At 36.8% G+C, this 144179-nt stretch overlaps 2 protein-coding genes across 4 annotated transcripts in view; both read left to right on the top strand.

Moving 5' to 3' along the window:
- The window catches only part of herc2 (HECT and RLD domain containing E3 ubiquitin protein ligase 2), a 65183-nt gene extending 42772 nt beyond the window's left edge, over positions 1–22411 (top strand). Inside the window, exons 53-92 of the mRNA XM_079882533.1 lie at positions 391–496; positions 579–670; positions 755–930; positions 1013–1124; positions 1344–1425; positions 1696–1839; positions 2475–2565; positions 2656–2833; positions 3392–3473; positions 3994–4165; positions 4290–4434; positions 4601–4826; positions 4925–5096; positions 5211–5397; positions 5585–5722; positions 6021–6212; positions 6333–6486; positions 7198–7305; positions 7399–7530; positions 7615–7773; positions 10068–10186; positions 10295–10420; positions 10506–10661; positions 10972–11087; positions 11216–11414; positions 11577–11791; positions 12482–12659; positions 13148–13309; positions 13399–13490; positions 13598–13737; positions 14731–14918; positions 15039–15236; positions 15333–15416; positions 16288–16429; positions 17481–17675; positions 17810–17922; positions 19560–19750; positions 19849–19954; positions 20045–20257; positions 21330–22411. Coding sequence (XP_079738659.1) covers positions 391–496; positions 579–670; positions 755–930; positions 1013–1124; positions 1344–1425; positions 1696–1839; positions 2475–2565; positions 2656–2833; positions 3392–3473; positions 3994–4165; positions 4290–4434; positions 4601–4826; positions 4925–5096; positions 5211–5397; positions 5585–5722; positions 6021–6212; positions 6333–6486; positions 7198–7305; positions 7399–7530; positions 7615–7773; positions 10068–10186; positions 10295–10420; positions 10506–10661; positions 10972–11087; positions 11216–11414; positions 11577–11791; positions 12482–12659; positions 13148–13309; positions 13399–13490; positions 13598–13737; positions 14731–14918; positions 15039–15236; positions 15333–15416; positions 16288–16429; positions 17481–17675; positions 17810–17922; positions 19560–19750; positions 19849–19954; positions 20045–20257; positions 21330–21602 — 6054 coding nt within the window. The 3' untranslated portion in view covers positions 21603–22411. The remainder of the gene's footprint in view (positions 1–390; positions 497–578; positions 671–754; positions 931–1012; positions 1125–1343; positions 1426–1695; positions 1840–2474; positions 2566–2655; positions 2834–3391; positions 3474–3993; positions 4166–4289; positions 4435–4600; positions 4827–4924; positions 5097–5210; positions 5398–5584; positions 5723–6020; positions 6213–6332; positions 6487–7197; positions 7306–7398; positions 7531–7614; positions 7774–10067; positions 10187–10294; positions 10421–10505; positions 10662–10971; positions 11088–11215; positions 11415–11576; positions 11792–12481; positions 12660–13147; positions 13310–13398; positions 13491–13597; positions 13738–14730; positions 14919–15038; positions 15237–15332; positions 15417–16287; positions 16430–17480; positions 17676–17809; positions 17923–19559; positions 19751–19848; positions 19955–20044; positions 20258–21329) is intronic.
- Positions 22412–27147: 4736 nt separating this feature from the next.
- On the top strand, positions 27148–122454 carry oca2 (oculocutaneous albinism II). 3 transcript variants are annotated; one of them, XM_079882803.1, is made up of 26 exons: positions 27150–27279; positions 30032–30311; positions 35209–35464; positions 41973–42068; positions 44704–44877; positions 45207–45264; positions 45398–45470; positions 46014–46174; positions 46972–47054; positions 47365–47518; positions 51765–51836; positions 54009–54074; positions 55186–55242; positions 57749–57873; positions 59860–59998; positions 70868–71000; positions 80778–80925; positions 81670–81727; positions 82487–82595; positions 91279–91406; positions 92334–92393; positions 94067–94171; positions 100602–100695; positions 102225–102318; positions 117508–117643; positions 122387–122454. In XM_079882803.1, exons 3-25 carry the CDS (start codon positions 35235–35237, stop codon positions 117593–117595), a joined length of 2505 nt encoding a protein of 834 aa, XP_079738929.1. In that variant the 5' UTR covers positions 27150–27279; positions 30032–30311; positions 35209–35234; the 3' UTR covers positions 117596–117643; positions 122387–122454. The 3 variants fall into 3 exon arrangements, 2 of the variants coding, with proteins under 2 accessions (XP_079738929.1, XP_079738928.1); XM_079882802.1 differs by lacking the exon at positions 122387–122454 and having other exon boundaries at positions 117508–117934; XR_013822456.1 differs by lacking the exons at positions 100602–100695; positions 122387–122454 and having other exon boundaries at positions 27148–27279; positions 117508–117563.
- Positions 122455–144179: the final 21725 nt, after the last annotated feature.

The following is a 144179-nucleotide window of genomic DNA, read 5'->3' as shown; positions in this document are numbered from 1 at the left end:
AAGAAATGTTTCTTTAGCACCAAATCAGCATATTATAATGATTTCTGAAGGATCACGTGAGACTGAAGTATGGAGTAATGATGCTGAAAATTTAGCTATACCATCACAGGAATACAGAACATTTTAAAATATATTAAATTAGGAAAGTTATTTTTAAATTGTACAGTATTATGGTTTCACAATATTACTGTTTTACTGTATGTTTGATTAAATTCAGCCTTTCTGAGCATAAGAGACTTTAAAACAATATAAAATATATTATTGACCCCAATCTTTTGAATGGTTTTGAGTGTTCATTTGCTTGTTCGCATATAAGAGATAAATTGGAAACACTTGGTTGTAAGTTTGAGGGGAAAAAAATCTGTGTTTTGTTTTGCTGGTTTTCAATAGCACTGGATCAGGTTGGAGCTTTTCCCAGATATCTTGGTCCACAGACTGAAAATGATTGTAGATCCAGCTGACAGCAGCTACATGCCTTCACTGGTGGTGGTGTCAGGTAAAAAAACATGAAGCCTTTTCAGGTCAGTCATAGTCTAACCTTTTATGGGTGACCTGATTTAACTGTGGTTGTCCTCCAGGTGGAAGCTCGCTCAATAACTTGATCGAGCTGAAGACCATCAACATCAATCCCACAGACACCGCGGTCTCCCTACTCAATGACTGCACAGATGTTGGTTTGAATTTCCTCACAAACATCTGTTCTTCAGGGTTGTTTCTTTAGGAATGCTGAGCACTCTTGTATTTGTGTGTTCAGTATCACAGGTACATCGAGATTGCCATAAAACAGTGCCGGAGCTCAGGGATTGACTGTAAGATCCATGGTTTGAGCATTGTGGGTCGAGTTCGTGCAGAGGATGAAGATCTGGCTACTGTGCCTTTCCTGGCATCTGACAATGAGGAAGAGGAGGATGAGAAGACAGTGACTGGAAGGTGTGTGATAAAGATGGTTTAGTATAGAAGAAAACATGATCTGGTATGTCATTGAGTTTCTTTTTTCGACCTCTCTTTGCAGTCTGACTCGAAAGAGGTTGTCAGGGCTGGAGTCTGCTGCCACCATCAGAACTAAAGTCTTTGTCTGGGGTCTCAACGATAAGGACCAACTTGGAGGACTTAAGGGGTCCAAGGTCAGTAATGTCTAAACATGCATTCAGTTTTGTATTATTTTATTTTTTTTAACGTATATATTTATAATTTATTTTTAATGTATTAAATACATTTTAAAAAGTAAATAAAAGAGAAATTAATTTGATTTAAAACAATATTTTTGCTTGAATGCTTGATAGCATAACTTTTTTAGCTATAGCTTGCATTGACAAATCTTATTGTCTTGCTCTCTCTCTCAGATCAAAGTCCCATCATTCTCAGAGACACTATCTGCTCTGAATGTAGTGCAGGTTGCTGGAGGCTCTAAAAGTCTTTTTGCTGGTGAGTTGTTTAAAAGTAACAAAAGCAGGCCTTTGTTCTTTTGCTTGCTGCTTAATAAAATGTGAAATTTTTACGGAAAAAAATGTAAGGCTGGTGTATTATACTGCGATTACTGTCATTTTGCAAAAGGACACTCAATGCCCTGTTACAAATGTGTCTTTCTAGTTGTATTTTAAATCTGAAATGATTTGCCATCGCATTGGATGCTCATAATTTTATTACATTTTTACTCCTTTAACCAAAAGAATGATTGATTCTTTGTCTTTCCAGTGACTGCTGAAGGTAAAGTATATGCCTGTGGAGAGGCCACTAACGGAAGACTTGGTTTAGGACTGTCCAGTGGAACCATCCCTATACCAAGACAGATATCTGCCCTCAGCAACTATGTGGTCAAAAAGGTTGCTGTACATTCAGGTATGCCCTCTTTCTGTTTTAAAGGTACCTATTATGATCATTTATTATACCGTGTTGAAAATGCTCATTTTTGAGTGTAAGTAAAAACATGTTTTCATGCATGTATCTTTAAATGCAAATGAGTTACTGTTCCCCGCCCCATCCAGAATAGTGCTGTGCCTTATGCCTCGGATACTCTGCCAAAAACGAACAAAACATCTTTTCCCGTCTAATTGCTCTTAAACTGTGTTTGACATAACCTTGTGTGTATTTGACAAAGTTCACATAAAAACAGTCGGTTATGTCTGTGAATGTAAACAGATCTAATATACACATGCACATTTTTTTCCCAGCTGTGAATTCAGTTGACAGCAGCGTAATATACATTACCTACAAGATATATCTAACTGCTGAACCATATGTCACAGCAGTCTGAGGCCAGCAGCCTCAGACCCGAAGTTAGGGTGGTGCTGACGATCACATATCCCGCCCCAAACACTTCACTATAAATATAAGCTGTACCTTAACGAATTCCCAACCACATAGTTATGTTAAAAATCAATATTAAAGTGAATTTTGCACAATAGATCCCCCTTTAAGGAAAACATCCCATGTTGCCAGAACTTGTTTAAAGTGGATAAACTGTTTGTGTGCAGGTGGAAGGCATGCCATGGCATTGACTGTGGATGGGAAAGTGTTCTCTTGGGGTGAAGGAGATGATGGCAAGCTTGGGCACTTCAGCCGAATGTAGGTTATTTGTACCTTCTCCCACAGTAATGTAGAACATGAAGAAGATTTCTAGAGGGATCTGATGAGAACAATTTTTTTTTAAACCAGGAACTGTGATAAGCCACGGCTAATTGAGGCATTGAAAACCAAGCGCATTCGAGACATCGCCTGTGGCAGCTCTCACAGTGCTGCCATCACCTCCAGTGGAGAATTGTACAGCTGGGGTCTGGGTGAATATGGCCGCCTGGGCCACGGGGACAACACCACTCAGCTCAGACCCAAACTGGTATTTGATTTACTTACCTCAGTAAACTCAGACCTCTCGGTTCAGAACTGCAGGGTTCCAGTATATTTTGTAGAGCAATCCCTATAAGGTGGAGGTGATGTACAACTTTGAAAATTGTTTGGAAGAAATTCACAAAAATGCTTAATACGTCGGCCCCAAAAGTAAAAAAAAAAATCCAGATTTTGAGCCCTTTAATCATTTTTTGCACAATGCCCTTTAACTGAGCCAAACATACAGTTTTAAGTGTGATTTTGAGCTAAAGAAACCCATTTTATAATGTCATTATTGTAGGATTTTATTTTAATATGCAGTTAAAACTGAATCTTGACAGTTTTGGAGATTTCTGTCTTTCCCTATTCATGTAAGTAGGAGCTGTACTTGAATGCCTGTTTGCGTACATAGAAAACTATCAAATTGCCAAGATGACCGTTGAGTGAACTGACTTGTTTTAAAGAGAATTTGCTTATGCTCTTTGTATAACAGTTGAAATAAACTTGATGCTGTTTAGTACAGTGTGTCCCTGATGGCAGTAGATCAAACTCTATATCTGGTTCGCAGGTCAAGGTGCTTTTAGGCCATCGTGTTGTCCAGGTGGCTTGTGGAAGTCGAGATGCCCAGACTCTTGCCCTTACAGATGAAGGTAGATGCCTGCATTTTGTTTTGTAGATTTAATTTAAGGTGGTATTGTTTTGGTGTTTGTGTGACATGACACTTTAAGGTTGAGGTCGCTGGTCCTGGCCAGTAGAGGGTGCAACAGGATAAGAAATCTTGAAAGACCACTTTAACCCTCTGTGTCCAAACAGTTTAAATAACAAATAAATGCATTCTCTGAGAGCGCTTCACAATATGTTTGATTATACTATCTAGATGTTAAAAATTGATCGGGAGAATGCACGTTTTAAACAGCTTATTGTACACGTAAGTTAAACGCCGTTCTAAACTATTGGGTGCTGTATTGTAATGCACACACATACAGAAGCTCGTGCATCACATGCAGATTGCACGCACAGAGAATCATTCAGTTGCGCAGAAATGTATTGTCAACACTTAGTCACATAAATGTAGACTTAAAAAAAACACACACACACACTAGGGGTTGAACGACTTCAGATTTTATGTTTTTATACATAGCTGAAGTTATATGAATGTATGTTTTGTAGGGATGGTGTTCTCATGGGGAGATGGAGACTTTGGGAAGCTGGGCCGTGGCGGCAGTGAAGGCTGTAACATTCCTCAGAACATTGAGCGTCTGAATGGGCAGGGAGTGTGTCAGATCGAATGTGGAGCTCAATTCTCCCTCGCCCTCACCAAATCTGGAGTTGTGTGGACCTGGTAGGAATTTAAAAGGATATCTGTTTTTTCAGAGGCATTACAATACAATTCATGATTTATGAGTTAGCTTTTTTCCCAAGTAATCCCTAACATGATTGAAATTTCATGTTGTTGCATTGTGCAGGGGTAAGGGCGATTACTTCAGACTGGGTCACGGCACAGATGTTCACGTGCGCAAACCCCAGATGGTTGAAGGACTGAGGGGGAAGAAGATTGTTCATGTTGCTGTAGGGGCTCTTCATTGCCTGGCTGTCACAGACACTGGACAGGTGGGCCAACCAGTTTGTTTTTTGCACAAGAACTCCTTCCTTATACTTTGCATCATGAGTTGTTTAATGTGCCCAAAAAAAAAAAGCATAGTAAACAACTCTCCTTTTATTGATTAAAAGCTATTTCGCTTTAGTGCTTGTGTAAGATAAAGTGCTGTTTTGATAGGTGTACGCGTGGGGGGATAATGACCATGGGCAGCAGGGGAACGGCACAACCACGGTCAACAGGAAGCCTACACTGGTGCAGGGTCTAGAAGGGCAAAAAATTACCCGTGTGGCCTGCGGCTCCTCTCACAGCGTGGCCTGGACCACTGTAGATGTCACCACACCCTCCGTCCACGAGCCGGTCCTCTTCCAGACTGCCAGGGACTCTCTTGGAGCCTCTTATCTTGGTAAAATCTTCCCTATGTCCATTACCTTGGTGTCACTGTGTGCCTGTTTCTTAAAATCTAAGATTTTGTGGGTGGTTTTCTTTCTTTTTCTTTAATAGGTGTGCCATCAGACAGTGACCCATCTTTACTGAGTAATAAGCTGAATGGTGTGAGCAGTGTGAAGCCCAATAGGCCATCTCTGGCAAAGATCCTGCTCTCTCTGGATGGTAATCTGGCCAAACAGCAGGCCCTGTCCCATGTGCTCTCATCCCTGCAGATCATGTATGCCAGGTATGACTTTAATGGCTTCAGAACTACTTTGCTTCCCAGGTTGATTTGTTTTTCTGTTCCATAAAATAGAAGCTCTGGCATCACTTAATCACTCATGTCATTTGAAATCCGTAGGGATGCAGTGGTGGGAGCATTGATGCCTGCCTGTATGATTCCATTGGAATGTCCCTCCAGCTCTCCGGTGCCACCGTCAGATTGTTCATCAGCTTCCAGCCCCTGTGAGGCTGAGGGTCCAGCCCTGCTCTCAGAGACAGAAGAGAGGGTCAGTCCGCACCCCTGGATGGACAGCAAACGAGGAGAGGTGAAGAATTCTGCCTGTGCACGACTGCATCATTTACGTTTGTTTATTTAATGCTTAATTTTCAGTATCCCATAATGTTCAACTTCTTTCGCCTATTTTCACCTTTAAACAATCATTTAAATATAAAAAAAGAGTACATGCTCTGCATTTAAATGTGCATTCTGTCATATGTTATTGTGTGGTCTAGGTGACCACATCTGAGGATGCCACTACCCCGTCTTCAGTGGTGACCCCTGCTTCTGCCTCATCTCGGCCCTTCATCCCGGTCACAGATGACCCTGGTGCTGCCAGCATTATTGCTGAGACTATGACCAAAACCAAGGAGGTCAGTCACAAATGCTTTCTTGCAATACTTTTTATAAATTCAAACAAATAGATTATTTGTTTGTTTAATTTATTTAAATTTATTTAAATTTTAATAAGATTTTAATTGGTTTGATTTTTTTTTTTTTTATTGATTGATTTACATGTTCCTGTTTATCATACATTTTAGATGTTTGTTCCTGATCATTAAAATGAAATGCATGCATTTTAAGTCTGTTTTAAAATTGGATTACATTTGCATGTTGTGCCACAATCCTTTATATAAACTGAAGTTAGCCTGGTTTGATTTATTGAAACAGGACTCTGAGAGTCAGAGTAAAGCAGTGGGCCCGGAGCCACAATATCTGGATGAGTTCACTGGTCTGCTGGTTCCCGATGACACACGTGTGATGGTGGACCTGTTGAAACTGGCTGTGTCTCTTCGCTCAGGTGATAAAGGCAAGGAGGTGCTGTCTGCTGTGCTATCTGGCATGGGTACAGCCTTCACACAGGTAAAAAAAAAAAAAAACAGCTCTTCGGTTACTCAGTACATGTTTTCCTAACTAAATTGGAATCATTTCATCTTTTCGTGCTTTGTGTACTCATATCTGAATGTATTTGTTTGCACGCAGGTGGCAGATATGCTGCTGGAACTATGTGTGACTGAGTTAGAGGATGTGGCTACAGACTCTCAAAGTGGACGACTGTCCTCGCAGCCTGTGGTGGTGGAGAGCAGTCACCCGTACACTGACGACACTTCCACCAGTGGAACTGTGAAAATACCAGGTCACCTTATGCTTTTCTGTTTATGTAGCATCCTTCATTATGTAGCAGCCATTACAACCTCATTAGTGGTGCTTGCCAAAGTGTCATTATTGCTCAGTTGAACACATCCCTTAACCTAAGTGTTAAACTTTGTCACAATTAAGCAAAGCAAAGATCTTCAGAAAATGTAAAGCTATAGTATTTTAATGAGGATGTGAATGAACCAACCCATTATTATTCAATGATAAATACAGTAAAAACAATAATATTGTGAAATTATTACAATTTAAACATTTCCATTTAATTATGTTCATATGTTATGTATTCCTGTGTTGGGAAATGCTGAATTTTCAGCATCATTACTCCAGTCTTCAGTGTCACATGATCCTTCAGAAATCACTCTAATATGCTGATTGATGCTCAAGAAACATTTCTTATTATTATCAATGTATAAAAAAAAAATCCTTGGTGCATAATATATTTGTGGAAACCATAATACATTATTTTCAGGATCCTTTGAATAGAAAGTTTTATTTGCTTGTTTGTGTGTTTTTTTTTTTTTTTAAGTCTTTTATTCAGCAAGGATGCATTAAATTGGTCAAAAGTGCAGCAATTTCTTTGAAAAATATTACTGACCCCAAACTTCAAATTGTAGTGTAGATGCTCTGTGGAAAATAATGAATAATTAAAAATATTAAAATCTCATAAGAAATCTTATTTAAATGATTTCAGGTGCTGAAGGTTTGAGGGTAGAGTTTGATCGCCAGTGTTCAACAGAAAGGAGACATGACCCACTTACCATTATGGACGGAGCCAATAGGATTGTGTCTGTTCGATCAGGTGACATTCTTTTGTCTTTTTATTTAAACACCAGTCAAAAAGTTGTTGTTTGAACTACTGGCCACATAACTTTACTTATCTCCACCCCTTCAGGCCGTGAGTGGTCCGATTGGTCCAGTGAATTGAGGATTCCAGGAGATGAGCTCAAATGGAAGTTCACTAGTGATGGCTCTGTTAATGGCTGGGGCTGGCGCTTCACTGTCTATCCCATCATGCCGGCTGCTGGTAATATGACCTCTCTTCATTTTTCATGCTTCATATGTATTATGATATTCTGAAGTACTTAACCTTTTATTGAATTTTTCGCAGGTCCTAAAGACCTCCTATCAGACCGTTGCATTCTGTCTTGCCCTTCGATGGATCTAGTAACATGTCTGCTAGACTTTCGCCTGAACTTTGCTTCAAATCGCAGCATCGTGCCGAGGTTGGCAGCTTCACTTGCTGCTTGTGCCCAGCTCAGCGCATTGGGTAAGAGAAGAACCATTGAAAGAAGCGTTTACAGTTTTTATATTATCATACACACAAACTTGTCTCATTTTGGCAAAGTTTTCCTTTCTGACATTGAACCATTCATAACGAAATTTTTTTCGTAAAAAAAAACATCTATGGATTAGCCTGGGAAAACCCAGACAACTTCTGGCAAATTCAGATTTGCTCTAGAAGTAGTCTGGCAAAGAGCTCATTCAAGCCCATTTCCATTGCCTAGAAATCGCGGCACCAATCAGAAACTTTGAGGCGGGATTTACACAATGACGATCGCTCTGATTGGTTTTAGGTCTATCCAATTGCGCCCAGAGGCATTTGAGTGACGTCCGTTCAACTTTTAAATGCATTATTATATTCAAATTGCAAACACATGAGGACACTCTCCATGAAAGACCCACTGGCAGATGAACGTGCTACTACATTTCTCTCCGAAACTGTAGGAAATTAAATTAGATTTAATAGAGGATTTTAACTGTGACACGATGATTGACAGGGCAGTTTAAGTGACAGGATGCACACGACAGATCCGTCCGATAAAGATGACGAAGTAGTATGTCCCAAAGCTTGCCTACTTTTTTGCTACACATTCAAAAGTAAATACCTTTTCTTCACAAAAAGAGTACCGTATTTTCCGCACTATAAGGCGCACCGGATTATAAGGCGCACCTTCAATGAATGGCCTATTTTAGAACTTTTTTCATATATAGGGCGCACCGGATTATAAGGCGCATAGAATAGAAGATACTGCAGTCAAACGTTTGACTGGGTTTGCGTTATGCAGTGGTCACCAACCTTTTCAAGCCTAAAAAACAAGTTGCTGAGCTGTAAAACCTTGTTTATACTCGACGCGTCCGCATGAGCGCGAAGGTAATAAAAAAACCAATATCCGTCTGCTCGGGCAGATTCGGCTCAAAGTCATGCATCTCCGGATGCGGAGGCGCGCGCGTGGCAAAAATGACGTCATTGTAACAGCGCGCGCGCGCCTCCCTATTCGAAGATGCATGACTTTGAGCATTATCTGCCCGAGCAGACGGATATTAGTAGTATATCTCATTACACCGGCACCCAGTTTGCACGTCTAAATCAGTTGTATGGTCTGGTGTTCAGTCTAAAACAAAACAGTTGCGTCAAGTATAAATGCCTCGTCTGTATGGGGAGTTGCGCGCGCAGTCAGCGGAGGCTCGCGCTCCGTTGCCAGGCGAAAGTATAAACAAGGTTTAAGTCAGCGGTTGTTTTATCCATATATAAGGCGCTCCGGATTATAAGGCGCACTGTCGTTTTTTGAAAAAATTAAAGGCTTTTAAGTGCGCCTTATAGTGCGGAAAATACGGTACATACTTTTATGGCGTAGTGTAACTTTTACAGTCTATGGTTTTAGGTCTATCCAACTGCGCCCAGAGGCATTTGAGCGACGTCAGTTGGTGACGCCCCTTTGGAAATGATTTGTCTATGGAGCTTTGCCAGACCATAACTTAGTTACTACTGAGAATGGTCTGGTTTTAACCAGGCTATCTATTGATGGAACTGACTGTTTTCAGAAATGTTGTGATGGTATTTTGTGCCACCTATTGACGAATGCAAAAAATACAAATTGATTTAATTAAATAATAATATAATTAAATATTGTATATATATATATATATATATATATATATATATATATATATATATATATATATATATATATATATATATATATGTATGTGTATATATATGTGTATATATATATATGTGTATATATATATATATATATATATATATATATATATATATATATATATATATATATATATATATATATATATATATATATATATATATATATATATATATATATATATATATATATATATATATATAATTTTTTTTTTTTTTTTTTTTTTTTTTTTTTTTACAATCGTTTTATGGTTTAGGATGTTATATCAAAGACATTATAATTGCTTCAAAACCACAATGCTACCTAAACGTGTAGTTTGTTCGAATTGTAACATTTTCAGAATCATTTTAAAATAATTTGTTTTATTAGATACGAAATAACTAATAATACAACTAATTATTAGTATTAATTACTTTTCCACCAGTCTGGATTTTGCATTTTATATTATATTTTCCAACATTATATTAGTAGTCTAAAAATCATTAATTTTAGTCTAAAATTGAAATGTCTTTGTAAAGGTATATATTACAAGGTGATTTAATGCCATCCTGAAATATCAAATTAGATGTTTTATAATACATTTTTGTTTCTGTCTTTCTGTTTCTATGTGCATGGTCAGCGGCTGGTCATCGTATGTGGGCCCTGCAGAGACTACGCAAGCTCCTTACCACCGAATATGGACAATCCATAAACATCAATCGCCTCTTAGGAGATAGCGAAGGAGAGGCTCGTTCTATGGTTAGACAATGTACATTTTTGTATTGTATGGTTGTATGTGTGTTAATATAATATAATTAATTTCTTTATTTTTAGTTGTATAATTAACTTTTTCTGAATGTTGTGTAGAGTTTTACAGGAAGTGCATTAGCTGCTCTGGTGAAGGGACTTCCTGAGGCTTTACAGAGACAGTATGAGTATGAGGAACCTATAGTCCGGGGTGGCAAACAGCTACTCCACAGCCCGTTCTTCAAGGTGTGTTTGTCTGCCTAACAGACGTACTTGGTAAGTTTGAGAGATGAGTTTTCCAGAAATAATGTTTTATTTTTGTCTTGTTTAGGTGTTGGTGGCACTTGCATGTGATCTGGAGTTGGACACTCTTCCATGCTGTGCTGAGACACACAAGTGGGCGTGGTTCCGCCGCTATTGCACCGCCTCCAGAGTGGCAGTGGCTCTGGACAAGAGGACCCCTTTGCCCCGCCCTTTCCTGGATGAGGTAGGCATTTATAATATTGGTTTGAAATTAGAGATTGACATCAACTTGAAGTATTTTGCAAAGCTATTTTATACATTTATACCTTCTTTTATGTACATGTATATGCATCTGATCTAATGAATTATCTTTGATTTCCTGTGTAAAAAAAATGTGTATGTACATACATAATCTTTTACTATAATATTTGTAATGTAAAAAAACATTTTCTAGTTTATAAAACCATGTATAATGTCAGCACGGCGCTGTTTTTTTTTTTTTTTTTTTTTTGGTACAACTAATACTGATCCTAAATTCTCTTCATTTTCACCAGGTGGCAAAGAAAGTCCGCGAGCTGATGGCAGACCATGAGAACATGAACACGCTCCATGAGAGTCATGACCTGTTTAAAAGAGAGCAGGACGAGCAGTTAGTGCAGTGGATGAACAGGTAATGTATTGTTTCAGCCAGTGAAGCATAAGCAAAAATGTTGTACCTTTTAAGTGATGCTTTAAATGGTCGGGATTCCAAAGTCATTTGTTAAATTTTGTGATTTGTTCATGTTTACTGTTATATAGACGGCCAGATGATTGGACACTCTCAGCGGGTGGCAGTGGGACCATCTATGGCTGGGGACACAATCACAGGGGTCAGTTAGGTGGTATTGAAGGGGCAAAAGTCAAGGTTCCCACACCAACAGAAGCTCTTGCAACACTGCGACCTGTTCAGCTGATCGGTGGAGAGCAGACCTTGTTTGCTGTCACTGCTGATGGGAAAGTAAGGCTTCATCTGCTTTTACATTTTAAAAGACTTGTGTAAAAAAAAATTCTCTTCTCAGCTGATACATAATTAACTACAGACCTATGTTGTATAATCTCTAGTGTCAGTCACTATGTCAGCTGAATAATGTCTTTAGTAACTTGTCTTTGCTGTTCTTAGCTGTATGCTACAGGATATGGTGCCGGCGGTCGGCTGGGAATAGGAGGCACAGAGTCCGTCTCCACTCCGACCCTGCTGGAGTCAATCCAGCATGTTTTCATCCGGAAGGTGGCTGTGAACTCTGGGGGCAAGCACTGTTTAGCTCTCTCCTCTGAAGGAGAACTGTACTCCTGGGGAGAGGCTGAAGATGGGAAACTGGGTCATGGAAACAGAAGGTCAGCCTCATACTGTGGTTACTACTGTTGTCTTTTCATATGGGCACCTTTGGTTCATCCTCATGCAGTGACTTTCTGCATGCTTAACTTTCATTATTCAGCTGTTTTCCATTTTCACAATGCTTACAGAAAAGTATATTATTGGACGTGGTACCATAGTTGTACCATGGTTTTTAGAACCCATACAGTGGTATTCTTTTGAAGTGTCTTTGGTAACACTTTATTTCGATAGTCCACTTTAGACATTCAGTTGACTATGAGTAACTTTGTAACTACATGTCAACTACCAGTTATTAGAGTGTTAGTAGACTGTCTGCTTAATATCTGCTAACACTTTATTTTTATGTTTCCCCAACATACATTCTACTATCCCTAACCTAACTGTCTACTAATACTCTAATGAGAGTAAGTTGCAAAGTTACTTGTAGTTTGTAAAATGTCTAAAGTGCACTATTAAAATCGTTCACAGTGTCTTTGAGTATCATGTAAATTCTGAATTTTATACCATGGGATATGTCAGAATACCATTGTATTACTAGCTGATACCATCACTGTATAGTACCACAGTTCTTACTGTAGTTCCTTAAAGAGCCAAAAGTCATTACCCACTCAAATATGTGCGCTGGACTATCACTGATTTGTTATAACAGCTTGTATTAATCAGTACAGTATGTGTGGTCTTTTCCCCAGCCCTTGTGACCGTCCACGTGTGATTGAGTCTCTCAGAGGTGTGGAAGTGGTGGACATTGCAGCTGGTGGGGCTCATAGTGCCTGCATCACATCCAGCGGAGAGCTCTACACATGGGGGAAAGGGCGTTATGGTCGCCTTGGTCATGGAGACAGTGAGGACCAGCTTAAACCAAAACTGGTGTGTTCATTAGGCATTTTTAATGCATATTTATCTATCATGAAAACAATGAAAATTGCAATTAGGGAATAACATAAATGTACACCTCATTTAAAAAAAGAATATAATACATTATATCATAATTTCATATTGTACTTGTATAATATTTTATGTTCAGTAATTATTAGTTCATCAGCAATTGCTATCTCTATATTTAGAAAAAAATTGTTTTAATGAGCGACTGGAAAAATGATGGAAATTCATTTATAACATGCATAACAATAATCATTTTATTTTTTACATCTTGTTAAATTATTTTTAAAATACATAACTAAACTAAGCAATCAAACTGAATCACTAAAATTAGTCAGGCTTGTTAATGGTAGTGCAATTTATTTTATTTATTTTATTTTTTGAATATTGGAACTGGACATTTTTGAAAAGAGATACTTTTGTTAAAAGTATAATATATAATGTATAATATGTGCATTGCCTGTGCGTGTGTATAGGTGGAGGCTCTGCAGGGTCACCGGGTGATAGACGTTGCATGTGGCAGCGGGGACGCCCAGACTCTGTGTCTGACTGATGATGACATGGTGTGGTCATGGGGGGATGGAGACTATGGCAAATTGGGCCGAGGAGGTAGTGACGGATGTAAAGTGCCTATGAAGGTGAGACTGCTTGTGCAGATACTCAAGTGTCAAAGGTTTTCTTGTTTTGTGATTCCTGTATTCACATCTCATTCTCTTTCTCTGCTTAGATTGACTCATTAACTGGGTTGGGTGTTGTGAAAGTGGAATGCGGCTCTCAGTTCTCTGTGGCTCTCACTAAGTCTGGAGCAGTTTACACATGGTAATCAATCCCTCAATACAGTTGTACCGTAAGCTTATCTTTTATTATTCTTTTTTTTATTATTTAGGACACATATAGAGTAATTTACATGTTCATGTGTGTTTTAGGGGGAAGGGTGATTACCACAGGCTGGGACACGGCTCAGATGATCATGTTCGCAGACCCCGGCAGGTCCAGGGTTTGCAAGGCAAGAAGGTCATCGCCATAGCAACTGGTTCTCTTCACTGTGTATGCTGCACAGAGGATGGTAGGTCATCCGGACTATGTTTTTAAACCTTGTTATTATTTGTGTTAAGCAGGCCTTTGTAACCCTCATCATAATCTTGTTTAAGATCTGTAGGGTCTTTATACTGTAGCATTCATATTTTATATATAGGGTCCCCACGGGTCCTTAAAGTCTTAAATGTAGTTGAATCAAATTTAAGGCCATAACAAGTATTAAGTATCTTAAATGGTATAAGAAAAGTCTTTAATTATAATTTCAAGAGGTCTTAAATTTGGGGGCAATAAAACCGGAATTGCGAAATGGCTTGTGAATATTAAATATTATTCGAAAGGCGTTGATTTAATGAAATAAATGTGACTGCTGCACGTTTCAAAGGAAAAGCTGTTGCACGTTCTACAAAATCGCAGTTTCAGGGCTGTTTACAAATTATGAATACAGTGCATTTATGCCAATCAATAGCTTATGCTTTACTGTTAAAGAATTATGATCATTTTTACCTTATATCGTTTATATCATGCCTACTAACTCGTTGCATTTCTAAAAAGTGCAGCTGCATTGTAAACGGGTTACCAGGGTAATCGCTATATTTCTGCGCCATCTGCAGAAATAAAGCGCCATCTGCATTTTCATTCAGCCGGTGGATCGAAAAGAAGCTAAATATTTTTAGAATTAGGATATAAATCCTATTTTAAATAATATAAATGTACTCATTTAGATTTTTGACTCGCCCCTTTTCTTAAAAATGGTTTAAAGGCTGAAATGTGAGGTTTAACATTTTGTTTTTGTCAAAACCTTTATATTTAAATGGTAAAGTTGTTAAAATAATTTTTAGAGAATATGCTCTACCCATCTCATATGTATTCATTTTATTTGTGCAGGTCTTAAAAAGCCTTAAATTTATTTTTATTTTTTTTTTTTAAACTGCAGATACCCTATATATATAGATATTTAGTATTTTCTTTTGTCTGGCACTATTTTGTGAAGTATGCTAAAAACATGAATGTAAACACACAGGTGAAGTGTACACATGGGGTGACAATGATGAGGGTCAGCTCGGTGATGGGACCACCAATGCTATTCAGCGGCCTAGGCTGGTGGCAGCACTGCAGGGCAAGAAGATCAACCGCGTGGCTTGTGGCTCAGCACACACACTTGCCTGGTCCACTAGTAAACCTACCAATGCTGGAAAACTGCCTGCTCAGGTACCGTGCCACCAAATATAGCTCAGACTACAAAAACTTTTCAAAGAACTAAATATTTAACCATTAAGCCTTTTAAATGTGCTAAATGCTGCATGTAAATAATTAAATGCTTGTCTGTAGGTTCCTATGGAGTACAACCACTTGCAGGAGATTGCCATCATAGGCCTGAGGAACCGATTACTGCTACTTCACCACATCTCGGAGCTCTTCTGCCCCTGCATCCCGATGTTTGACCTGGAAGGACGACTGGGCGAGACTGGACACGGTGTCTCCGTTGGCTTTGACACACTCCGTGGAATCCTCATATCACAGGGCAAGGTGAGGATATTTTAAAGGAGTATTATTTATTTTAATTACAACTCCTAAGTATATTTATTTACATTTTTTTTCATTTATTTTTTTAAATGTCTATAGGAGGCAGCATTCCGTAAGGTTGTGCAGGCCACTATGGTTAGAGACCGACAGCATGGCCCAGTGGTGGAGCTGAACAGGATACAGGTACACGTGTATTACAAACTACTCGCTTGATTTGAGATTTGCATTCAACCATTTCACTGGTTAAATTTCACTGTCTTAACTAAATAAATTCATTCATTCATTTTGGACATGTATTTATAACATTTAAAATGTGTTGCATATTTGCAATAAACAGGTGTTCATGTCAGTAAATTAAATAGTTACCCAAGTTGTTGTTGTTATTATGATGTTTCAACATTATAAGAATTTTTTGTTTTTGTTTTTTTTCATTAGTAAGAATCAGACGATCATTCTTTGTTGCAATTTTAAAATTTATTTAAATGTATTTGTTTTCATTTCAAAAATCTTGGACCAAACATTATTGGACCTTATTTCCTCACCAAAGCTAATTTTTACTTGCGTTTCCCACTAGGTTTGAGAGTTCATTAGGATGGTAAGCAGAATCCAAAATGAACAATTACTTTTAATGGGCAAAAATAGCTAGCGGGTCCTCCGTAAAATTGTCTCCCTTTCCCTAATCACCGTAATTACGATTGCATTTTCTGCGTCTTCCTGTCGGCATGGACACACAAGTGCTGTGTACACCATTTGATTAATTCATTTTATTTTCATTACCATTTTGAGCGAGAGTTAGCAGCCCTAAATCTTAATATTTTGAGAGATGTTCATTAAACATCATATGAATTTGTGATTTATTTTTGGACCTGCTCGTCATGAGATTTACCCCCAAATATGTATCTTCATGGGTTCAGTGTCCCTCTAATAGGGCCCCTGGAGTCTGGCAGGGATCTGCTGGAAATCTTAAGAGTGGTGTTTATACAGTACTCCAGAGCAGAAGTGCTGTATATGGAGAAGCCTGTAATAATTAATCCTTTCTCATTCTTTGTATCAGGTCAAGCGTTCCCGCAGTAAAGGAGGACTGGCAGGGCCAGATGGCACCAAGTCAGTGTTTGGGCAAATGTGTGCAAAGATGAGCTCTTTCAGCCCTGACAGTCTGTTGCTGCCACACCGGGTCTGGAAGGTCAAGTTTGTGGGTGAGTTTGTATTTAGAGAGGGATGATTCTACATGAAAGAGTGGAATTAGCCTTTCGCCGAGCCCCGCCCCCCTTAGTTACTGTTGCTACGTCCGACAAACAAATGGTCAAGCACGACCAGCACGACAGATTGCCATGACGGGAAGAGGTATATCCGTGGGTGTCAGTGACCTTTTTTGGAGCAATACCTCCGCGATATCCTCCAGATCGAGGCAAAAGGGGTTACAGAGTGCAGTGGAGGGATATATTCAAAATATAAAAATACGCAATGAAGGAGACACGACTACTATCTACGTCTCTATCGAGGCTACGTTATAACGTTATATCATTGACAAAAGTATGTGGTGCATTTTCTTACAAAAATGATTTTCTTTCTCAAATTCATGCTTCAAGTTGACAAAACACAATAAACGAAATCACACAATAACTGTTTAACCAGACATAGCCTTAAATTGCATCTAAATAACTTTCATTGATTGTCTTTCATAATGCACTTACCATAATATTTATTAGGGGGGGCAACGGATCACAAAAATCACGGTTCAGACCATAATATTTATTAGTGGGGCAACGGATCATAAAACTCGCGGTTCAGATAATATTATGTTTTTTGAGTTACAGATAGGATAGTTTTTCAGATCAGAAAAACAAACAAAAAAACCTTTAAGTAGGCATCGATACCACAGCCAGCATTTATGCTTCGTAATGTTTGACACATTTAACTGGGAGTGGGTCCGTCCACACTGTTTTATCCATTGTAGGTACCGCTCACGTTGTGTTTTCGGCTTTGGGAATGGAAAGAACACAACTCCTCCAGACAATCTCTCGGGGTATCTAGTGTCCGATTTACAAACGCCGTGGGCGCACCGCTTCACCATCTTGCTTGGAGTCAATGTTTGTCGGACCTGCTTGCATAGTAACGGTTGCTATGATGTGTGATTGGACAATGGCCGTTTTGGGGGAGGGGCCGGCGATAGGTCAATTGGTAGGGAACAGACCCTTAGATCATGGTCCATCTACACCATATTTCTGACCTTGTGTGTGTTTGTAGGCGAGTCGGTCGATGACTGTGGTGGTGGATACAGTGAATCTATTGCTGAAATGTGTGAGGAACTACAGAACGGTCTCACTCCTCTCCTCATCGTCACTCCTAACGGGCGAGACGAGTCGGGAGCAAACCGAGATTGCTTCCTGCTCAACCCAGCTGCCAAGTCCCCTCTGCACATCAGCATGTTCCGCTTCCTAGGTACCACCTGCTTGTGTTTCCTAAACTAAAAATACTTTCAAGTCTTTATGGGAAAAGTCTATAATTTCACAGCTATATTATTTCCCTTCATTAGATCTGTTGGTATACCATTATCTGTTTTTATTTGTGTACAGGGGTGCTCCTTGGCATAGCAATCCGGACAGGAAGTCCTCTAAGTCTGTACCTGGCTGAACCTGTGTGGAAACAGCTGGCAGGCATGAACCTGACCATTGCTGATCTCAGTGAGGTAATAATAATAATATTTCATTACATTTATATAGCGCTTTTCTCTGCACTCAAAGCGCTTTACCATAGAAGGGGAAATCTCCTCAACCACCACCAATGTGCAGCATCCACCTGGATGATGCAACGGCAGCCATATTGCGCCAGAATGCCCACCACACACCAGCTTATTGGTGGAGGAGAGACAGAGAGATGAAGCCAATTAGTGTGTATATATATATATATAGTTTATATATATATATATATATATATATATATATATATATATATATATATATATATATATATTAACATGCCTAAGACTTTTTGGGGGGGGTAGGGAGAGGGGGTTGGTGTTTTTTTGTTGGTGCTCTTCTTCCAATCAGTACATCAGGATTACATGACATGGTATGTCTGTAGTTGGAGCTTATGGCAAGGCCTCTTGAATCCATTATATAAATGAATGGAATGAGAGCACATACCTCTTGTGCATTCTGTACATTTGTTCTGATGGTGGTCAGCTGACATAGATTGCCAGTCCTAAACCTACCACCTTTGATGCATATATACTGTAAGCAGCTTTCTCTAAATCTGTGTGGCATGTTTGTGCTCCAGTAATTCTGCATTTCTCAGCAGTTGCTTACATCAAATTACAGGAATGTTATGCAGTTATACAAATATAACTGTTTTAATTGAACGATCTATGAGATATAAAGTGTGTGAGAGTGTGCGCACATGCACGTGTGATGCGAGTGTATGCATCTCCTGCATTCACGCTGAGATCATGTGTTGCTGAGACGTCTGCAGTGATGGCGTTGCTCAGCGCAGGATGTCTCTTGCTCACAGAGCAGCTGTTGTTTGTTGCTTTTGCCTGGAGATATCAGAAAGGTTAAAGAGAAAGATTACCAAGCACAAGACAACAGTGAGACACTGACTGTGATGCACTCTAAAACACCCACACATTCCTTTCATTCCTTTTCTATCGTCATTTGCACAGGTTCAGATTATCTTTAATCATCTTTGTTGAATGAATCTTGAATAAACCTAAGTCATGGACACATTCTCTTGCTAGATCACTCAGATCATCCAATTACAACTTGAAGGTTTGCTGGTACCTAAATCTGAAAAGTGCTATACTTTTATTTAAATTCACTGTAGTTTAAAAGTTTGGAGTTTGTAAGATTTTGAAAGAAGTATCTTAATATTTGACAATATTACTGTTAAATAATGATAAACACAGAATTTTCAGCAGCCATTTCTCAAGTCTTCTTCAGTGTCACATAATCCATCAGAAATGATATATATATATATATATATAAAAAAATCAAATATGCTGATTTGGTGCTTAAGAAACATTTCCTATTATTATCAATGTTGAAAACAGTTGTGCTGCTTAATATTTTTGTGGAAATCGTAATACTTTTTTCAGGATTTTTGATGAATCGAAAGTTTAAATAACAGCATTTTTTGAAATAGAAATATTATATAACATAACAAATGTCTTTACTGTCACATTTGATCAGTTTAAGGCTAAATTAAAGTATTCATTTGTTTAAAATCTTACCGTAATCTTTTGAGTAGTGTGTGTATATATAGTATATTTATTGAAATAAAGTTTTGCTTGCTTTCCTTAATATGTTTAATCCAACCTTTTTGTGTTAGGTGGACAAGGACTTCATCCCCGGTCTGATGTATATCCGAGATAACGAGGCATCTGCAGAGGAGTTTGAGGCTATGCCCTTGCCCTTCACTGTGCCCAGTGCCTGTGGACAGGAAGTCCAACTCAGCTCCAAATATTCCCACATCACCTTAGAGAACCGAAGCGAATATGTACGGCTAGCAATAAACTACAGGTGTGACTAATACTGAGGAACACATACTGACCAACACATACTGAGGAAAGAAAGAAAGAAAGAAATATTACTGGTATGTTGTTGTTTTGTTCTTCCAGGCTGCATGAGTACGATGAGCAGGTGTCGGCAGTAAGGGAAGGTATGGCACGTGTGGTACCGGTGCCTCTCCTCTCTCTCTTTACCGGCTATGAGCTGGAGACCATGGTGAGTGTGTCTTCAACAGAAACGCACACTGAGCAAATATGTTGTCAGGAGTTCTTGTTAGACTTCATGTCACGTGTTTGTGTTGTCTAGGTGTGTGGTAGCCCGGACATCCCCCTGCACCTGCTCAAATCTGTGGCCACGTATAAGGGGGTGGAGCCCACTTCTCCTCTGATCCAGTGGTTCTGGGAGGTGATGGAGTCTTTCTCTAACACAGAACGCTCGCTCTTCCTCAGGTTCGTCTGGGGTCGCACGCGCCTCCCCAGGACCATTGCGGACTTCCGTGGACGAGACTTTGTGGTGCAGGTAACTTGTGACTTTGAAAAGTATCAATAAAAGGAATAGTCCCCCCCACCCCCAAATTAAAATCTACCCACCCGTATGTCAATCCAAACCCAAATTAATTCTTTCTGCTGTCAAAATGAATGGTAATTTTATATATATAGTTATATATAGTATAGTATAGTATAGTATAGTGTAGTGTGTGTATATATACATACACACACACACACACACACACACACACACAGTATATGTATGTATGTATGTCTCAGTGGCAGGCAGCCCATATAAGCTCTGAATTCTCTGCATACCTGAGCCATTCATGGACTCGCTGATTAGTATTAACACTATAAATTACTATAAATTCCTTTGTTTGTGGTGTACCATAAAGCTTACATGATAAAATGTTGGCAATTATATGTATGTAACTCTCCGTCATTTATTTATGTGCCAAACAACGGTAATTTTCTTCAAATCTGCCACTCACTGATAGTTCCGGGTAAGCGGATCCACAGCAGCTTTGGCACCTACGCTCTGTTGTTATGTATCGTCATCACTGTCCCGCGTTCGCATTGGTTTGTTGGCATATGGGGGATTTAATGCGCAGGGAAAGCTGTCCGCGCATCGCTCGCCCCAGAGGAAAAATGTGCTGCTGCTGCCAGATCTTGATCAATGAAAATCATATTGTGTTTGATATAAGACTAGACTAAATCCAGTGAAAAAAAGTCATAACTGAAACTACGTATTTTCATAGTATTTTATTTTCTCCACACGAAAACTTATAAACCATTTAAAAGAATAATTATATTTGTATTATACTTACATTTATTCTGATGATATTTTAACTCAACACCTGACTCAATTCAACATTTTTAATGGGTGCTTGTGAAGGCATCAACAGGTAAATGTTGGCTACTTATAATGGTCAAATATATTAAGAAACTTTTAGCTGTGTTGCAATGTGTCATGAGAGTAAGCAACTGAGCAGCTCTGTCTAGAGCAAACGTGCTCATTATAAACCCATCCAACGTGCACCGTGTGTGTGTGTTATAAAATATAATGGCTCATTTTTAGAGTTTTTGCCCTATTTGTCCAGGTTCTGGATAAATACAACCCACCCGACCATTTCCTCCCTGAGTCCTACACCTGCTTCTTCCTGCTCAAGCTGCCTCGCTACTCCTGTAAGCTAGTCTTGGAGGAGAAACTCAAATACGCCATTCACTTCTGCAAGTCCATTGACACGGATGACTACGCACGGATTGCTTTGAGCGGTGAACCCGCCGCTGATGACAGCAGTGACGACTCTGACAATGAGGATGCGGACTCGTTTGCTTCCGACTCCACACAGGATTACCTGACAGGACACTGAACTCTTAACCCCTGGTTAAACTCTGTATCTCACACACACACACACACACACACACACACACACACACACACACACACACACACACACACACACACATATACCCACACACACACACACATATACCCCCCCACACACACACACGGTGTGGTCTTGAAAATAAGCTGACAAGAAGAAAAAGTTCACATGAAAACTGAATCGAAGATGTTTGTTTTAACCTCACTTATTAATATGTGCATAGACACAAATACAACTAAATGAAGAGAAATATGTGTATATCATTATGTGCAATTAGCTTTAAAGCACCATAAGCTGGTGAAAAGCAAGATAGAGAGTTTTTTTTTTTTATCTTTGTTGTGAAGAGAACCAGGAAGACAGGAGAAACTACACATCTCTTTGTGTTAAACCTTGTGCTCACGTTTTATTACAGAGGACAGACCGCTTAGCCTAGCACTGTGGTAGACGACTCCTGACAGGCGTCTCTGTGAAGATCTTCACATCAATTTTGTGTTAAATAGCTAGTATTATGAATTTTAGCTTCGCCTCTTTATTTGGAAACAGCAGTGTTTCTTTAAGAACCTTTTTAACTTGGAGCAGGACATTTTGTGTTCTCATTTGATCAGTGGAAGCCTGATCAGGGGTTGTTTTTAGTTCGTCGGTCACTGTATCCTCTCCTCCCATGATGTGTCTGCACTGTTCTCCTTATGGAATGTATATAATTTGATTGTGCCATGTGTTCATGAGAAATCTCATTCCCATGTTATAAATAAATGGTAATTTCTGTTAATAAATTTAAACCAAATTTCTCTTGTAAGTTTATTGTTGTTGTTTTATATATTTTGAATTTAAATAATTGTATATTTTCATGTGTTTGTATTGCACATTTGAATTGGGGGAAAATTGTATACATTTTAAAAAGGGAGGAAAAAACATACTAGCTAATAACGATGTAGTCTCAATTTATCAGTCAAAATATTTGTCAATATATTATTTGAAACTCGCACAGTATTGTTATTTTTCTAAATTACATAATTATATATATATAATTAGCCAACAGCTAATATTTTCTTTTATTATGCTCCATAACCAATATGATGGCCAATATTAAAAATCCATATTCACCGTCCAATAGAAAAGATTAGTAACGGTTTAATCTTTTTGTTACATTGAACCCAACCCCCAAATTTTACCATTTAAGTCCTGCCTCATGTTACTTGTTTCCAGTGGTGATACTGGATAATAATAATTTATGATAATGAAATCATACAAATTGTATGTATTTTGTATAAAAATGTATTTCTCTAATATGTGTTTATCTAATATCGTCTACTTTGGCTTTGGTCTTGTGTGGGATTTCCAGACATTTAAGACAAATTCCTCAGAAACACTGACGAAAACTCTTTAATAAAATCCCCATAATGACCTGCACAACTCATACTGGCTTATGTGGTAGAGTGTGAGCTCTTCTACCCCTCAGCTTTCACATGCAGCCAGAGGAAAGTCAAGTGATGTTTACCCGTGAGCCGGCTGATCCATCTAGCTCAGCATACATTACTCATGGTTCACAGACTTTGTTGTTAATGGGCCACAGCAGGTCAAAGGTTACATTGTAAACCCGCCTCCTCGATCTTCTTTTCTACGTCAAAGTCTGAGGAGATGAAAGGATATTAGGGGTGCATGACAGAGGAATGAGGGGGGAAAAGTTATGATGACTTAATTTGGCTTAGAAAGCAGGAGCATTCTTCACCGTCTTAATGCTTTTTTCTTTCTTTCATAAGCAGGAATCACAGAGCGCATTATGCTGGAATAGGTCAGGTGCTCTACTCATGTCGGGTCGGCTCCAGGCAGCCTGAAGAAATGAACCAAGGATGTAAAACTACTTCATTTAGAAATTCAGCAGCAAGGTCTGAGTTTACTGTACATTCTTTCACAAATCATTCAAACAGCATGATAAAATCAAACCACAAATTTATTTATTTTTTGTGTGTGTAATTTTTGAAGGAATTTGCTTCCTGGCCATCAGTAACTGAAGTTCATCATGCCAAAGGCCATTAGAAGGAACCATCATATCCAAAGTATTTATGGTTGGAAACCTTAGTGCAAATGCTCTGACTCATTGCACAGTAGCTGATATGTGCGCCCTGAGTTCGATTTTTGCTTGAATCTTTTCATATACATTTTTCAGTTCATGGCCAGTAACCAAAATGATGGCCAATATTATAAATCTATATTAATAATCCCATAGAAAAAGTGGATAGTTTAGTTTTTTGCAAAATATACTACCCAGACAGCAACATAGTGTCGGCCCAGATGATCCATTCCACACATACCTGATGTGGGCCGGATCTGGGCAGACACTATGTTGCTGTCTGGGTATGTACCTAAAAATACAACAACAAAAAAATTACTGTCAATAATTAATACTATATACCAATATTGTCTGCAGTACGTGTGTGTATGTATTTATATGTATGTGTGTATATATATATATATATATATGTATATATATATGTATATATATATATATGTATATATATGTATATATATATATGTATATATATATGTATATATATAATATATATCTCTGTGTGTGTTTAAAAACTAAGGTGAGGTAGCTAAGGTAAAACTAAGGTAACTAAAACTGAGGTGTTCCTGTACTCTTCTTGTCGATTCAGTATGTCAAATGTTATGTAAGAAGAGTTGAATTCATTCGGTAGGGTTGTATAAGCACCCCCCACTGAAGGACGGCATGTGTGCGGGCAATTTTTTCATAACTGACTTTGAAGGAATTTTGCGATTAGTGGAGCTGAGACGGCTGGAATCCTTTGATGGCTGGGTTTGTTGGATGTTTTATGGGATATCAATAGCCACATACTGGATAAATCATACTTGTCTTTACCTCTGTGTGTCTCTTTTCCTCACTATCCAAAGACTCTATTTGACCTTGCAAAGTCCAATTATGCACTTCAGTGGGTTTCACAGTCTCTTCCATTTCTGATATACACTAGTATAAACGGGCTCCGGTGCACAGGACCACTCTGACTTGATGCTACATCCAGGGTTTATTCTTTGAGAACTGTGCAGGAAGTGCTTAGGAAACATACACTAATCAAAACAGCTATCTGATTGAAGCAGTAGTTTCTTGATTACTCTCAAATCAGTTCCCTCTCTTCAGTATCATGCCATCATCAGTGCATGTTAAAATTATGGAAAAGTCCCCCTTTACCTTGATGACAGCAGCACTTGAGCATGATCTCTACAAGTGTGTGTAAAACTTGATGATTACAGTATGTTATGATCACAGATTTTCTTGTTTCATTAGTGACCTAGAAATATCTATATTTCATATCTATTTTATACCAGAACATGTTTCTTCTTCTTTTTTCTTCTGTTGTTCTGCTTAGTTTTTATTTTGCTTAGTTTTTTGTTTTGTTTTGCTTAGATTTTGTTTAGTTTGGTTTTGCTTTATTTTGTGTTTAGTTTTTGGTTAGCTTAGTTTTTGTTTTGTTTTTCTTCAATTTTTAGCTTAGTTTTTGTTTGTTTTGTTTTGCTTAGTTTGTGTTTTGCTTAGTTTTGTTTAGTTTTGATTTGTTTAGCTTTGTTTTTGTTTTGATTTGCTTAGTTTAAAAAAAAAAAATTTTTGTTTGTTTTTTTGCCAATGTGGTCTCAGTTTTATTTATTTATTTATTTTTTTACTGTATTAATGTACATTTAATGCACAAGTGTGCATAATAATCTGTTTTTATATGAAAATTCTGTGTTGTTATATTGGCCATAACTCTCAGACAAAAGTGCGGATGAGTGAAGACCTCTGACTGTGCGCACTGGGCCAAAATCCAGAATCTACTAGAAGTCACATGAAAGTCTCTCACTCTTTCCTCTTCCCTACAGCGATCAACGGCACTCTTTCCGACCCGTGTGATACACCACATCACCTCCATGATCACTCAGCTCTCTTCTACTTTTCTTCTGGCTCCTTTAAAACATTAATTTTATTTTGAACTCTGATGAATGGAATGTAAGAAAGTGTATAATTTGACTCCCTGCCTAGAACTGTGTGTGTCAAAATTTTGCTGCCCCACTACTGGATATTTTAGGTCTTTTCTGCTCTATTAGTACTTCCTTTGATGTATAAAGATGATGATGTATGGAGCTTATAATATGACAAAATGATTTGAATTTGAATTGTGTAAATTTTAATTATTGACAAGTGTAATCTAACAAAATTGAATATTGTGTGTAATTTTAAACAGTTATGAATTTGATTTCTTTAAACGATTATTGAACATTTGAAGTTTTACGAATTGATGTATTTTCAAATAGCTGTTTTTTTTTTGTTGTTTTTTTTTGTACTAATTATATTGATTTATATCTTAATTTCTTTTTTTTAACTTACTGGGCAACCATGTAGGCTATGACAGCTGTCATTTAGCCTACCCTGCCATACCCAGATGATGCAAAGCGTAGGTGAATTTATATCTGCACAAAAGAAAGCCCTGTCTAGGCTCTTCCCCGGTACGGGTTGTGTCGAGCCATTGGTTAGTCTGGTTGTTTGATGAGAAAAAGATTAAATGTAGCCTATACATTTTTACTACGTAGTTGCAATAAATGCGTTAAGAATCCGTGCAACTGCAGCAGGGGAGGACTATTATTAGAATATTAGAAATCTAATATTCAAGCTGTTTTCTCATTTTTCTACTCTTATTAAATCAAAAAACGTCTGATACACGGATTCTCTTGAACCAGAATACTTTTTTGGCGCATAAACAACAAAAATAACGACTTTTATTCAACTATTCGTTTCCGTCCGTGTGGGCCTGAACTAATTCACTTAGTCTAACAGTGCAGCGCTTCTGTGTTGCACGTCACACGCATCACACACATGACCAGCGTCGGCCAATAGTGAGCCTACGTGGTGACGTACAACACAGAAGCGCGGCGCTGTTACACTACGTGAATTTACTCAGGCCCACACAGAAGAAAATGAATAGTTGAATAAAGTCGTTATTTTTGTTGTTTTTTGTGCACAAAAAGTATTCCCGCCGCTTGATAAACTTGTGGTTGAGCCACTGTAGTCACTTGGACTATTTTAACAATGTCTTTACTAACTTTTCTGGGCCGGCAAGTTTCGATCCCATAGAAGCCTATGCAGGAGTGATCCAGCGCTCAGATTTCATCAAAAATATCTTAATTTGTGTTCCGAAGATGAACGAAAGCCTTACGGGGTTGGAACAACTTGAGGGTGAGTGATTACTGACAGAATTTTCATTTTTGGGTGAACTATCCCTTTAAATTGTTTTTTGTTTTGTTTTTAGTTTTTTTGTAGGAATATGAATATACCAATATGGATTAGACCGCTCCTTGTTAAAGCAGGTCTTGGGCAGTAAGACGGATGTAATATAGGGCAGTGAGATTCCTTCAGCTCTCGTAAGTAGGAGAAGCTGTAAGCAATAACGTCATACATAGTAGGTTCTAGGTTGCTAGTGATTAATATTTACTGTTATTGTTAATTTTCTCATGATGCAGCATTCTCCATCTAAAACTGATCGGGCAGACCGAACCGCAAGTCGTAGAGACTTGAAACTTTGAGGGCTGGTAGTACCTACAACGTCACCAAAGACGCACCCCGAACGGCCTGATGGGGGCGCTACAGCGGTCAAAGGATTTGCTCGCCCTTCAGGTGCCATTTTCGAGTAAATTGAGTTTTTTTGAAAAACCTACTTTTGCGAACTACTAGGTTTTTGGCCTGATCGGAACCAAACCACTGCAGAAATATTCTCTGGAGAGTGACTATCAATAATCATAAAAAAAAATTCTTAATTTCAATTCACGGTCGCTAAGGGGAACCACAATATTCGATGTGACCGGGGCCACTTTTACTAAAACGGCTATAACTTGTGAACGGAAAGAGATATTTTCGCTAAACTCGGGACACATGTTTATGAGCTGAATCTGAGGTCACATGAAAAAAAATTGCAACGATTGGCCACTTGGTGGCGCTATAACAGGGGGAAAAAATCATAAAAATGGCTATAATCGCACCCAACCGTTAGTTCGATGAAAATTGGCATGCAGTGTCTTTGTCCAGGGTGCCATAATAGTCTATGAGAACATTGGCGTATTTAAAAAAAACTCAGTATGTGTCATCGGCACAATGCCCTGAAGGAGCCTGAAGTCAGCTTTTTTCACGGGAGTGATCTCCTTAGACTCCTGAATCCTTGCCGAGTTCAACAATACCAAACATGCCAGGTTTTGCCTTATGGTTTGTGTAACAGTGTCATTTAGCGCTTAAAAAACTTGCGATTATCTTCAAAACCGTTAGTCCGATCGAGACAAAATCACCACGGGAAATTTGAAAACATAGGTCAATAGCTAAACAATAACGCCCAAATGTCAAAATTATGATAGGAACTGACAAAAAAATCCAATCAATGTCGCCCATGGATAATTTTTATGCTCTCATAAATATGAGATATTTGCAACATTTGACACACATATGTATGGGCACGCTTTGAGGACACCTAATAAAAGTGGTGGAGATCAGGCAAGACATGGTGCTATAACTGTCCAAAAAAACACATTTTTTTTCCTTAGTAAATTGCCTTAATTGACTGTAAATGGTCTTTTCCATCTATGATCTAACTTTGTTTATTTGGATCCCCATTAGCCACTACCTAGGCAGTGGCTACTCTTCCTGGGGTCCCAACAAGTAAAAAATACAAAACTAAATTTAATCAACAACAATAAAAAGTCAAGTCAATGTGACATACTAACCCAACATTCATTCCAAATATCAAAATCAGCAATTTACTATATATTGTGCCATTAAATGTTCCTTTAAATATTTTTTTAAAACTCATTTTTCTTGATAAAAAATATGTGATATCAATGGTAAATCATTCCATATTTTCATTCCTCTATACATTACAGTCCGTTGATTTGCAGTGGTTTTTGAAACAGGAAATAAAAAAACATCCCTTTTATGCATGCATGGTGTTAAAAGTATGACTAGTATTACTATACAAAAGTTGAGAGTACAGGATATTAGGAACTATATACAGAAATATTTCTTATAAATCAAAGCAGAGAGACAATCCTTCGCCAGTGCATTCTTATTATATTAGCCCTTCTATTACAGTTTTAAGTGAGTCGTGTCGCTCCGTTCTGAACTAATTGTAATTTTTCAGTTAGTTACATTTTTTGTCTTTAGTTGATGCACTCGACCACACATCTGGGCAATAATCTAAGCAAGAACCATTGTATGCACAATTTTAGAAATACAGTGTTGTGGTAAAAAGTTTACACATCTCTTAATAACTGACAAACCTCTTCCCATACCTGTTACCATATTTTCATGTTTTGACCACTACAGCCTACTGTCTAATATAACTCCAAGAAGTTTTATTCTACCTGTTCAATAGGCACACTCTTTACAGACAAATTTAACTTTTGATGCAATCTGATGCAAACACAATGCTGTGGGTTTTTATCATGTTTAGAACCAACTCATTATTTCGTACCTACTTTATGACCAATTGTATTTCCTCATATAAAGCAGTAGACTGCTTAATTGATGTTGCAGGTAAATATAATGTTTTATCATCTGCATTCATGACTGTCCATGCACATTTTAAAACAAGAGGAAGGTCATTGGTCTTAAACAACTTCCTTGAGGCACACCACATTGCAACTCTTTCACATCTGAATAACTTCCATTATAAAATACACATTGTCCCATTAGACAGTTAACTTTTAAACCAATGTACAGTATGAGAAGTACATTTGTAACATTTCAGTTTATCCAGCAATAATTTATGATCCAGTACATCAAAAGCTGCTAAAATCCAACAATACTTGTTCCAATAATCCTCCTTGTTCCAAGTTCTGTTTGCTTTTCAACACATTAACAATCCATGGTGCCCTAACATTCTTCACTGTACATTTTTTCATAGGTGCATGTTTGTCCACCAAAGTGTAAAATAATCTTTCAAATGCATTATCAGGATGAACTTCCTTATAAACATCAATCCAACATACATTATTTACGTCTGTACAAAATGATTCTTGACTGAATCTCTTATATGATCTTTTATAAATTACTTTTGGTTAAACTAAGTGTTTATATGCTGCTTGCTTAATAAAACGCATGCGCATGTGCTTTAAAGGCCTTAAACCGATTGAACCCCGATAAATGCTGCTTGCAGCTTTAATTGAGTGTGTTTCCGCAAGAAAAAGTTTATTTAAAACGATCATTGTGCGTATTGTTTTGGTTTGGTTTGAAGGGGTGGGTGTCCAGGCATTTGAGGGAAAGTTGGGCATGCCTAAAACACCAGTGTTAATGAGTGTCCACTTCCATTCTGGGGGTCTGTGAGAGAACAGGAAACAGGGAGGGCTGTGTATTCATTCTTTCACTCTCTCCTGTCTGTGTGCAGAGTTGTGGGTCACTCCCTCAATTTCCTAGAAGAAGTCTACAACTTCCATTTAAGAGTGAGCCTCCTCCTCCTCCTCCTCCTCCTCCTCCTCCTCCTCCTCCTCCCGAGCTTGTGAAAACCTGCTGCCTGTGTGCGACACTCGTGAGCTACTCAGACCTGTTTGGACCCACCGGACTTTTTATTTTTGTTTTAATGTTATAATATCATCATCATCATCATCATCATCATCATCATCATCATCTTGTTGCCCACTTCACCATTTAATTCTCTGCATTGGCAGGTAAGGAGTCAAGTTTCGTTGCAAAAATAAATAAAAAATTATACAGTTAAAATTATACACGATAGGTAAAATATTTTCCTATAATTTTAATTCAATTTAAAAAACATTCATTAGTCTGAACAAATTAAAAAAGAAAAAAAAGTACCTTCTCGGTAACAAAATTACAACAGTGAAGTGAATTTAATTACAATTTGCATATACGGTGTTTTTTAACTGTTTGATTTAGGATGTAATTTAAATGTTGAATATTAATATAATTTCAGAACATGTCATTTCAACATTATTTTTTATGTAAGTGTGGGTTGCAATTTGCGTTTTATATGCACACAAAAATAAATGTATTACCATTTTTTTTTTATTCAATTCGAAACGGTCTCCTTTTCACACACGGTATTTGTACTGAATGCATTTTTCAATGGATTATAATATTTCTTCCCACACAGAGAGAATGGAGGGAGGGAGCAAAGAGGAATGTACAGTAATGTCTGGAGAGAGTGTGTGAGAGCTTAGTGTGTGTTAAGGTTTTTTAAGCAGATTAATATTGCTCTGATTCTCCTGAGGAAAAACCTCCAGCCTTTGCTCTCAATTACAAAATAGGTCGGACTGTCTGTCTATTAATATCCATCTATCCAAGCTGCGAATCCATTTTATATGTTTTAATTAGTAAACATCTCATTATTATTCTTTAAAAATGGAGTAAAATAAAATTCTTAACCACTGATTTAACAACAAAGTTAAAAAAGAATTCAATATTAATGTTTGGTTTTTGCAGAATGACTTTCTTTTGAATCCTTCACCGTCCCAGTGTACCCTGAGACTCGCACAGGACGGCCCACCTTCCATCTCAAAACTGTGGCCAGGCCTGATGTGAATAGGAGTAGAAAGAGAAATAACACTCTACAGCAGATTACATGTTTCTGCAGGCTGTCTTAACACACTTTACAGTAAGCACTTTGTATTGACCACTGGCACAATAGAGCTTGTTCGGTTCAGCAACAGTGAGGAACGGAAATCAAACAAGCACCGGTCACTAGTCATTGGTCACAGGTCACAGATATGCCCAAGTGTCCATTAAGGCAGACCTTGAGCTTTCAACACACAATGACTCTCCTCTGTGTCTGAACTGCAGAACACAACTCTTTAAGAAAAGGGCGACCTCTAGTCAATCCAATTACCCTGGACACTCCAGAAGGAGGGTTTATCGCCCCCATAACTAATTATTCCTTAAACATGATTGTTTTGGCTTCTCATTGATTAGTCGTGCCACTTTTTTGGTGGTTTGTTTTTTCTCACTGACCGTGGTTGCTAAAGACTACAAACACTTAGAATGGTTGTCTCAAGGACATAATGGCTCTCTTTTTTCTGTACAAACACATCAAAAGGATTGGTCTTAGACAGAAATAGCCCTAAAATCTCATAGGCATGTGAAGTGATGTCATACGAATTTTAATAAGCTTGATCTTTTGCTATAGAGAGTTTTTTCAAGAGGCAGTCTGCAAGTAAAAAGGGGCTTTTTTTAGCCTGCCTTTTCTCACAATTTCCACTTGGTGGAGCTGTTTAATAAAGTCAATCTAATGAGTGGTGCTCGCTTAAACTATCACCATTGCTCATTCTTAGGGGTAAGGATTTCAGCATTGAATAGGCTCATAGAAAATTGAATTCATGGAATTAGTATGTTGAATTGTATATGGTAGAGAACTGGTTAGATTTAAAGTAGGGCAGTGTTATTTTAGTGATTTTTTTTTTTTTTATTATATATACTTATTATAGTTTCCATTCATTTTAGTTTAGGTTTTAGTATACTTTTATGTGATTTTTGTATTTTTTTTTATTGGTTTTTAAAATATTTATTTAGCTTTAATTAATTTTTAGTTAACTTTAGATCTGTGATATTAATCTATTTTTACTTTAGATTCAGATTTTGGCTTCCAATGATTATAAAAAGAAGATATTTTAGGTAAAACCATTAAAAACTAGCCGCATTCTCTCTAGCGCAACTTCCTACCTTTCACAGCGGTGCACTGTAATTTCTCTCTAAAACTCAGACTTAACGTCAGAATCAGCACAATAAGTGCTTGTAAAATGCAGTCTCTACTATTGTTAAATTGCGGGACGCGTTTGATAATAAAAAGAGCTGTTAAAATCACAAATATCTGCGCAAGAGACGTTGTTCCCATGCTGCGCGCGCTCCGAAACGGACTGCAACGAGACAAGCAAACTACTTTGGGTTTCGTGTGTGCGTCTAAACGATCAACTATACACAAAAATATGTCAAAATGACCTGCTTGGAGATTCACTTAAAAAAAGTTTATTCACATTTTAACAATTTTAATTTTAACACAGTTTGTGTCTAAAATGGACGTAAATAGTTGGGAGAAAATATGGTGCATCAGTAGCACTCGGTCTTAAAGGGGAAGCAGTCCAATAAACCTGCTGACGATTGCGCCATTAATGCGAATCAAACAACAAAAGGCAAAGAGAGAATCACTCACAGCTCTTGAATGAATAACTAGCTTTAATAAGAATTAACGATGCGACAACGTTGAGATCTGTTTAACTTTATGCAAATGAAGAGCGACTTTCGTGAGCGACAACCAATAGGGGTGAAGTCAGTGGGGCACGAGTGATCCGTCACTCTTCAGTGCCGAGTCTGACCGAGGCAAGAAGAATGACAAGCTCATTTTAGCAGTCAGAAACTGTCCTATAATGTATGATATGTCTCTGTGTACATACGGTGGTACTCACTGTAGCCTACATACTAACTGCGAGCCTAAATGCTTTCATGAACTCAGATAGAACAGCATTTGCTCGTTTGCTGCAGTTAAATAGCCGCAATGGCAAAGAGCACTCGCTGTTTCTCATTCATCTTTAATATTATGCATTTTATGTAGGCTACTGATTCCATTTATATTTACACTTTTCCTTCCAAAATGTTTGTTTGCAGCGGCAAGAAAACTAATTGCTCTACAAGATGGAGTAACATCTGTGAATGTGACTCACAAACATTACTAGGCAACCAGTAGTGGGAATGCCTACTAGCGACCGCACCGCCAGCCACTGGCGACATGCAGCGACAAAGTCGCTTGTAGTGTGAACGCAGCTTCAGGTCAACTTTATGGTAATGAGCTATGAAGCGTTTCGGCGGTAACCAATCGGAATGTAGAAGTCCTCCGCTTGAGAGGATTCCAGAGAACGCAGTCCTGTAAACTTTGGTTCTGACCACATTAGTTCCCAAGCAAGATAGAGGAGAGGTTGATCATGTGAATTTGATGAGAAAGCGCGCAACACTACTTATAGGCAACATTTTCGCGCTAGAATGCTTGTTTTTCAGCGTGAATGCAAATTAGACTAGCACTTAAAGGAGATCTCCAGTCAATTTTAACATTGAGCTCATTTTTTTGTAAATTTGGAGTGCTGTCAGTACAGAGAACAACGACAAAAATCGGTGTTGCCTACACCGTGTTATCCTCTTTTTAAAATTTGCACCCTGTTGACTTCAATGGGGCAAGTTTTAAACCTGCTTTTAGCCTCTTAACATCCTTGATGTGTCATTACAAGTGCCCAGCCAATGTGAGTGATTCCTTCAGAGTGAACACGGGTGAATCTGACTGCAGTAGATGTGAAAGATATGAATAAAAATGAAGTTAATTCGGCCAGCGCACATACCTGTATTTATTTCCTGTTTTCGGTCGAAGTCCATAGTAGTCGATTGTCGAGTTCACGCGCGTGATCATAGGTAGCTAAGCAACAGTGGAGAACTCGACAATCGATTACTGTGGACTTCGACCGAAAACAGGAAATAAATACAGGTATGAGCGCTGGCCGAATTAACTTCATTTTTATTCATATCTTTCACATCTACTGCAGTCAGATTCACCGTGTTCACTCTGAAGGAATCACTCACATTGGCTGGGCATTTGTAATGACACATCAAGGATGTTAAGAGGCTAAAAGCAGGTTTAAAACTTGCCCCATTTAAGTCAACAGGGTGCAAATTTTAAAAAGAGGATAACACGGTGTAGGCAACACCGATTTTTGTCGTTGTTCTCTGTACTGACAGCACTCCAAATTTACAAAAAAAATTAGCTCAATGTTAAAATTGACCGGAGTTCTCCTTTAACCATGAACACAAAAGCCACATCACACAAATGGCTTTTAATTTGATTATTTAGTTAGCAAACATGTCACTGTAATTGTTAAGTTCTTTCCATCGATCAATTTCTTACTTTCACATTTAAAAGTTTTCATGAGGTTAACTTATACCCTACTTGTGGTCAGTCTGCACAAATAACGATCAACATGCTTGTTTGCTTTGCGGCAACTCTTTAAATAAAGTTTTAAAAAAGACCAAGGATTCGATCTACATGAGGGCGTCCATGAATCCTTCAACGGCGTTGTTGGCAGGGCGGCGAGAGTGAATTTTGACGCTCTGGCTCTGGCCGGCGGTGGTGTGAATGCACAGTGAGACTTGAAAATCGCACAGGGACCTGTAGGGCTATAAAATGTGACCATACACTTTAAGTTTTACAATAGTGTTCGTGACATTCACCCTGTGCATTAATACATATTATTCCATATACAGTATCTAACATGTCTTGGTAATCACAATGAGTCCTGATGGGGAAAAAATGTGAATTTTATTTGCATGTTAATGCTATATTCATGTGCAGCACTAGATGGGGCAGGTGGATCCTTATGGAATGAAATAATACGCAATGCAGTTCTGAATGTCTAAATATTTCTTTCTGTACAACATTATTCTACATGTGGCTTATAGAAGTCTCTTACATATAAATCTAGAATTGTAAGTCTCAAAAGACCTGCTAGTAACCATAAATATGACACCTACGCTGCAATAAAAGAGAAGTTGACCTCAATGTTCCCCCTTATCCCCCAGTTGTGGTCCAGTGTGTCAGAGTGAAGATGTACCTGGAGAATAAGAGTAATATTGAGGTGGAGATGTCTCAAACCGGAGGCCAGGCTCACTCCAGCAGGGTGGGCAGCAGAAAGTCTGACACTGTGGCTGGCAACTTTGATGAGCTTCGTCTACTGGAGGGATTCTCTGGGAAAAGAGAGACACAGAAATTGCTGCAGGCTGCAGCCATGCCCTCGGGACACTGCATAATCTACACCGACGTCCATCAAGAGGATAGGTAGGACACTAGTTCTTGGGGTTTTTGACTATGAAATAGTTCATCTAAATTCCGTTAAAGGGATATTTCACCCTTAAATTAAAATTCATACATCATTTACTGATTCTAATTGTTCCAAACATAAATTACTACTTTCTTCTAGAAATGTTTCAAATGATAACATTCAAATGCTAACAGAAATGCACTTTTTTTGGGTGAACTGTCCCTTTAATTTAATTTTAAGGGCTCAAGTTTATTTATGGATTCACGTCATGTAAGAAAGATAAATTTAGGCCATCACCACCTGTGTTGGAGAAAGTTACTTTTAAAGGTAGGCCTAATGCATTACAATATTGTGTTACTCCCTAAAAAAGTTACTAATTGCGTTACTTAGTTATGGAAAGTAATGTTACGTTACTTTTGTATTTTTGAACAAAAACAAACTAAAGTTCTATTTTTGGCAAATGTAAAGGCCCTTTCACACCAAAATTTAAATGAATAAGCCTCAGGCTGAAGGAAATGCAAATTCACGCTTGTACAGTAGAGGACGCAGCTCAAACAAACCTTTCTGCTGTGCTGCCATTCTGGATTACAGAAGAATAGGAGGCAGAAGAAGAAAGTTCAACACTCTTATTTTTGCAATAAAAACATTTATTAATTTAGTAATTTTTGCTTATTGGTATTGTTGAATTGGATCATCGAAGGTCAGCAGCAAAGACATTGGTTAATAAAATGAGATTAAATATGTAAAGTATACAGTATTTGTGTAATATTTAATTATTGCAGGTTTGCATAATATTCTGAGTTTGCATTTCACTTTTTTAATTAATTTTGATGAATACAAAATCAGTTTTTTTGTGAAAATGAGATGAGATAATATATGCTAACATTTTGTCTAGAACTTCAATAATCATCATGTTACACAGTGCACACTCTGCACTTGCAATTTCTCTCAACATGGGAACGGGAGAGGCGTCAGTTAATAAATGGGAAAACAATATAACTTGCGTTAATTATTTGAAAAAGGTATTTTGTTGTATAGTAAAAATTAATGCGTTACTTTACCAGTTACTTGAAAAAAGTAATCTGATTACGTAACTCGCATTACTTGAAATGCGTTACACTTTAATAATAACAAGTGGGGAAACTCTGAACTTTCTTTAAGCCCAGAGTTTCCAATTTGGGGGCGTGTCAGTGAGAAAACATGGTGGATGTAATAGATGGTATTGATGGTAATTGTGTTGAAATTAAATTTATATAATTGTTTCATTTACTATAAATCTACTGTAGCTATGTTGCATGTACAAAATACAATAGTATTGTACAATTACAATAAAATATTACAATTACATTTTCAGTACCTTCATAAATGGGGGAAAAAAAGCAAAAACATACCTGATGCGCATTATTTATTCACCTTTTTGTAGAAGTAGAGTTAAAAAATTATTGCTGTTTTTTTTTTTTTTTTTTTTTTTTTTTTTCGAAAAGTGACTTGAATGCATCTGATGGAAAAAATTACAAACTCGTAAATACAAACTTCCCAGGAGGATTTCAACGCACCCATATGGCAAAAATGATTTGGACAAACAGACAGTCCCGCCTCAAACACATTGTTTGACCAGAAGTAAAGCACAAACAGAACAATGTTTTGATAGTGCCACAGTGTTTACACGCTTCAGGGATTACAGTCTATTGCTTGTAGTTGTCTATGCACATTAAACTGTGGTAGGAGAAAGCATTTTTTAACATTAAAAAACATGTCACCTTCAAGATATGTTTCTAAAGAAACCTCATGCTGGGAAAATCATTAATTTAGCGGATATCCTAATGCAAAATGTGCTTTGCGAATTCATTGTAACATTGCACTTCCACTATTATGACTGTGACAGTCAGCTGAACCCATTTGGCATATAAGGTCCCCGGAACCCTTAGTGAGAGCTTTTCTGTGTGAAACAGCTGCTAATCGACTCTAAAGAGGATTGGTGCTCACGTGTGGAGTCACAATACTGTAGTAACGCAAATGTTGTGTATATGTGGGTAAAATGTGTGTGTGAGATTGTACTATAGAATATGGCGATGGGGGTCTTAATCTTAAACTTGTGGTTGTGACACTTTTCGGATTAGACACGGTTTTAGATCAGCCATCACGTGATTAATTGTTAGTCAGGCATGAGATCAGATCTGTTCTACTCTCATGACTGCTCTCCTGCAGGAATATTTTAAAGGGGTGGTTGAATATGATTTCACTTTTCTAACTTTAGTTAGTGTGTAATGTTGCTGTTTGAGCATAAACAACATCTGCAAAGTTACAACACTCAAAGTTCAAAGCAAAGGGAGGTATTTGCTTTTAAAGAAATTGCTTTTTAAGGACTACAACAAACGGCTGGTAGGGACTACACGACATTCCTCCCGGGTTAGTGACATCATCAACCCTAGAATTTACATAAATCCCACCCACCCACGGGAAAGCGATTTATAGATTATCAAAACAGAATATGCTAATCAATGACTAGAAGCTAACTACACATAAGCTATAAAAATTCACCAACTAACCAATCAGAAATGTTGTCTACATGTTGTCACCTGTTATTGAGTCTCTCCATCTTTCTGACTTCGGTTTGAACATAAAAGGCTAAAAGTTTGTGAAATCTCCAGTGCATGTTTGTGTGAGGTAAAAGGACACAAGCTGTTGTGGCTCCACCCCCTGTGCTGGGAGCAGCAGCTCATTTGCATTTAAAAGAACAGACACAAAAACGGTGCGTTTTTGCTCACCCTCAAAAAGTGACAACTTTAACATGCTATCTAAAAATATCTGTGGGGTATTTTGAGCTAAAACTTCACATACACACTCTGGGGACATCAGAGACTTATTTTTCATCTTGTGAAAATGGCATTATACCACCCCTTTAAATAACCAGTGCTCTCAATGAAATCAGCTGATCACATCACACAACATATCACAAAATATGCATTTCAATAGTTGTTTGTTCTCTCTCTCTTTTCAGCCTTATGGGAAATATTCCATAATTTAATTATATACTGTAAAAAAAATTAATAGTTGTTTGTTCTCTCTCTTTATCTGTTCTATGGGAAATATGCCATAATTGTTATATAACTATGGCAAATTTCAAATAGTACAGAAAAAAATCTGTATATACACACACATGTATCGTTCAGTAAGATATTTTTTTGTTTTTGAAAATGTCTTATACTCACCAAGACTGCACTTATTTTTATCAAAAAATACAGTAAAACTTTAAAAATTAAAAATGTATTATTTAAATGAAGCTTAATTTCAGCTGCCATTCTTCAGTGTCACATTATCCTTCATAAATCATTATAATATGCTGATTTCGTGCTCAAAAAACAATCAACATTGAAAACAATTCTGCTGCTCAGTATTTTTGTGGGTGATGCAATTTTTTCCAGAATTCTCTGATGAATGGAGAGTTCAAAAATATGAAACAGCATTTCATATTTATATACTTATTTTATGATGCTTACATTGCAAAACCATTTAAATAATAATTATTAATGCATACAATAAAGTTCCATTTGTTAACATTGGTTAACTGCATTAGTTAACATGAACTAACAATGAAAAATACTCTTAAGAATTTTTTAATCTCAGTTAATGTTAATTCTAAAATTACTAATACATTATAAAAATTATGTTTTATCTGTCTATATAATTTAACAGACCTGAGTTAACATGAACTAGCAATGAACAGTTGTATTAACTAATGTTAACAAATATGAATAAATACTGTAACAAAATGTATTGCATACTGTTAGTAAATGATAGTTCATGCATTAACTAATGTTAACTTTTGTAATGCTGTAAATGTCTTTAGATGGAATGAAATTGAGTGTCTCGGGTAGTATTAAATTAGACTTGTATTCTAGGCCAGAGTATGGCAGGTGTCCCACAGGGTTATGTCCTCCCTTCCCCCCCTTTCGTTTCATTCTCATCTGGACCTCACATACTCAGATCCAGGCACAATAAGAGAAGGCTTTACTTCATTTATAAATCCTGCATTCAGTGAGCTAACATTTCAAATCTCCTCTCCGTTGTGTAACTGCAGAGAGCGGGATTAAAGGCCTTGAAATATCCTGTCTAATCTCCCTTTTGCCCAAACTCAACACCAGGATATATCCTGGAGGCCATGGCTATTATGTCTTGTCTGGAGCACACAGGCACACACACACCGTCCCAGCTGTTTGCAGTGAGCTGAGGCATCGGTAGGGGTGGGTGAGTTGTCTGATTCCTCTGTACTGCTAAGCAGCTGAGGTTTGGGATTTGCCCAATGATGCGTTAGAATTGGACTTGGATTGACTCTATAGTCTGGCCTATGCTGAGCAACATTGATCTATTTTGGCATTTTGCAAAGGCTTCTCCATAACTCACACACACAAACTCAGAGCCAATTGAAGAGATAAAAGGGTCTTTACCCATTTAAACTGTCATTTATTACGACAAACAGAGAATTTTCCCCGATTATTACATTACTGAAGAGGCTCCAGTAGTTAGCTTGCAGAATTCTCTGGATTTCCATCTGTTCTATTCATACAGGCCGAAAAATATCAACACTACTGGTGTTAATAGCTCAGAACCAATCCTTTCTCTTTCCCCTCTTCTTCTTGAGACTTATATTGATTTTTTTGTTATTTAGTATATGAGATGTGAAATGTTTGCTTTATGACTACAGTAAATAAAGATGAGGAGGTTGAGAGGATAAAGTGTGATTACCGAATGAAGGAATACTATCAGTGGCTAAAACTATATTGAAATATATTATTTTGACACCTTAGTATGCATGTAGTACCATATATATATACCAATATATGTATATAGCCTACTTTTTATGATGCTTATATTGCAAAACCATTTAAATAATAGTTATTGATGCATGCCATATGCAGAACAATTTAATTTTAATGCATTCTATTTTGGGAGGAACAATAAAACATTTAGTTTTAGTAACATTTTCCATTTGTTAACATTGGTTCTTAAGCATTTCTTAATCTTAGTTAATGTTAATTTCAACATTTACTATTACATAAAACTAAAACAAAAATGTTATGTTTATATTATTTAACAGACATGAGTTAACAAACTAACAATGAACAGTTTTATTAACTGATGTTAACAAATATGAATAAATACTGTAACTATCATTAACTAACAGTGTACAATACATTCATTAATGCATTAACTAATGTTAACTAATGAGACCTTATTGTAAAGTGTTACTGTTTTAGTTGTTTAGTTAATACTGTTTTTTAGTTAATACATTTTTAATTGAAAATAATTGGCAGACCCCCTGCTTTACTGCTATGGAACCTTTGCTCTAGGTCCAAGAAAAATGCAACTTGTCTAAGTGAATGTATCCCTGTGCAAGACACTACGGACACATAAAAGATAAATACTTTAAAATCACGACACTGTGGCACTGACTTTTGTGAGGGATTCATGCATTACATGAGCCTGTCACTGGCACAGATAAAGGCAACAAAGCAATTGTTTGATTTATTTCATTGTGCCACTGTGTTTTATAGCATGTTAACCAAGGTCAGAACATTATTCAGTCTTCAAGGCCTGGACAAGCAGGATGATTTTGTCCTTAAACCTGTCATAACCATAACACACTATTGCCTCTGTGAATCTGCACACCACCTGATGCCCATCCACCCTGGCAAGTTATGAGGTGTCAGTTAAATCATCACGACAGCCTGCCTACAGACAGCTGTAGGAGGACACAATGGATCAGAAGGATGACTTATACAATTGCTGTTAACATTTTGGACGTGTAACTTGTCAGGGCCGTGCACAGACATTTTAGGGGGCATGTGCTCAAGTGAGAAAAAGGCCACTAATCTCATCTCATCAAAAAACATTTAACTAGTTAGATATTGTAGAACAAATTCAATAAATACTTAAATAGAACAAAAGAAGATATTTTGGGTCCATCTACTGTTGGTTACCAACATTCTTCAAAATATCTTCTTTTGTGTTCAGCAGAAGAAAGAAATTCATACAGGTTTGGAACAACTTGAGGGTGAGTAAATGATGACAGAATTTTCATTTAAATTCTAATAAACTATCCCTTTAATGCAGTTTTTGGGCACACACTTAATTGAGAATTGATGCCAGTGGTGTAATTTAAAAAATGAACTTATGACTTAGAAAAGGGCACTTGTTTAGTCAGAGAGAAAAAGGGGGAGCTGCTTGAGCACCACTTGGGCTCTATCTGTGCATGTGCTTTGTTTGCAAATCTACATTTATGTTATGATCATTTAGCTTAGACCTAGTTTGACACATTAGACCAAGATGTTTGATAGTGCTGTAAAGATGACTAAACAGACCAAAAAGGAAGAATGACTTTCAGATCTGCTCCATTTTATTTCAGCTGCCAGTTTTTATAGAAGAGTCATTAAAAATGGATGTCAAGCATTGATTTCTAAATGTGGCTGAGATGTTATTTATGACATCATGCTCGGATTTAATAAGTTCTCTCCTTGTTTCCAGGCACAGCTTCAGCATGGTAAACCTCCTGAAAGGCAAATCCAACCAAGCCAACCACACAGAACGGTCACCCCTTCTCACATTCCCCCAAAATGACAGGTGAGTCTACTGTATATTTCCTAGTTGGTTTCACAGTATTTCATTTTTGAGTTTTTTTTAGCTTTAGTTCTTGTTTTCTTTTCTGTTCAGCAGTAAACAATTCCATGAAGGTTTGTAAATAAAATAAAATCTACTGTAGCTCATATTTCATAATAGCGTTTTTCAAGTAGTCATTTGCAAACATTATATAATGCTTTGACAAGATCAGAGGTTGATGTGCATTCATTTATAATTATATACTAAACTATACTAATCAAATTGTAATTGCATTTCTGGCTATTTCAATGTTCATTAATCATCTGTTAAGTGTTACAGAATATATTATTCTTTTGCAAGTTATTATATAGCATTAACCAATCATACACAGGGAATTTCTCCATCTTTCTTCCAAAGTTGCAGTTTCTAAAGACCTGTTGACTTGGCTTTAGTCAAGGAGGCTTTTGCAGAACAGCTGTATGAATGTTACCTGCGGGTCTATTATTACCGACCTTGTTCTCATTCAGTAATGAGAAAAAGTGGCTTTGTGACCTTCATTTCCAACAATTACTTTATATATTACCAGATTGAAGGCAAACAGTTCCTCACATAATGTATGGCATTTTGATATCTTGAAGTGGTCTTGACCTCTATGTAGCTACTTTTTAATTATACCAAACACTGCCTGCAGTTCTCTATTTGCACTCTCACTTGTCAGCCTCTATAATAATCGGGAATGATTCCAGCAGATTGAATTTGATACCAGACTGAAAAAACAGTTTGCTTAACCAGTTAGGTATATGTTATTATTAGCCTTGTTATTTGCATAAGAATCCCCAATTTTCCATTTTAAACGTTTTGTATTTTTATATACAAATCCATATTTTTATGTGGGAAGCAACTATAGTTTTATAGTTTTAACAATATTTTTGTCATTTTGCTTATTGTTCCATTAATTTCCTGTTTTCCTCAGCATGTGTCCTTGATTCACCCATGCGTCCCTACCAGAACTAAAAGCTCTCACTTAAGCCAGTGATTTTTATGTAACAATGTTTGAAGAGTCATAGGCATAAGGATTACACCTGTATTTAATTTTGTTGAGATGTGTAGGATAAGTCTTCTCATTGATAATGAAAATTCAAACTGAATCACACAAGGATTGCAATGTATTCATTGTTTGTCTATGTAAGGTCAAGTCACCTTTATTTATATAGCACTTTATACAATAGATTGTTTCAAAGCAGCTTTACAGTGATAAACAGGAAAATAATGATTCAATGATACAAACAGTATTTCATTCTGCTGTAAAGCAGCTCTAAAAAGACCATAGTAAACAGCCATTATTCAGTTAAAATCAGTTCAGTGTTCAGAATTCAGTACCATTCAATAACTGTGTAAAGTTCATAAATTATGGAATAAGTTTAATTAATCTATAAAGCAGCTCTGGAGAAAACAGTGATGCCATCATTCAGCTCAGTTGTGTCAAAAAAGTGTCAGTGCATTCAAATCAATAATATTGCCCAATATTAAGTGTCCCCAGCTAAGAAAGCCAAAAGGTAACAGTGGCAATGAACCCAAACTCCATTGGTGAAAATAAACCTTGGGATAGAGAAAAAAATCTTAGGAGACACCAGGCCCAGTCTCCTCTGGGACCCTATTGCAGTCTTTCTCAACCATAGGGCCGGGGTCCAATAGGTTTGATCGATTCCCCTATGATTTGAATGATTCCCCTAGTCTTGAAAAACATGGAAATATGAGGTAAAAAAGGTTGAGAATCACTGCTTTATTGCTTGTTTGGCCTATAATAACATATGGTACCATATTTATAAAACTTTGTCATGATTCTTAAATTACAAAGCCATTAAAATAATCATTTTTAATGTTCATATACATCACACTATATTTTAATTATGAAACATTGCAGATGTTTAGCTTCTTGCTGTAGTTGAAGTTAAATAATTCAGAAAAAAACATAATTCAGTTTTTCACAAATTAGTTTGATATCAAACAATTGGTGGGCCCCCTACAGTACCGCCATATACCTCTGAGATCAAGGAGCCTACATGTAGTAAACTGTAGTGTTAATATGGCTGGCTGCTATCTGCTGCCCTTGGTAATACATTTTTCATTCCATAGGGCAGTGAGCTGAATGCTAATGCTGCTAGCGATTATATTGTGTTCTCAGTTGGAATAATCTATCTTGCTGCCTAATATCAACACAAAAACCTCTAGTTATGCCTAGGAACTTGTATCCTGTCTTAGCATGGATTCTCCAGAACTGTGTAGCATAACAGGCTTTTAACACCTTTCGTTGGTATTAATTTCTTTTGTGTGGCTGCTAGCATTTAGATGAATGATCGCTTTCAACCTGCAGAAGTTAATCAGCCATATGTTTTACTTTGGATGCTATTAAAAGTTATCCTAGAGGTAGTGTTTAATTTCTATGTAACTAGCGGCATCAAGTGGGACTGCAGAAATAATGATAGTTTCAAACAGGTTTCCCAGATCAAACTGATTAATTTGACCACTAAACAGATCCCGCCCCAAACACATGAACTCTTTGGTTGAGCCAGAGGTTGTCTCTGACGGCTCAAACAAACAGCAATATTTTGCATGCACCACAGTGTCTAACCCACTGTTTTTATACTGTTTTGTGCAGTATAACCTACATGGCACTGCATGAGCCCAGCCTGGGGTCTGGAGAGGAATCATGGGAGGCGAACTCTGCTGAATTGGAGAGGAGGTGCAGGCTGGGCAGTGAGGTGACCAGTCTTTCCCACATCACATCCATGGAGAAATGTGAACATTACTTCAAACTATCATCCCCCATCAGGTATGGCATACATACACTTTCTGAAGGATCATGTGACCCTAAATACTGGAGAAATGGCTGCTAAAAATTCTGCTTTCCCATCACAGGAATAAATGACATTTTATAACATATTAATTGAAAATAGTTTTTTTTTTTTTTAATCAAATAAATGCAGCATTTATGAGCATAGGACACTTTTTTCAAAAACATTTAAAAACCTTACCGACCCCAAACTAACTAAAGTTAAACAAAGTTAACAATGCTGAATAGGGTAAGGCAGAAAATATGAAATGGTTGTGCAAAGCTCTTTACTGTAGCATTTTAATTCAAAATCCCATTTGCTTTTACAGGTATTGCTTAAGGACAGCAACAGTCTTCACCATCTTCATCATTGTTGTTCTCTGTTCAGTAAGTTATACAGACCTGATCAACGTTTTCTCTTCTTATGTAGAATAATATGCACTTATGATTCTATTACTTGCTTATCTCAATTTTATTTGTCTGTCTTTGTGACAATAACTATATTTATTTGAATCATCAGCTGTTTTTCAGCATGTATCCTGACAGGGAGAGCCCCTGGAGGATGCTGGCAGTCTCATCTACTGAGAGCTTCTGTATCCTCGCCATTTGTGTACTTTAGAGAATCTGCATTGTATGGGTTTGCTTTGACTTGATAAATAAGAATCATTAATGCACAAGTCAAATATTGTGATGATGCGTGCCACTGCGCTAACTCCTCAGACCCTGCAGGGATTTTATATTTGGTTCGGAGATTGCACTGAAGGGCTGTTCTAATTCATTTCCGTCTCTGTGACAATCTCACCATCTGCTATTTACAGCGGCCTGTGTCATGGTAACAGTCTTGCCTATGACTTTGTGCATAACAACAGATCTGCCTGATACTTGCGGCAATCTGTGAGTCCTGCAGAGCTGTAGAGATGAATGAGAAGAGTGAACAATGCACTGAAGTGCTGCAAAGTACCTTCTGCTGGTGGGAGGGGATTGTCTGTCCGAAATGAAACAATGGCCAGCTGACATCTGTTTGCGATGCTCTTCCAAAACACTCAGGTTTACGCTTGATGGATATTTTGTGTTGTGTATTTTCATTTACATCCCTGGTCCATGGAAGTTTTCCTTAACCTAACTGATCACTGTAGCCATGAATCTTACTGATTTCCGTGATAGCTCCCTGCTGAAGCTGCAGGTTGGTGGTCCGTTTTTGGGAGAGATAGAGGCAGTACAAGAGGCCCAGGAGTATATTCTCATCCAAGTGGAGCAGACTGAAGAGGCTGGGCCTCGCCGGAGAAGAGCTCAGCAGGTTAGAGTTGTTTCAACACAGCCAACAGGAACAATTAGGCGATTTATCCTACCATAAACTCACATTAAAATAGTTAAAGACTCAGTGTGATGATTTGCACCTGTGGTTACTATAGGCACATTCCACAATGTATGGCAACCAGACAGTGTCAAAATTCTTAATTCTTTCTTAATTTTGAGCAATTTATCTATTGTTTAATCAATTGAAACCCATACAAAGTTTGGATTTTTTTATGTTTTTGAAAGAAGTCTCTTATGCTCACCAAGGCTGCATTGATTTGATCAAAAATACAAGAAAAAACAGTAAAAAAATAAAATACTGTTTTCTATGTTATTGCGTTTTAAAATGTCATTTATTCCTGTGATGACAAAGCTGAATTTCAGCAGCCATTACTTCAGTCTACAGTGTCACATGATCCTTCAGAATCATTCTAATATACATATATATACTTCAATACTAACATAATTTGGTGCTCTATGAACATTTCATATTATTATCAGTTTTTTCAGGATTCTTTAATGAATAGAAATATAATATAATATTAATAATTAATATATAATAATATAATATTGTGTAATATATATAATAATATATAATATTGTTATATTATTATTTTCATGTAGAGGCATTTATACATTTTAAGGTGTCACTTAATAGTATCCAAATACTTTTGGAGGATGCTTTATGTGAAATATTTTCTTCAATATTTTCTATTTTCAAATATTTTCTTCTCTCAAGTAGTCTTTAGCCTAATAGCCTAAACATTCACATTATAAACGGTAAGATTTTTCCAACAGGTGCTTTATAACTGGACTATACCACTGCATTCCCAACGAAGTGACCAAATTCTGAGGACAAGGACATTTGAAATGGTTAGCAGGTACGATTACACATTCGTCATCACATAAGATCTGGACAATTCCACTAATAAACTGGAAAATCCAGGACCAAATGCAAAGACATTTCATGTTATACAATGCACATTATTGCATCTGCTGGATATTGAAAATGTAGAATTATCTTGTCATACAAATGTTAGATTTTAGATTTTAAGTTAATCAGATTTTAAATTGTGCTTATAGTTCAGTTAATGTGATCATGTGATAATGTGGGTTTTGTGGTAGTTCCTGTCATGGAATGTGCTTTAATCTATCTCCACATCTGTAATCTGTCTTTCTCTTCCCCTCAAGCGCTCCTATTCTGATCAGCGTACAGGCCTTTCTGTTAGACAGTCAGGTGGTCCCTCTGTCCATGACTCACCAGTCGCTCTATGTAACCGTGGAAACACAGGTGCTTATCGCTGGATTGATCCTGGCAGGAGTCTATGTGCTCATCATCTTTGAGGTAAAATATGTGGAATCGGTGTGAAGACATTATTTTTCACACTGCAAGATAATCCATTCAATGGTCTTTCATGACTCATCCCATATTTTCATCCCCTTAAACAAGCTCATCTCGGCTGTTTAGCCACATTTACTCTGTGCAGAGTCGACTGAGATTTTTATATACATGTCTGTCTTTTGTAACTTCTCAGGAAAAGTAGATGTCACACTGGGTAAAAGTTGTGCCTTCAGATCCAGCACTGAACTGAAATTAGCAGTGGCTATTCATAAACTCACGTTTTTATTTGTACCGCTGTTGAGCACTAGAGGTCACTGGGCTCTACTTAAGTTAACAGGTTTCTACTGGCCCACACAAACTGATTCCACAGAAGTATGTTGGATTTTTGGAATATGTGAAACGGAATTATGAATCGAAAAGTGGAATTTGCTGCTCATATTTTATTGCAACATCAAATTGAATTGGTCCAAATGTCAGAAACCAATTTTTATTTTGAATTTAACTTAAAAAAAATACACAGTTTTAAGCTTTTGTAACATTTAAAGTAGTGAAAAGTTATGAGGTAAAGTAGAGAATTCTGCATTATTTTTAGGTCACTAATTGGTCAAGTAAGACATGATCCTGAATCAACATGTTTTGTTGATCCTGGAACAACATTCTTGTCTGAAAATGATAACTTATACCTAAAATCAGAGGGAAATAATATGTGAATAACACTGATGTAGAAGCACCTAGCTTCTGGTTGTAAGCCAAATCTTGACATAAACTGTAAACTTGTCCCTCAAATCTGATTGGTTGATTGGAACGTTGTTCCAGGATAAACAAAGATGTTGGTCCAGGAACATGTTTTACTTGGTGAAATAAACCAAATAAGCAATTCAGTTCATTTCCTTTGTCGAAAATGTCAGATGTCCCTTGCTTCCATTGAAGCACAAAAATGCGTACTTCAAGTCAGTCTGATAACATGGATCATCCAGTTCATACAGCTGGAGTGCTGCTGTCAATCAGAGAGACATAATGGATACTAGGACATTCTGGCATTCACTCAAATGCTGAAAATTTAATTCGTTATAAAATTGTATAAAATAGAAGCATTTTCACTAGCTGTCTCTTTTGGGCCTTATTGTAGTAGTAGAACTCAATGTTCTGGTCTCTTTCACTCAGGATGCCTGAAATGGCCAGCTCTCATTTAAAATGAATCATTTCCATTTTTTTTTTTTGGTCACTATATATCTTTTTTTGTGTGAACGGCTCTTAAGGGATATATATTATTACAAAGCCTCACAGCAAAACACTCCTCCACATTTTTAACTTCCTCTTCTCCCAGTAGTGCACACTTTTTAGAGTTTGTGAGAAAGCTCTGTTTTAGTGTGGCTCCAGGGGGACATGAGGGCAGAGGGGACCTCCCTTCTTAATTACATTTATTTCTTCAGGAGGGACAACATGCTGTGTGTCGAAGAGTTTAATTAGGCCTTTGTGAGAGTGCTAATGGAGACGTTGGGGGCCCATGTTTCCGCTTTTACCGAAACACTACATTAATACTAATGCTTCATAAATATGGCTACCCAGTCATCAAGGTGCTAAGAAAATATTGCTTTTAAAATGAAACTAATGAATTTTATGCTGTTTAGGTGAGTCATCATACTTTTATTTATTGTGCTTTTAAAACAGGGTTACTTTGGGTAACATTACCTCTTTGATTTTTTTTTTTTTTTTAATGAGGAATTTACCAAAACCTCATCCCAATTAGAACGTCTTTGAGAACAGATTACAGGTGAAGTTCAATAGATAATCACATTGTTGAAGACTGCATTATATTATATTATATTATATTATATTATATTATATTATATTATATTATATTATATTATATTATATTATATTATATTATATTATACTGTATTATTGTCACTATCCAAGTCTTGTGGTCCCTTGTTGTGTAAAGGATTTTTATGTTGAAGTTCATTTTCTGTTCCTATTGTTTCCATGTTAACTTCCTGTGTTTAGTTCCTGTTTTCACTTGTTGCATTGTCTACATTGTTTGTTTTCATAGTTACCCTAATTTGTTTCCATGACTACTAATCACCTACACCTGTACCTCATTAGCCTTTGTGTATTTATACCCCAGTGTTTCTTGTGGAGTCTTGTTCCTACATGGATGTAACAGTTCAACATAAAAGTCCTATACACAACAAGGGACCACAAGACTGGGATTGTGACAATTATTATATTATTTAATATTATATTATATTATATTATAATTTTTGTACAACTTAATGATTGTGTTATACTTATCAGGCATGATTTGAGATCTTCAAAAGAGAGTCTTGTGTTTCAATGGAAGCAAGAATATCTGCCATCATTAATCCCCTTTTGTACACTGGAGTTCACATGACCAGTGTCACAAATCTTTGAATTTGATTAGTGATGAAGTATTAATGCAGAATCGTACATATCGTTCATTTTATGTCATAAGAGTTCTTTTTTTTTTTTTTTACTCTAAAACTTAGTTATTTCCAAGTTAGTATAGATTTGATTTGCATTAGAGATTCCACAGACGTCTGTGTTCTCAGACTTTAGGACCCCATTGTAAATAAGGAAGCATTTGTTGTATTGACCCGGGCCTTTTCTTCCTATCTGCATTGCACAGCAGCTTTTTGATAATCCTCAGACCTGATCTAGAATCAGCACTCTGAAAACTACTTTGATTAAAAGGGCTCAGATGGTGAGTTTCATCAGCAGCTCTGATAGCTAAAACTCATTTGCCCCAAGAGAGGGCAAAACCTGAAATCTGAGATATATAATAGTATAATGTGCTTATAAATATTAATATGCCTTAAAAGATTCATGAATAATGTATTTTTACAATCTTATTCCAGATATCTTGTAAACATTTTAATAATGGCTGATAGATTATTCCTAAATTACACTAGAGCAGCAGTTTCTCAGTAAATGGGGGGCTTTGGGTATAAAACTAACATTATATCTCACACAGGCACATTTTGACATTTAATTTAGCCATAAACTGTTTCTTGGCCTGTAATTAAGAGTAATTGGTTTAAATCACAAAACAGAGAAGCATTAGTCTCAGAGGATACTTTCTTATGCAAAGCAACTCAATGCATATCCATGTTGCTGATTAATTCTGCTCAGAAAGCAGTGTTCAACAATTTATCTTAATGACCAGTTTTAGACTTACAATCACAACATTGCACCAAGTGTTCCTCCCCCTCTGGGAAGTTGTCGGACTGACACAGATTACTTGCTCCTTCGAGACTGGAGTCATTAGCTGTTAGCCTGCATGTTATGAACTCATCGTCCTTATTTCGCTCTTCTAGCTGATTACACAGTCTTGTAATGACTGCTCCAACTTGCAACATGACACCGAAAGAGGTGCATCAGACAAAGCTTGATTCAGGTGTCCCAGTCAAGTGCTCTCGCCAAGAAAGCAGATGCTGATATCTGACAATGCACTTTAAGGTGGCGCTTTTAGTCCAGAGGGTGATTGAAGAGCAGAAGATCAGAAGATGCTGTCGCCTGACACATATCGTTGTGGATCGGAATTTATCGTTTGATTATAAGAGTGCACAACAGGGTCAGAATGCATTTAATGTAAGAAATGAGGTGGATCAAACAGCAAAAGAACATAAATGAAGTGTGGGGAAGAGGGTTATTTGGCATTTTGAATCAGCAAATTTGTTTGGCTGTCCAAAGTCTTGTGTATTACATATTTAATAGTGTTTGCCAAGGCAGGCATCGTTATTACGGTTGCTGATGTGGAGGGTTAGGGATTTGAACAAACACCTAATCTCAAGTACTACAATTTTGTGCTATGGGTGAGAATGATACCTCATATCATGCAGCTTGTTTAGATGAGTTGTGTTATTACTTTTCTAAGCAATCAGGCATGATTTTTGCCTGGCGGGTGATAACACTGCAAGAAAACAGCTTATATTGAAGGAGAACATAATTGAGAGACTTTGAGGTGAAATCTTTGAACATCCTAGCAACCATAACATGCTTAAAAACAACATGCATAACATGCTTAAAAGCAACCACTCTAGCTTTGTGCATAGCATCTAGCATTAGGCTAGCGCAAATCTATTTTGTGGTACATTATGGCTATTAGTTTATGACCAATATAGCAAAAAAAAAGCTGTTGAGTTATTACCGTGCTGATCCCCCCCCCCCCCACCTTATTTATTTATTTATTTATTTATTTATTTTGTTTTGTTTTCCGTGTTCCCAGATTGTCCACCGTACTCTGGCTGCAATGTTAGGATCCCTGGCTGCTCTGACAGCGCTGGCTTTCATTGGAGATGTAAGTTTGGTTTTAGAGAATGTTATTTATTCCATTCTGATGAAGACTGCTTACAATGTGTTAAGAGTTGGACAGACAGACAGACAGATAGATAGATAGATAGATAGATAGATAGATAGATAGATAGATAGATAGATCGACAGACAGACAGACAGACAGACAGACAGACAGATATGATCTACATTTACCCAATGAAGTAAATCAGACTGGGCCATTTCACATAAATGGTATATCGGTAATTGCAATGATTTACTCTATTGTGAAGCGTAAGATTATGAATAATTTAAATCTAGACTTTCTCTCTGCAGATCTACGAATTAGTTATTGTATTCCAGAAACTGGAGATAAGTGCGTTATTTGAACGCAAGCGAAATTACTCGGTGCACTTCTGTCCGTTTGGAGTGCCCTTTAAAAAGACCCAGAGCTCAAATGTCTTTTTTTTTTTACTATGAACTTTAAACTTGGTTGGCTGGTAAATACATAAATGTAGTCCACTGCAAAAAAACAAAAGCAAAAAAAAACTTAATACAACTTCACAATTTAAGTTGACTAAACTTGTGTGTTGGCAGCACAAACCCGTACATTTTTAAAGGGATAGTTCACTTTGAAATAAAATTTTGGTATGTTTTAGCTTACCTCAGGGGTAAAAAATATCAAAATTGAAACTACTGCGGAAAAAAAGACACCTACATCTTGGATGCCCTTGAGGTAAGCTAAAACATACCAAAATTTTATTTCAAAGTGAACTATCCCTTTAAGTAAAAAAAAAAAAAAAAAAAATTATATATATATATATATATATATATATACACACTCACCTAAAGGATTATTAGGAACACCATACTAATACTGTGTTTGACCCCCTTTCGCCTTCAGAACTGCCTTAATTCTACGTGGCATTGATTCAACAAGGTGCTGAAAGCATTCTTTAGAAATGTTGGCCCATATTGATAGGATAGCATCTTGCAGTTGATGGAGATTTGTGGGATGCACATCCAGGCACGAAGCTCCCGTTCCACCACATCCCAAAGATGCTCTATTGGGTTGAGATCTGGTGACTGTGGGGGCCATTTTAGTACAGTGAACTCATTGTCATGTTCAAGAAACCAATTTGAAATGATTCGAGCTTTGTGACATGGTGCATTATCCTGCTGGAAGTAGCCATCAGAGGATGGGTACATGGTGGTCATAAAGGGATGGACATGGTCAGAAACAATGCTCAGGTAGGCCGTGACATTTAAACGATGCCCATTTGGCACTAAGGGGCCTAAAGTGTGCCAAGAAAACATCCCCCACACCATAACACCACCACCACCAGCCTGCACAGTAGTAACAAGGCATGATGGATCCATGTTCTCATTCTGTTTACGCCAAATTCTGACTCTACCATCTGAATGTCTCAACAGAAATCGAGACTCATCAGACCAGGCAACATTTTTCCAGTCTTAAACTGTCCAATTTTGGTGAGCTCGTGCGAATTGTAGCCTCTTTTTCCTATTTGTAGTGGAGATGAGTGGTACCCGGTGGGGTCTTCTGCTGTTGTAGCCCATCCGCCTCAAGGTTGTGCGTGTTGTGGCTTCACAAATGCTTTGCTGCATACCTCGGTTGTAACGAGTGGTTATTTCAGTCAAAGTTGCTCTTCTATCAGCTTGAATCAGTCGGCCCATTCTCCTCTGACCTCTAGCATCAACAAGGCATTTTCGCCCACAGGACTGCCTCATACTGGATGTTTTTCCCTTTTCACACCATTCTTTGTAAACCCTAGAAATGGTTGTGCGTGAAAATCCCAGTAACTGAGCAGATTGTGAAATACTCAGACCGGCCCGTCTGGCACCAACAACCATGCCACGCTCAAAATGGCTTAAATCACCTTTCTTTCCCATTCTGACATTCAGTTTGGAGTTCAGGAGATTGTCTTGACCAGGACCACACACCTAAATGCACTGAAGCAACTGCCATGTGATTGGTTGATTAGATAATTGCATTAATAAGAAATTGAACAGGTGTTCCTAATAATCCTTTAGGTGAGTGTATATATATATATATTTTAAGTTGTGATAGCTAATTGCAACAATTTTTTATCGTAATGGAAGCAATTATTTCAACAATTTACTGTAAGTCTGGAATGTTAAAATGCTCCTCTGTATCCATTCCATTGTCTCTTTACTGTAGAGGCCGAGTCTGATGACAGTTGTGGAATGGATTGACTATGAGACACTTGCCTTTCTGTTTGGAATGGTAAGTCTAATTCTAACAGGTCAATAGGAGCTCTGCTGCAGCTTTTTTACTCAATCACCCTGAGTAGCAGGGTTCTGACAGAATGTATTAAATATAAAGTCACAAAAGGGCTTTTTCAAATGAAAAAAGTAAAAAGGTCAAATTTATTTATTAATGGTGCTTGCTATTTTATCACTATTACTGTTGTTAATCAAACATGCATTGAAGTTCGGCATGTAAATTTGTGCACCGTTTCTGCTATGAACATGAATGATACCTCAAAGGGTTACCCCACAGCATTAGAACCTAGAAAGATGTCCTGCTAAGTGCTTGACAGGCTGACAAGCCCCTAATCCAACCCCTAACCTGAACCCATATCAGCTTCTCAAGCTGCTCAATCTGACAGACACTTAGTGGGGCACCTTTCTTTAATGTGCTGTTAACCTAGAGCTTCTTTTAGAAAGAATTCTTTAGGGGTCCGAGATCATTTATGGTGTTTCTTTGCATTGTACTTACTTTGCAGCAGCAGAGCACAAGGTTGATTTTATAACATGTGAAATGTTTGTTGTATGGCTGGTTGTCTGCATATGACATTAGTCCATATTTTACATGGTAGTGCAACAAAATGTGACCAAAAAAATACGAATACACATTAAAAACACACAGCCTCTCTAATATTATTGCTAAAGTGCCACCCTTTTCAAGATCTCTGTTTGTTCAGCTGCTGTCTCCATGGAAACAAATACGTTCAATCAGCCCTCATCCAAAAGACTACATGTAGGAGTATGTGAGGAAAGGCATAAAAGAAAATCAGAGACTGATGATAGAAAATGAATCACAGCATCTGTCAATTTTAAAGACTGGCTATGAAACGTGAGCTTTAATAAACTCAGAAATATTAATGTTTCTCTTTATTGATTTTCTATTTTTGAAGGATGTCTGTTTCTGTATCTGAGGCGCCAAAAAAAAAAAAAAATCAGAGAAGGATATATGTGGCATGGAATTGAGTGAGAGACCGTGCGTGTGGTATTTGAGACATAATGTGATTTTATAGCAACACATGTGGCAGTAAGCACTAAAAATAGAAAGCATGAAATGTTCAAGTCTCATAACCCTTACTATTTACTTTCAGATGATACTGGTGGCTATATTCTCCGAGACTGGTTTCTTTGATTACTGTGCAGTCAAGGTGAGTTTTTCTCAATCTAATGTTGCAAATGCTTGTTTGTGATTTGTTTTGCAGACGTCTGCTTAAGCAAGATACAATTTCTTGGTTATGTCCTCATTCTCTGTAAAATTAGGCTACCCAATCTATTCCACCCACCTTAAATCTAATATTATATATTATATTTTATAACATTTATGTAAATTACAGTATATACTTACAGATACAAATAACCGTAACATTATATAATAAGGTTTCATTAGTTAACATTAGATAACTAGTTTAGTTAGCACAAACTAACAATGAACAATACTTCTACAGCATTTATTAATCTCAGTTAATGTTAATTTCAGCATTTGTTAGCATTAGTTAATGCACTGTGAACTAACATGAACAAACAATGAACTACTGTATTTTTATTAACAAAGATTAGTAAATACCGTAACAAATGTATTGCTCATTGTTAGTTCATGTCAGTTAATACATTAATTGCATAGTTCTGGCATGAAACTCAGAACCCATCCCCTTCCCCAGCGCCACCAGTATAGATCTGCTACGGGGTTAATTCTTGCATGTTACATGTGCAGCAGGAGCAGCATGTCTTACATGCTCACAGCAATATCTCTGAATGTATTCGCAGTAGCAAGTCTCGGTACTTGCTCTGCAGCAGCAGCAGCATAGCAGATCTATTCCGCCAAGACCAAATACATTAACATTGCCATAACTATTACCATGCCAATCTCTATTACCATACCAATCTCCAGAGAGTTGTCATGACAGAACTAATGTTAACAAATGAGACCTTATGGTAAAGTGTTACCAAAATAACTACTAACAGTTAGTCAGCAACAAAAAGGTTGCGTAATGCGAGTGGTCTGCTGTCTGATATGATTTTATTTCACATTATAGATATCCGTTTTTGTTTTAGTCAATGTAATCACATCATGCTACTTTACCCAGTTAGCTAAGGTAAAGTAAAGAAGCAGCTGGCCTGAAAATCCCTATCATTCACTCTCAAGCAAAGTGATGAGAACCCCACAAATGCTTTATACTGTATATGAAATTTATGGGTGAATATCAAGCCCCAATAGAGATGCGAAAAGAAATCAGATGGAACAAATCTTTGTCAAATGATGCAAATGTTTATAAAGCGTGAAGATAATGGGTTAGAAGTAATGAAAGCCTAAAAATAAATCTTACGAGGAGCTTCATTGGATGGATATCTCATCCCTTATTTTCATGAATTCTCTGGACTGCAGTAAAAGCCCTGTTGTAACGTTATGGATGTGTTGTGGACATTATGTGGGCACACGCTTATGTCCTCTCATCCCATTCATCAATATTAACAGGGTTCTGGACAAGGGCATGTCCCACAAATTAAAACATTGCCATAGAAACAACCCTCTTGATTGAACACCATCTCACACTGCCTCTATTAGCATGTGTAGTCATATGTGGCTGTGTTACTCTTTGGCTGTGTCCGAAATCGCCCCCATTTGACACTATTTGAGGGGACAGCCATTTGTAGTGGTGTCCGAAACCATAGTGAACATTATGGAGTGCTCTCATTCAATCCCACAATGCACCACAATAACGAGCGTACAACCAATGTACGCTCAGCGGCTAGAGAATACCCATAATGCACTGTGAGAGTCGCGCGTTGAATGAATTCCCACATCTGACCAAAAGATGGGGCCCACAGCTGAATCATCCATCCATCCATTTTACAAACCACTGGTCCAAAGTGGCTAAAGCGTAATATCATACATTAATTGATTATTAAATTGCTGCCAGTTTGCTACATTTCAAATGATTAAAATTGACAGAAAAATTACAGAAAGCACAAACTATGCAATAGTTACAACCCTTTCGGCAGACATATTTTCATTCAGTCCTTCAAGTGGACTATATTAGTGGAGTAATGTAGAGAATAGTGAATAGGGGGCGATTTCGAACACAGCATTTGTTTTTTGTTTTTTTTCAGTTACCATTGTTTTGAGTCATGAAGTGGTGACATCACAGGTGGGTTACAATCCCCCGGTGTTACCACTTGATTAGAATGATTCCAGACAGCCTGATAATGTCTCCATAGTGACAGGCTCTTAAAGTGCAGGTCTTTTTTTAAAATTCTTATTATTCTTTTCTTTTCAGACTTGAACATTCTTTTAATGCTAAAGCTTGAATGAGCAAACACACTATGGATCATTGACAGTTTTTAGAGTGAATTACTCATTAAAGTTCACTTTTGAACATTGTGTTCTGAGACCCCCTCAGAGGACCTTATTTCATTCTCTGTCTTTGAGACGCTGTTAAATTTGTCTTTCCTTCCCACTGGAGGATTTTTGGAAAACATGATTTTATGTTCATGTTCATAAACAAAGGCAAGCAATTTTTCACTTAATTTATTTCTGACCCAGTTAGTTTTCATTAATGTAAAATAATGAGAAAAGATCTAACTTTGTAAACCAATTTCTAACTTTGTAAACCAATTTTTAAGGTATTCCCAACAGTGTTCTTTGTCTCCACACAGGCGTATCAGTTATCGCGAGGAAGAGTGTGGCCCATGATTATCATTCTCTGTCTAATTGCGGCCGTTCTGTCAGCCTTTCTTGATAATGTGACAACTATGATGCTCTTCACCCCTGTTACAATCAGGTAATGGTTGCTCTTCCTAAAGCAATCTCTCTTCCTCTTTTATTTCTTACTCTTTTGACTTCTTTTTTTAAAACCCGGTTTAGTAATGTGCTTACAATAATTACAATAAGTCTGTATGGCAAGCAATTGCACACAATTGCAATTCTGGAGGTTACCCAAAGTCTAACAAAACATTGTATTTTAATTAGGGCTGTCAAACGATTAATCGCGATTAATCGCATCCAAAATAAAAGTTTGTGTTTACATAATATATGTGTGTGTATGGAGTATAATTATTTTCTATATATAAATACACACACATGCATATATATTTAAGAAAAATGTGTTATTTATATATAAAATATTTATATATAATATAAATTATATATAATATAAATATATATACACAGTATATACATGCAAATATTTCTTAAATATATACATGCATGTGTGTGTATTTATATATAGAAAATAATTATACACTGTACACACACATATATTATGTAAAAACAAACTTTTATTTTGGATGCGATTAATCGCGATTAATCGTTTGACAGCCCTAATTTTAATGTTTTGTTAGACTTCGGAAAACCTCCAGAATGCCCGGCCCCATAGACTTTCAGTGCTTTGCTGTACACATGACTTTTAATTTTTACAAGCTGAGGAACGAATTCAAATGATTTTCTTGGTTATTGACAGCATGCCACAGATGCTGTCAATAGAGTTAAACTTGAATTGATGCTGGAACATTCCTTTAAAAGAAGTCTGTTCAGCTGAACTACTGCTAAAAAAAAAGAAAAATCCCAGAAGGCCTTGGCTTTTTTTCTAGACAATAATTTCTTTGTCAGTCTGCTTAGTATTATATGAGGATATAAAGAGTCATGTCTCCATGCTATAAACTTCCCACCTCCATTTGAGCTTATTTTCACCTTCCTTCTTTTCACCGTTACACATCGTCTCTCAGTGTGATTCATCGGTGCCTGTGCACATTATATTTGTGTTCCCGAGGCTTTTATATGTTTTATATCCTGATGTACAGCGTTATTTACTTAGCGTCATGTAGGACACCCTTTTCCTTCAGAGGACGTGATATGAATCAATTAGGCACTGTGTGAAATGGTTTCATGTCCCATCTCTACTGAAAAAAATAAGACCAGTAAACCAATTTTTTTTTTTGTGGATATTTTTGTATTTTTCATCCCTCTGCAAATTTCATCCGTCAAATTCTTATCATCTTATGTGGACCTTAAAAATCCCCAGTCTGGTAGAATAAAATAAATCTATATTTCACCCAGCCATTAAAATGTTATGCGCTGCCTCAGCGTTTTCATGACATTGCTTGTGAGAAATGGCTCCTTTTTTTTTTTTGATTATGCATCACCAATTGCATCTTCAAACACCTTCAGGGCTTTAGGGTTTAGAAACACAGGACACACGCATACTCGTTAAAAAAAATGAATTTGAAAAATTACAGAGTTCAGCTTTTTGTTAACAGGCAATTTGCTTGTGCAAGTATTTTTTTTCATGCCAATTTAGCAGGGAAACAGATTTCCTTATCTCAAGATATGCTTTGAAATTCAGTGTTAATAACTAAACTTGAATTTTGTGCACCTCAGCTCAAGCTTTTGATGATGATGAATCAGGCCCTCCCCTCTCCATACGTTATGGTACAATTACAAATATGGAAGAAGTAAAACCTATGAGCCTGTGTTCTTTTGGTCACGATGCTAGGACATTGTGATGTTTGCCATGGTGTTGCTATGCAATTGCTTAGTTGATCTGTGTGTTTTTTTTGTCTGTTGCTATGGTGTTCTGGGTGGTTGCTACAGACCCAAATCAATCGATCCCATCACCAAGTCTCTATTATATTCAATAAGTCTGTGGGATTGTTTTGCATGTTTTATGGCACAAATTGTGAAAGTATGATGGATTAAAAAAAATAATTTCAAATGACGTTCCAGGATCAACAGTGCTAATCAGGTTTTATGATGCCTTTATGTACACTAGGTTATGTGAGGTGCTTAATCTGGACCCTAGGCATGTCCTGATTGCTGAGGTAATCTTCACCAACATCGGTGGAGCTGCCACTGCTGTTGGAGATCCCCCGAACGTCATCATCGTATCCAACCAGGATCTGCGTAAAAAAGTATGTAATTACTTCTCACCGTTCCCGTTTGTTGCTGGGTCATTCACGGTTGAAAGGATATTGTGTTGCTGTCGTGTGCCTGTTGAGAGTGTCTCTGGTAACTTATTGGGCAAATTATACATGACTGAACAAATAAACAAAACACACAGGCACATTTGTGACCAAGCATTTTTCTGGCAGAGAATGATAGCCTTGTGCCAAAACACCCTGTCACTATCCACTCAAGTCGAAAACACCATGGCATCCTGTCTTACACCTCTACTATTAATTATGTAGGAATACTTCTTGCCAGCTTCAGTCACACTCTGCCAAATTTTCTCTCTCTCTTTCTCTCAGCAGAGTTGAAATCTTTTTGCTTCAGTAAAAGCAAAACCGCAAACCTGTAACAGTCATTGTGTACAAACTCTGAGACCAACGATTTCCGACTGGGGGTATGCAAGATGTTTGGTTCCAATAGACTTGTTACTCATAGGCTACGTTCACACTGTCAATTCTTTTAGGCTACTTAAAGCCGTTGAAGTACAATGAAGCAATGCCTAGGTGATGGATGCGTGTGATTACAAAAATTTGGTCTGCAACATCGACGTGTACTTTCCTAACTTAATCACAGGACAGAAGCACAAAGACTTTCTTTCATCGTTACACAACCTCAGAGTCTATGATCAAACACTTTCCATCAAACCCTCACTCACAGGAAAACACAATTTAAAGTTTCATCCTGCCAATTGGACAAGGCTGTCATGCCAATCACGGGCAGGTTGAATAATCTCTAGGTTTATGATGTAAACTCAAAGCAGAGAGTCTTGTGTGGTTCTGTGTTCATTGAGCCTTGTGTAATATTGGTTTGATTGAAAAGGTGAGGGGACATTTTGTGATTTATTATTCACTTCAATGGAAGAGATGGAAAAGTGTGACCCAGGTTTGTGGTTGTGATTGAAATTTTCATGTTCACATTTAGACAGAGATCAATGCATGACCTCATAGGTGATATGACTAAATACACAGTATGTCTTGGAGTTTATTCTGTCTGTTTGTTTGACCTTACTTGAGTGTCTGCCAGTTTGTGTTTTTGTAGTTGGGTGTGTTATTTTATTGCTCTTATTTAGGATTATAGATTTGAATGCAGTTCAAATTACTAACCCTTTGAGTGCATTTTATAACACAGCTCAAGTTGGCATTAGCATAAATTGTCTGCTTCTACAGTTTTCCCTTTTAGATCATCCACTGCATTGACGGAGGGACAGTTTGTAAGAATGTTGCTGAGCAAGATAGATCTCATAAGTATGTTTACCTGAATAATAACAAATCAGATTTAATAGCAAAGACATTTGAAGCTAGCTCTATCATCCCGTGAGATTTATTGTTGTCACCATAGCGCATGCACGAAAGCACATTAACTATGTTCAATGGATCTGTGCTCTTGCAATGCTTTGGCCTAACATTTGCATAAAATATACTCCTGGCCTAAATCATGCAGCTTGTTGAAGTGCGCTATTGCTTTTCTAATCAGACCTGGTGATTTACAATAAAACAGACAAAGAAATTCCCATAGATTTGCATTGAAATTGCACTGAAAATAGAACATCATAGAGACTTGACATTGCCTGTAAGCAACTACCCAAAACACCCTAGAAACCATCTTCATTCACAGTAACCTCTTAGAACAAAAAAGTTTAAACGCCATGTGTGCTAGTGTATGTGAATGTGTTAGTGTATAGTGTGCAGAAATCATCTTACGACAGGGTTCACGTATGATTCATAAAACATTTGGATGCTGCCAATCCCATTGTACGAATGATGATACGTTGATAAATGTGGTGGCTGTAAACAATCATCATTTAAATATCACGCCCCTAAAGATTCACGGTTTAGAAGCCTTGCTCCTATACGATTTGCGACATGGAGAAACGTATCCCGGCCAAAAAGAGGAAGTATCTCATTAAAGAGAAATTGATCTTACTCCAAAAACACCTGTTAACCTCATAGTCGCAAACAATTATTGTTCATTAAAAACCGGTAAATAAAACGATACATTTACAAACATTATAAACACTATAGGCTATTTTAGTTTCCCTCACTCCACAACAAATCCTTTCAATTTAACTGTATTCAGAATAGAACAAGAATGAAAAAAATATATATTAAACTATATAATAAAACACAAATTAGGCTAAAGTGGCATTCATTATAAACAACATACAATCGTCAAGCCAAAACAAATTTTTTTAAAGCGAAACTGAAACGACATTGAGCTCACCTCTCTCATTCGTCAAGAATCCAAATGTTTCCATGTTTGCCATGTAACATTTGGTTGCTAAACTATTATTCAAACAAGTTTTACGTGAAAACGACCGTACTCCCAGTTTTCTGTCTTGCGTTCGATTTGTAAATGAGGCCCAAAGTGTGTGTTAGTAAGTAAGTGTTAGTGTCCAGCTAAAGCCCAGAATGAGACACAGAGGACAAGATAGAGCTCTTTCATCTCCAGCGCCAGATGCTGATTAAAGATGCTCTCTTTGGAGCCACTCTTCCCTGCAGCTCTTTCTGTCACACACTACCAAGACACAAAACCGTGTGTGTGTGTGTGTATCAGTGCAAAAGAGAAAGTGAGCGGAAAGAGGGTGGCTATAAAAGTATAGGAGATCCATCTTTTTCTGACAGTCTATTTAAAAGGCTACACGCCAAAAGAACAACTAAAAAACCTCAGTCTATTTGGAGCCATACATTTTTATGCCATATAAACATCTTGTCAGCCAAATTGATTTCCAACCCCATCACAATTTTTGATAGAGATGAATGAATTAGTGTGTGATGCACATACAATTACCTATTTTAATTGAGTGCTTCTTCACTTAAAACGTGAAGAGAATCTCAAGGGTGGCTTGAAGGGTCATGCAAAGGTAAAGAGAGGACTTTTCTAATATGTAATATTGCCCTGCTTCCATGACAGCTGTGAGTAATGAGTTTTCGCCTGGTCTGAACGCTCTGTTTAGGCTTGAGTGCCCCAAAAGAAGTCAAAGCAAAAGATTACAAATTGTTTGGGGTTTATTTTCACCTAAACCAAATGAACGCTCGTGGACTGTTGCATTCGTAGTATTGCATTCCAATTTCCATTAGGATCAGGATAGGATGGTACTGTCTTTCTTGATAAGATATAGACAGTCCAATCTAGCACTCATCACGTCATGCTTATGGCGGCAATGAATCATTCACTCAATTGCTTTGTTTAAAAAAACACTAATTCATTCTGGATATATCCTATCTACACTGAACAAAATTATAAACGCAACACTTTTGTTTTTGCCCCCATTTTTCATGAGCTGAACTCAAAGATCTAAGACTTTTTCTATGTACACAAAAGGCCTATTTCTCTCAAATATTGTTCACAAATCTAACTAAATCTGTTTTAGTGAGCACTTCTCCTTTGCCTAATCCACCTCACAGGTGTGGCATATCAAGATGCTGATTAGACAGTATGATTATTGCACAGGTGTGCCTTAGGGGATCCCCCGAAAAAAGAAAAAAAAAAGGTTGTAGATTGTGGCCTGTGGAATGTTGGTCCACTCCTCTTCAATGGCTGTGCGAAGTTGCTGGATATTGGCAGGACCTGGAACACGCTGTCGTATTCGATTGTCTTCTAACAATTACTTGTTAGAAGACACCTTTTGGAAAGGAGACCTCTCTTAAACTAATATTGACCATATTTGCTCGAACAAAATGAAATGAAAAACATTTAGTATTTAATCCCTGTTTTTTTGGCCACATCAAACTGCAACTGGCTTGACATTTTGTTTTTGTTTTCTGATATTTCCTAATTTAATCATAATAAATTATTATGATAATGAATAGTAAGCAGTAAGCTGACCATTTTCAGTTGTCTAATCATTACTCTGTCCATTCCAGTTGAGGAAATATGGGATGTGAAAAATACATAATTTGTGATATACACAAAATGTATTGACATTTTATCGGTAAAGGCTGATAAAAAAAAACTGTGTCAAAGTGGATGGAAGCTATAAATAACAGTTTTATAGAGCATTTATTAATCTAGGTAATGTTCACTGTTCATTCATGTTTGTTTATTAAATAATGTTAGCTAATGAAGTTCAGATGTTAAATTTGTATTAGTATATGCAGAAATTAACATTAACCTAGGCTAACAAATGCTGTAAAAGTATTGTTCATTCATTGTTAGGCAATACCCAATACATTGAACTAACATTAACAAACTGAACCTTATTGTAAAGTGTTAACGGACTCTTAGTAAGAAAGGTCATTAGATCCATTAAAAGCCATCAATGAGGGTGTCTTTAAATATTTCATGAGAAGTTCAATATTTGCCATCACAGTTTTAAATTTAGTTATTCCTCACACTCTTCCATCGGCGACAGAAGGGTGCCTGGTTTAAATTGTTGTTTCATCAGCTAGCTTTCAGAGCCTAAATCGCTGTGGGGTTTGAGTTAATTTGTGGCTCAGTAGAAACGTTGTCCTTGCCTGTCAAACTGGCTGTTGCACTGGATGATGCAGCGGTATTAATGCTCAAGTTACATTTTCTACATCAAGGTCATTTCCTGCTGGGCTGCAATTGACAGTGGGAAGTGTCTAAAAAACCCAATAGCCATAAACTTACATTTCTGACAGGCCTAAATCTCTGGAGGGCAGAACCCATCAAATGCACTGAAGCCCCCTGCTCTAAATTTCCTATACTTTCTAAACATCATTTTGGGTTTCTGTCACGACGTTCGGTGATGAATATGCTCCTGTAGCAGATGCACAGAGGAGGGCTGTGATACACGTGTGTAGTGCTGGACAGGTTCATCCATTCTGTTCCGTTTGGAGAGATTGCATCTGCTGTAATTATTGACATGGATGCAGTGGTTTGTGTTATCTCTGTGTTACATGGGCCAGATTTGTTTATATTTGAGAGGGCTTCTGTTTGTGTTGACAACATGCAGATGATGAATGGAGATACAACTTCATGTGCAAAAACACACACACACACGCACACAATTCAATACATGCTGTTTGCTTATCTGTTGATTGCTTTGTGCATTGATTTGGTACCTATTTAGCTGGGTCTTACATGTCAATCAAAAAACACTTTTATGGCATTACTAAGAGAGATTCCCTGCATTATGAAACACTTTTCTGGGTTTCACATGTGTGTGTGTGTGTGTGTGTGTGTCTGAGGACACGAGTTCCTGATGCAATCGAGGTAGGAGTCGATGAAACTAGGCTCTCTGTGGAGTGACTGTATGATCCAAAAATATATTTAAGCTTGTGCAAACAGGTGCTTTTAGTGTATGTGGGTGAGCTGGTGTAATGTAGTTTATTGATCCTATGTTTAAGATTAAAAGTTCTTTAAAGCCTTTTTTTTTATTATTGAATGTTCTTTTTACTGTACCTGACACTTAGTATCTTGAGGTATCACATCACATCATTTTATTTTGTTTTGTTCTTGTGAATTTGAATAGCTTTGAACATGCTGTGTATACTGTTGTTCTCTGCAGTATATTATGTAAATGAATGAGGGTGTGCATTTTTTTGGCTCATGTCTGTATGCTTGTGTATAGACGTGGATTTTATTTGAGTCTAGTGAAGCCATCACGTTCTCCAGGAGTCACTTAATCCGTTTATTAAAGGAGAACTCTGGTCAATTTTAACATTGAGCTCATTTTTTTGTAAATTTGGAGTGCTGTCAGTACAGAGAACAACGACAAATCAGATCACGCGCGTGAACTCGACAATCGACTACTGTGGACTTCGACCGAAAACATTAAGAAAATACAGGTATGTGCGCTGGCTGAATTAACATCATTTTTATTAATATCTTTCACATCTACTGCAGTCAGATTCACCCGTGTTCACTCTGAAGGAATCACTCACATGGCTGGGCACTTGTAATGACACATCAAGGATGTTAAGAGGCTAAAAGCAGGTTTAAAACTTGCCCCGTTGAAGTCAACAGGGTGCAAATTTTAAAACGAGGATAACACGGTGTAGGCAACACCGATTTTTGTCGTTGTTCTCTGTACTGACAGCACTCCAAATTTACAAAAAAATGAGCTCAATGTTAAAATTGACCGGAGTTCTCCTTTAAGCTCCAATCAGCCTCAGCATCTTTAGAGCCTCAGTAATCTGAATCGAAGCTCTGCCATACAAATAGATGGATGACATGGTGCCATATAGCTTAATAAAAAGCACAGTGCTAGAAATGTGCTTTACTAATCAACCTCAAAAGATGTTATAAAACACCTTGACTTACAAAAGACATATAATGTTTTAAGACCAGTATATAAGACCAGTAATATCTGGAAAAGGGATGTCATGCAACATATATACTGTACACTACCTTTCAAAAGTTTGGTGTTGGTAAGATTATTTTAATGTTTCTATAAGATGGCTCTAAAGCTGACCAATGCTGCATTTATTTGATCTGAAATACAGTAATACTTGGTTGTGTGGAAAATGTAATACTTTCCCCCTCAAGATTCCTTGAAGAATAGAAAGTTCAAAAGAACCAAATTATATTTGTAACATATACTGTCACTTTTGATCAATTTAATGCATCCAAAGTGAATAACATAATTAAAAAAAAATATATATATACAGTATATGATCATTTTAAAGCAAATGATCAATGACAGCATGACTGACCAAATTTAGGCTACGTCTACATTAATCCAGATACATTTGAAAACATTCACAAAAGCTCACTGAGATTATACAGATGGAAAAATAAATAATATAGTCATCGCGCAGTTCTTCTGGCAGGATCATTTTATTTAGCAAAATATCTCACCATAAACTGACGCGTCCAGGTCACACTCAGTCACCATTATGTTTGGTCTAAAACGCAACTGCTCGTATTGCCACAGGACAGCAAATGTGAGTACATTTTCTGTCATCTTTGTAAGGCTGTGATATGAATAGTGTACAAAGTAGCATATTTTAGCAACAGTGTGAAAGTGAATAGCACATAACAGGCACAATACCGACATGAATATCTATTGGTACAATATGCGTCACATGACTAAACTTACGTCATCGTTTTTAAATACCTCCGTTTTGACAGTCCACACTACAGCGAGAAAACAGTGTTTTCAAAATTATCCGCTTTGGAGAGCGTTTTCAAAAAGCTTTGTTTTCATTAATAAAACCGCCGTCTCAGTGTGGACGGAAGGCCAAAACGGAGAGAAAAAGATGCGTTTTCAAACGAAACCGTATTAGTGTGGACAAGGCCCCTTTTCAACTTAGATGTTTTTAGTTTTTTTTTGAAGATTAATAAAGTAGGATGTTAAATAGAGAGAGAAAAATGGAAAGCGATTGGGAAGTTATGGTGTGACTTTTAAAGTATTTTAAAGGCCAAGAAATCACAACTTTTAAATCCCCTACATTTCCAAGGCAGCAGTCAGTCATGACGGAACATCTTGTACTTGTGGTCTCTTTGTTTATTTGTTTGTTTTTTTCTGTTTGTTTGGGCTGTGCGAGTCGAAATGCCGAAATGCGAGTCCCCTTTCGGTCTCGACAGGATCACTACAGCAGGGATGTTGCCATTTGGTCAGTCAAGCATCCATCTGTGGAGCTCTCTGTGGATCAGACATTTGTGGCTGGGCATAAGGAGCGTTTCAGGGTCATTGAGGAGACATCTTGTACACCCTGCTGTCGCTCTCTCTTTGGCATCTACTGGGCTGTCAGTCACACTCTCAGAAATCTCAGCTGTCAATCAGCACTTCTCCAGGCCCCAGGCAGACAGGCTTTGGCGGACTCTAGTCTGAAGGTGGCCCCTGACTGCTCACTAATCAGCTAGCGCCAACAGTGAAGGTCTTTTTGCATAGTTATTTCTCATTCCCTCTTCTCTCCCACTTCCATTGCCTTTTGAAGTTATTTTCTTGGCTGATAAAAGTGGGACAGTGACAACAGAAATAGAGTGAGGGGAGGTCTCATTTACACATGTCTAAGTCATTATCACAACATGCCTGTCGGACAAAACAAGAGAATTTACAAAGAAATATTCACAAACACTGCCTATTATCTGCAACTGAATTACTGACAAAGTAATGAGGACTTATGCATCTACTCTGTATGATAGGGCATTCATTTACATTTACATTCAGCTCAACAGCACAGGAAGCCCACGAGGAATAAAGCAGAGGACCGCTTTAATGAAATGTTATCGACAGATCCCCACAAGCCCAGATAGCCTGAGCGAATCTGAGGATACCTCTTATTTTGAGTAGGTTCAGACATCATAACGCTCTTGGCCTTTAGATGTATTAAATTAAGAATGAACTATCGCTGAAATAGTTTTTAATTTATGATGGAATATATTCAGTTAAGAAAGAAAGAAATATATATATATATATATATATATATATATATTTTTTTTTTTTTTTTTTTTTTTTTTTTTAAATGAAACTTTCAATATTTCATTCTTTATTTGAATCTTAAAATGATTATTCACCCAAAAATGAAAATTCTGTATAATTTACTTACCCTCATGTCGTTTCAAACCTCTGAAATGCTGAAACTTATATGACTGGATCACTGAGTCAATAAGTTGAATTTAAGGACCGGATCAGATTGAATCTTGAACAGTTGAAGGACCGGATCAGGTTGAATCAACATTGAACAAATAGTTAAGACTTTTTCTAAGCGTATTAACAGTTTAAGTAAAAAGATCCCATTCAAAAGAATGATTTTTTCACGAATGATAATGTGAAAATGATAAATTAATGTTTTACATTTTTTTTTTATGTTTTTCCCATCATCTTGCAGTGATCCTCTAATTTGCCCTGCCCGTCTTTTCAGCCTCTCTCTCTCTCTCTCTCTCTCTCTCTCTCTCTCTCTCTCTCTCTCTCTCTCTCTCTCTCTCTCTCTCTCTCTCTCTCTCTCTCTCTCTCTCTCTCTCTCTCTCTCTTTCTTGATCTCCTGTAGAGGTCACTGTATACCAGTCTCATGTCTTTTTGTCTCCATTCACGTTTGTCTGGCGTCTGAGATTAGACATGTTGTTTGTTTGCTCGGATCTTAATTTTTTATTTTTCTAAATCATACAAGACCATGTTTGTCCTTTCAGTCATGGTTTTGTTTTTAGGGTGGAGGTAGTACCTTGAGCTACTTTAGGACATTATACCGACAAAAAACAGTTCTACAACCATGGGTTGAAACAACCCAGCATATATGTTATTATTATGAAACAGCAAAAGTGGCATACAAAAATACAAATCATTGTTCTGACTTACAAATAATTAATTAATAAATTATATTGAATTGCAATATATAAAACATGATATGATTATATATTACTACATCCTTTCAATCATGTTTTTGTTTTAAAAATAATTTCTATATAATGGTAACTTAAAGGGTTAGTTCACCCAAAAATGAAAATTCTGTCAGTAATTACTCACCCTCATGTTGTTCCAACTGCGTAAGACCTTCGTTCATCTTCGGAACACAAATTAAGATATTTTTGATGAAATCTGAGCCATGTCTCACTCCTCCATAGGCTGCTATGTGTCCGAAACTTGCTGGCCCAGAAAAGTTATTAAAGAGATCGTTAATATAGTCCAAGTGACTCCAGTAGCTCAATCTTAAGTATATCAAGCGACGAGAATACTTTTTGTGCGCAAAAACAAACAAAAATAACGACTTTATTCCACTATTCATTTCCTTCTCTCTGGACCTCTAGTTGGTTCGCGTAGTGTTTTTGCGCAGCGCGTCTGTGTTACACGTCACCACGTAGGCTCACTATTGGCTGACGCCGGTCATGTGTGTGATGCGTGATGACGTGCAACACAGACGCGCTGCGCAAAAACACTACGAGGCCCAGAGAGAAGGAAATGAAAAGTGGAATAAAGTCGTTATTTTTGTTTGTTTTTGCGCACAAAAAGTATTCTCGTCGCTTGATATACTTAAGATTGAGCCACTGTAGTCACTTGGACTATATTAACGATCTTTTTAATAACTTTTCTGGGCCAGCAAGTTTCGGTCACCTAGAAGCCTATGGAGGAGTGAGACATAGCTCTGATTTCATCAAAAATATCTTAATTTGTGTTCCGAAGATGAACGAAGGTCTTACGCGGTTGGAACAACATGAGGGTGAGTAATTACTGACAGAATTTTCATTTTTGGGTGAACTAACCCTTTAAGAGAATTTAAAAAAAAAAATTTTTTTTTTTTAAACCAACATACAAAAACAAGCATTTGTGATTTTATATTTTGTGTCAGAATAGCCCTGTTACAACTTCCCTTTGTGTCAGATCTCCTTTCTCTCTCTCTCTCTCTCTGTAAAATATCCTTGTACTGCTTGTATACAAATATGTCATTGCGTAAACAACCATAAATACCTCACTACAATGGGTCATACACCAGCCGTATATTGGGAGATAAGTCGTAGGATTAGATTTCAGGCCACACAGATCTATTTAACACATCTCTATCAGTGGTGGCATTTTAAAATGTGATGCCATCTGGTTATAATGAGAGATGGGGTGGGTGCACAGGCAAGGAAATATGATCTGAAGCTAGGTGTTTAGCAGAGAGGGCTGTATGCTCTTGATATGAATGATAATTAATAAATAGTCAAGTGCATTTTAAGAGGATTTATGCCTCATGCAGGTGCTCATTTAAATCTTATATAAGTGTTTAAATGCATCAAGATGCAAGCATTAAATGGGGAATATGATTCTGTTGATGAAATGTAATCAAGGCCTCCATCCACATTATATGGAGAGCCAGTAAAGTGGATGTGATCTCTACTCAGTGCTTTAGAATATATTTTGATGAAATACCGCAGCAAATTAACTGCACAAGTTCACTGTAGTCGCATTTTAAAAGGGTGAAAATTAACCCACCCTTTTGTTCCTCTAGGGGATTGACTTTGCGTCCTTTACGGGTTACATGTTCCTGGGAATCTGTCTGGTGCTGCTGACCTCATTTCCTTTTCTGAGAATGCTGTACTGGAATAAGAAACTTTACAACAAGGAATCCAGCGAAATCGTGGGTGAGTATTAATTTATTCTGCTCTGTTCCTGTGCATCAGGTTTCCCAAAATCACTTGGATCTATCCTCAAGTGTACTGCGGAGAAACTCGTATTTCCTTCTTTTATGATTCAAGAGCTTTTGTTCTGACATGTGCAATGAAAAATTTATTCATAATCCCATTGACCTAGATCTTAAAGAATGAGCAATCATTTCTAAAAACCATAGAGTGGTTGAGGGAACACTTGATCTTCCTTGTTGACAGCAGTTCTTCCTATATGAGAATGTGAACGAGTGTCATACACCATTCATACACTATTTACACCAAATCTCATATCCTATCCAAAGCTCCTTACATTTGGCCTTTGAGCCCCTGTGACTGGGATAGGCACAGTCTACCCTTTCATGGATGATTATAACCTCAGCAATACATCATTTTTCATCCCCCCTCCTCCCGCACTTCCCACGATCACATTGATGCGTTTAGTCTCTCTGTACCCTTCAGGCTGTTTTCCCTGATATTTCCATTATTCTTATCGGATGAGCCTGTGCTGAAAGCCTTAACGCGTCTGTATTAAATACATAAATCCTGTCGTAGATGACCTCTCTCAAGACCTAGACTTATGCAATACTCTCAGACAGGACTTATTTATATGTTTTTTGAGGGGTCAAGGTTTGCCTGGTTAGCGTGGCTCATTTTACCATCATCCATCAACACATAGCCTTCACCATACCTAGAGATTGGCATGGTTTTATTTCAGTTAGCCTAATAGCTGGTTTGATTTGCATTGAGAGATGATCTTATGGAAAGTACCCCATGCCAATCTCTAGGTATGGTGAAGGCTATGTGATAATGTGGGGCTATTTTAATTCCAAAGGCCAAGGGAACTTTATCAGGATGCGTAGTATCCTGGATCCATGAAGTAACTGGCCTTTAAAAATAAAAATGTGCCTGCCTTTATGGGAGTTTAACATAGGGGTGTCCAGACTTATGCACCCTGTATTTTAAGGAAGAACATTTATTTATTTACGATACATTATTCATTCACAAAGAAAATTGGTGTCCTTAAAGGTTGGATTTTTCCTAATTTTTTTAATTAAGGCATTAAGTTCAATTTCTAAAAGATGATTTTTTATTCCTCTTTTTAGTCAACTTTAGCATGGGTGTCTAAACTTATGCATAGCACTGTGTGTGTGTGTATATATATATATATATATATATATATATATATATATATATATATATATATATATATATATATATATATAATATTATTATTATTATTCTTATATAATTTTTTTTTTTTTTTAATTTATATATATATTCAAGGAACATTTATTTATTTATTTGGCCTCTTCTTTTCCCCTTCACATCACAGCTAAGCATAGTCTCTAATGAAGGGCTTGGAAATGTGGGTTCTTGTGGTGTGATTGGTCACATTTAGAGTTCAGGTGATTTGCTCAAAATGTCTGTGCCCAGAACTGCTCATGAGCAAAGATAGCACATTTTATAGCAACTGATTAAAATATTTACAATGAATAATTTTCTCATATTATTATCTGCAAAAATACATGCTAACAAAGTGCATGTTAGAGCATGGTTAGGGTTGTACTGTAATCAGCCTGTCAGGTTGTTTGTTGCACTTGTATTTTGATATCTACCATTGTGTAACACTTGCTTGAAATGGGTCATGTGTCAAGGAATTGTGTATTTATCACTTTCTGTTGGAACAGGACACATTCAGCCCAAATGTGAAGGTGCTAACACAGCTAGAAAGGCCAATAAAGCCATCATAGACACTGATAGGTCAATACCACTCTCACCTAGGGAGTCATTGCTTCATCATCACCACCTCCACTGAGAGCCCAGGCATGCTCTGTTCTTCCCCTCTTCTTTCGCAAACAGGATTTAATATATTTTCTCGTATTTTTTTTTTTCCATTCTGGCCAGTCACTGAAATGAATGGACAAACAAATAGACGTACTAATAGATATCACAATTTCCTCCCCTTCACCGACTTCACATTGACAGAATTTTCAAAAATTTCACCTCCTCATGTTGTTCTAAAGCTGCATGACTTCCTTCTTACTTTCTTGAAGAATGTTTCAACCGTTCTGTCCATACACTGAAAGGCAAAAAAAAAAAAAAAAAAAAAACTTAAATATTTTTCAAAATATCTTCTTTTGTCAGGGTTGCCAGGTCCCAAAGATATTTCCAGCCCAAAACTGACTCAAAACCCACCCAAAAGGAATGAAAACTGTTATTCTGTTTTAAATTTAATTTGAATGATTTCAGCTAGACTAGTTTAAATGTAGTAACCTTTTAATTATTCTTTTACTTTATTTTATTTTATTATTATGTTTTTAGGCAGTTTGCATGATAAATTGTTTAAAATGTGAGATAGAACACTGTCACAACATGTTACAGTATATACTGACATTGCTATCCATACAATTCTATAAGCTAGTTTTTGTCTTAAAATGCATATTGTCCTTTCACTTCATAGATTAAATTAAAATACTCTGATGTTTTCTGATCTCAGTCAAGACCATTATTAATAGCCTACATACTCTTTTTCCCTTCATCCACTCTTCTTCTCTCCACATTCACCCTTGTTTTGCCTACTCAAGCATCAGTGAGCTATTAATCTACAATGGCACTCTCAATTAACCTGCCTTGAAATTACTGATGTGGTTGAAACTCATGTAACCTCTAGTTTGTGATGTGAAATCAAACGCGCCTCCATACAGTCTCTTCCTCTTTCAGTGGTCCTCAGGTTGGGATGTATTAATTCCAAGGATCAAAACGCATTAGTAAAATTAGCTATTTTTAATAGCCACTTTTAAAAGAACTCACGTTTGGGGTGAACTATTCATTTAAGATACTCATTTTTTATATAATATGCACTTCATTAGCTTTTTCTGGATAATTTTAAACTTAAATGATTTTTGGTCTTATTTGGTTGTGTAAATAAATATAGAAAATAATCCGATGAGTCTTCCTCCAGTTGTCAAGCTCTCTCTACAGATGGCCATTAGCCTCTTGAGCAGCTGCTCCCTCTGTTCCACATTAACCAACTCCTCACATCTCCCATACACCTCCACACCTGAGCTCTCCTTCACACACCTGAAGTATGACAATAGCTCCTTAATAATAATCTACTCATTTCAGCCGTTCACAGTCTGAATACAGGCTCTGAGGTTCCCAGAGAGGCTTTCACCATACCCATAAGTCATTATCTGAGGAAAGCACAAAGCCTTTTCTAGAGTCACACAGTGGTTGATCATCCAATTTAAACCAGGACTTTGAGTCATCCTTTGATTCTGTGAAATAGCATGTTGGTTGGTGGCTGCATGCTGATCAGCCCAGTGTCACAGCAGTTTTATGTCCTTATAACCTCCAAGTTTGGGCTAGATGAGAAAGTAGTACAAAACCCCACATACATTTACTTGCGTTTTCATACACACTGAAACGTACAATATTCAAGTATTAACTGCATGCACTAAAACGTAAATAATTTACGTATGAGCAAGTTTTAGGTGTACAAATGTGTACAAATCGTTATTTATCAATATTAAGATCGTGGCATTAATATTTTGATTCTATTGTATTCAGTTGTCATATCAATGACATTTTTTTTTCAGTTGCATTTATTAAACACAGTTTTCTTATCTACTTTATTTGAAATTATAACATTTCGCTCTGTTCTGTGACTTCTGTTCTGCTGCAAACTCGTTTTGAAATATGAATAGACTTTCTGTAATCGTTTAACCATTGTATATCTTGTGATTTTTATTTTGTTTGCCGTGGGACACAAAAGGCGTTGTCTCAGTAAGGTCCTATGATGTGACTGTCAATAGAACCACAAAATAAGCCAAAACGCTACATAAATTCACAAAAGTAAAACATTTTATTTGTGAGCTATAATCTACATATTTAGAATCCGTATGTTTGTGAGGAACAGACCCAAAGTCTAGACTTTATTCAGCGATCTTCATCTTCATTCTTAGCAGCGACCCCAAACGTCAAATCCCACGCTCATTACAAATTAAAAAATTGCTGCCCCAGGAAGCTTTAACAACCCGCTTTACGGCAGTGATGGCTCTCACCTGCTTCGTCACAGATTGCGACATGCTGTGTTTTGGTTGATGTGTGTTTGAATGTTGATGTTCAATGATGTTGATATTTGAAATCACCAAAACTTCCCAAAAGGATCACACCCCTATCTAGATGCCTCCAACCTGGGGTCTTTGAGAACTATAGAATAACGTTACTTGAAACTTTGCAAAACAACCACTGGTCAACCTCATGTCAAATAGATAAAAGATAAACTAGACAGATTTTTAAGATCAGGTTTTATTTTACATTCTTATTTTTGACATTTATCTTCTTTTTATTTAACAAGGCAATTCTCTAGATTTTAATGGCTTAACATTTAATGTCTCTAATTCACAACAGTCATTTTTAAAGAGTGTTGACATGAACTTCAGAACTTCACCAAATTAGCTGAGCATGTGCACCATATTATTCTAAAGAAGCGTGCAAACTTTTACGGAAATCGGGCCATCAGTGGATGTATTACAGTTTAAAAGGTAAAAAAAAAAAAAAACACCAAAAAACACCACATTTCCATGATAAATGCAAAAAGCAACCCTTTTCCTCTCTGAGGAACATGTTAAAAAGCTTGATAAAGATTTTGTAACCAGCAGCTCAAGCGTCAAGTGCTGAGACCCTATAGTTTTTTTTTTTTATAGGCCTTTTTAGGCCCTTTTTATATTTAGGGGTTCAAGCACGTAGTGCTGAAACCCTATTGTTATTGTTAAGTTTCCCATGATGCAGCATTCTCCATCTAAAACTGATCGGGCAGACCGATCTGTAAGTCGTAGAGACTTGAAACTTTGAGGGCTGGTAGAACTCACACCGCCTACTACGTCACCAAGGCCCGCCCCGATCGGCCTGACGGGGGCGCTACAGCGGTCAAAGGTATGAAATGGCGCATAACTCCTAAACCGTTAGGCGTAGGCTCAAGTGTCTTAGATCGTTGGAATCCTTGGCTCAAGGTGGACAAAATGCCTCGGATTTGCTCATCACCTGGGAAAATTTATTCTGGGATAATTATAAATTTATAATTTATAATTATAAATTGAAATTTCGCTGCATGGTCGCTAAGGGGTGCTAAAATGTTCTATATGTCAGTGGCCATATGTACAAAAATGGCTATAACTCATGAACGGAACTAGATATTTTCACCAAACTTGGGACACGTGTATGAGCTCTATCTGAGGTTACTTGAAAAAAATTGGCCACTTGGTGGTGCCAAAAAATATAAAAATGTCTATAACCACCCAACCATTAGCCCAAATGACTTGAAAATTGGCATGCACTGTCTTTGTACGAGGTGTCACGATAGTCTATGAAGACATTGGCGTATCTCAAAAAATATGGCCGCCAATGAAATTTGAGTAGCTATCAGACAAGGTTAACGGAGGCTGATCAGAACGAAACTCAGTGAGCATGTTCAACTCATGGCTCTAGAGTTCTGTAAGAATTTTGAAAGAAATCGGCCCCTAGTTGGCGCTAACTAGTTTTATGCCTCTGTAATCACGTTGTTTTTCACACATACACACAATATTCATGTCATTTGCTCCATAGACAAAATAACAGCTGAAAAGTAATGTCAAACTATAGTTTTCTTTTGTGAAGCAGGTGATGTATTATTAGTTTCATTCATTATATTAAAACTGTGATTCTACAACATAAGAACCAGCAGTTTTGTGGCAAACTGATAAAGTGAATAATTTAACAAACAGTTTGTGCACAAAAAGGTATCATCCATGGCATCACTTAGACTCACACAGACATTAAGAATCAGCATATAGATCTCAGCAATGGTGATAAAAGTATTCGTGCTACAATGCATGATGGGAGTCTGGGTGAGTACCTGTGCTTGTACCTAACATGCACTGCGACATGAAACTTTTAATGTCACCATCTCTGTGTGAGTCAGCATAATACCACAGAGGTTTTTAAGTCTGATTGTCACAACAATGGATCTTACAGTATCACATTTCTACTATAATTAATAATACAAAACTAATAATAGATCACCTGTTTAAACAGAGATTAGGCCCTGGATAAGTTAAGTGAATCAAGTCACTAAATTGTGAGTTTTATCATCAAAACACAACCATCAACACCTGATTATATTTTCTTTTGGCTTTTGTGCCACACCAAGTGTGTTTTATAAACACACAGTTACAGCAGCCAGAAAAAAAATTATATTATAAATTGATCAGTTGTTTAATCCTCCTCTGCTGAGATCTTGAGAGATTTAACGTCTTCTTTTATCTTCAGTTGATTTAATCTAAGGCTGTAGATGAAGTCAGTTGTAGTTTCTGTGTTTCTCTTTCGTTATTTCTCGTTAGGGTTAGACTCGTTATGGTAAATTGTGGTAAATCATACTAGAACGTAGTAAATCATGGTAAACCATCCTAGTACATGGTAAACCATGGTAACTATGGTAAATCATGCTAGAATCATGGTAAATCATGCTAGAATCATGGTAAATCATACTAGAACATGGTAAAGCATGGTAAATCATGCTAGAACATGGTAAATCGAGGTAAACTATGGTAAATCATGGTAAACTATGGTAAATTATGCTAGAATGTGGTATATCATGGTAAATCATGCTAGAACATGGTAAATCGTGGTAAACCATGCTACGCATATGTACTTACATTTTATCATTTATTTAAAATAATTATTTAAAATGGAGATCAGACCATAGGTGGCACTATAACTGTTAAACCTTTAATAAACATATATTTCCAATTGTAAATTGCCTGTATTGCGGTAAATGGTCTTTTCCATCTATGATCAAGATGGTTATATACTTGCTAAATAAAACTTAATGTCTTTTAATGCTTATGTGCTTAAAGGCCTTAAATGCTTGAACCCCGATAAATGCTGCTTGCAGCTTTAATTCAATTTTTGTTATTAAATAACTTTTTAGTTGAAAGAATCACTCTGCCCATACTGCAGCCAAGACAGTCTCAACAAATACTTTTGGGATCAATTGTTTTTTTTTTTAAATGTAATTTTTGATTGAATTTGATTGATTTGATTTTAGAGTATAACTACATCAACTTATCAGTAAGATAAGAGAATTTTAATTTAAATTTAGAAACAGTGAATTATATATGTTCATGCTTACAGAACACCTAGACAAGAACTGTTATTTTGAAAACAACCAGCAGGTTGCACGAATGGATGCGTCACACCAGGAGCCTTAATTAAATTTATGTATGTTTTGTGCCTGTTATTTCAGAGATAAATACAAGATGACAGACAAGCAACTGAAAAAAAGAGAATTTATTTCTCAGAAGGCAGGAAGGCACGCTTTACACGTCTCCTACACCATTGGCCTTTGCCTACTGTGAGGATTGTCTTCCCTTTGAGACAACATCAGCATGGGACTAGCACCAGCCAGAATGCTAATCTCCCCCTTCTTCCTGTGATTATTGGGTTATTGGGTGGCTAACACAATGAGAGAGTGTTGGTCGGTGTGGAGTTGATGCAAAGTTTTAGAACTCTGCTCTGTAAGGAACAGAACTTAAATTATCGGCTTGTCGGTTCCCCGTGAGTTCTGCGTCTGGAACGAAAGACCTCCACTAGGCCCGATGGTGACCACTCAATGCCAGTCCAATTTCTAATTCTGTATTAAGTCCCCACAGAGCCTCACTTTCGAAAAAATCAAACCTGCTGTGCGGCTGATATAGTTTTCCAGGCCCTCGGCATGATGCATTACTGTGTCAATTAGCTTCTGGAAAGCTTTCCTAGCAGCCTCACCATCACATGGTGAGAAGTCATGCTGAAGGACTAGTACAAATCCGTGCCTATTGTATATCTTTGTTTTTCCTTCTCCCTTATCTTCTCTTTCCTTTCCTTCTCCATTCTTTTTGTAACTGCCTAGTCTGTGCTTTATCCTCATCCTCTTCCGTATCCAAAAATAGTCTAATGCATTAACCCCATAAATTCCAAAGCAAAGGAAACAACAGTAAATCACAACTATTCACAGTTTGACTGTGGCGCTACTGTATAAATACTCAGTACATATAAAATGATTTGTAACAAAGCAAAGTAACATAAACAAAGCAAGTGACATATTTTTAAAACATTGTTACTGACACTTTTGTGTTGCGACATTGCTGTCGGATCCGATATAGTCGGCACTGCATCATCTTTTATTTTCAGTCTCTCCGAAAAGTATGCGCTGAACTGTTTTGTTTAAAAATATGTCGGCAGTAAAATAAAGCGAAGAAAAGAACAGTTTCTTACTGCCGCGATCTGGATCTTCAGTTCTAAAGTTCATCCACGCTTTTTTAATGTTAGGATCACAAGGAAGGCAATGCAATGACTGTGTTTTCCCACAAACTGGCACTGCAGAACGTCTTGCAATCCTAAAAGGGATCTCAATTGTTTTATTGTTGGAGTGGTCCTGTGTTTGCATCTCTCGTAATTACTACTAAATGACATGTGTGAATCGGTGGGTGGGGCTAAAGAGGCACTGATGTAGAAGTAGGCATTGATTTTCTTCTGCAGTCTTTCATTACACTTTTACGTCATACGGTTATAAAATCTAAAACAAGTCATTTTCTGTACAATTACATTTTATAGTACAATGACCTCTTGTATTTCAAAAGATTTCATCTCTCAATTTATGACCCCTTTAAGTCAGCCTTAAAGGGATAGTAATTACTCACCCTCATGTTGTTCCAACCCCGTAAGACTTTCGTTCATCTTCGGAACACAAATTAAGATATTTTTGATTAAATCTGAGAGCTGGCTCACTCCTCCATGGGCTTCAATGGGATCGAAATTTGCCTGAGTGAATTCACATAGTGTAACAGCGCAGTGCTTCTGTGTTGTACGTCACCACGTAGGCTCACTATTGGCCGACGCTGGTCGTGTGTGATACGTGAGCCTACATAGTGATGTACAACCCTGAAGCGCTGCGCTGTTACACTACGTGAATTCACTCAGGCCCACACAAAAGAAAATGAATAGCTGAATAAATTAGAATACATTTTTGTTGTTTTTTTTGCGCACAAAAAGTATTCTTGTCACTTGATAAACTTATGGTTGAGCCCGACTATTTTAACAATGTCTTTTCTAACTTTTCTGGGCCGGCAAGTTTCGATCCCATAGAAGCCTATGCAGGAGTGATCCAGCGCTCAGATTTAATACAAAATATATTAATTTGTGTTCCGAAGATGAACGAAAGTCTTACGGTGTTGGAACAACTTGAGGGTGAGTAATTACTGACAGAATTTTAATTTTTGGGTGAACTAACCCTTTAAGCTTTAACTGTTGTTTTTTCTTCACATTTTAAACCGTTATTGCTTCCTAGTTCACAGTATTTAAAAAAAATTCTGAGATTGGCCTGTCTGCATTTAACTGTATCCAGGTAAATGAAGTTAGGAAATGAATTGTCATTGGCAATTAAAGATGGTCCAATTGCAAAGCTTTGGGCTAAAAATAATCTGAATAAATGAGCTAACAAATGTGTTACAATTATCCCTCCCTTTCTTTTTTTTTCTGGATTGGCTCTGTTTGACCATAAATCCATATCGTTAATAGTTCTTGTTATCTGTTTCTTCCTACAGTCTATGGTTTCTTCCCAGTTGTTTTTTTTTTTTTTTTTTTTGGAATAGATTTGAAATTCTTATCTTAATTCGTATTCGTCTGTTCTACTGCTGAACCCTTTATCTTATCATGATTTGTGTCGCCCTGCAGAACTGAAGCATGAGATTCTGGTGTGGAGGCAGACAGCCCATCGCATTAACCCTGCCAGCCGAGAAGAGACTGCCGTCAAGTGTCTTCTCATGCAGAAGGTGCTCAATCTTGAAAGCCTTCTGCGCAAGCAGCTCAAGACCTTCCAGAGGTGCTACACTCATGCTCAGTCCATTCTTTTCATCGTCTGTTAAAATGGAGGCAGTCTGTCTACACCGATGCACAAGGGGTGTTTAAAGGGGACGTAACTTTATGAATTTCTGCCAATCTCATGTTAATCTTGAGTACCTATAGAGTAGTATTGCATCCTTATATCTCCGATGAGTCTTTAGTTTTATCAGATTTATAAAAGACAGATATGCTGTACCGAGTCTCTCCAAAAATTATCAAGATAATTGTCTTGGTATCAGGTCACTTGAAAACACTTCAGGCCCAAAATATATCCATTCCCACTGCATGACACCTGTTGTGTCTGACAATAGCACATACCCAGAAGCACAGGATGCTAAATGAAAAATAATTAACATGTAAAAAAAAAAAAGTAGGTATTTGTTCTCAATTGTGTAGGCCCTCTAAAGTTCTTGTAGAGAGCTGAAATTTTAATCAAGCAGAATCATTTTGTTCTCAACAGTATCTTATTTATTTTTTTGTTATCAGAAATGTTTCTTTTAACTAAAGAAATTCGATTAGTTCTGCTTGTGATTTTGTGGGGCTTGTGGTTTGCTTTGATGAGAGATAGAATGATCACAGAAGCCATTTATAGCCTCACATGCTGAGTAGAAAAGGTTTGGGGTGACCACATGAAGTCACCTCTTCTACTCATTTGCAGGTGTCCATGGTGGCTGAAAGGATGTATTAACACATTCCATTCTGTTTTATTCCTTTATTTTCACAGGCAAATATCACAGGAAGACAAAAACTGGGAGCAAAATATACAAGAACTGCAAAAAAAGGTAAAACAAGGCTGCATTAAGATTTAAGTGTTGATAACTCTGATAACCCTGCCTTATCTTTCCGATGTTATCTTATTAATTGATAAGAAACTTCCAGTGGAGTAAAGTGTTTAGATCACTGGTTCTCAAATAAATAAATTAATTAATTAATTCATTCATTCATTCATTCATTTTGCACAAAAATAAACAAAATGTCCTTAACACACTTACATACAAATTTACATTTATTAATGTAATAATATTACTATGAACTGCATAAGCATGACATTGACTGAATAGGGAAATAAATAAAAAATTGGTCGCATAAATTAACTGCAGAAGTGTTTCTAGTTTGCTTTCTAAACATCAATTGAAATTTGATGGTTTTATATTTGATTAGTAGCCAATAATTCACTGAAACATATTGTGGTCAGGACACTCTTTAGGCTTGTTGCAGTTAAATCTGTATGTAATGTACTCTGGTTTAGTTGGACACATGACCTTTGATGTCATAAACAATAGATGCTTCTAGGTGCTTTCACAGCATTTATTCCCTTGTTAAAGTTCGCCTGAAAAGCTAACTATATACCATTATATGATTAGCATTATAATATTTGCAATTTAGCATTGGGTTTTTTTTCCCACTCCCATAAGCGATCCAATTTGAACAGACCTGTGGATCGCAACCCACCAGAAACTCTGGTTTAGAGGGCATAATAGGTATTAGACATGTTTCTTTCTGTCTTGTCTCTAACATGTATCTTTCATGGTCTTTTATAGCACAGAATAACTGACAAAATCCTCCTGGTCAAGTGTCTGACTGTCCTTGGGCTGGTCATCTTTATGTTCTTCCTGAACTCTTTTGTTCCTGCCATACATCTGGATCTGGGTAAGAGAGAGACAAACAAGGACACAAATAATCAGGCTTCATCCATTTCTATTTCTATTGCTGAACTGGCCCTGCTGTTTACACGCCTCACAATCTAATTATGAGGGCTTGTTTCCTCTCTGTTTGAGCAGAGGAAATGGAATCACAAGAATAATTTGCTATTTTGGAAATGATAAAATATGTGCCAATTCCTCTACCACATAGGAAACATTTTAATTTATATGCATTAAATTAGGGTTCATAGAATAAAAATAAAAAAACAAATGTTATTCTTATAAAGCTGGCCACATCCTCCCATGATCTAATTGGTGCGTGTATAAATCCGTCAATGTGTTGATGTGGTAATTGTTTGCAGCTGGGCTTTAAATGTAGAAAGAGACACAAATGCAAAGCCATAACAATGGAGTAGCGTGAGATTAAATAAGACAGCTAGTATTACTCACCCCAAAATAAGTCTTTTGTTTCTGTTTGAATTATTTTTTTCCCGCCACACAGCCATCCTTTTTGCTCTAGCTGGTTAATAGACATGTTTATTACACGGTGAATGAGATGTCAATTACTGATAGAAATGAAATTGAGAACTTCACCAAACATTATTAGTGAGTACGAGCTGGTCAATCAGAAAATGCCTGCCACACAGCTCTCTTAGGTTGTTGTATTGTTCAGGTCTGATTGTGTATTGATAATCAATTCTCATTTGTGGACAGCTTGATCTTATGGAGGGATGACACATAAATATTATTTTCATAATGATCAAAATGATCATCTCTTTATACATACAAAATCATGTTTTTTTGCCTTTCCACTGCTGTGTACATGATTAATTGGCACTGATTGCAAAAATAATGTACATTATCATTTTCAAAAAACAGTGTGGTTCTGCTTTCAAATTCTTATCAGTTCCTCCTGATCAAAACCAGGGTCGTCCAGCATGGGCTGCAAATGACTGTCATTAGACTTTCATTAGGTTGACACATCACCACTCCGTTTGACCTTTGATATTGATTATTTAATCATGGGCGAGGATACAGTGCGCCTGCTGGAGAGCAATGAAGCACACAGGATGCACTGTGCTCACAGACTTTCCAACGAAAAGCACATTCATGACAATTAAGTGATTCTTAGGCCCTGAGGCCATCCATTTCCCAGAAAAATTATGTAATTACAATTTGATTATTCTATAATTGACTAGAGAACATTAGCACATTTCTATGAACAACATTAGCAGTAGCAGTGCATCTGGGGAGTTTTCTCGATTTTAAGTCACTCAAAGAGTGTTAAGAGAAAAAACGGCTCTGAAAGGTCATTCTATAGGTCCATGAAAACATTTCATGAGTGGGAAATATCAATTAGATTCTCAGTGTGCCTTTACTCTGAAAGTAAAGATATTTAGATGCTCTTAAAAAAAATGTTCATAGAATACATCATGCAACATTTAATTTAAGAATCTTGTGTTAATCATTATTTGGTAATGTGGTTAGAGGTCAACATGTGTGCTAAGTATTTTGTGTTGTTATACTTATTGATTTGACTGTTGTCTCGGAATATACTGACACCTAGTGCAGTGCATACAGTATTATGAAAAATCGGAAATTGTAATTTAGCACAGGAGAAATACCCTATTCGTAGTCATGATTAATTCATTCCAATGTAAAATAAAGCAGCTTTATTAGGCTATAGATATGTCTTGAGTTTAACTTTGGCCTCTCTAACACCATCAACGTTACTTTTAACATGGGTTGTGATGCATCTGAAGGTATACATATTGAGTTTTGTTCATTTTTAACCAAAAACTCTTCCATACTGTGACTTTGAAGTATTATTAATTTATTGGAATTTTAGATAACATTTCATTTAAGATCTGGAGTTTATGCATATTAAATATTACTAATGTACACTCACCTAAAGGATTATTAGGAACACCTGTTCAATTTCTTATTAATGCAATTGTCTAATCAACCAATCACATGGCAGTTGCTTCAATGCATTTAGGGGTGTGGTCCTGGTCAAGACAATCTCCTGAATTCCAAACTGAATGTCAGAATGGGAAAGAAAGGTGATTTAAGCAATTTTGAGCGTGGCATGGTTGTTGGCGCCAGACGGGCCAGTCTGAGTATTTCACAATCTGCTCAGTTACTGGGATTTTCACGCACAACCATTTCTAGGGTTTACAAAGAATGGTGTGAAAAGGGAAAAACATCCAGTATGCGGCAGTCCTGTGGGCGAAAATGCCTTGTTGATGCTAGAGGTCAGAGGAGAATGGGCCGACTGATTCAAGCTGATAGAAGAGCAACTGAAATAACCACTTGTTACAACCGAGGTATGCAGCAAAGCAATTGTGAAGCCACAACACGCACAACCTTGAGGCGGATGGGCTACAACAGCAGAAGACCCCACCGGGTACCACACATCTCCACTACAAATAGGAAAAAGAGGCTACAATTTGCACGAGCTCACCAAAATTGGACAGTTGAAGACTGGAAAAATGTTGCCTGGTCTGATGAGTCTCGATTTCTGTTGAGACATTCAGATGGTAGAGTCAGAATTTGGCGTAAACAGAATGAGAACATGGATCCATCATGCCTTGTTACCACTGTGCAGGCTGGTGGTGGTGGTGTAATGGTGTGGGGGATGTTTTCTTGGCACACTTTAGGCCCCTTAGTGCCAATTGGGCATTGTTTAAATGCCACGGCCTACCTGAGCATTGTTTCTGACCATGTCCATCCCTTTATGACCATCATGTACCCATCCTCTGATGGCTACTTCCAGCAGGATAATGCACCATGTCACAAAGCTCGAATCATTTCAAATTGGTTTCTTGAACATGACAATGAGTTCACTGTACTAAAATTGCCCCCACAGTCACCAGATCTCAACCCAATAGAGCATCTTTGGGATGTGGTGGAACGGGAGCTTCGTGCCCTGGATGTGCATCCCACAAATCTTCATCAACTGCAAGATCCTAACCTATCAATATGGGCCAACATTTCTAAAGAATGCTTTCAGCACCTTGTTGAATCAATGCCACATAGAATTATGTGAAACACAGTATTAGTATGGTGTTCCTAATAATCCTTTAGGTGAGTGTATCTCAGCTCTTGATACAGTCATTTATTTATAAATAACTAAATTAAGAAATAAGACACAATTTATCTCCTGGGCAGTAAAAAAGCTGTACCACCAAATAATGAATGAGAAAACAGAAGAAGATTAATCAAAGTAGAAAACACGCAACAGCTAATTTCTTCCTGGAACATCCTGAGAGAGACAGGGTTCTTTATAAAAGGGTGCTTGTGGAAACACATTTGCTTTAAAAAGAAGAACATGATGGTGTTTGTGTCTCACTCAACGGGCCGGAATGCCTGTGTTGTTTTGGGTATGATGAATGAGCCTCCAATGTTTCTCAGCAAACTTCTTTTAATTGCGGAGCCTTTTTCTCTCTCTTTTTCGCTCTCATTTTTCTGCTCTGTTTGTGCTGTGCATTGCTGAAGGCTCCCAATTCCTCCTCCATCTTCAGTTGGATGCCGTGGCGGAACACTGAAGCAGAAAGCAAATCAAAAGTTACTTTTTTTGGATTGTGTTGACAAAACCGTCCCAATGCCAGTGTGGAAGAAGTCTGGGATTTCACACCAAGCATACAGTGCTTGTGTGCGTGTGTGTGTGTGTGTGTGTGTGTGTGTGTCTGTGTGTGTTTGTATGTGTTTGTGCCATCCAAATCGTTGAACATAATTTATTCTTCGAGAAAAGGATGCTTGTATCTAAAAAAAAGTGTTTTAAAGTCAGATGATCTGTCTGTATGTCTGTCGGTGGTGAATTATGATATATGTGTTGTTACTTTTCTCTGGAGAAAAAAACGAACTGTATCCAACTGATGTGAAAGTTTTCATGAAATGCCTCATGTTATGTTTGACCCCAAATTCTACTTAATGCTTCAAAAACATACTTTCAGAGTACTTCAGAGAAAACATACTTTTCATACTTCCTTACTTGAGTGAAAGTATAGATGCTACTGGTCAAATATTACTCCATTACAAGTAAAAGTTGTAAAGACCGATTTCTACTTAAGTAAATGTTACAGAAGTGCTTGCTTTTGAAAGTACTTGAGTATCAAAAGTAAAAAGTAAATGTCAATGCATTGTTTTATTATTGTTGCATTGTTACAGTACCTTATCCCTCCAAAGCAACCTAGTGAATACACTGACCAGTTTGAAGTATCTGTGGAATTAAGAGCTTTTAGAATGTTACAAAACCTATAGAAATTAAACAACTGAATTGATAAAAAAGACAATTCTTTAATTCTTTAAAAAGCCATTATCATCTTCATTTTTTATTTAACACTCCTATCACCCCCACAAAATAAGTACACATCTATGTGTATCCATTCATGCACTAAATACAGACTGATCAGAAAAAAATCATAGCTGTATAACTGCTCAACAACAATACTGCTTTAACAAAGAGCAAAAAAGAAATACTTATTTGCCATGAAAACAAAACTTTCAAACCATTAGTTGTGACAACGATACTGTCTCTCACAGATCACTAGTGGAGTAAAATCATACTAATCGCTGAACTTCACGACACGTGACCACGTAGAGTGATTACTGATAGGCTGTCTGTCACCCGCAAAAATCCAATCACGTTATAAAGACGGAAAAAAAAATCATGCCCTGACTAACATAACTACTTTCTACTCAAGGACCTTGACAGAAATGTAGTGGAGTAAAAAGTGCGGTATTTGGCTATCAAATGTGAAGTTTCCAGAAAAAAGAATACTCAAGTAAAGTACAGATACCCAAAAAGTGTACTTAAGTAAAGTACTCAAGTAAATGTACTTCGTCACTGTCCACCTCTGCTTATAATTTAAGTATCAGGTTGATTCTTCTTGACTTTTCTAATCTTATGAGAACCCAAACAAACTTTATAATCACAGTCTCAAAGAGATTAAAGCTTCATTATTTTTATTCTCCTGGGTTTTCATTAGATGAGAGGATATTCAAAGACTCTGATGGGAAATTGGAGTTTAATTTTGGAACTACAATTATTTTAAAATATCCATCTTTAAGGTATCAACCAAAAATTAGGGGCATAACAGATATTTGAATAGAGCATGTCATTTTACATCAGCAAGGGTCAGAGTCTTATTTTTACAGTTAATTTCAACTTCGTATTACGTAATAGTTATGTATAAAAATTGCATCCTGATTGCAAAAATTCACATTTAATTTTATTTATTAATTAATAGACTTGGAGATTCCCATAACTAGTTACAAAACTTTGTCTTCCATAATTCGGATATTCACAACAACATTGCCTTTTATGATCTCTTCCTCGTTTAAATCAAACCATCGTGACCGATACATTCTCTATCACAATTACAGTACATCTGTTTCCTCTGTGACTGCATCTGAATCCTTCTCTATCTTTTTCTGTTCTTTCTCTTCCTGTCTTCTTTGACTCTTCCTCTGTTCGTCCTTCTCATCCCTTATTAAATGATTTCCCACAGGCAATCTCCAGCACTCACCTGTGCTTAATCAAATTTTGCTTGAATTGGAAGCACTGTCTCCGATATGATTTATAGCATATCAGTTTGTTGCAGCATTTACTAGGGTTGGTCATAATCCCAAAGCATGTGTGCATGCATGTGGTGTTTTGTGCTAAATGTGGGAAGCTTGAATAATAACGGTTTGACCATTGTCCAGGTTTTTTTTAATTTTTTTAATTGAGGCACTTCACTCACTGGCATCTCTGGCTGGAGTTCAAAGCCTCTGGCTGCCTAACAGGAAATAGTCTTTTTGGTGGAAGTGGGGTCTTTAGATAATTGCTCAGTAATTCACTATTCTGCTTTGAGTGGTGTGGGTTAGATTTTGAGTTGACATTTATGATTCTTTCTGGTGTCACAATAATAGTGAGAATGGTGAGTTTTTCATGAATGCAAAGTTTATGCAGGCTAATATTAAAATTAAAATTAAAATGTCTTTTCCTAACTCTTCCTTCACTTTTGGAGGAACATTATTGCTCACAATTATCATTACTGGGCTTAATTTAAGGAGCATTGGTACAAACATAGAAAAGAGGTGGTTAAGTCTGATTGAGGTGTGTTAATAGTGTTTTGAAAGTTGCAATTATAGTAAGGGTATGACATTTCCAAAACACGCTCAGAGTGGTCGACCAATCACAGCACAATGGTCCAGCCGGCCAATCAGAGCACATTGTGCTTTTTTCGGAAGGAGGGGCTTCATAGAGACGGGAACAGAGCGTTACAGACCAGACCAGCAGTGCGCCCGAAATCACGCACTTTCTGAATAGGTACAACATTTGAATTTGAACTTTCTTCAAGTGTTCAATTTCGAACGCAACACAGATGCTGCAACAATGTCAAATATGTCAAAATAAATAAATTAATTTAAATTGAGCTTGAAAACCTATTCTAGTAGACCACAAAAAATAAATTACAAAAAAAATAAAAATAAAATAAAAACTACTTTTCAACTTGTATACATTTTCTTTTTCAGTGTGTGTATTTTAATGTTGGCACCTACTTTTGCACACTTTTACCATGTAACTAATACATTTATGCCAAAATATCAACAAAAATATTTCTTTTTTTATATGTTTATTCATTTTTATTTAATTGTATTGTTTGCATTAAGCATTTTTTCCCCTTACCTTTGACCCATTTTTTTGATTGTGGCGCACCAGTTGAGAACCACTTCCATTGAGCCACTTGGTGGTCACAGGACCTGGTTCCTGACTGTCCACCAGACAAAGGCCCTGTGTCGTTATATGATAAAAATTGTATTTCGACCCCAAAGCTTTGATAGTGTGAATGTGACCATCTGTTCAACACATGCTGTTTCAAGGACTGAACTCCTCAGAGTCCACACTACGTGTTCCTGTTTTTAAATCAAGGCCCAAATGCACTCATATACACCACACCAATCGAACACCATCCACTGTTCAAGCTCTCATATTTTTATTCTTTTAACATTGAGGAGTAATATTCAATGGAAATATCAATACTGCACTAACAAATAAATGCAAAATAACAAGAAATGAAAATTTCCCTTTCACTGCTTTGTCTTGGTAAATGATGACAAACAGTGTACTGGGGAATAATATTTCTAGGAACCATTTTACCTGGATGCTGTTGTTTATTGAATGTCCTCTTAATGGTTGCTCCGGTAAAACACGACCTAGAGATGATAATCTACTACCTGCACTTAAATACGTTTCAAAATCTGATTTTACTGCTTGTAAATGTTTCTTCCAGCATGTAAGCATTCATTAACTGCACTAATGGCTTCTGTTCGTTTGTTGTAACATTTGCAGCAAGTCATTTTTTTTTTTTTTTTAAATGTTCAACGTCAAACAGTTGCATGTAATATGCAGGTCCAGAATAAAGCCTGCTTTTCTGTGGCTATTATTAGTAAAGGTCAAAGGCTGACATGTGACGCATTACTTGTGCACAGCCCTGATCTCTAAATGGCATGCCTATTATGATGGACTTCCACCACCGCATGTGATGTAGCAGTATAACACTGGCCCACCTCCTGCCGTATTATCAGACTTGCTTTAGTGACTCGGACATTTTGTTCCTGACATGCTGCATGTTTTTATTCCAAGAGGCTTCTGGGAAACGGTACATCAGCTAATCAGTAGTAAAATGATATCACACCAATAATTCTTCACACAATCATAGTTAATGTCCTTTTTAATTTCACCTCCATTCTTGGTAGATTTTTCAGATTGATATCACAATAACATCTGAGTGGATTAAAATAAACAGTGGTACAGAAGTTGACACTTTTTTGCTATGATATTTACTGTTGAACTTAAAGGGAACGTTCATATGAAACAAAATCCTGCCATCATTTACTCACCCCTCATGTTATTCCAAACCTATATTTTTTCTTTATTCTATGGAACACACAAAAACATATATTTTTGAAAAAATGTTTCAAGTACATTCAATTTCCCACCGAAACCCACTGACTATTTATGGACAAAAATATCATTTAAATGTTCTATTCATCAAAGAATCTGAAAAAAAGTATTGCACTTTCCACAAAGATATTAAGCAGCACAACTTTTTTCAACATTGATAGTAAAGGAAAGGAAACTGCCACATTTATGTTCTGTTCTGTTGTAGTTGCGATTCCCATCGTTTATTTTGACTGAGGTAATAAGATCAGTGTCAAACACATCACAGAAGCCTTTAATGAAGACGATCCAGTAACTGGCTTAGGCCTATTATTCTTACACCCTGACAACCCGTAGTCCATTGTGGCGTTGCAGAATTCCTTGTGGTGTCAGTATATCGATGTGCAGAGCGTTTATGAGTCTGTTTGTGAGGTGGCTGGACTGTGTTTCTAATTGAATGCCGCTGTTTGGTCTCTCTCCCGCTGACTGAGGTTTTGTGTGAGTGGAATACCAGATTTAGGACCACTGTGGTCGGCTGATGAGAATGTGTTTGTGGTCATGGGAAGGCAAGATAGATAGAGGCATAACATATGATTGATGCATTGCATTAACTACCGGTCGGCTGTTTTCCAGGATTCCATTATCTTAAATCCTTTTATTTCCTTACGTGCTACAACAGGAAATAAAATTGCAGTTGTGTTCAAAGTGTTCTCGGTTCTTTTCCAGTGATCTTGGCTTGATGTACTGTTTTGTCCCTCAGGTTGGATCGCTATCTTGGGGGCTCTGTGGTTACTGGTGCTGGCTGACATTCAAGACTTCGAGATCATACTTCACAGAGTGGAATGGGCCACCCTGTTGTTCTTTGCTGCTCTTTTTGTGCTTATGGAGGTATGGTAATGCTCACGAACTGCACACAGACATGCTTAAAAACACAAACACCCACATATCCCAATGATCTGTCATGTATTACATCACAGTGATGTCTAGTCATTGTTTACAAAGCTGAAAAGACCAGTTTAGTTGGGTGAATATTGTGTTTTGGATGCTTGTTCCAAGCTTCTCATGTTCATATCAAATGTGCGTTGAGTTTTAAATGCAACCTAAATCAATCAATCAGTCAATCAAATTATTTAATTGCAATTATCTTTCATACTTAGATTTGTCAACTCTAAATTAATTTGCACAATTAATGTAAGAAAAATTATTATTTTTCTTTTAAATGTAATATATATCTATTTTTAAATACATTTCTTTTTCTAAATTTGATTTTTTTTTTTTTTTTTTTTACAAACCTGAGCATAAGCCTAAGAGGACAAAAAGTGCAAAGTTATAAAAGACTAAATATTTCAAGTGCATTGTCATGAAATGACAAAATAACAAAATATTTAATAATGTATATAATAGTGTGTTGTTATTTTTTATCTATCACATTCTTAACTAAAGAGAGAGAAAGATGGTGACTTAGAGATTGGGAGTCTAAGTAAGGGAAAAGTTAGCATGTCAGCAGCATAAATGCTGGGTTTGCTGTTTGTGTTGGTTTAATCCTTTGTTTTGTAAGGAAGAGAGTATTCACACAGGGAAGACCACCCCTTGGGCCCAGTGGGGAGCTTAATGCTTCTCCAAGATAAACTGTTTGCCCTCTAAAGCAGAGCCAACATTCACACTCACTTATACTTGTGTGCACTGCAAGCAGCTAGACAAAAAATAGATGAATTTTGATATTACACTTCCATTGTTTAAAAGATGGAAAATCAGGACTGTCAGATTAAATGTCTGTTGGTCTATGGCTTGATTTTCTCTTTGGTGTGTTTTAAGGCCTTAGCCCAGCTGCAGCTCATCGACTACATTGGGGAGCAGACAGCAGTGTTGATAAAAGTGAGTATTTGCTCCAGAAATATTTTATACAGTCTTTGGGGGGGATTTCACTAAGAATTCATATTTGCAGGGGCTGGTTGTGTTTCTTTGGTGCTCAACTCACTAAATGAGTTATGCAAATCAGCACAAAACCTATCCAAAAAATGATACGATCACAAGTGGGGAGGTGAAACATGTTTACATGTTGGAAGTAGTAACATGTCTCCTGTGACCACTTGTGATTGGATTTTGAGCAAAATTCTGTTTCTGCCTCAGAGTAAACGCAGAATATGAAAATAAAAAAAGAAATAGTCATTGTGTATCACATTGCAACTGCAAAATATAAAGTCCCAGTTATGAGAAACAAAGCTGCACTTGCGAGATACTGTAAAGCCACATGTTGAGAAATAAGTCACTTTTATAAGATTTAAAATTACATTTTAATATCTGTAAAGAAATCTCCACCAATCAGAGAATCACAACAAGCAAATCGCAACAAAGTTATCTGCCCACTCCCATGAAGCACCGCAAATGAAATAATAGATTCTGTCTTCCTGCTTTCTTAAACTACTTACATGTAAGTATTTGTTCATATATTTGTAAGTATTTGTTCATATATTTGTACATATTTGTTCATATGTACATATTTTGCAATGAACATAAAATATCAGCATATTTCAATAAATAGTTTTGTACTTCTCTATTGTTTTAAATAAATCACTTTTTAATTCTCCATTGTTTTTAGTTCGATTTTCATTTGCGATCCTTCAAGGATTTGTTTTTCTTTCCCTCATTGAAGATGTTAAGTACACAGTCTTGTACCTTTGTTCTTACCTTTGTCTGATTTTCAAATACATGTTTGCTTCAAATTAAAGTTTATAATGATGTGATGAATAGAAAGGAATAAATAGGAAAAATCCAAGGCCCCTGAAAAAGTGGACGGGCAATGTTGTACGCTATACATGTAGCTTTTTTCCCCCATACAGTTCGTACACCATAATTCTAAGAGCACGTCTTTCCACACATATAAAAACACTGTAAACCGGCCATATGAACCTCATTAAATAATGTGGCTGGCTGAAATTATTGTTATCTTTGATCCAGTAGTGGGGCTGTGTTAAGTCATAAATAGAGAGATTTCCACAGGTCTAGAAGTGTCCAGCTTTGCCTGGCTGGCGATCACACTCTGATAGACCTGTCAGCTTGTGTTTGGTGTGTGGGCCTTTTACAATCACCGTAATTATTCGTGACAGGTTCTGCTGTGGAGCTCTCATGCATTCAATCCAATCATCAGCACCAGAACCCCTAAAATCTGACCATGTACAGTAGATAAACAACCATAGAGAAGAAAAGTGGGGAAACGACTGAAATAAAACCATGTTCTAATAAACAGCGTTTGTACATGCATATAAAAAACTACCGTGCTTTTTCACATATAATATCGGGATGAAAAACAGGCATATGCTTAGAAATTGTTTATTCCTGCTTGTGTATATGTGTGGTGTTGTGTTTTGGTTTATGAAAGCAACAGACCATGAAATAATGAATTCAATGTGACTGTGTCATGAACACATTGTCTGCAATCCTCCCACCTTTGTGTTGGCATCTATAGGCCTTGAGACTGACAGAGAAGACAGGGCTTGTGTATGTGTGTGTTTGGTTGTGACATATTTTATTGTTATCTTCTCTCCCAGGCAGTGCCAGAGGATGAGCGGTTGGCCATCGCCATCATTTTGGTCATGTGGGTCTCAGCGCTGGCCTCCTCTCTTATAGACAACATTCCCTTTACTGCCACTATGGTAAGGAATACACGCACTCCGTCACTCATTTGCACGCACTCCGACAATCATTTGCACACAAACACAAAGATAAGACAAAACTAGCTCTATAATCACACTATCTTCTCCATTATATTTAATTTTTTTTTTTTAAGGTTGCATCGGCACATTCAATTTAACCCCTGCAAACAAGTAAAATGTGCAACATTCCAGTAACTTTCTTAACAATATTTGGCCAATGGAGAAGACAGGAGCTGTTGTAGGTTTATAAATTAATTAGAAATATGTTTTTTCAAATAGTTTTAGAGCATGAAGAAGAAGAAGAAGTTTTATTTATATAGCGCCTTTCCATAGCTCAAGGTCGCTTTATATTGTACATTACAATACATTTAAACACCCACACATACATTACAGTCACATAGGATACATATAGTCACATTATCCAAAATGCATGTTATGTAGATATGTTTTTAACTGGGTCTTGAAAGTAGCCACAGATGAGGTATTACGTAGTGTAAGAGGTAGCGAATTCCACAATTGAGGAGCATTAACACTAAATGACCTTCCACCTACCTAGACAGCTGTAAACGAGGGATGGACAATAAACCAAGTTCAGCTGATCTAAGGGACCGGGCAGGGTGGTAAGGGTAGAGTAGGTCAGACAGATATTGGGGAGCAAGACCATTTAATGCTTTGAACGTTAAGAGCAATACCTTAAAGGGGGGGTGAAATGCTCATTTTCACTCAATCTCCTGTTAATCTTGAGTACCTATAGAGTAGTATTGCATCGTTCATATCTCCAAAAAGTCTTTAGTTTTATTATATTTATAAGTGAAAGATAGACTGTACCGAGTCTTTCCGGAAAAAAACGAGCGGCTGGGGGCGGGCCGTGTGGGCGATGTGCTAAAGCTGTGCTAACGCGCCGAGCTAGTAACGTTAACAACACACAGAGACATTTGTTCAACAGTTTTACTCACCGCCTGCGGTTCCAACGCACGACTGCGGACCTTTATCATTGTGACTGCTCGATCCTTAAGCATTAGACGATCTGCAAATCCGTGATCTGGGCTTTGTTTATAAAACAATCATCGTCGAAATGCAGGGAAACAGTCTTGCTCAACTCGTTTTTGCCCCGGAAAAACAAACTGCATCCACTATTCCCTTAACGCTGGGTTCTTTGGGAATCTGTGCAGGTTTGTCTTGCCCTGGCAACCAAAAACCCACTTCTTTGGTGACACTGACTTCCCTAAAGCCGGGCAGGGCGCTTAGATGAGGTACTGCTTTCGCTCTCTTGCTCTGGTGTACGAGTGCGCGCGCGCCCGCGATCTTACCGGAGAAGTGCCCTTAGGACCCGTATAAGGAAATTCCGTTACATCTGACGTCACACATGCCCATACTCGAAAAAAACTTTCCGAAACTTGTGACAAACCGGAAGGACAATTTTTGGCACAGAAATACTCCTTCAAAACGTACAATTTAATTTTTGAAACTTTGTCCATGTTTAGCATGGGAATCCAACTCTTTAACAGTGTAAAAAACTCAGTATGCATGAAATAGCATTTCACCCCCCCTTTAAAGTGGATACGTGATGCCACAGGTAGCCAGTGAAGGTCATGAAGCAGAGGAGTAATGTGAGCAGAACGCCTAGTGGAGGTGAGAACTCTTGCTGCAGAGTTTTGAACATACTATAATCTTGGAATAAGTTTTTGGGAAGACCAAGAAATAAGGCATTGCAATAGTCCAGGCGTGATGTGATTAGTGCATGAATTAAGGTTTCAGCATCAGCTAAATTGAGAGAAGATCGTAGACGAGCAATATTACGAAGATGGAAAAAAGAGTTTTTAACAAGAGAAGAAATATGAGAGCCAAAAGAGAGAGTTGGATCGAATAAGACACCAAGGTTACGAATCGATGATGAAGGCTTAACGTGAATTCCATCAATATCAAAGGACTGGTCCATCCTTTTGACTGAGGCAGTAGAGCCAATCACTAATATTTCGGTTTTCTTATCGTTTAATTTGAGGAAATTCAGGCACATCCAATGCTTGATGTCCCTGATACATGCAGTGAGTGAGTCAGGCAGAAATGGCCTATCGGAACTGGTGGTAAGATAGATTTGAATATCATCAGCATAGCAATGGAATTTAAGTCCATGCCTGCGTATGATGTAACCGAGTGGATATATGTAGATGATGAACAATAGCGAGCCAAGAACCGAACCTTGAGGAACACCCTGTGTAAGTGAAGCAGTGGCAGATCTAAACCCTTGTATAGTGATGTAATACTTTCTGTCGCTGATGTAGGAAATGAGCCAGGAAATAGAAGAGCCAGTGATGTCAATATCAGAAAGCCTAGAGATCATTATTTCATGGCAGACTGTGTCAAAAGCAGCGCTTAAATCAAGGAGCATCAAGATGTCTATCAGCCCTGAATCCATGGACAAAAGAATGTCGTTAACCACCCGAAGAAGGGCAGTTTCAGTGCTATGTGATGGGCGAAATCCAGACTGAAAAGGTTCAAAAAGACCATTAACATCCAAATGTGATTGCAATTGTGAAGCAACAACCCTTTCAAGGACTTTGCTTAAAGGGATACTCCACCGTTTTTTCATATTAAACTATGTTATTCCCTTAACTAAGACGAGTTGATACATACCTCTCTCGTCTCAGTGCGTGCACTAAATCGCTCTGTCTTGCGGCGAAACTTTGTTAGCCCAGTTCATTCAATATGTGCCAAGCAGAGAAGCTACCAAACACCTCCACGTTTTCCCTATTTAAATACAGTTACTCGCGTAGTGTAACTCGACCTAGGACGGTGACACAAAACAAAACATTGCGCTTTTCTAAGCGTGTAAAATGGATAACTATATTGTATGGCGGAATACCATAGCAAGTGCTTGGAAGCACTTCGACTTCGGCGCAGTAATATCTTCACTCGTGAAAAATCCTCTCACCGGCCCCCGCTCCCTCTAGTGAAGATATTACTGCGCCGAAGTCAAAGTGCTTCCAAGCACTTGCTATGGTATTCCGCCATACAATATAGTTATCCATTTTACACGCTTAGAAAAGCGCAATGTTTTGTTTTGTGTCACCGTCCTAGGTCGAGTTACACTACGCGAGTAACTGTATTTAAATAGGGAAAACGTGGAGGTGTTTGGTAGCTTCTCTGCTTGGCACATATTGAATGAACTGGGCTAACAAAGTTTCGCCGCAAGACAGAGCGATTTAGTGCACGCACTGAGACGAGAGAGGTATGTATCAACTCGTCTTAGTTAAGGGAATAACATAGTTTAATATGAAAAAACAGTGGAGTATCCCTTTAAAAATGTTAAGTTGGATATTGATCTGTAATTGTCCATATTTAGGTGGTCTAGGCCTGGTTTTTTAAGAATGGGGGTCACCGCAGCCATTTTTAATTCTGCTGGAACAATGTCAGACGCCATAGTGTGCAACCTCGGGCACACGCAACTTAAGCAAAACAGTAGGTGTAGGATCAAGCCGGCAGGATGTGGAATTTGACGTCACAATTAGATCACTTATGGCATTCTCGATACGTCCGCGATATTAATGCGATATGGCTCAGCTTGTCAGTTAACTACGGCTCTTTGTAGTGAATGCCGCTCCATCTGAAAGCAGGTGATGGCGATTTACTACTAATCAAGGAACCGGCTTTACTGACGAGATGCGCCTAACAATGTCATCCGATATATCGCCCAGCCCTAGTCTTAGATGTCACTCTGCAGGACACTGTCATCACTGCTTGACATGTCGTGTCAACTGGCCATGTTCTGTTGACAAATAGCTGAAAATATTGCATCTTATCCTCTATACGTGTGAGGAACAGTATAGTGAGTGATGATGTGCTATCAGAGCAGCGCATGAATCATGTGTATCATGAAGGAACACGTGCTGTGAGCTGATATGATGAACATGCCACCAAACAGACAGAGCTGTGCTGCCAATCGCTCACTGCCAAATGAGCAGAAGGGAAGAATGCAGGGCAGATGAAGAGACAAGTCACTCCAGAAATCACTTAGCATTTCAAAAGCCTTTTCATTTCCTCCTTCTCCTGCATTTTCCACACGTTTCATTTGATCTGTCTATTTTGCCCTCTTTTCTTACTTGCATTCTCTCTTTCTCTCGTCTCTCATGTGTAGTAGGGATGTGCGAAACTACATATTTTTAAAACTAGTTGTTAGGTTGCCTGAAAGACTAGTTGATTACTTGAATTAGCCAGTTAATCTGAACCCGATTATATATGTTTCTTAGGGAGCGTTTACATAAAGGTCTTACTGTTCGACTAGTCGGTTGTTGGACTAGTTGATCACTGGTTGACCATCAGCTCTCTTATTTTGTCTCATTCTCTTTCTCTCGCTTTGTCAAAAAAAAAGAGATAAAGAGGGTGAAATGGACTTGAGCTCAGCATACACCTGTGGTGGTAATGGATCACATTGATTTTGCAGGACTCGTTACTGTATAAATACAGAAAAAACTTCTCAGCAGTGCCCTCTAATAATCTGAATCTAAAAAGGCCATGCAGTTAGGCACACACTTCACTTCTGTTGAGCACAGAATGTGCCTGTTTCGAACTCCACCAACAACAAAAATCAGCATGCATTCAGTTATTTTGAACTGCCCTCTTGAAAAGTGGTATGGTTGCTGGTATGCTCAATCAGACCTCATAACTAGCTTAACCAAAAAGTCTGATTACTGTTAAATCTCATTATTCATAACTTTTAAAAGGGTAGTTCACCCAAAAATGAAAATTCTGTCATTAATTACTCTCCCTCATGTCGCTCTAAACCCGTAAGACCTGCATTCTTCTTCGGAACACAAATTAAGATATTTTTGATGAAATTTTGATGAAATTTTGATGTAAAAGTTATGAGTAATGAGATTTAACAGTAATCAGACTTTTTGGTTAAGCTAGTTGTGAGGTCTGATTCAAGTCTCATTTGATCAACCAGCTTCATTAGAAAGACAATGTTTTGCTGAAAACCAGTACTAACAGCGACATGGAATTGCATGCTGGTCTAAACAGCAAATATCTGTGCATTTCTGTGGTCAGAATTTTAAATTGCATTATATTGACTCCATATCACACCATGCATAAAGCAATTTTAAATTGGCCTTCATGTGCTCGTCATCTCTAGGCACGTATAAGACACAATGCGTTCACTTTGAGTATTCTATACATTTTTAAACATGACACAATCACTGACATCCACATCTGACTGATAACAATTAATTATTCATACAAATAATATATCTTTGGTCATTATGCAAAACATGATCTGTTGGGGGTTACTTTTTGATTTAAACCTCTCTGGCTGTTCATTATCCCTTAGATATAAAACTGATCTCTTCACATGTGTAAAAAAGAAGAAATGTCCCCATAAAACTTGTTTCGCAGCTGTTCCTGTGTAGACAACTTAATGAAAGTTTAATCCACACTAATTATCAAACAGCTGTTTTATGTATAATAAATAGGCTAATATGAGTTTTGATTACAGAGATCATGTTTGAGATCTGCGAAAATGTTTCTATGCCACCTGTGTCAAGTTAGGATTTTCCACACAGATTAAAATTTGCTATTTGCGCTCCACTGCAAACATAAAACTGCTATTTTCTTGTCAGCACAAGTGTATGGTTGCTTTGGCTCTTGGTGCCCTCTCATCCACGGTGGCGATGCCACAGCTGAATGAACCGGATGGCAAATGTAGTAGAAAATGTAATCACAGTTGTGCTGTGTAATTTATTCAAGTCGATTGCAGTTGAAGCCGCTGTTAGCTGGGAGGCCAGCGTGTCGCAGACAAGTGGCTACACACTGAAATCTTCGAGGCAGAAGTCATTTTCTGCAAATATGCAATCTTTAAATTAAGCTACACTGGTAGATCGAACGCTTATGAGAAATGGATGCATGCGTGCTTCTTGTCACCACAGGGATGCATTCTCTGCTTCTCACCGTTATATGTTCATGATAAGTACTAATATATATAGCCATTGTGGAGCAATAAGTGTTTTTGTCTTGTTTATATCTGTGTAGATTTCATGCCTGGGCCAGTGCAGTGAAGCTTGGTTCATACATGCTGTTTCATGAGGTTTTCATTTGCTGTTTTTTCGAACTGTGTATCTGTGCAGAAAGAGAGGAAAAAGGGGGAACAAATCTAATGTCATCCACTATTGATTTTCTTGTTGACTTGTGCTGTAGTAGAATATGACTCAATCTGCTAATAGGTTGAACGGCTGTCAAAATTGTTGAATATAACACTCTTCATGACCCTGACATTTACAATGCTTAGTTTTTGACAGATGACTATTTGTAATAGGCAGTGCTTAATTGTTCAGCCTTCATGTACATTGCCTATGAGAATTATGATCAGGTTATTCATGCCTTCTGTCTGTCCATCCATCCATCCATCCATCATCTCATTTTGTTCCCCCCCCCATAGATTCCTGTGCTTATAGACCTCAGTCAAGATGCCGATGTCAACCTGCCAATCAAACCTCTCATTTTTGCATTGGCTATGGGAGCTTGCCTTGGAGGTCAGTTAATTATTTTTCCCCCTGTATTATATATATATTATATAACTGCATTATATAACATACTATTACAGCAACCTTGATTTAAGAGGTTTGATGAACTTAAATTTCCACTGCCTTTAGAAGACATCCTTCATTTGAATTGATCTGTGAGATATACCTTATTATATTATGCTAGTAATTAATACTTTCAAATCAGAGAACAGTTCTTATTTGATTGCATCGTGTCATTCCTAATAAGCTGTAGTTTTTCAATTCCACTTGCTTTCAAAGCACAAGAGAGCTTAATAAATTGCTCTATATTTACAAATGTCGTATGCTTACAAGGCCATCTGAAAATGCCTCATTGCCTGTTTGGCTCTAAGGACACGGAGAGAGATGTGGCAGACCTACAGTCTAACCACATGAGATGTGTTAGCTCTAGTATCGATCCATGCAATGCAAGGCAGGCTTCTGGTTTTGTTGTCACATGGACACCTTTTAAAATGTGAACATTTCATTTCAAGACCATTCTTCTACAAGGCCAAAAAACACACTTTAAGAAATATTTCATTTAGGAAATGGCAGATTTATGGCTGTAAACTTCCTTTAGAAACATCAACCCCTATAAGACATTTAGGAATTTAACTGAAAACTTGTTGGCAATACTTTTGTGAAGGAATCAAGAGCCTTCATATTAACCTACATTTTTTGTTGTCCTTTTTATTGTCTTACATTATTTTGTAATTTGTGTAAAATATACATTTAAATAATGAATTACCATACAATTATGATTGTTTCAAACTCTGCTTGATGATCAAAGTTAACAAAATATATATATATTTATATAATGGACTTTCTTCACTTCAAAGACAAAAAAGAAAAGGCATTTGAATGATAAAGGAATGTAAATGACCTGGCCAGAGTCTAAAACAGAAGCTTTCCATATGCTAAAGGCACATCACACGGGCAGTTTCATCCCAGTTTTGCAAGTCTTATGAGATTGAGGTGTGGGATTAAATGTCTGTGAATCTCCCCCGTACTACAACTGATGAAGGCACCTGGATCAGAGGCAGGACAATAAATTGAAGAACACGTCTAGACACTCCAGAGTAAAAAATTTTAGACATGCTATTGATGAATTGACGACCTCTGTCCTTCATCAGAAAACTAGTATGCCTTTGATTTGAGTTGGGACAGAAGTCCCTCTTTGTGCAATGCATTACCAAAGGAAGCACTACAAAAGAAACCCTTGCTTAATCACCTCTGCAGTTTAGCACTGGAGGTCATTTCATGGCTGATACTCTAACAGGAGTGATTGCACCGTGGAGAACTTTAAATTGCAATCAGCATAACAAAATCTGCTGTGCACATTGGCACCAAATCAATTCTAATGTTCATTTATAAAGAACCATGTTTGTGCAGTGCTGTGTTTGTAGAGGACATGTAGTGCTATTTAAACATTTACAAATTCTCAGGATGTCTATGTTTATTCAGGCTATCAGAGTTATCCAAGATAGTCATTCTTTTTTTTCCTTCTCTTTCTATGAAAGGAAATGGGACACTGATTGGAGCATCTGCTAATGTAGTGTGTGCTGGGATTGCTGAACAGCATGGCTATGGATTTTCCTTCATGGAGTTCTTCAGGTATTTATATTGAGCACAAATGTATTTGTCCACAGGTTTTATTAAAAATATAGAATCTTTTGTGCCCAACTGTGGTAGGAAATTGATCTCAAATTCTGCACACATTTTCTGCTGTTTTTAGTCATGGCATTATTTTCATACATTTTTTAATGCCAGTCTATTCGTTCTGTATAGTCAATTTCACATGACTCTAAGATTGGTTGCTTGACATTTTGGTCAGGTAGTCTGTTTCTGTTTAAGTGGGCAGTTCTTAGCCAGAATAAGCTTCAATGAGCACCCGACTCTTACAGTAATGAAAAATGTTTTCCTCTTGGTCAAAACTAGCATTGCTAACAGATTGCTAAAATTACCCAAGCATGCTCTAGTGCAAGAGTCAATCCCCAAGCTTTATAACCAGATGTTTATAGCCTTTCATGTACTCTCACTCTTCAGGGAAAGCTGTTGGCCAGTGGTAGCTTAAGTGACACTTAGGAGGTCTGTTTCAGGGCAAACTCTGACACACTGTTCACAAGCATCTGCTTCTGGTTATGTTCTCCCTTCTCTAGTCTTCACATTATAAAATACACCATTTAAAAGTGGAGCAATATCAAAATCACAAAGAGAACAACAGAACCGTCAGTTACAATCAAAATGGCACCCAACACAAGCTCCTCATTTATGTAAATGTTATGTCGTGTAAATGCTTTAGTCGGACTGAAATCATACTGTCGGACTAACAGGACTGAGATAATGGAATTTGTAGTTCAGCTTTGTCCAGCATGTATATATTTTTATCACATTATAGTTGGTCTTGCTATTATGCGCTTGCTCTGAAAAACACAGGCGACTATTTGATCCTTTAAATATTTGATTAGCTGTTGTGCCTTGAATACGTGGACAGAGAGATGAAGACTGTAGCTCGTATATGCAAAAATCTGATCTGATTATATGTAAATGTACTTATTGGTTACTCTACTTTGTTTACTTATTGTCGCTACCAGTGTTGACTAAGTATGCAACTAGAGTTAAAAAAGAGAAGCACAACATACAAACTTTCTTGTAAGTCCTCTGTATTAATATAATTTGTTGTTGTGAACACATTTGTCTTTACATGTTTAGTGTAAAATCAATGTAAATGGAGCATGTTCGCCATGTTCCAAAAATAACCTTAAGTGCGCCTCTCTTTTTAAGAAGTGACAGATCTAGTTTTAGAGAGACTCTTAAGACAGCTTGATTTCAAGCACTCTCTAGCATATCAACAAATACATCTGAATGTGGAAAAGGAGCCGCTCGCTGATTACCTCTTGGTGAGAGGCTTGCGAAGATATTCACACTCTCTTTTGATTCGGTTCTCCCTGCTTGTTACCACCTGCTCGATGGAAGTGCTTTCCATGCTCATGCAGATGCATACAGATATCTGGCTTTCTCCCAGTTGGTGGGGTGTTGGTGGTCAATGGTGAAAAAGAGGAACTTGAATGCACATCTGATTGGACTGTGAAATGATCCCGGTGGGAGACAGTGGGGTCTTTCAATCGCAGTATATAGAATCTGAAAAGGAAGTTTAGACATGCCTAGCACAGAGCCAGACATGAAGGCACTTCACACTTTCACTGATACCTTTGGGACTTTGTGTCTTTGGATTTACTTACATGCTACTTACAGTTTGCTTTGAAATGTGCTCAACCCCCTATACTTTATATGGAGGCTTATTCTCCATTAATTTCTAATTATTTTTTATTTTATTTTATTTAATGCTGTCATTTGCCAATAATGTATTTTGTTTTGTTGTTTAAATGTCTTTTAAATTATCATGTGGTGGCTTTTCTTAGCAAATATTGAGTTATGCAATTAGTTGCAATTAATTCTGTTAATTAATTGGCATATTATATTTTTTATTAGATTATTATGTCATTACAAATATTATAATGTTAATAATTTGTACATATTATATATTGTTTAAATATTTGATGGTAACACTTTACAATAAGTTTAAATTTGTGTGTATGTGTATAATATATATAATATATATAATATATATAAATAAATAAAACATACATAAAAATATTAAAAAGTGTATTTTATATATATATATATATATATATATATATATATATATATATATAAATAAATAAATAAAACATATACATAAAAATATTAAAAAGTGTATATATATATATATATATATATATATATATATATATATATATATATATATATATAGTAAAAATAATATAAGTAAAAATAATTAACATTTTAACATAACATTAACAATCCATCTTCATTTTCAAGCAATCTATTTTGTGGTTCTTTTTCTTGTCTGTCTGAGTGGCCATGGCACTTTTAAACCCTGAAACAGGAGAAATCAATGGCATTAGACAGAGCCCAAGGCCTCACAGCTCAACACAGGGAAGGAACGGGAGCTCAGTCTAAACTGCACATCAGACAGGGAGATAAGGTAGATCAATTCAAGCTAATCTTGCAGTGAATCCAATCCGTCCTAGTGTTAGCAAGAACCCCAGATTCTGCCTCGCTCTACACTTTTTGAATAGCTGCCACTTGCTTCTGATTCTGCTTCAGTAATGAAGCACCTCCGCTAAGCCAAAGACCTGTTCGCTGCGTTCACTCATGATATTCTCTCCTTCCTTGTTCTAGGGCCCATGGCACTGTCCAGAGGCAGGTAGAGCAGCTGAGTGACTCCGGGTTGAGCCAAATAGGGATGGGCTGGTGGCAGCTCGGTGGGTGAGGGAGGAGGGAATCGCCTTTGGGATCTTATTTTTTTGGCAGTGCTAGGAAAACAAACAGGGCGGCAGCAGATGTTTGAGTAATTGCTCATTCATCAATAACCTCCCTCCTGCCTGATTCTCACAGAGAATCCAAGTCATCCTTATCAACTGCTGCATATCATCTGAACCACTTTTATACCACTTTAGGTACAGTCCCAGATGTAGAAAAATTGCGATATAATCCTGGAATTTTGGGGCTTCATTTGAATGCCCTGTAATGGTTAGAACTTTGTGATGAATGGGTAAGTCCTCAGCTCAGCCGGTAATTGGCTGATTGGTCGGTTGCTATGGGGATGAAGAGGGGACTGATACTTTCTCTGGTGCTCTGGTTAGAAACTAGTGATAGAGCACCACTGATCGCAAAGCAGCCGACGTTCCTCTACAATGTTCCTCTCCTGATTTGTAAACTAATATTTACGCCACACTTTTTTGTTTTAATTTTAGCTTAAGCTTCAGTCTTTTTAGCTAATGTACTACCAAATTCTTTTTTTTTTGTCCCGCCTGTTTACATTCTCATTAGACATGACTGGTATCCAATATCTGTGTTTACATTAATCCTCACCCAAAATGATTTTGTTGGTGATCTCTTTACTACAGTATATTACATGGTTGACCCTAGGGTTTTGAGTGGCTGTGCTATTAAAATTATTTATATAATTCACGTCGGGTGGTACCATGATTATTTGCCAGCACGGATAAGTTAAAAGCGGACATGGATGTTTGCAGTGTAAAATCTGATTGAGCGGATATAGACCAGCAGATCTACGGTTCATTAGATCTAGAACTCTGAAGTAAAATTGTGCGGTAAGATTATATTTGGATGAATTTGAATTAATTAACGAGAGTGTGAATTACCTGTGTCTGTACAGCATCTCTGTGTAATAGTGAAGCTATGACAAAAACAGCAAAGTTATCACCTCGTTGCTGAAAATTTGTATGTAGCTTTCAGTAGCAACACTGTTTTATTTATAAAATTCCCGGGGCAGAGATTGAAAACCTGTTTCTATGCTCCTGAATATTTCGGTGTGTGTGCAATTTCTACTGCATACATACATGTAGATCAGTGCGTTTTTAAACAGCGTGTTCAATTAAAAAAAAGAAAAAAAAAAAGAAATGCTAATAGGTTAGACAGCTCACTGACTACATTGTAAAAAGTGATCAGTTGATTTAACTTAATAATTTTAATGCAACCGGGTTCCTCCCTTTTTTAAGTAAATAAACTTCATGTGTATTTAAAAAAAATAAGTTATCTTCACATAACTTAATTTCTTTTTTAAATTATGCATGAAGTTTATTTACTTTACTTAGAATTTTAAGGCACCTGGTTTCCTCGCTTTTTTTAAAGTTAAGTCAACTGATCACTTTTTACAGTGTATACAGAATATTTACAATTTACCCATGTTATTACAATAGTCAAGTCAAGTCAAGTCACAATTATATAGCGTTTTTTACAATACAGATTGTTTCAAAGCAGCTTTACAGAGGTAACAGGAAAATAATGCAAAAAAGTTTGTTTCCAGAAGAAAATAGCATCACAGTCCAGCTTAAGAAATCTCAGTGATGTTTCATTTTTGTTTTAAAAAAGTTATTAATTTAGATAATTTATATATATATATATATACTGTATATAGCCACTCTGGAGTAAACCGTGATGTCATCGTTCAGCTCAGTCAGTTCTTGTATAATAGTGTTTTTTTTACTTTTCTATGAAAGTATAAAAGTGTCCACACTGCATTCCCTACTGTTCTCTGACAATGAAATTAATTTAATCTAAACTTTCTACTTGCTCCAAAAGTCTTGGTCTGATCTCTGTATTTGTAAGTGACAGAAAGTCTTTCACTGGTGTTCAGATGAGTCCCGATTTTATTAAACCTTGCATCACTCTCTTTTCCTGTCAGTCTCCTGCCCTTTTCCACTCACCCTAGCCTATCCCAATAGAGGTGATATTGGCTTGTGATGACTCGCTTTGCTTTGCAGCCTTGTCCCTCTGACCTCCATATATACTTTTTCTTAGAAAACCATCATTGACCGTGTTTGGCATGAGGAGAGTAGTCAGAATGACCAAGGCTTTGGAGACCTGCTCTTAAATGGAGCATGTTTATCACACCAGGGCAAGTTGCCTATATTGAGCACTTTTTTTCTCTTTCCAACATCCATCTCCGTGTGGCATTTTCCATCTCTGGCCAAGCCCTCTGAGTGAACTGCTGAATTAATGAAGTGACATACGGAGACATATTCTGACCAGCTATAAAACTTTAATGATGCAGAGCTTGTAATTCCATGTTATATGCAGTTATCCCACATTATTGATAGGCTGTAACACACAAGTGTGACCTGAGCAGCTCTCAAGAGAAGAACCTGGTGGAATATATAAGAATAAATAGAGAAATGAACCATAACAGTTTGATTGCGAACATATTTTGTATTTGCTTGCCTTTTAGGTCAGCAAGAGACATAAATGAGAATGAGTAGTTAGAGACTCTGCATTTCTTTTTGCTTTACACTGATGAAAAGACATTAGTGAAAATTGTAAGAAGCTGCTCTCGTGTAGAGACCAATCTAACATAGTTAAATTGACTAGCACACTAGTAACTAGTAACTATATATTTTGTAAATATTTTAATATTATTTCATTTCATACCTCAACACCTTTAGAGGCTAAGTCTCTGTGTGTGTGCATAAATTATATTATATTATATTATTTTGGTGGTGTTAGTGTTGTAAAATTACACACTTTAGCTTTAATATTTTTTTATTATATTATTTTAATGATCATTTACATGCACCCTTCCTAGTTTTCCTTACTTTTATTCTCTTGTGCTTAATCCATACACAGTACTCTGAAATGGTAGTTTCAATGAAAGGAAAACTTAGTTTCAGTAATGCATGTATTTTATACAAGATATATATTTGCATCTGTGTGTGTGTGAATGTGGTTTAGATTAAGATAGGTATAAATATAAATGTAAGCATTTGCATACAAATGCATCAGCATTTTCATTAATGCTGCTGAATTAATTAAACTGAGTCTATTGCAAAACACTTCCAGCAAAGAATCCATGAATACCATCGACTTTCTTCAGGGCAGATAAACAGTCGGTGTAACTAAAAACAACAGAGACAATACTGGCTAATTTAAGGGCCTCATTCTGTTGTTTCTAATAGACGAAGCCTCGCTTTCCTCTTCTGCAGATCTCCCACATCATGCGATGTAATTAGCATTCCCATTTTCAACCGCTGTGTCTTGATACCCTCGTGTCACACACAAAACCATAACCTGTGCTTGGAGACTGCAGGGTTTGTAATTTGCATTTGGCACTGATTCACTTACTTACCCTGTATGGTAAATCAGGAACAATGAATCCCATTCTGCATGGACCACCACAGACATCCTTTCCTCAAGATGTAATAGCTGTACAAAAGAGAAAATAATAGAGCAAATCTTTTTCACAGCCTCAGTCAGGCACCTTCTGCTACCTTCTGGCTTTAAGACAATATCGAATGTACTTTATAACAATAAAACAGTTTGTTTCATTGTTGTATAGCGTATTGTTTAAGGAAACATTTCTAGGTCTAGTGCAGGGCAGGTTGGGACATAAAAAGAAAACAGAGAGCAGACGCATTCAAACATGGATGTGACTTCTACTCTAAACAGTTTGAATTGAGTTTTTTTCTTTTGGTGCTTTGCTTAATCTATCAATCCAAAGAGTTGCAAAAGTGCTGAGATAAAGTTGTTAAGCTGTATCGTCCTTCAAGAACAAGTTTTAAACAAAAGTGATAAAGATAAGCTGGAGATATTCAAGAAAAAAGTTGTCATAAAAAAGTTTTCTTGAATTATTTTCTTTAGTTTTCAATGCATTGAAGTGTACTTTAGAACTATTGTACATATATTTAGATTTTATTGGTGGCACAAATGCTAAATCAAAGCATGGTTTATGCATGCAGAATTCCCTTAGAATTTGTAGAAAAATAAAATATGGAATACACATTATATGTTAGCTCTGAGGCCATCTGTATGTGCTAGTGTATGCTTAAACATTGACAAAAATCACTTTTAGCAGATACGCATTTAAAATGTATAGTCTTTCTCTTCCAGGAATGTGAATCAAATATTGATGGCTCATGGTGTGCCACAGATTTTAGCCCAATCCAGTGCTCTCTATGAGACTGAGCCTCCTGTGACCAACCAGCATGTACTGTAGCAAATCATAGTTCATGGATATGAGTTAACTACATTGTTCTTCGTCTTTTTTAAAAACTCAGCTTATCAAGTGATTTCATGGGACCCTTCATGGGCACATCAATCGTAAAATTACAATTCAGAATAATTGATTTGTAATCAGTTGTCTCTTCTTTCTTACTTTCTTTCTTTCTTTCTTTCTTTCGATTTTTCTTTTTTTAGATAGTGTGCTTGATAAAGCTGTGTGGTAAATCATGAATAAGGTCTGTTAGGCTACTTACTCGGACTGTTGCTGAATGACTGCTTTGATTTTATTGAAAGATTAAATTACACTTAGATTGCACTGAGATTATCAAAGTCATTCAACTGTTTCTGGGTCCATTTCTAATGCTGTGCTTAGAGATTATAATAGTGCAGTTGGCCTGTAAGTGTTGAGAACTGAGCCACTTAAATGTTTCTTTTTCAGAGTACATACACTTTAACCACTTTTTTAAACCTTTATGCAATAGCTTTCTGCTTTTTGCTATATCTTTGATTTCTGTCCATTCAGACCTTTTATGATCAAAGTTTCATGCTATTACCGTGCTGCAATAAGACCCCCTCTCCATGTCAAATTATACCCCTTTCCCATTTGTTTGAAGCGCTGTAAAAGTCTTGGCCACATAGGAATGCTTGTTAGAAATCGGACTACATGCTAATGGATTTCCTCTTTAAAATTCATTTAGAACAAAGAGAAAAGGCTTTTAAAAGTTTATCCTGATCCTGATGTTGCAGTCACTGGTCCATTAAGGTTCTGTACTTCTAAAGGCTGTCAACCTCAAGCCTCGTGCGATACTGTGTGTGTGTTTGAAGGCGACTCTTGGCAAATGATTAGAAGCCCATTATTGGGAGATAGGGAGGACCTAGATTGGAGCTATTTATAGCTCCTGCTGTAGTCACATTGGTAGCATGATGGATGCTGTCAGGCTTCTGTAATTAAGGGAGGGAATTTAAGTGGCACACCTGGGTATACAGGTTTACAGCACGGCAAAGAAAGATCCGCGTTTGAGTCTGTGTGTGAGAGAGATTCAGACTTTCAGAAGAACACACATCCATTTGTTTACTCCATACATTCAATTAGTTTAGATAGAAATCTTAATGGAGAACATGGAATTATCATTTAACTGCATTTTGATTGTTGCTCGGTTTCTTTATTAATTTAACATGAGAACAGTGAATGGTGTGTAAGTTTTATTTTGTTTGATATTTGGAATTCATTTTTTTTGTTTGCACAATTTTTCAATACCACTCCAAACAAAAATTTTATTGAACATAATCCTTGATTACACACACACACACACACACACACACACACACACACACACACACATATATATATATATATATACATACATACAGACCCTTTCCAAAAAATTAGAATATCATGGAAAAGTTTATTTATTTCCATAATTCCATTCAAAACGTTAAACTTCCATAGATTATAGATTCAGGGCCCACAACTTAAACGATTTCAAGTATTTAGTTGTTTATTTGTACATAATTTGGGCATTTCATTACATGAAATCACACAGTAATTACACAGTGATACCATGGTCATTGAACCAGGTTTTGGTTATTTTGGCAGTGTGGGCAGGTGCAAATCCTGCTGGAAAATGAAGTCAGCATCTCCATAAAGCTTGTCTGCTGAAGGAAGCATGAAGTGCTCTAAAAATGTCCTGGTAGACGGCTGCGTTGAGTGGACAGCACAGTGGACCAACACCAGCTGATGACTTGGCTCCCTAAACCAACATGGAAAAACTTCACACTGGACTTCAAGCATCTTGGATTGTGTGCCTCTCCATTCTTCCTCCAGACTCTGGGACCTTGGTTTCCAAATGAGATGCAAAATTTGCTTTCATCAGAAAAGTGGACTTTGGTCCATTGTGCTTTATTAAATCCAGAGTCAATGCAGCCGTCTACCAGGACATTTTCAGAGCACTTCATGCTTCCTTCATTTTCCAGCAGGATTTGCACCTGCCCACACTGCCAAAATAACCAAAACCTGGTTCAATGACCATGGTATCACTGTGTAATTACTGTGTGATTTCATGTATTCTAATTTTTTAAATCCTGTTTTCGTGGCTTTTATGAGCTGGAAGCCCAAATTATGTACAAATAAACAACTAAATACTTGAAATCGTTTAAGTTGTGGGCCCTGAATCTATAATCTATGGAAGTTTAACGTTTTGAATGGAATTATGGAAATAAATAAACTTTTCCATGATATTCTAATTTTTTGGAAAGGGTCTGTATATATATATATATATACTGTATATATATATATATATATTAGGGCTGTCAAAAGATTAATCGCGATTAATCGCATCCAAAATAAAAGTTTGTGTTTACATAATATATGAGTGTGTACTATGTATAATTATTTTGTATATATAAATACACACACATGCATGTATATATTTAAGAAATATTTGCATACATATACTGTATATATATTTATATAGTTTATATTATATATAAATATAATTTTCTTTATATATAAATAACACATTTTTCTTAAATATATACATGCATGTGTGTGTATTTATATATACAAATTTAATTATACACAGTACACACACATATATTATTAAAAACAAACTTTCATTTTGGATGAGATTAATCGCGATTAATCTTTTGACAGCCCTAATATATATATATAAATATAGCCTTCAATATTTCAAGTAAATATTGCTTCAAATTGTTCAAGAAGGTATTCCAATAAATAATCAGTAAAGATCAAAGAAATAAATTAATACAGTTTGTTAATATCCCACCAATATAGGCATTTTTACCAGAAGTGCATTTGATCATTCACTGCTCAAAACCAGCTGCCTCTCTGAAAGAGCATGGATACCTAATTGGTTCCAACAATATTGTAGAAAGAAAAATATTTTTTTTCTCTTGTTAACATGCTACCAAATTAGTACTTTTCATATCCTGGGTTTGAATTACCCAATTAATTAAATTAGTTCAAGCATTGTGATGTCCTCATCTACTGTAGATACAGAAAGCTTGTATTTTCAACCTTGTGATTTCTGTCCCTGTTTTTTGATTTTCACCCAGTTTCACTTATATGACCTAGAGAGACCAGATTGATCTAATGGACCTAATGAAAAACATTGTTCTATTTCTTTTTTGTAGTGAGTGGAATTGCTCATTGCTTGTTCGCCTCATTTTTACACCCTTTTTTTTACACCACTCTTTTGTAAACATACCCAAGAAATGTGTCCATTTGGTGCCCCGAAAACAGCTTAATTAGGGCTTTTTAATATTAATACGACTTATAAACAAATTGTTCAGAAATTCAACCTACTTGCCAATTTTGATATGTAGTTTTGTACATCCATATTTTCCATTCCCAGTCTGTCTCTTTCCCCCATCTGTTGGTGTGAATATACTTGTATTTCTGTGCTTGTACAGAGGAGAGAAGCATCATATGTGTGTGCAACCATGGGCAATCATGGCCTATTGTACAAACAAACCCAGAGCTTGGATCACATTGTTATTCCCAGCACCATGCCAAGCCACTTTGGCCTTCAAAATCCATCATGTGCCCCCTAATACTGGCATATAATATAATGGTGGATGTCCAAATGACAAACCATCTGGTGTGTCCCTATTGAAAAGTACTGAATGATGACAATGATGGCATTTATAATAATGTCTGAAATATCAGACCTAATCAACACTGACCTTAATTTCCACTCAGTACTGTGTCTTTGTGTGACTTTGAAAAAGTAATTTCCTTCACTAGTTTAAAAAAAAAAAAAGCTTTCTACTTTTTTTTGCTCCAGTTACAACAAAAAAAAAGCTCATTTTGATGCTTTTTGAGCCACATGAGATGGGTTTTCACGGTCGTAAGGAAATGTTGTGTACATCAGCAATCTTGTTGTGAGAGTGGGTGAAATTGTCTCAGATAGCTGTTCTGATCTCATCACATGTTTGAAATATCAAGGGTTTTTAATACAAAATGTTCCACATAGTCGATGGCCTTGAGAAAGGAAGGCTGGACAAAATGGATGAAAAAATCATCTGTTTTTTCCTCAACCCATTTTTTTTTTTTTCTTAGCTCATGCATATAGATGTTGTAGTTTAGAGGTAAATATCTGAGCTTATAATTCAAATGTTTTAGGTTTAAAGACCATTTGCATGCTGTGGGTTAACTGTTAGACATTTTACATGGTTGAAATATCTGTGTAATTGTAAAATGGACTTGTACAAATAGATTTACTGTAGGATTCACAAGCAGTTTTATGTTTTTAAAGCTATTCACATGCAAGTCTTTTTTTAATGTTTTAAGCTTTCAATACATCCATTTTGTAAGTTTCTGTAAATATAAAAAATATGTGTATGTATGTGTACATGTTACATATTACCACAAATTCTTATGAGATCAGGCCATGCATTCAGATGGTCTTATTTGCCTGTTGCGCCTCAACTTGTTTTTTGAGCATCCCACCATGAGGGTTCCAGTTTTGAGACACCTCAAAGCTTTTTGTTATGTAAGGTGTTGTTATGGTAAAATATCTAAGTTTGTAATTGAAAAGTAGATTTGAACCTAAGGAACAATTAATGAGTTGCCTTGTTATCATTGAGCAAGGTATTTAAACTAAGGTTACTGTGATTGTCCCTGTAGTAAAAAAAAGATTAATGTCACTTTAGAGAAAAGATCTGCTAAATAAATAAATGTGAATGTCATGCACTGAAGTTATTGTTGTCTTCTACATGGTCATAATGGACTGTATCACCTTTAGTCACATTACTTTTCCTTTTATTAGGCTGTTAAAGATGAGGGGGAAATACATGAATTTTATTTTAGGAAGCTTTATGTAGTACTTAGTGCCATTTAATGTGCTATTTATTTTATTCAGACAGTTTAACAAACCACATGTGGAGCTGCATTTCAGGTTGTACAACTCACAACCTGGATACTCGGTGTTTCGGTGCACATCGATTTGTCCACTTGACTACTTATGAATCAGGCACCTGGCTGCTTTATTCACATCACTCAAATTGTGCATTAGCCACCTGACCTGCCCTCACAACCCGAGGCACGTGCACCTGCTTTGATGTATGTCACACAAATGCCGTATACAGCTAATACACACCTGTACCTTGTGCAATCCAGCATTTAGCCTCCCCACTTGCCTTCTGGATACTGAACACCTGGCGTGTTTTCTGGACCAGCTGTGATCTTAGCAATACTTGACCTTAAATATGTGCTTTCGAATAATCTAATCTAATTTTAGAGAATGTTAGAAATAGATGAAATAAAGGACAGGAGGCACTGGAGGACGCTTAGTTAATTTCCAATGCGATTGTGTTACCTTCATGTTTCATTTTCTTTCTAGATTTGAATGTTTTAACAGCCTCTTTCTCTGTTGATTCTTTCACCGATTCATTATTTTGATTCCTAATTTTACACTTTTTTTGTGTTAAGGAGACAAACTAAAATGGCTTCAGTTTTACAATTTTACATTTATGCATCTTGAAAAAGTGCATTTAAGTTATACATTTTATCAGTTTGTGACATCTTTGAGATTGACTATACTGTTTGAGCCTAAGGAACACCTCAACTTAGCACATTTGTTTTTGACAAGAGTTGTTTGAGATTGTGATTTGAAGCATTATGAGAAACCCTGTTTCTCCTTCTCTTTCCATCTTCCTCCCTCTCTTTTCCTCTCAATCAGTGCCCACTTGCTCTTCCTAGCTTGTTGATTTCTCTATGCCCAAAATGTTCTGTATTTACCCAAGCACTCAGTCAGTATCCACTGGACTGCTGAAGGTATGCACTCGGGCTAAATGGATGTCCAGAGCTTTCATCCTCACAAGTGCTTCGTCATCTCAGCAGCTTTTTCACTCATTTATTCATTCCAGAATCCCTTTCTATGGGACTTTTATTCAGCAACAAGACCTGGCGCTTTTATGAACTATCAGCGAAGTAAACAGAACAGAAATTATTAAAATTGCATGTGGATTTTTAGTGTTCTGTGAAAAGAGTCTGAGTAGACATCAGATCAGAAGGCTGTTGAGCAAAAACAAGACACAGATTTGCTACTTAAAGGTGCAGTGCGTAATTTCTGCTTTTTTGGTTACACCAAGCACACTTGCAAAAAATCAAACAGGTTTCCTAAATACTCTACTATAAAGTAAACAAAAGTCGGCACACTGCCACTGCTGCTTCCAAAAATCAATTTATTAAAATGTGCAACGTTTCGACACGAAGGTCTTCGTCAGGCAAACAAGATGTCTGACGACAACGTTCTGGGGCCGTATTCACAAAGAATTTTAAGGCTAAAAGTAGCTCCTAACTGGCGAATTTAGGAGCAACTCCAAAAAATAATGGGCGTGTCACTGAAATGCGATGTTTTGAAATGCGTATGCGGCGGCTACAGGAGCTTCCAATCGCGAGGGAACAATTTTGCATTGTAGGCATAACTAGGGATGCAATAACGCCACCAACAACAACCAAAACTAGGCTACTCATTGCATGTAAACTAATTGTAACGTTTCATTGTGAATCAAATTAAAATGTTCTTCTCTTTGCAAACGTAGGCAGAGGCATATAGTGACAGATTAATTCAATAATGTTGCAAAGATATTGCATCAATCCATATGTTTCATTAGGCTACTAGGCTATTTGTTTTGCCTTACTCTTTATTCATTTAGGCTATTTATTCAGTTATTCATTATCTTCCATCCTTCGCACTACTTGTGTAGCGCACGCATTCTCAGACCTGTCACCTGTCACTCATCATCTTAGGGGAGGTGTTTGGAATCATTCCCGCGTTACAATCATCAGCCAATCAAGGTGGTCACTTCAGTCAAGCTCGTGCATGAGTAATGACGTCATCCATAGCAACGAAGACTCACTCTTAGTTTAGGAGTTGTCATTTTTCTTTACTAAGAGTAGGTCTGAAAGGCGTTGTGAATAACTTTTAAGAGAAAACTCCTAGCTAAAATCTTTTAGTGCGATATAGGAGTACTCCTAGTGGTAAGATAAAATGCTTTGTCCTGGTCGAAACGTTGGTACATTTCCTGTCATTATTGGAGTCTACCAGCCATGAACATTATGAACTTTGTTATATGGAACAAGGGCTATAGATGCTTTAAAATTCTCCTTTTTTGTTCCACAGAAAAAGAATAGCACACAGTTTTGAATTGGCATCTGGGTGATTTAATAGTGACAGAATCTCATTTATATTGGTCTCGATTATTTGATAAAGGGAGGGTTGGGTGCAGACATTGTTTTGAAAACAGATTATATAGCTTTTGCTATGTTTGCTGTGTGCTATTTTCCCTGTATAATCTGTCCACTTCCTTTTTTAATCTGTTGATTTCTTTTGTACTGACTTACTCAACTGAGTGTCCATGTGCAATTCTTAGTTCTGCTGAAAATAAGTGAGGTTGGACAGCATGCAGTATAATCCTCGTGGACAGAAGAGACGCAGCATGTTGAACCAAGGGTCAGAAGGGCACTGACGCATGCCGATCGAGTGTGGAGATTAGGCCAGTGTCCAGTTGTAATTACAATGGTAATTCCACTCTCCAGATGGATGCTTTTACAAGCGAGTACATCAAGGACGGTCCACATGTCTCTGAGAGTTGACGGCTTTGCAGAGGTTGAGGAAAGCAGCTTACGTTAAATGGGGGGACTGGTATCATCAGTCTATTGCGTCTCCAGCCTTTGACTTCACCGTTAATGCCTGGAGATCATACTTTAATGCTGTTGTCCCCTGCTTTTGACTCTGCCATAATGTTTAAAGACTCACACTTTAATACCACTTTGATGAAGCGGGTAACGTGCCTGCCATGCTCCTCTGCGGGAGAGCATCGAGACCCCTGCTGTTCAGAATCGAATTCCACACACACACACACAAACAGGCATAAACAAATGCACTGCAGAAGAGGAAATAATGTGGAACTGCTCAGAGATCGTCATTTGATAGAAAGAGGAACAAAGATGGAGTGGGTATGAAACATAAGAAGATGCTAGGTTATGTTGAAGGAAGAGCCTTCATTGGGACACAAGAATATCTGTGGTCTTTCATAAAGAAAAATACAGATTCTTGTCCCAAATGCTTCATGCTGATTTTTTTCCAGTGTAGCAGTGTGGGATTTTCAGACTTTCTAAGGTTAAATTTTCCTTGGTAGGAACTTTCATGTAGGGACTCAGAATATGAATTCTCACTGTGCTTTATTTCACAGGCTGGGCTTCCCCATGATGCTGATGACTTGCACAATAGGCATGTGCTACCTGCTCGCAACTCACATCGGACTTGGCTGGAACACATAAACTTTCCCTCTACATGGGGAGCCAGAAAGAATTTTGGTGTGTCTTCAGGTTTGTGTTTGTGTAGATGCAAATTCATGTCTGTTCTTCTTGGATGGATCCATGAAGGCTTACACATTGAGACATTATTCATCCTGAGAGACTAAGCTTTACATGCAAGAGAGGTACGGACAAGATAAACCATGGGAACATCTGATTATCTGCTGTATTCTTACAGGTGTATCACACTGCTATGGTGCTACTGTTGTTTTGTGATAATGCTACCAATGTAATGAGTGAGAGGTTTTTGGAAAACCTATTTATATTTGCTCAAAAAAAAAAAAAAAAAAACATAATCAGAAATGTCAAGATACAAGATAATGCAGATATCTGCTTATTTATTGATGCACAGTTTGGATTACGACATTTTCATTTTGAGAGATTTTTGAAAGGGATCCTCTGTGGCCCACAATTGTTAAAATGTTGAAATTGGTTTAGAAATCATAAAATTAATTAATTAATTACTGAAATAATTTGCTTCATTTAGCATATTCAGAGTGTCTAAATAATGTTATGCATAAACTTAAAAAAAATCAAGACCAATCACAGTCTGCAATTAATTAGATATTATCTAATTCACAAAACTGGTCAGCACTGTTTCATCTTATTTGTGACCTCAAAGTACAGATATGTTATATGTAAGGTTTTACTGACTTACTCTACTGAAGTTTCATTTTCACAAAATATTGTTGGGTAGCATTTTCTATGACATTCTATGACGTATTCATAATGCCTTGCAATGCACCTTATAATCAGTTTTTGTGTTGTAAATAATTGTAACCACAGTTATAATACATTAAAATGCTTACTCTACCTATTAATTGTTGTACCTTTAACCAAAATACATTAAACACTGATCAAAAATAACAATGAAAGTTAAGGCACTTTAAATGTAAATATACAACTATTAATTGTGGTTACAGTTATTTACAGTATAAATGTGAATACCTTTATAAAACTGAAGACCTCTATAATGCATTATGGATACAGGACACATAGAAAGTGTTACTGTAATGGGTGTTCCCAGGCCTTTTCTGTTCAGTCACTGTTTGTTTGCAACAACAAGAAAATCTCACATTTGATTGCATAGAGAGTTTCTGTAATCAGTGATCCATTAGATGGCCTGTGTTTTAATCAGCGCACAACATTTTTTAATTTGGACATTTCAGCAACTAATTAATCATTTCTATCACAATCCACTACAGAACTACCAGCTATATGACGAATTAAATGCGTAAGTACTTAAAGTAAATTAATGGCAAGATACCATTTCCCCCCCCCATGATCTCTATATTAAGCCCAGACATGTTTTTAAGCAGCTTAAAAAAATGCCACCATATAAGATAGGACCTTACTGAAACCCTCTATTAAAGTATTAATTTATGTGTGAATAAATAATAATCTGTAAATTGTAACTTCACATGAATGTTTGATTTTTAACTAATCATACCATATTTCCATTTACCTGTAGGGATTATATTTGAGGATAGTCATGTGTAAATAATATAATCGCCCATGTTTCTTAATAACTCATGTTGCCCCTGGTGAATAATTCTTTGTTTTACCCCCATTATGAACATTTGCTGAAAACCTGTAAAGATGATCAGTTGGTTGCTTGTCTGTACATGTTCTGACTGGGACTAACAACCATTGTACAGTAAAAAGAACCATCAAACCTTCACTTGAGAATTTGATCCAGTGCCTTTTTTTTTTATATATATATATTTCATGCACCAGCTACACCAGCTATATTCAAATGTCGAAACATCAGACAAAACACCTGTGTGTACCAAGATTCCTTGTTCCCAGCATCTCAATCATGCATCTCAGAACAGCATTCAGTTTAAAAGGGGAAAAGACATTAAGACAAAAAAGCACTCATTGAAAACAATGATCCAAAGGCAGAGATCTTTGTGCCATTCCTAAAAACATTGTACATACCTTTCATTTCCAAGGTGTTTGATTTTACCATGTTCATGTACAGAGACTCATGTGAATGTTGAAGTCAGCAGGACTCAGTGGCATCTGGGCCCTGAAAGAAAAAAAAAGTGAACATACTGATATCAAGAGAAAGGCCTGCACGATTTTGGGAATAAATGTTAGATTTTTCTGGTTAAAATTGCTTTTTAAAATTCACAGAATACACACACACACACACACACACACACACACACACACACACACACACACACACACACACACACACACACACACACACACACACACACACACATAAATGTTTCCAACAATATATAATATAATGAACACCAGGTTTGTTGTGCCTTGTAGGCATAGGCTATGCACAGTGTTGCATAAAATAATAATAACAATAACCTATAGCAGCCTATAAATCTTCCAAAATATTTCAGTAACAACTAAGCTAGAGAGAAATATATTGATTATCATGTTACTTCAAATGTTTCCATTCGTTATGATGATATAAAATGAGATAATAGTAAAAACATGAAGCCTTTTGGTGCTTTTCAAACGCGATCGCGATCCAAAATATAAAACATTATGGTTACCATATACATATATACATATCTACATTTGAGCAGATATCCACAAACACAGTAACAGTAAACACGGGTCTAAATATTATAATATTCACCATATATCTAGCAACAGTTCAACTGCAATGTGAAATTTATGCAACAATAACAAACTAATATGTAAGAATTTCTTACCTTACATCTTTCTTGTCTTCAAATCGCGTCCTTCTTCTGAGGTAGCCTAAATCCAATGTAAGCTCACGGCGCGTCTTTCAAACTCGACGAAAAGCAGAGACTTGTGAAGTGTTTTGGTGTTTGAGGTAATGAGCGCGTTCGCGTTCCATGTGGAGATTTGCATGTCAATCTCTTTTGCGCGAGTGGGCGTGTTCAAATTAAAAATAATTAGGAAGCGTTTGAGAAGCTGGACATCTTGTTGGTTTTATACAAATTACTTAAACAGAGAATATTTGTTTTCAGTTTGAATCCGATCATTTAAAAGTACACACTTAAATGTTTATAAAGGTATATGGCTCATAAATGTGTGACAAGTATTCGCTGAGTTTGGTTTCAGTTTATAGATGTGCTCAAGAAAAAAAAGTTCACCGCGACGGAGAGGCAGAACGCACACCCTGTTTATTTTCTTTATTTTACAAAAGCACAATGTTTTGATTTGATTGTAAGTGGACACATACAAAAGTAAAAATATCACAGATTCTTTTTTCATATTTCTTTTTTCTGTATGACCATAAATGACGGAGTAATTTAAGTTTATAGTGCTACAATGTGAAGAAAATCCAGCAAAACGCGCCCGCGCGTTTGCCAACCTCAGAGGGTTAATAAAGACAAGAAATGTTATGTTTATATATATATATATATATATATATATATATATATATATATATATATATATATAAATATAAATAACATACATAATATACATACATAAAGGAAAACTTGGAATTTTGGGATATGCAGTGTATCTGTATGGCAAGTGGATCAGTAATTGTAATTTGCCTGTTTGTTTGTTTATCACATGTCTTGAATGGGCATTATCAGTGAGTGAAGTTGAGCACGCATATCTCCACACTAGTACATGGAATAGCTGGAATGCTGGAGGTGGAGGATATGAAATTGGCAAAGAGGTGCTGATTATCCAGCAGCCATGAAATGTCACAGGCAACACTGGGCAATGGAGAAGTCACTCAGAAACCAGAGCTTATTCCCTTGTTTCCATAAATGCCTAAACAATTTCATATGTCAAAGATATTTTTCGGGAAGTTGTTATGTCTTTTATTCATAAGAGGCAGTGAAATGTTACAACTTTTGCAAAAGTATGATTTTGACCTGATTTAATTATTATTTTGGCAATCTAAAATCTTCAAATACTTGTGATGCCTCTCAAATTAACTCAACAGTTTTAATATTTTCAAGGAAAAGCACAGAGCTATTAATTTTTTTTTTTTTTGCTAAATGTTTAAGCCAGCACCCTATGCACCACCCTAAAAAAACATGTTTTGGACATAAATAGTCGAAATTATGACATACTAAGGGCTTGGCCACACTACGTTTTGTTTGAAAACGCATATTTTTCTCTCCATTTTGGCCTTGAATGTTTATACTGCTTTATGTGCTATTCACTTTTACACTGTTGCTAAAATATGTTACTTTGCAAACTCTTCATATCAGCCTTACAAAGATGACAGAAAGTTTACTCACATTTGCTGTCCTGCGGCAATACATGAGAGCAGTTGCTTTTTAGACCAAACATAATGGTGACTGAGTGCAACCTGGACGCGTCAGTGAAGGGTGACATATTTTGCTAAATAAAATGATCCTGCCAGAAGAACAGCATGAGAACTTTATGATGTCTGTTCCATCTATATAATCTCAGTGAGCTTTTATGAGGTTTTAATCATGCAAAGTAAGGTGAATTTAGTGTTTTCCGACGTTTCAGTGTGGATGAGAAACTTCTGGAAAGTGTTTACAAACGATAGTGTGGACAAAGAGCATTTTGAAACAAAAACGCCATTTTCAAATGTATCTGGATGAATGTAGATGTAGCCTAAGCCAAAATATGACACAGAAGTCAAAATTATGACATGAAAGTCTTAGTTGATATCGATATAAAAGTCAATGATGACACTGACAATTATGAGATGAAATATCTTAATTATGCCAACAACAAAAAAAATTACTCATAATTATGACTTTACCTTAGAATTTTGATTTACTAAAGCATGATTTATTTTCTCTTATGAGGTAGAAATGGGCTTCCATACAGAAGAAAACAAGCAGACAAAGAAACTGAGAAGATTGTAAGTATCATCAAACGGAAATCAAACCTACAATGAACCTTCTAAACATCTCAAATATCTTTCCAATTATGTTGAGCAATCTGTATGGGTGACAAATAAATCTGGGACATTGTTTACCAAAAATAAAACAGCATTTGGAGTAATAATACACATTGAATTATTTATTTTTTCTTGTATTGTTTTACACCTCCCTGGTTCTACAAAAAAAACAAAAAAAACACAAGAAGCTACAGCAGTGGTCTTGAGCATATAGCACAGCTCTACTGTCTGTAGCTGTTTATATGTATGTACATGGCTGTGGATTCTTGTGTAGTTTGTGTGTGTGTGTGTGTAGCCTTGGGAAAGAGAGAATGTTAAAAGGTAAGTCAGTTCTCCTATGAGTCAGTCTCAGAATAATGCACACTGGTCTAGACAGATGCACATATGGCAAGATAACACTTCTGCCATGGCAACATCTGGCTGAGCATCTTCATCTCCTGAAAATCCACGGTATGTTTCAGACTCAGAGCATTAGCATACTGACATGAGTTACTTCACTGTGTCAGTATTACAGTATCTCTGTGACATAAGATGCAAAATAAGACTTAAAAGAGGCCAATTTTGACCAATATTAACAGGGAAACTGTCCATTCAAAACATTTTCCATCAAACCTATAAATGATCTTTTTCAAATGTTAAACGGTTCCCTTTTACATAGCAACGCTAAAAAATGTGCAATTCATTTCTTGATCTTTTGAATTTAGAATCTTTGTCTGCAACATTTGTCAGCTGGTTCCATTAGTTTCCAGCTTATTGTTCCCTTGACTTTCTATCAAAAAGGTAATGCAGAGATTTAGGGTAATGGCTGCAGAGAATAGCTTTTAACATGGGGTGTTATGCTCCTGAAATGTTCCAGGGTCTGATTAGAAATGTGTGTTAAATGGTGTATTGCAGAATTTGATGGAAAGGGAGTGTTTTTTTGAAAGAATTTGTCTAAAAAAGTATTTTTTAACAGATCTTTTTAGCTATACAAATGATGCTGCTGATCATTTTTGTTTCTTTGTTTGATTCGATCAAACCAGTTTGTGTTTTTGATAGTCTGAATGACCCCCCCCCCCCCCCCCAACCTCATTGTATTAGGCTATAATAACAAAACAACCATCTTTAGCATGTCCTTTGTGATATAACATTAAGAAAGTGTATGGAAACTGACTGTCATATATTGCAATGTTATCAGATTTGTATTTGCAAATTGCACTTGCTTTACCAGCTGAGGAAATTCAATCAGTTCAAGTTCAGTTCTAGTTAGCGATCAAGTCTGTCCTGTAAATTCAGTTTCTTTTGGCTGGAAAATTAGACAAAAATAAGCTACAATGGAGGGTCAAGATTGTTACCAGGATTATTGGTAATATATAATGTAGTAGACTGGTTTCACCAGTGCCCGCTTCTTTTTTTTAAAGGGCTCTTAAAATCGCAAAATAGACAGAAATATTTTTTTCCTGTCACTTTCTTTTACGTCACAACTCAGGATTGTCACTAATGGAGGGCATGGGACTGTGTGTTGATTTGTTCTTGTGGATGTCATTTCCCTTCAGTTGCAGAGTGAATATATTTACATGGCATTTACGACTCAAAACGTTCTGTGGTATGAGCAAAGATGGCAGATTTCAAGTCCATACTGGTACTCCGCCGGTTAAATAACTGTCATTGGCATGAGTGGCTTGTCAATGTATTATACAACCTCTTTTATGTGTAAATATCGAGTTCTTGGAACCAGAGGGGCGTAAGTGGCATTTGACAAACTTTACAGGAGAGCCAAAACAAAATTTTGACCACACTTCAATCAACTGTATTTATTAACCTTCAACCACAACATTGCAACCACATACATACTTATATGAGTAAGTTCTTAAGTGAACATATTATGGCATATTAACACGATGAACATATTCTAAAACCTTGCAAAATCTTGAAAATATCAATATTTAGTTCAACTAAAGTGAACTAAAAAGTGAAATGTGTAATAAATGAGAAATTAAACTGTTTGAAATTAAATGTTAAACTGTTTGAAATGAAATGCATTAATGTGAACTCATGAATAAAAATTGAAATTAAACTGTTTGAAATTGAATGTTAAGCTGTTTGACATGAATGTGAACTCATAAATGAGAATTGAAATGAAACGGTTAGAAATGAAATGTTTAACAGTTTGAAATGATGAAATTAAATGACTATGTATACAGTATTTTAAATAAAATGAAAAGTTATGAAGTTAGAGTGTTTTTAACCAATGTTTTGACCAATCATTCTGCATTGATCAGCAGATACGCCCTATTTTTCTTTAGAAGAATTGGAAATGTTTGGTGCCAGAAAGGCGTATTTGATGTTTTTGCCATATTTTCAAGATTTTGCAAGGTTTTAGAATATGTTCATCGTGTTAATATGCCATAATATGTTCACTTAAGAACTTACTCATATAAGTATGTATGTGGTTGCAATGTTGTGGTTGAAGGTTAATAAATACAGTTGATTGAAGTGTGGTCAAAATTTTGTTTTGGCTCTCCTGTAAAGTTTGTCAAATGCCACTTGCGCCCTTCTGGCTCCAAACAATGTGTAGGCCATACATGTATTTTTTAGAGCCAGAAGGGCGTAAGTGGATATACGCCCCTCTGGCTCCAAACAATGCTCAAACTTTTGTGTTAGGTCTTTGATGTTTTGTAGCTTTATTCAATACAGGTTGATTTCTCATGCGTCTTTTTGGCACAACTAGATAGAGCTCATCAAGACCTTTAATTTGATATATAGAACTCATTTTCACCCAAAATGCCACTTACGCCCCTCTGGTTCCAAGCCCTCGATATGCAAAATACTATATTTTATTCTGCTTTTATAATTAGTTTTATCTATAAAATAAAGCAATATATATTTCTCTACAAATATTTGTTCATATTATTATGTAATTCTATCTAGCTGTTGTATTTCTGTGATATCTCTTTTATGATATGAACTCTTTGTTTCTGATCATGTGAAGGCCATGTTGAATTACTCTTTTCTTTCTCTTTTCATACTGAAATTAAATAGAACCGCATCTCCATGTCTTACAAATGTTTTCATCAGTATGGCAAACAAAAAAGGAACTTTTGCAGTGCTTTGATTCAGAGTAAAGCCAGTAAAGGCCACCGTTTGAATTGTGTTGTGGTTTTGCCATCATGCCATGTCAGTCCTTTGGGAATCTCACAATTGGTGCTGTGCCCGTAAAGTATTGTGTTTTCCGTTTTATTTCACAGAAAAATGACATTGTTTCTTTCTTATTTCAAGTGAAAATCACATCTCTGAGGCAGTGAGGTTGTCAGGAAATTGCATTATCGAAGGCTTAAACAGGCTTTTGGGTGGTGGCAACAAAGCACGTGAAGATACAATTTCATTATAGCTAAACTGATGCAATTTTGTCCTTCATTCAGTGCCCCCTCTGAGTTTTTTTCTTCCAGGTTAGCCTTTCAAGGCTTAATATGCAATGTAAATGCCATTTAAAGAGCTGGATCTGCACCTCAGCTGCCAGCAGTGATTAACGTTAGTTAGCACTGAATGAGTCATTATTGTGGTGCTACATCACCCACTATCTAATCTACGTGCTTTACGCTTGTTTGAGGGCTGATCCCTAAGGGAGGCAAGAATCTGGATCATTTCCAACCTCATATTCCTGTAGTTTTAGTTCTAGTCTGTGAATCACTCTCAAGTCTTGTGTGTGAGAACATAACTGAAAGTTTCGTCTGAGCTTGTCGAATATCATTCATTTTCGTAAGTATCTAAACCCTTTGACACCATCTATATTAGTGGAATAGATACTCTCCTTACTCACTGATAGGCAGAGAAGCTTGTACAATAGATCTAAATTCAGTTTATTTACTTCAAACCTATGAGTCCAGAGTATTACGAACATAAAATGAGTGCTAAGAGTTATATTTAGGCAGGTTCATTCCACCTAGTCGAGGAGTGCCTGCAAGTACACAATATGAAATCTTTGTGCAAGACGACAGGACTTTTGTAACCAATCATCTGAGCCAAAAAGGCAGCGTGACATCGCTGAAGGAAAATTATGACACTGATTGACTGATGGCAGAACACAGAGTCCCAAACAATTCACTATCCGGGCCATGAAAGGCAGTCTATAATACGAAGAAAAAATATTAGTAATATATGCTCTACCATATATAATATTTCAAATAAATGCTGTTCTTTTGGACATTTTCTATTCATCAAAGATTCCTGGGGAAAGTGTTTCAGCCAGGGTTTCCACAAATATATTAAGCAACACAGCTGTTTTAAAGGTTTTTTTTTTTTTTTACTTTATTTTTACTTATTTTGAGTAGACCAGAACCAGAGACTAAACTCTCTGTTGAATCGATCTTTTTTTACGCATTGCCAAATCACAGAGGTTAAAGAGAGCATGCTGGGTAATGAATGATGCTGTTTGGAAGCATATAGAAGCATTCATAAACATACAGTATCATAATTTGCATATGAATATAGCATTTGACTAATCTGTAATCTCCTTTATGCATGATGTTGAATAGGAAAAATACCCGGTAAGCTGTGTAGGAGGCTTCGCCTGACATGGCGGTTTTACAATGTGAATTAAACTGTTATTCTTTTGTTCTACCAAGACAGATACTGTAATTGTCCTTTCAGCTCTCTGACCGAGTTTCCTCTCTCCCTGATTGTAGTCTGTGTCTAATTTCCATTGCCCTTCTCTCCCCAATACTACTGCATGCCGAGTCCCGTATTAATTAGAATGGGATTAAATGGGTTATGTCGACTGTAATTAAGAAGTTGGGTTTAGAGCTTAGGGGAGACTCGGTGGAAGGTTTCTGAATAATCGAACCTTGGCCTGTAGAAGCGCAAAGTAATAAGACACAAGATGAGATCAGTGTTGGTGCTGTCAGTCAGCAACCTCTGTGTGTTTCCAGGGATGACCTTTGAAATTCATTCCAAAAACAGCATATGTTTCCAGAGCTCATTCTAAACCAAACAATCGCAAAACAGACCAGGCTAACATTCTAACAAGGTAAGAGAGAGTACAGAAAGACTACACACTCAAGGTTATGTAAGGAATAATATTGAATTATTAGAAACTATGCACACCCGAGGTAGTAATACAGCCACGACGAGAAGCAGAATGGCCGTTACACCTCGGGCGTGCATTCTTTTCTATTTGTCAGGTGTTTGTCCTTAAAACGCTCTTGTGTAAAGGACTAATTTCTTACGCATCTCATCCCATGCCTCCGTTGCTAATTCCAAAACATCATTTTAGAGCTAGTAACGGAGGCTTGAGCCATTGATAGCAGACTATCAATTATCAGATCAGTTATTAATGCAGTTATTAGAGAGAGAATGAGAGAGAGAGAAATTCAGCGTGTGTGAATTACCTGAGTCTGCATCTCTCAACAATGTTCGGCAGCAGCATCTCTACTAATAGCAAAACTGTAAGTTTATCTGCTTCAAGAACAGCGCCGTTATTACCTCACTGATGAGAAATGTCATGTAGCTTTTATTTTGCTAAACTATTTTACTGATAAAATCGTCAGAGCAGCGCTGACAACACGTTTCTGTGTCCGTACTGTGTGTGAGAGCATTTGAGTGGGAGAGAGAGCGGGAGAAAAAGGGTATGTGCTTTCCATAATAAAACTTAATTTTGTGGCAAAAACATGGAAATAGTTTGTCCTTTTTATCCTGTTGTTTACTATATTTATTTGTTTGATCAGTGTTGTGGGTTTGGGATTTTTTGCTGTTGTAGCCTTTAAGAACCTTTGAAATAACTGAAATAATTTGGCGAAGTGATGTGGAACTGTAATGTGGTCAAGACCTGCGCTCGTCAACCAATCAGATTCAAGCATTCAACAATCTTGTTGTATAATATTATATAAAATGTCTCATATCAGAGACCTTTATTATTAATTATATTATTTTATTCTATTTCTTTATTACACTCTAGCACCTATAACAAGCTGTGACTTCAAAAGATGTTAATTGACACTTTTGAAAGAGTTTTCTTCAAATCCCTGGCTAATATTGAGGCTCTTCTTGTATCCATGGATACAGCAATGGCATGCAGTATGTTTTCCTGTTGTTGTGAAAGGGTGTTTTGGGGGGCTTTAGAAAAAGCCAGGCACACAAGTCATGTCAGTGCCAGTGAAAGCAGTCTAGTCACTGTGACATTCATATTGATGACCCTCTCATTAGTTTTACCTTCAGCAGCATGGGGGCGGCCAGCGCTTGCTTGCCAAAAGCTTTCTACTGTCAAACAGATACATTTATTTATTTATTTACTGGCTGGGTTCTCTGCATCTTGTTTTCAAGGTTAGCCCCTCTTTTCATTAACATTGCATTATATTAAACTACACATTATATTGAACTGTATTGATGTACAAAAATGTGAACAAATACTGTATGTTGTACTTACAGTACAAGAACAGGTATAGCCAATGAATACGTACTTGCTAAGCTTGGACTTATTTGATCCATCCATCCATCCATCCATCCATCCATCCATCCATCCATCCATCCATCCATCCATCCATCCATCCATCCATCCATCCATCCATCCATCCATCCATCCATCCATCCATCCATCCATCCATCCATCCATCAATCATCTTTTTTATTACATCCAACTATTTTCATTTAGTCCTTACATCCACCATATTCGGAGATATATATATATTTTTTTTTTTCAGAGAGAAAATGCCTCTTCACTGCATGAGGAGGAATATCTAGGAGGACCTTTTTGGAACAGCTTTTATGTAGGGAGTGCATGCAACACCTGGAGGCATCATCTGTGTGTCCATCAGCTGGGATAAATCTGGAGGTGATAGACATGAAGTACTATAATATGTCAGGGCATATTGCATTTATCTTTTAAAGGATAATAAATATGAGAACAGTGATTGCTGTACTCTAACAGCACTCAGCTCTGTCGAACAGAAAACAGGGATTTTCTCTGATAGGTGTTGTTTTAGCTTTGATAGATTTGAGTGTACACAGTAAAAAAAATATTGCACTCGAAATGTCTAAATATCATCATATCTCATCTGTGAGTAGACCTAAAATAGTAGGACTTGCTCAGAAAAGTCAAATGATCTCATGAATAAATAGAGATTAGAGTTTTGTCACATTAAACTTTTGAACCCAGATGTGTTTTAAAGATGATGAGAATGAGACCTGGGGGAACTGGGCGTTTCTATATACGGAGAAAGAGGATGGACACAAATGCCCATGAACTCTGCAAATGTAACAATTGTCTTTGCTCAGTGCAAATAAAGATCTGAAAAAGCTGGGGCAAGATTGCTCATGACCTCATTCTCAGGTTAGCTGGCCTAGAATTTAGCTATCAAGAAATTACATTTAGGTTACGTGAGACGTAGTGACTAATCTTCCCTTCTTAGAAGATCTTCGTTATTCTCTCAAGAATTTGAAGAAGAAAGAATCTTCTTCATTTAATGAACATAGGATGAGTCTCTCATGTCTTTTCTTTTCTCTTTCCTTCCTGTCTATCCTTGCCTCCCTGCCTGTTTTATTTTATGTTATTTTGTATTATTTTACTGGAACAGAAATAGATATACTGCTCCGGTGATGCTATGAAAATGCAGAATCCAAAGATTTCTGTACATGTTGTAGCACACAGTTGTATATTTCAAGGTACTACACTGATGCACATTGAAAATAATTTATAGAAATAAAATGTGCTTATCTATGCTATTATTGTTTATAAACAGTTTGGCGTAATTCAATGGTTTACTTGAAACATGACAGAGAACAAAGATTATAGAAAACATTAAACTTCTGATATGTCTGGAATGTGTTTTTATGGTTCTGAACAGTTTATAATTATTTACTAGCTATCTTCCTAAAATGTTTAATGACAGCTGTGACTATATTAACAAAGAAACCTCTTTATTTGCAACCACAAAAGAAAATCGGTTATTTTCAAACCAGATTAAGAAAGATTAAATTTACACCGATAACGTGAATTATTATTACAACTTAGAATACATGTTTAATTGTAATACATTTTAATATGTAATGTATTCCTGTAATGGCAAAGCTGGATTTCCAGCATCATTACTCTAGTCTTCAGTGTCACATGATCCTTCAGAAATCATTCTGATATGCTGATTTGGTGCTAAGAAATATTTCTTATTATTAGCATTAGCAATGTTGAAAACAGTTGTGCTGCTTGATTTTTTAATGGAAAATGTGTTTTTGTGCTATCATTTAACGTATATACATTTTAAAAAAACAGCATTTATTTGAAATGGGAATCTTTTGTAACATTATAAATGCATTTACCATCCCTTTTAAACAATTGAATGTGTCCTTACCGAATAAAAGTATTCATTAAATTTATTTTTGAATAGTAGTGTACACAATGCCAATATCCAGTAAACTTTCTTCAGGACATTGTGACTAGTAATCTTAAAACTTGTCCATCCTTCTGCATTTTGTTTTGTACATTACAAAATATGTGTGTATTGCTCAGGTAACCTAAGGTTTCCTTCTCACCATAGCATATCACAAAATACACAAGAATGAAGTTTGGATGGTGAAGCCAGTCTGTCCTTCCTTGACATGTCAACTTTTGCATTGTTAGCTGTGCCCCCGGTGAGAGGAGGTGACCCAGTGTCCGCTCACCCTATCAGTGACACATCTTAACAGCAAAGAACATCTTTTCTGCTCCGTCAGCAACACACCATCTGTCACATCGATAGCTCTCTTTAGCAAGAATGGCCTTGTAAAAGTGTCTTTGATGCACAGACTCTTCAGTTTGTGTGTGAGCCATGTCCCATGAGAACCAGAGTTTCAGGACATCACACTTGGACAGAATGACCTTCATTCTGTGTCATAGCATGTGTAGCACGTCTTCATTTTCTTCATTTCCTTTTCTTTATATCAATTTTGCACCTTTTTTGATTCAGTCACTTGCTGTGTACACCCTCCTGAATGGTCAATATAAGACTTTATTGTGTTTTCGGAGATGTTTTGCTATTTAAGCATTTGCATTTAAGCATTTTTAATATTATCTCATAGTTTGGCATACTGTATACCTGCTGTCACTTTAAGACCTGACACATGGATCGATTATACTACAACACATGCGTTTTTTTCTAAACTGTTTACGTTAACTTAAAACATACCTGGCTGTGTTTTACGTGAAAACTCGCCATGTTGAGTTATATGTTCTCATTAAACATATAATTTATGTTTTGTTATGTAGCTTACTGTTATTTTATTTATTTTTTAGATTATACTAACTGTTGTATTGTATGCCAAAAATGTGCAAGAGTTCATTGTGCGCATGTGTGAACAAACGGGACTTTTATTTTGACTCAAGTTGTTGAATGTAAAAACTTAGTACTGAGTACTTAGTAGGCCGTACGTGTTGCTGCTCCCTCGGGCGCTGATGTTATACCAGCGCGTTGAGATGTAAACGAACAAAATAAATAACACTAAGAAGTTTTATCTGGATTTTCTTTAATGGATGGATGACAAAAACATATTGCACATAGACATGACGGATAGAAATGAAACCTTAACACTTAAATTTTTTTGTATATTTGACTGTTAAGCAGCAAAGAATAACTCAATTTATTACTGAGAGGCGGCTTTATGTGCGCACACTTTGGGTGTGAACACAAAATCTGCGGAAATGAGTAAAATTATGCTCAATCCCACGCCGAAATTCAAGCACTGCAACAAACAATATTCATCGAGAGCAAATGAAACGAGTGAGTGAGGGGAGGCGGGTTTGTGTGTCAACTCAATGTCAGAGAGATGAGAGATCGAGAAAGCGCAGCTGGTATCGTGTATCTATTCTGTGGAAAATGAGTATTGGAAGTGTTTCAGATATTTCAGTATCGATATGTATCAAAAAATCCACATTTTTAGTTTATTATTTCAGATGAAGACTACAATTGAAAAATGTATACAGTATATCATATATAAAATTCAACCAACCAAAGTGGCTAGTAAGAGTGACTGCATTGCACACCACTGCTGAAATCCACCTGCATTTGGCGGTGGATTTAGGGTAAAGGGATGAGGCGAGGACTAAGAGCAATGGGCTTTATTAATATACACACACGGTACGTAAGATGACAAACTGGCACAGGACTGAAAACACAAGGAGAATAAATAGGGAGCAAACAAGGCTGGTAATGCGGGAGGACAGGTGGGGCAACTGAACCAATAATCAGGTAACAAGATGGGTGGGGTTAGACAATGTTCCTAGCACAAGGAAACATACATGAACACCACGCTCCGCTCACAAAACAACTCATTTGGACAGAGGAGCGCACAGCCAGAACAAACTCAGAACCTTGTTAGAGCTCTGTCACCAAACCAAGAATAAACACACCAAAGTCACAGAACCCTGACAATAATAGTGAGCTTTTTGCATAAGCTAGTCTGAAGTTGGGAATGAGAAGACCTGCAGGCAACAAGAAGTAATGAATTCAAACCAGTACTTTTCTGCAGAGTAATTAGCCTATGTCTCAAATACTGTATCTACTCTACTTCTTGTCTCTTCAGATAAAATAATCTTAATTGAAGTTTGATTATCTCCAATGACAATCCTATCTATGTTAATGCACACCCCTAATGATAATAATAATACCTGACACTATTTTTGTAAGGTTTATATTGAGATATAGAAATCTAATAGACTCCAGAACTGGTGAATTCAGGTTGATTGGGACACTCAATTTAGCCATTGAGATTACTAGAAAAAAGTGTCCCAATCAACCTGAATTTCACCCTGATTTTCTTTTATTTAATGGACAGTTCGACATCTAAATCTGATCAGTGTTAATCAGATGCAGGCCCACTGGGATTGAAATGTCATCCTTTCACTTAAAGATTCATTTGAAAAGCAGTAGATGTAACAAACTCTTCTCCTTTCAGTTTGCATCTAAACATCACAAACCTTTTTTCAAAGGTCTTACAGTTCAACATACAAAGAGTTCAGATGCAAAAGCCTCTAAGTGCCATCTGAAATTTTCTTCTAAAATGAGCATTTTTATCAAGCTTGTATATTTAGGTTCAGTAATTTCACTTTAATGACAATTAATAGGTCATTTTCATTGCCATTAAAGTGAAATTACTGTACATAAACATACAAGCTTGATAAAAATGATCATTCTAGAGGAAAATTTCAGATGGCACTTTTGCATCTTCTGAACTCTTCATACATCCTCACTGGAAGATTCACTTTTAGAAATATGAAAGTAAAATGACTAAATAACTTGTGAACATTTGTGACATTAATAAGTCCAGTCAAGTCACCTTCATTTATAAAGCGCTTTTAACAATATAACACAATTGGATGTGACAAACAGTGCCTTCTTACAATATTTGACGTGGTCTTTCCATCTGTGACCCAAACCTAATCACAATCACGGCAAATATATATTACATTCATAAAGGCTAATACAGTTTGCGGAAGTATTTGAATCTTTTATTTGTAGACATCCTATTTTGTATTCTGAACATTCTTGCATGCACAAGGGATTTATCTCATTGCTAAACATTCCTCTTAAACAAGGAGTTGTTTACTGCATTTCGAATCTTATCAGGATAGCCTTAAAATATCTATGCAAAGTGATCTTTTGTCCCTTCTACATGGATAGCTTAAGGATGGCTTGTGGTTGAAGAGAAGAATTGTATCTGTCTTGTTTGTATGAGGAATGAATGAATCTCAACAGTCTTCTCTGAACTATCATAATAGGATATCATGCATAGTTATCCAAACAGATTTGTGTCTTCAATTTAATTCAGTTTCCAAGGCCGCAGACACAGACAGCTCCATCTCCAGGGAAATCATATCTTAATCTACAGGACCAACTGTTTTATTGTTAATTTTTTTTTTTTTTTTTTTTGTCTTGAATGTTGTCTTTACCTTCTAAGCACACTTCAAAAAATCTCTATAGATTCCTCAAGCATGTCGTTGAAATTATATTGACAATCTATTTACATGTACATCAAAATGCACTTAATTTTTGAAACTTTTTGAAACATATTTTCTCGTCAAAACCGTCTTTTCCCATTGCCATCAGAGGAGACGGATGTATTTCTTTTGGTCACACTTTACATTAGTGTTCATGCCTTCGCGTAAGTACATCAAGTATGGAGTATTGTAAATGAAGAAGCATTCATTTAGCTTTATTTTCAGTGGCATACTGTATGTAACTTTGGTGCTGGTCTTTTTAATTATTATATAATATTTTATTCATTTCAAAGACATTTCCCTAGCAACTGCCCAATCATAAAAAAAAAAAAAAAATGTTGTCACTCCGCAAGACTAAATAATTGTACAGATGATTTTATTAATGCATTCATTTAATTATTTAGTTAGTTTATTTGTTTGCTTTTATTTATTTTAGTATGCAAATTTATGACTAAAATAAATTATTTAAAGTAATTCTTTTTTATAAATAGACCATATATTTTAAATATATATATATAGTTTTTTATATTTCAAAGTTTTTGTTCAGGGCAGTCACACAGCAGGACAATTTCTACATTTTACTTACACAATTTAAGTAAAGGCTTTTATTTAAAGTCAACATTTTCGCTGTCCAGTCAAATGAGGGGGAAAAAAACGTTTTTTATTTGAAAACTTTTTTAGTAAAAAATTTGCAAGAAACTTTTTCTTTGAGAACAGTAAAACCGCATGACATGTCAACTGCCCATATACAGAACGTTCTTCACTTTTACCTTCCTTTTTATCCGGCACTGCTGTCTTCAGTGTTGCTTTTATTCACCTGTGAATCCCAGAAAAGTATTGCGGGGCATATAGGACAGGATTTGAAAATGTGTCAAAGCTCATTAGTAACGGATCTCTGCATCCATTTGCCTGGCTTGCCGATGGAAGGCAAGAGATGAGAGGACGCATCTGACAGAGGTTCTGGATGTAAGATATCCCTGCAGACATAATAAGAGTAATGGAGGGTGGGGAACATTCATGCTCTGTTTATAGGCTAGTGATTCTCTGCCAAGCAGCCTGAGGTGATCCTGCTACAGTAAGTATACTGTACCTATACGTTGTGTATTAAGCTATTCTTTTTTCAGAAGTTATCACTTTTTTTTACCTTCTTTTTCTCACTCCTGCTAAATGCGTGACAGACTCACAAATGCTTTTATTTAATTTATTTATTTTTGAAAGAAAGACAGGTTTATGGTTGTACGTATACTATCCTGACAGTTGTTTTGTCTCTTTGCTTTTGTACATTGGACTTCTCCTTCCTGGTGTTAGACACATCTGGGCATGTCTCCATGGGAACCTTCTATCTTGCTCCCACACCACCGTGTGGTGCCAGACTAAAGCAATCAATCTACCGATCCCATCAGGCTGAGGAGAAATCAGATCTATTAGGGTGCGGAAAGCAGAAATCCAACCTCAGGGTAGAGCTGTCAGTGCAGCCCTGGATAGGAGAAGAAGAGACACAAAATCTAATAATTGAGACTGAAATGCCTCTTCATACTAGAAGGCATCTGCTGTCCTTGAGAAAGAAGGTGTTTAGAAAGATTAGACATCTTTTATTTACACAGCCAAACATTATGCTGCAAAACTAGATAGTCATTTGACTGCTCTTACCATTCTAGTATATAAGCTGCAGGTGTACTTAGTTCACTGATTATTATTATCATCAGAAATCATTTTCTAAATAAATGCAAAATATTAAAAAAGGTCATGACATGAATTATTTTCATTATTTTAATATGTTCCTTGAGGTTCATTTTTTATCCATATAAAACCATAATTTGCAGACAAAGCATTATGAAATAGTTATGGTTTGTGATGTAGCTGATGTCAGATTCAATACAGTTGGATGCTTCATCTTTAAACAAAAGTTTCTTAGCGAACACTCCATTACACTATGCCTCATTTACAAAACAAAAATGCTCCAAGCAAAAATATAATCCTCTGACGTGAGCCGGGACACCATTAAAACAAACCATCCACTTGTTTCCAACTCTGGGATCCTTCTGAAGTCTGTACAGAGATGCAAACGATCTGTTTAAACTGGACATTTAAGCGAACGTTCTTTCTCTCTTCCATTTGTCCTGTTGCGTGGAGAATGTCAGAAACTGAATGCACATCTGTAGACGGTGTAGACAGTGTTTATAATACAGTAGGTGCTGCCTTTGACGCGACACACATCAAGTGTAGGCAAATGTCAGGCGTTAAAGAACCAATGAGGTTCGTTCTCGTGTGTTACGCAGAACGTTTGAGCTTCCACAAGAACCAGTGAGGTTTGTTCTTACACATCAAGCAAGAATGGTTGAGTTTCTGTTTTGTGTTTTGTGAATAAAAGCCTAAATTCAACCTGTTCATCATATAAAGCGGTTGTGTTTCTTCAGAAAATTTGGACTAAACCGCTCAATTCATAGATTAATTTTATGATCTCTTTATGAACTTTTTGATGTGTCAAATTATGTGGTAGTTGGGACAGAAATATCTCAGATTTCATTAAAAATATCTCCAATTGTGTTCCGAAGATGAGCGAAAGTCTTACGGGTTTAAATGGGAGTAAATGATGACAGAATTTTCATTTTTGTGTGAATTGTCCCTTTAAGCGTCTGAACGACAGTAGGCGGGGCCTATGGTGCGATGATGTAACTATTCATCATGTCTTGCTCTGGAGGAAGTCATGTGAAAATGTATTTGCCCATGTGATGTCACAGATCTCGCAATATCAAAATGAGCTGTTTTTAGAGCCTAATTAAATAAATGCTTTGTTTACAACGAGGAGGATGATTTAAGCTATGAAACTTGCAGAAGCTTTTAATGGTTTAAATTCCTCTTATATTTCAAAGAATCAAGGCAAATAGATTTCTCAAAAGGACTGCATGCCAACAAATGAAGATGGATGTTTTTCTTTGCAGAAAGATGGGAAAGAAGGGAGATGGGAAAGCATTACAAAACATTTAGATATGTCACTAAGATAGGTTATAAAGAATAGAATAACAAACTAATGTGACAGTAATGTAACCTACGCCTGTTATTTGCTGTACAAATGCTACCTCCACAAATAATACATTTATGACAATATACATCCTTGAATGTTGGGGATGAGGATATTTTGCAAAAACTAAGAAAATAAATTTAGATAAAAAACAAACAAACAACAACAAAAAAAGACTCAATATGAGAACTAAATCACCGAATGAATTGTTCATTTGATCTGGTTCACAAATCAGACTGAACCTTTCATTCATGAATTAAAGGGATAGTTCACTTTGAAATTAAATTTAGGTATGTTTTAGCTTACCTCAAGGGCATCCAAGATGTAGGTGTCTTTGTTTCCGCAGTAGTTTCAATTTTGATATTTTTAGGTAAAACCGTTCTTGTCTGTCAGTCATATAATGCAGGTCTATGGTCACTATCTGAAAGAGCATGCACAGAGAGGTCCAAATTAAACAATTCCCCATCGTAAGTACACATTGATGGCCTAAGACACGAAACGAGCGGTTTGTGTGAGAAAATGAACAGTATTTATATAGTTTTTACCTCTTGTACACTTTCCGGCGCTTGCGCAGACTAAGCCAGAACGCACGCACACGTCACACACCAGGAAGCGCGCGCGCCCTCAGATCACTTGGACGTGGTTGTGTAGAGGTAAAAACTATATAAATACTGTTAATTTTCTCATACAAACCGCTCGTTTCATGTCTTAGGCCATCAATGTGTACTTACGATGGGGAATTGTTTAATTTGGACTTCTCTGTGCATGCTCTTTCAGATAGTGACCATAGACCTGCATTATATGACTGACAGACAAGAACGGTTTGACCTAAAAATATCAAAATTGAAACTACTGCGGAAACAAAGACACCTACATCTTGGATGCCCTTGAGGTAAGCTAAAACATACCAAAATTTAATTTCAAAGTGAACTATTCCTTTAAACTGATTCATTCACAAATTGCAGTTCAACTCACTGACTCACACTGGTTGCAGTTTGGTCTGTTCATCACAAAGCTATCACATAACTTCAGAAGACATGAATACATTTGTGATGCCTTTTCTCTCTCTCTCTCTCTCTCTCTCTCTCTCTCTCTCTCTCTCTCTCTCTCTCTCTCTCTCTCTCTCTCTCTCTCTCTCTCTCTAATTAATTAACTGCAATCGATAATATATTTTGTTCCATGGAAGAAAGGAAGTCATATTGTCATACTGACGTAAACAATGTTTCATTTTTTTTGGATGCACTATTGCTTTAAACCAACAAGTAAACAAACTAAAACCTATCTAAATCTAATTCTGTTTTTTTTTTTTTTTTTTTCCATGTGTATGAGGAGTTTGCTTCCGATGTGAAGAAGCTGAACATCTTATAAAAGATGAAAAGCTAATGGAGGCTAAAGAAAGCCATTTTAGAGCTTTCTGGAGAGCCCACAGTGTACTGATGGATAAAGCCTGAAAAGATGCATTTCAGAGGAACAGATTCCATTTAGGTTGCTCCTTACCTACTGAATGATGGGATGGGAAGGATGTCCAAAGTCTCCATGATAGACAAACACTTTTCTGAATAAAAAATTAATTCAACTCCATTTTAAAATCAAAGGCCCATATCTCAGAGAACTGGGTTGGATGTTGTGCTGTGTAATGTTGTATATACTCTTTTTCTTTCATCCGTCTTTCATACACACTCCTCCAGTTATCGCCATGTATATTGATGCACTATTGCAATTTGACGAACTGTCAAAACAGAGCATTCCTGGTTAGTTCAGTTATTTGCTATATGACTTTTATCCATAGTGACTTGAAGTACAATACATGTATAAACAATAAATCCATTGAAGTACAGTCCTCTGGGATATACTGCGGTTTAAATGGCTGCCTTAAGATTGAAGACGACATTCATTTTTTGGGACGGATCAATCTTTAATTATCTTTATCACCGCCTGCTGACTGATATGACCATCAGTCATTTATACAATGGTTTGTAGGACACCTTAAAATGTTGCCATGTAGGTTACTACAGTATATGCATTGAAAAGTATCATTTCTACAACCCTAACAAGCGCTGAGATTTATGCACAAAGCCTCATATCTCAGTGGGTGGTCCGGTCTGCTGTATACTGTACCTTGTCATTATGCTCAAAAATACAGTATAAGAGAACATGACGAATGAGCAATTAGACTGCTTTTCTAAGTCATATATTTAAGAGAGAGAGAGAGAGAGAGAGAGAGAGAGAGAGAGAGAGAGAGAGAGAGAGAGAGAGAGAGACTACTTGCTGAGGGTCTAAGAAATATTAAAGCAATAAGACTTGAGATTTTGCACAAACAATGTTTTTTAGAGCACTCAGTGGTAAAATCACTGTTACAGTACATCCAGAAGCATCCTTTTGCAAAATGGCATCAACAATAGGCTACCATGATGCAATGAAGAGTTACATTTATTATGGCTAATTATCAAATAAACAATTCTTCTTCCAAGTAGTTCATTATATTAACATTAGGCTGTTATGCTGTTGCCAGGCAACGTAGCAGTTTGGCACATTAATATAGAATTTGGGTTCACAGGTGTGCTTTTTCTTTTCTGTGGATAGAGTCTGAATTATCCATTTTAGAATGAGTGTTTTATGAAAAATGCATGTGTACTTTCATAAGATGGTGCACCGTAACTAAATAAAGTGTTCAGAAAGACACTCAGGACACACGTGGAATGAAATTGGACAAAGGCTAATGGCAGTAAATCCTTATCCGTGAAATTGCTGGTGTTCCCTGAGACTTTGTGTTGCTGTCAACCAAATCTGTAGCCTGACAGTATGGCACCCCACAATTTCTCTGAACATACTTTGATGAGAAGAATACAGGTTTTAGAAGGCAAGTACCAAAGTGATGCCTCTTTTGATCAGAGCTGATAGAGGACCCTCTTGCTCTCGACTGCTATAATGAGTTATTTGCATATCTATGTCTAAAACATATTTCAATCACAAAGGCTTATCATTTATAAACATGTAATTGCAGGGAAGGGAAATGAGACTGGTTCTGCCTGAACCTAATTGGATTTCTTATCAGAAAATCGTGTATACAAAGAAACAATGCACTATTGTTGGCTTTGAAATGATGTACAGTTTGAACCTTTAGTTAACCTTCTGAATCACCCACTCTGTGTGAACTATAGCATGATACAGTATATGGATATACTGTAACACTGTGGAACATTTTAGTCTGAAATTACAGTATATTCTAGGTTAATAATTGCATTACTTTAACAGTAGGACTTTTCTTGTATAACTGCACTAAAAAAAGTGTTTTGGGAAACACAATTTACTGTAAACAAACAACATAATACTGTACTTACATTGCATATTGCAATACTTCGACATTGCATATGTACTATGGAGGTACCCAGCAGTGCACCATGAATAGATTAGCTGGAGTTTATTGATTCTTGTTGGTTTTATGTGATGCTGAGCTTATTTTTGCTTCGCTTTTAGCAATTTGTGTTGTTGTATAAAGGTTTTTATTATTTGTTGAATGTAATAACTGTTGTGTTTTGTATGTCAAGTATTGATGTCTGTGCATCATTAGGTGATGTTAACAAGATGATGTCACATCTTTCAAAGATGAATATTAGCAGTGAAAGATCCATCTACAAACAGTTATGAATTTTGAAATAAGTTATTGGTAAATCTTCATGCTTAATACTAAAACAAAATCATATTCATGCTAAGAATAATTTGACTAAACTTTTTCATATTCTAGCTTGTAATCATTTTAACAAATGTTTTTTATTTGTCACATTTCTGACTTGGCTAGAACAAAAATTTGAATATGAATACTGAGGGTCCAAAATCCCAAGCTAATGGAACACTAATCACCATTATGGTGACTTCAAACCAATTACAGTGGTAAAGCATAAATGTATTACAGTGGCATAAAGTCAACATTATAATGTGAAATCATAGTAAAACAAGAACAGTACGTTACTGTGATGTCTATTTGCTCAAAGAAATGCATCACTCCTGTTTTGTTTAATATTAACTATTGATGATATTTAGTGGCCTAAAATAGAATCTGGACACTTTTGGACACTTGAATTGAATTAAATTAGATATACAAGGTAGTGGCTAATCTGCTAACAAATGATGCTAGAGCTTTTCTAAGAACAAATGTCACTGTTCTGAAATATTTTTATGGAATATGTATTTGAATGAATTAAATAGATGACTCTTGTTTGAGATTTATTATACTGTATAATTCAGAATCATTTATGCCTTTTAATTGGGGTTCAAGTGTCCAAATATGTTTGAGGGGCCACTGTACATCAATCAACTTAAATAAATACATACTTGCATTTACTAGGCCTACAGTACTTCTGTTTAGGTATGAATTCTCTAAAGATGCTATTCACTTTGACTGTACTGTATGAGGCCCATGAAGGTTCCAGTTGAAAACCTCATGAGACATTTAACCGAACACTCCAATTGCAACCTCGGTACCTTGCTCTGCAGAATGATCAATTGCCCTGAACTGAGCGAACAACAGCCAAAAGAGAAAATTAGACAAAGACAGAGTGAGTTGGTTAGGTGGTTCATCATTGCTCACAATTCCCAGTGAACCATTACAATCCAAAGTATAATCAATTAAGAACAACACTCAAGCAAATTTCTTGAGGATCAAAAGGTGCAGCTATTATTGATTTCACTTACCAGCGGTTACCACAGAATACGTGAAATAATACACATTTGTTGTTTGGAAGGTCAAGCTTGGCATTAGTATTGACTGAGGGAAAACTACAGTGACATTCTGTTGGTATAAGTAACTTTGCAACTATACATGCCAACTAACTCTCATTAGAGTATTAGTAGAGTATCTGCTTCTGCTAACTCTTTATTGTGATGGTCCTCCAACAGACATTCTACTAACTACAAGTAACTTTCCGACTACGTCAACTTATTCTAACCCTACCAGTCTAATACTCTACTACACGCTAATGAGAGTTAGTAGACATGTAAGTGTATCTTTACACTATAGTCAACAGAATGTGTTAAAGGGGCCATCAAAATAAAGTGCAACCAAACCGTCTGGAGTCCTGAGCTGAAGCAAACAGCTGAGAATGCAGAAAAACAGATCTTTGTTTTTCTTTTTTTTTAAGCTGGATTTACACCATCTGCAAATAGAACAAGATTCTGCAGGGGAAAATAAGTAAAGAGGAATAAAGAAAAGCAAGGGCTGAAAGGCAAATTGTTATATTTGTTATCACTACAGACCCAGAAAGGAACTTCTAAAGACACTCTCCTGATTAAAATGTAATTATGAAGTGGTCTAGTTTCCGTCCATTTATGAGATGATAATGGTTGAAAGTATGACTATAATCATTTCTGTGCTTTACGGCTACAATAATGACATTGCTTGAACAATGAACTTCCACTTCCACCTCCAACCTGCTATTGCTACACTAATCAGTGGCTATAATTCAGTATAGTGTCTTCTTCAGAAATTGCAATGTGAATGGAAATATTTAATTTAATAAAAGTTGTCCTGTCAAAAAAAAAAAAAAAAAAAAGGTTATTCTCATCAAGTCACATTTTCAATAAAGCACAAAGCCCGTGATTCAAATCGGTCAGCAAAAATTCTGCTCGAGCCTTTAGACATGTTTCTCAATGAAAATCTCTCTCTCAGGAAATTGATGTGCCAGGTCTGACTTTTCAATTTGCTCATTGTCTTCCCTGTTGCCTTAGTAACAATAGCTAGTTGAAACTTCACTAAATAGAAAATCAATAATATTGATTGCTCCAAGAAAATTTGTAATGTTGATGGCTAAATGGCTTTGGCCATTTATTTTTTTGTCAGATTCATTCATTCATTCATTCACATCAAACATTTAGAAACATCATGTTTGACACTGGTCACCCTGTTAGAGCAAATTTTTCTCTGGATAGACAAACATCATGTTTTGGCCCTCTAATAGATATGACAGGAGAGGGACTCGTATGAAGGCTCTTAGGGCTGGAAAGCTAAACAACTGAACTGTGAAAGCTTTCAAGGGATGGGAAGGATGTACGTTATAACCTTGAAAGAGGAGAGGCCTATAGCTCAGCTGGATCTGTAAAGCGTATACCGCTCCGTCTTTCATGTACAGGCTTGTTGCTGCTGATGGACTTTCATCAGGCTTTTCTATGGAGGCAGAATGCTTGGTTATGGGAAAGATGAGAGACAGACCGTGACATTCTGTCCTGCTAAATTCACAAACATCCATCACCCAATCTGGAAACCAGGCTTCATAAAAATAAACAGCAGCATGTGTCAGAAGGCAGTGGAAATGACAGAGGAAGAATGACCAAATAATGCCACTGTTATTCTGAATGTAAATGATGAAATTTATAGGGTCAGTGACAAACTGGGATATCTGAGATGATGAACAGGAGAAATATTGTAAATGTGCAGATAAAAATGTAAGTGGCAAGTTCTTAGAAATATAATATTTGTATTCATGTTGGTCTCATACATTTTTGAAAAAACATTCATGCCATTTTCAAAAACAATTTTCATATACAGTTATGACTCAAGGAGTGTAACCATCAAGTGTATTCAAGTGTACACATTTAAAAAAAGACCAACATATATTTTATACATATTAATTAATGAACTAACCTTATCCTTTCACCAATAAAGAAAATGAAAAAAAAAAAACATTAAAACAATAAACATTATATTCTAAATATATGTTTCATGCCTTTTAGTAAGTCTTTTTTTAGA

This window comes from Squalius cephalus (assembly GCF_949319135.1).
Source record: "Squalius cephalus genome assembly, chromosome: 10".
In the NCBI taxonomy this organism is placed as follows: Eukaryota; Metazoa; Chordata; class Actinopteri; order Cypriniformes; family Leuciscidae; genus Squalius; species Squalius cephalus.
Note: the sequence above shows the minus strand (reverse complement) of the source record. Positions and strands in the feature narration are given on the sequence as shown.

Excerpts from the sequence above, each read along its gene's own strand:
- oca2 (XM_079882803.1), top strand. The coding sequence starts at position 35,235 with ATGTACCTGGAGAATAAGAGTAATATTGAGGTGGAGATGTCTCAAACC. Across the intron at positions 47,519-51,764 it reads ATGTGCTCATCATCTTTGAG|ATTGTCCACCGTACTCTGGC; the intron begins GTAAAATATGTG and ends CCGTGTTCCCAG. Across the intron at positions 100,696-102,224 it reads TATGGGAGCTTGCCTTGGAG|GAAATGGGACACTGATTGGA; the intron begins GTCAGTTAATTA and ends TTTCTATGAAAG.